Source organism: Gossypium hirsutum, chromosome A10, assembly GCF_007990345.1.
Source record: "Gossypium hirsutum isolate 1008001.06 chromosome A10, Gossypium_hirsutum_v2.1, whole genome shotgun sequence".
NCBI classification, from domain to species: Eukaryota; Viridiplantae; Streptophyta; class Magnoliopsida; order Malvales; family Malvaceae; genus Gossypium; species Gossypium hirsutum.
This window is the reverse complement of record NC_053433.1, coordinates 117,341,341-117,464,452: the sequence shown is the minus strand read 5'-3', so window position 1 is coordinate 117,464,452 and position 123,112 is coordinate 117,341,341. Positions and strand designations below refer to the sequence as shown.

General features: G+C 33.1%; 11 protein-coding genes and 1 pseudogene across 18 annotated transcripts; 4 read left to right on the top strand and 8 right to left on the bottom strand.

The window, feature by feature from the left end:
- Positions 1-22,519: 22,519 nt before the first annotated feature.
- Positions 22,520-24,660, top strand: LOC121208154 (uncharacterized mitochondrial protein AtMg00810-like). The gene is made up of 2 exons (XM_041078649.1): positions 22,520-23,488; positions 24,433-24,660. The coding sequence occupies exons 1-2, from the start codon at positions 22,520-22,522 to the stop codon at positions 24,658-24,660; spliced, it is 1,197 nt and encodes a 398-aa protein (XP_040934583.1).
- A 2,442-nt stretch (positions 24,661-27,102) lies between these two features.
- On the bottom strand, positions 27,103-29,653 carry LOC107939389 (laccase-5). Its single transcript, XM_016872719.2, has 4 exons — positions 29,495-29,653; positions 29,241-29,392; positions 28,437-28,810; positions 27,103-28,350 (listed from the first exon to the last, which is right to left on the bottom strand). The coding sequence occupies exons 1-4, from the start codon at positions 29,582-29,584 to the stop codon at positions 27,257-27,259; spliced, it is 1,710 nt and encodes a 569-aa protein (XP_016728208.1). The 5' UTR covers positions 29,585-29,653; the 3' UTR covers positions 27,103-27,256.
- Positions 29,654-36,718: 7,065 nt separating this feature from the next.
- On the bottom strand, positions 36,719-39,652 carry LOC107931834 (probable leucine-rich repeat receptor-like protein kinase IMK3). 2 transcript variants are annotated; one of them, XM_041078400.1, is made up of 3 exons: positions 37,917-39,624; positions 37,599-37,853; positions 36,719-37,518 (listed from the first exon to the last, which is right to left on the bottom strand). In XM_041078400.1, the coding sequence occupies exons 1-3, from the start codon at positions 39,364-39,366 to the stop codon at positions 36,932-36,934; spliced, it is 2,292 nt and encodes a 763-aa protein (XP_040934334.1). In that variant the 5' UTR covers positions 39,367-39,624; the 3' UTR covers positions 36,719-36,931. The 2 variants fall into 2 exon arrangements, with proteins under 2 accessions (XP_040934334.1, XP_040934333.1); XM_041078399.1 differs by having other exon boundaries at positions 37,599-39,652.
- A 5,143-nt stretch (positions 39,653-44,795) lies between these two features.
- Positions 44,796-45,794, bottom strand: LOC107939380 (PRA1 family protein B3). The gene has a single exon (XM_016872709.2). It carries the CDS (start codon positions 45,674-45,676, stop codon positions 45,029-45,031), a length of 648 nt encoding a protein of 215 aa, XP_016728198.1. The 5' UTR covers positions 45,677-45,794; the 3' UTR covers positions 44,796-45,028.
- Positions 45,795-47,034: 1,240 nt separating this feature from the next.
- On the bottom strand, positions 47,035-54,731 carry LOC107939395 (pentatricopeptide repeat-containing protein At2g22410, mitochondrial-like; annotated as a pseudogene).
- Positions 54,732-58,791: 4,060 nt separating this feature from the next.
- Positions 58,792-61,815, top strand: LOC121207887 (omega-3 fatty acid desaturase, chloroplastic). Its single transcript, XM_041078393.1, has 8 exons — positions 58,792-59,556; positions 59,672-59,761; positions 60,234-60,300; positions 60,379-60,471; positions 60,547-60,732; positions 61,071-61,151; positions 61,243-61,380; positions 61,475-61,815. The coding sequence occupies exons 1-8, from the start codon at positions 59,045-59,047 to the stop codon at positions 61,658-61,660; spliced, it is 1,353 nt and encodes a 450-aa protein (XP_040934327.1). The 5' UTR covers positions 58,792-59,044; the 3' UTR covers positions 61,661-61,815.
- On the bottom strand, positions 60,080-67,425 carry LOC121207888 (N-(5'-phosphoribosyl)anthranilate isomerase 1, chloroplastic). 5 transcript variants are annotated; one of them, XM_041078398.1, is made up of 7 exons: positions 67,407-67,425; positions 65,338-65,391; positions 63,561-63,611; positions 63,151-63,488; positions 62,910-63,073; positions 62,499-62,771; positions 60,080-61,415 (listed from the first exon to the last, which is right to left on the bottom strand). In XM_041078398.1, exons 2-6 carry the CDS (start codon positions 65,345-65,347, stop codon positions 62,546-62,548), a joined length of 789 nt encoding a protein of 262 aa, XP_040934332.1. In that variant the 5' UTR covers positions 65,348-65,391; positions 67,407-67,425; the 3' UTR covers positions 60,080-61,415; positions 62,499-62,545. The 5 variants fall into 5 exon arrangements, with proteins under 5 accessions (XP_040934332.1, XP_040934329.1, XP_040934331.1 ...); XM_041078395.1 differs by having other exon boundaries at positions 63,151-63,491; positions 67,407-67,422; XM_041078397.1 differs by lacking the exon at positions 67,407-67,425 and having other exon boundaries at positions 65,338-65,627.
- A 3,456-nt stretch (positions 67,426-70,881) lies between these two features.
- Positions 70,882-74,035, bottom strand: LOC121207886 (zinc finger CCCH domain-containing protein 29). Its single transcript, XM_041078392.1, has 2 exons — positions 73,799-74,035; positions 70,882-73,202 (listed from the first exon to the last, which is right to left on the bottom strand). The coding sequence occupies exon 2, from the start codon at positions 73,188-73,190 to the stop codon at positions 71,190-71,192; it is 2,001 nt and encodes a 666-aa protein (XP_040934326.1). The 5' UTR covers positions 73,191-73,202; positions 73,799-74,035; the 3' UTR covers positions 70,882-71,189.
- Positions 74,036-87,562: 13,527 nt separating this feature from the next.
- On the top strand, positions 87,563-91,278 carry LOC107931749 (probable 2-oxoglutarate-dependent dioxygenase At3g111800). Its single transcript, XM_016863678.2, has 3 exons — positions 87,563-88,215; positions 88,333-88,663; positions 90,785-91,278. The coding sequence occupies exons 1-3, from the start codon at positions 87,707-87,709 to the stop codon at positions 91,037-91,039; spliced, it is 1,095 nt and encodes a 364-aa protein (XP_016719167.2). The 5' UTR covers positions 87,563-87,706; the 3' UTR covers positions 91,040-91,278.
- Positions 91,279-98,271: 6,993 nt separating this feature from the next.
- Positions 98,272-101,664, bottom strand: LOC121207885 (PHD finger protein ALFIN-LIKE 2). Of its 2 annotated transcripts, XM_041078390.1 has the most exons (5): positions 101,357-101,664; positions 101,219-101,251; positions 100,448-100,670; positions 98,865-98,985; positions 98,272-98,759 (listed from the first exon to the last, which is right to left on the bottom strand). In XM_041078390.1, exons 1-4 carry the CDS (start codon positions 101,442-101,444, stop codon positions 98,877-98,879), a joined length of 453 nt encoding a protein of 150 aa, XP_040934324.1. In that variant the 5' UTR covers positions 101,445-101,664; the 3' UTR covers positions 98,272-98,759; positions 98,865-98,876. The 2 variants fall into 2 exon arrangements, with proteins under 2 accessions (XP_040934324.1, XP_040934325.1); XM_041078391.1 differs by having other exon boundaries at positions 98,272-98,985; positions 101,357-101,645.
- A 1,518-nt stretch (positions 101,665-103,182) lies between these two features.
- LOC121207884 (protein SMAX1-LIKE 6) lies at positions 103,183-108,148 on the bottom strand. 2 transcript variants are annotated; one of them, XM_041078389.1, is made up of 3 exons: positions 106,711-108,148; positions 105,145-105,361; positions 103,183-105,039 (listed from the first exon to the last, which is right to left on the bottom strand). In XM_041078389.1, the coding sequence occupies exons 1-3, from the start codon at positions 107,883-107,885 to the stop codon at positions 103,444-103,446; spliced, it is 2,988 nt and encodes a 995-aa protein (XP_040934323.1). In that variant the 5' UTR covers positions 107,886-108,148; the 3' UTR covers positions 103,183-103,443. The 2 variants fall into 2 exon arrangements, with proteins under 2 accessions (XP_040934323.1, XP_040934322.1); XM_041078388.1 differs by having other exon boundaries at positions 105,145-105,391; positions 106,711-108,145.
- Positions 108,149-118,664: 10,516 nt separating this feature from the next.
- LOC107931782 (probable F-box protein At1g44080) lies at positions 118,665-119,807 on the top strand. The gene has a single exon (XM_041078648.1). It carries the CDS (start codon positions 118,665-118,667, stop codon positions 119,805-119,807), a length of 1,143 nt encoding a protein of 380 aa, XP_040934582.1.
- Positions 119,808-123,112: the final 3,305 nt, after the last annotated feature.

Here is a 123,112-nt window from a genome sequence, read left to right as displayed (position 1 = left end):
CGTATAATTGTTCTAAATTGCAACATATAATATATATATACCATTTTTTTATTATTATTATCATTTCATGTTGATTTATTTATTATCTACATGTTCTTATTATTTGCTTAAATGTCTTTTCTTGTTTGTTTATTTTTATTTTTGTTGACTTTTTATTATTACATGCATAAAAATGTAATTTGCTTTCACTATGATTTGTGTTTTATCTTACTTGAAGTAACAATTTTTTAAATGGCATTTCGTGTTGGATTCGAGAAATCGTGCCCTAATTACTGGGTTTCGATTTTCTCGATGAATTAAATACACGAATTTTCAAATCAAGTTTAAATATCTCGAAATTTAAAAAAGGGGTCGCATCCTAACTTACTGGTTATGATCTCATTTTTAAATTCGAGATGCTAAATTCTAAATACTTTCATTCGGTATCGAATTGAATTGTATTCTAATTACGAATGTTCTTTTCTCGAATAACGGAATATCTCCTTTCTTGAAAATTTTAACTAATAAAGGATGTATTTTAAAATTTTTAATTAATTTTACATTAAAATAAGTAATCACTAGGTACCAATTTTGGCGTATCGAGGGTGCTAATCCTTCTCGTGCGTAACCGACTCCCGAACCCGTTTCTAATTTCGTGGACCAAAACGTTGTTTAATAAAATCAAACCGTTTATTAAAAACAACCATTTTTCGAGGTAATCCAATCACACCTCATAAAAAAGGATTGGTGGCGACTCCATTTTGTTTTCATTTTCCAAAACCCAAGACCCGTTTTCATCAAAAATGGTGTCAACAGCTTGGCGACTCCACTGGGGACACCGATAAGTGGGTCAAGCCACGTGGTGACTACTTTTTGTCTTTTGTCAATTGAAATTCGTAAATACGACCTTCATCGCATTTATCTGTCTTTATCATAAATCATCATTGGGTTTAATTGCTCTGTTTTTTAAATTTTTTTTCGATGCATTCATGCCGTTGTCCTTTTAAGTGGAGTGAAAGTACGCCTTGTGAGTTTCACTCCATGGATATGATCTTCGGATATCCTATGTCTTCGTGAGATTTCATCTCCGCATGGCCATAGGGAAATGTTCCCCCTGAATCGAACTCGGTCCGTATGAGCTATAATGGGTGAGGATCAAGGAATCTGCTGGTTCAGGTACCCTACTTTAGAACCAAACCACATGTAATGAGCCATAGGAACTGACCTAGGTAGAGCTACTCCAATTTTTAGTGCTTACCTAAATGAATGTTGTATTTATTGTCGCTTATTTTAAATCTTATTCTGTGTTTAATGCTAATTTACTTTGTTTGTGATTGCATGGCATCTTCATTCTAAAAGAGGTGTCGATTTACGTTCAGTTTCTTGGTAGAAAGCTTATCATGGAAAAGGGGTTTGTTGATAAAGTAGAGGATAATGCGGCTGTGCGAATATGGGCTGAAACGACACAACGAGAGAAAGGCGATAGTCTTACCGAAGGGTACGTGTCAGAATTGTGGGATTTTACCCGTATCAGTGTAATCCAGAATGACCTTCGAGAATGAAAGAAGTCTGGGATCAATGGGATGTCGAGGCCAAGCAGCTGTTCTATTGTAACTACGGTGACCTACCTTATCTGCTTAGTGTCAAAGTGGACAAGTATTTATTCCGAGCCCTTGCTCAGTTTGGAATCCTGCCTACAGTTGTTTCACTTTTGGGAAGGTAGATTTGACGCCTACTGTGGAGGAGTATACGACCTTGCTTCGGTGCCCAAAGATTCAAGTCGACAAGGCTTATTCCAGAGCTGCTTGTGTCCCTCCGTTGTTAAAGAAATTAATGAACATCACTGGGATGAGCAGCAGTGGTCGCTGCCCGGATCCAACAGAAGGGCGACAGTAAATGTGTTCATTGGAAAAGTTTGCGAGATTTGGTGCTTGTACATCCTGACTTAAAGAAAAGGGTCGATGTCTTCGCTTTAGGTATCTATGGACTAGTGGTTTTCCCCAAGCTTTAGGACACATAGACGAGGCTGTATCTGATTTGTTTGATCGGCTTAGTAAAGGGTTACACCGGTTCCGGCAATACTCGCTGAAACTTTTAGATCCTTGAATGCGTGTCGAAAGCAGGGGAGGGAAGGTTTATTGGATGCGCGCAGCTCTTATTGGCATGGTTCCATAGCACTTCTGGAAAGTCGAAAAGGTCTCTTATCGGGTATTCTCTGATAGCTACTCCCCTCTAGAGAATTGGTGGCCACGCAAAGACGGGATGATATTTCAGAAGAAAAATGGATAGAGATACTCCAGAATCTCCGGATGAAGATATTGAATGGAGGGCTCCTTGGTTAATTCCTGATGAGATATTGTACCGATGTGGAGATTTGATGGGTTCCGCTGCTCGGGATATGGGGATCTATCGGATATGCTCCTCTACTCGTATCAAGACAGTATAGATCACGACAATTCATACCAGCAACGCAGGGGTTGGCCTATTGTGATTTTTCCTATAGGGAGACAATTACAAGAAGAAGGTTCGAGAAATATCTAGTGCCTGGAACCAGACTCGTCGAGTGAAGATCTTAGCCGTGGGTCCGACAATTACCCCCGAGTATAGTCAGTGGCGTGATCAAAGATCAACGACAACATCCCGGCGTCAAATTCAGAAACTGCTCGATCTTTAGAGGAACACTTACAAGTTTTGCCTTCTGAGATAGAAATCATCAAACAAGAATTTGAAAAAAGGAGTTTAGAATTGGGGAAGAAGATAGAACAACTAGAGGAAGAAAAATGCAGTTAGGACTGGATGTGGACATTCAAATATTAGAGGCCGATAAATTGAGAAAAGGAAAGAACAAAGCAGAAGAAGATTTGGACAGCCTGAAGACAGATTACAAGAAGTTGTGTAGGTCGGTAAGAGCTGCTGGCTTGGGTAAAACGCCAGAACAATGGCGACAAGAAATTCAGGAGGAAAAGACGAAAGCTAATCAATGGGAAAAGAAATTTCAAGATACCCGGGCTCGAGAAGTCGCCTTGGGAAAGAGTCTACTAGTTTGCCAAGACGAGAAGACGGAGTTGAAGGTCCGGATAACTGAACTAGAAAGATCGCTTCACCAGTACTGTAATCGTAATGCTAGGTTGAATTAAGGGCGAGCTTAGACAAAATTGAAGAATTAAAAAGACAAATAGGAGGGCTAAAGAATGCATTGCAAAATAGTGAAATCCGGATAGAGCTTCTGGAAGAAAATAATGAGCAGTGGCAAAGACAATTCCGTCGGTCTCAAGAGCAGATTAGAGAAAGAGATTATATTATGGGAGAGGCGGTGACTCAAGTGCGCGAAGTAGCTGATCATCTGCAAACTCTAGCGGTTCAGGCTGATCTCTTAAGTTTGAAGTATGAGTCAGAGTCGGACAGGGGCCGAGAATTAGCTTGGCTTCTTAGAAAGGTTAAGGCTTTGAGTGTAAGGGCAAAGCCATATATGTAGTCTATTTTATGTAAAGAAACTCTTTATCTAGTAAAGTTTTCTAATGAAGTTGAATTAGAATCAGTGCCTCTTTTTCTTTGCATTCTTTTCATGCATTGCATCACATCATATGCATTAATGACCATTAAAAACCTAATCGAATAAAATCATTTCAGTTAACCTAGAAAACCAACAAAGTTACGGCACCCGAGCTAAGACAAAATTATGGACCAAAGGTTGGAGAAGCTAGAGCGACTTCAAAGAGAAATGCAAGACCAGTTGCAGGCGCAAATGAAAGAGCAAATAGAAAAGATTCTGCGTGACATGGTGCAAAAGATGGAGGAGTCCCAAAATGATCTGGTGGCTAAGATGACGCAATTATTGAAGGGAGTAGATAAGGGTAAAGGTCCTGTGATTGTTAGTGAAGAAGAAAACAATGGTGAACCACTTTATCCTCCAGGTTTCACGCCTCCGCATGCGCAAGTACAGACTGAGCTGCATCCGCGGAGACCCTCTGTGTCGGTTAGGCCTCAGCAGTTCCAAGGCGATGCTTCAATCCCAATGAATTTTCAACTCGGAGCGGGCTTTAATCCCGGTGATAGCCCGAATAATATTGCTGTCCCAGATCTTGACGAGATGGTTGAAAAGGACAAGGCGAAGGAGGAATTTCCAAAACAATTTGAGGAGAAATGGAAATGGATAGAAGAGAAGTTTAGGGCAATAGAAAGCATCGAAAGCTATGGAATAGATGCAAAGGATTGAGCTTGGTTCCGGACTTGGTGCTCCCTTACAAATTTAAGATGCCGGAATTCGAGAAATACAACGGGACTAGTTGCCCAGGATCCCATATTACTATGTTTTGTAGAAGAATGACGGGGCATATTAATAATGATCAATTATTAATACATTGCTTTCAGGAAAGTCTTACGGGAGCGGCGTCAAAGTGGTACAATCAGCTGAGCCGAGCTAAAATTGCTACTTGGAGGGATTTAGCACAGGCTTTCCTGAGACAATACAATCATGTCTCAGAAATGATGCCTGACAGGATAACTCTGCAAAATTTAGAGAAGAAATCGAACGAAAGCTTCAGACAATATGCGCAGAGGTGGCGAGAGGTGGCGGTTCAGGTGCAACCACCGCTTTTGGAAAAGGAGATGACGACGCTTTTTATTAATACTTTGAAAGCCCCGTTCATCACTCACATGTTGGGAAGCGCTTCAAAAAATTTCTCGGATATAATCATGAATGGTGAAATGATTGAGCATGCCATTAAAAGTGGAAAAATAGATGGAGGAGAAAATAATAGGAGGGTACCCCCGAGGAAAAGAGAAAATGAAGTGAATAATGTGAATGCTTATGGTAGGTCAATTACCGTGAATCAACCAAAGAAAGTGGTTGCTAATCAACAGGGATCATCAAGACAAGAGTCGGGAGCTAGGCAAACTACTGAAAAGCCCCAATTCACGCCAATCCCGATGTCATACAAGAGTTGTATCAGACTTTATTCGATGCACATGTTGTTGCTCCTCGTTACTTGAGTCCTCTACAACCCCCGTATCCAAAATGGTATGATACGAACGCGCAATGTGATTATCATACGGGAATTTCTGGGCACTCGATAGAAAATTGTACTGCCTTCAAGAAGGTAGTAGAAGGACTTATGAATTTAGGTGTTGTCAAACTTGACGACTCACCTAACGGAAAGAATCCGTTACCTAATCACGCAGATAATGGGGTGAATATGGTTAGCGAAGGTACGGGAGAAGAAGTCAAGACTAACATTGCTGAAGTAAAAACTCCATTGAAACGGGTCTGGAAAGAAATGGCGAAAAGAGGTTTGGTTATTTCAGATTCTGAGGAAGGGCATGAGATGGGAAATTATTGTGAATTTCACCATAAAACAGGGCACGAAATCCAAGAATGTGAAGGATTCAAGGCTTTGGTTCAAAGTATGATGGATAACAAGGAGATGAGGTTTTACGAAGATGAGAAAGAAATGAGGAGCATATGCGCGACAGAGTTGGGAACAAAGGCTCCAAAAATAAATCATCCTGTGGTCATTATCTCACTCCCTAAGGGTAATGAGGTTAGGGCTCAGGTAACACCGAAAATTGTAATCCAGAAACCATCAAATTTCTCTTATAGGGATAACAAAATGGTGCCGTGGAATTACGGGTGTAATGTGACCATTTTGGGAAAAGAAGCAGAAAGAAATCAGGAAATAGGCTCTTACACGCGCAATGGAAAAAGATATGACGCTCAAGCAGAGTCGTCCAGGGAAGAGAATTGGAAGAAAGAACAGAGGAAAGGGAAAGCAGTAGAAGTTGAACCATTGGTAAATGAACCAATAAAAGAAGAGGAGGCAAAGGAGTTTTTGAAGTTTTTGAAACACAGTGAATACAGTGTTGTGGAGCAACTGCACAAACAGCCAGCCCGCATTTCTGTATTAGCTTTACTCCTAAACTCAGAAGTACATCGGAATGCACTTTTAAAGGTGCTAAACGAAACATATGTGGCTGACGATATTTCGGTAAACAAGCTGGATCGGTTGATCAACAATATTGGTGCTGACAATTTTATCTTCTTCAATGATGATGAAATACCATCCGGAGGAAGAGGTTCTACTAAAGCCCTGCATGTTACTGTCCGATGCAAAGGGTACACACTCCCGGGGGCTTTGGTTGATAATGGATCTGCACTAAATGTATTGCCTTTGTCCACTCTTAGTCGATTACCAATAGACAGTTCGCACATGAAAGCATGCCAGAGCATAGTAAGGGCATTTGATGGAACAAAAAAGGAGGTTATGGGGAGAATTGAGGTACCATTAAGGATTGGCCCAGTCACTTATGAGGTGGATTTCTTGGTAATGGATATTAAACCCTCCTACAACTGTCTATTGGGGAGACCGTGGATACACTCAGCAGGGGCAGTACCTTCATCATTACATCAGAAGGTGAAGTTGGTATCGGAGGATCGGTTGGTAACAATAGATGCAGAGGAGGATATTATCGCAATGATGACTAGCGATGCACCTTATGTGGACATCAACGATGAGGCACTAGAATGTTCTTTTCGGTCGTTAGAATTTGTGAACGCGATGTTTATTGCGGAGGGAAATAGAATTCCAGCACCGAAAATATCCAGGACCACTGAGATGGGATTGCGATTGATGGTAGGAAGAGAAGCCTTACCCGGGAAAGGATTGGGAAAATATCTTCAGGGAAGGATTGAGGCACCAATGCCGAAGGAAAAGTTTGATAGATTTGGTTTAGGGTACAAGCCAGACATGAAGCAGAAGAAGAAAGAAGTAGACAAGAGACAAGAGAGAAGAAGGGCGCGTTTGAATGGACATGAAGCTAAGTGTGAGCCTTTAACCTTTCCCCACATATCTACATCTTTTGTGTCGGGAGGATTTATTCATTCTGAATGTGGAGTGTCCGGTAGCGGCATGGGAGGAATGTTGGAAAATGTTTATACCAACGCCATAGAAGCAACGGAAAGGAGGGCTTTGTTGGAGATCTGCCCTTATGAGCCTGGAAGCGAGCTAAACAATTGGACTGCTGAAGAAATCCCTGTAGTCTTTAGGGCTTATTCAGAGTAATGCTCAAAACATTCCTGTTGTTTGTTGGCCTAGAAACGATATGAAATCTTTTGTGAAATAGGCATTGGGCCTAAATATCATTATTTTAATGAAATACGTGTCTACGTTCATCTCGATCAATCACTTTTTTTTCTTTTATATTTTTCATTTGGTTGATTGTCTTACAATAATTCTTTCATTTGTAATTCTTTTGCACAAACATATTCATAAATTTATATTCTTGGTATATTCTTTGATATGCCCTCATAGGTCTTCAGATATCAATGACAAGAGTGACGCTGCCTCAAACACGGAGCCTATTTTTGAGCAAGAAGTGTGTTCAGAGGGATCCCACGACTTTGAAAATGACGAAGATTATGATGCATCTCCGGACTTGTTAAGAATGATGGAACAAGAGGATAAGCATATCCTACCTCATAGGGAATCGTTAGAAATAGTGAGCCTAGAGGATGGAAAGGAGGTGAAAATTGGAACTGAAATCACCGCAAAGACAATGCAAGACCTCATTAATTTGCTCCGAGAGTTCAAGGATGTTTTCGCGTGGTCGTACCAAGATATGCCTGGGCTAAGTACTAACATTGTGGTGCATCGTCTGCCCATAAAGGAGGATTGTAAACCCGTTCAACAGAAGCTCAGGAGAATGAGACCTGACCTTGTGTTGAAAATAAGAGAAGAAGTCAAAAGACAATTCGACGCTGGATTCTTACAAGATGTCAAGTATTCGGATTGGGTAGCCAACATCGTCCCTGTTCCCAAAAAGATGGAAAGGTACGAATGTGTATGGATTATAGGGATTTGAACAAGGCTAGTCCAAAGGACAACTTTCCACTGCCTCACATTGATACTTTGGTAGATAACACGGCGGGCTATTCATTGTTTTCTTTCATGGACAGTTTCTCTGGATACAATCAAATAAAGATGCATCCTGGAGACATGAGGAAAACCACATTCATTACCTTATGGGGAACATTCTGTTACAAGGTAATGCCCTTCGGATTAAAGAATGCGGGAGCAACATATCAAAGAGCTATGGTGACTTTGTTTCACGACATGATGCACAAGGAGATCGAAGTCTATGTTGACGATATGATCGCGAAGTCTAGAACGGAAGAAGAGCATGTTCAGGTCTTGAAAAGGTTATTTTTGAGATTAAAGAAATTTCAGCTCAAGCTTAACCCAGCCAAATGCACGTTTGGAGCCAGATCAGGGAAGTTATTAGGCTTCATAGTTAGCAAAAAGGGGATCGAGGTTGACCCAGACAAAGTAAAGGCAATACGAGATTTACCTCCCCCGCGCACTCAGAAGGAGGTTCGAGGTTTCCTAGGGAGGCTGAATTACATTGCTCGGTTCATCTCACAACTGACAGAGAAATGTGATCCAGTATTCCGGCTCTTAAAGAAACATAATCCGGGCGAATGGGATGAAGAGTGTCAGAGGGCTTTCGATAAGATAAAGCAGTACTTGGCTAATACTCCAGTCTTATCACCTCCAAGTCCAGATAGGCCATTGATATTGTATCTAACAGTGTTGGAGAATTCCATGGGATGCGTATTGGGCCAACATGATGAGACGGGAAAGAAAGAAAGGGCAATATACTATCTCAGTAAGAAATTTACCGATTGCGAAATGAGGTACTCATTAATTGAGAAGTTGTGTTGTGCTCTAATCTGGGCAACCCGAAGACTGAGGCAGTATATGTTGTATCACACGACTTGGCTGATTTCAAAGTTAGATCCTTTAAAATATATGATGGAATCGACTGCTTTGAACGGGAGAATGGCTAGATGGCAGATCTTGCTCTCAGAATTTGATATAGTATATGTCAGTCAGAAGGCCATAAAGGGAAGTGCAATAGCCGATTTCCTAGCTAGTAGAGCCTTGGAGGACTATGAATCTTTGAATTTCGATTTTCCAAACGAGGACTTGATGTATGTGGCGAATACTGAAGAAAATCCTCAAATGGATCACGTATGGAAGTTAAATTTTGATGGAGCTTCAAATGCTACGGGTAATGGAGTTGGGGCAGTTTTGGTATCCCCAAGTGGAGATCATTATCCTGTTGCTAGCAAGTTGGACTTCGATTGTACAAATAACATGGCAGAATATGAAGCATGTATTATGGGCATTCGTGCAGCTATTGAACGGAACATCAAAGTACTGAGAGTATACGGGGATTCAGCGTTGGTGATATACCAACTCAAAGGGGAGTGGGAGACTAGAGATCCTAAGCTAATCGGTTATAGAAAACTAGTTCTTGAATTGGCTGAGGAGTTTGACGATATCACCTTCTATTACCTCCCACGGGAGGAAAACCAAATGGCTGATGCATTAGCTACTCTAGCTTCGATGATTCAGGTGAATAGACTTGAGGCAATGAGGCCTGTTCAGATGAGTATCTCTGAGACCCCGGCTAATTGCTGCAATATTGAGGAGGAGGGAAAAGATGATTGTCCTTGGTATCAGAGTATCCTACAATATGTGAAGAATCGGGAATACCCTGATCAAGCGACAGAGAATGACAAAAGAACTCTGAGAAAGATAGCCATTGAATATGTCTTAGATGGAGAAGTGTTATATAAAAGAAGGAATGATCAAGTACTGTTAAGATGTGTGGATGCTGTGGAAGCCAAGAAAATTTTGGAAGAAGTCCATGAGGGTATTTGTGGGACGCACGCCAGTGGTTTCACGATGGCCAGACAGATCATGAGATTTGGGTACTATTGGCCCACCATGGAAGGAGATTGTATTGATCATGCCAGGAAGTGCCACAAATGCCAAATTTACGGAGACAAAATACACGCGCCTCCTTCACCTCTTCACGTCATGACCTCTCCTTGGCCGTTTTCCATGTGGGGTATGGATGTTATTGGGCCAATATCACCAAAGGCTTCTAATGGGCATCGCTTCATCTTCGTAGTAATTGATTACTTTACCAAGTGGGTGGAGGCTGATTCATATGCAAATGTCACGAAAGCAGTAGTCAGCAAATTCTTGAAGAAGGAGATCATTTGTCGATATGGAATGCCTGAGAGGATCATATCCGACAATGCGATGAACTTGAATAATAGCACAATAGCTGAAGTTTGTAGCAAATTTAAAATTAAGCATCATAACTCATCGCCGTATCGTCCCAAAATGAATGGTGCAGTGGAGGCGGCCAATAAAAACATTAAAAGGATTGTGGGGAAAATGACTGAAACCTACAAGGATTGGCATGAGAAATTATCATTTGCTCTCCTTGCCTATCGAACATCTGTTAGAACTTCTACTGGGGCAACGCCTTTTTCTCTGGTTTATGGAATGGAGGCAGTATTACCCATTGAAGTTGAAATCCCTTCTCTACGAGTGTTATCTGAGTTACAGTTGGATAAAGCCGATTGGATCCAATCTCGGTACGATCAGTTGAACCTAATAGAAGAAAAGAGGCTAAGAGCTATTCACCATGGGCAAATGTATCAGAAACGAATGATGCGAGCCTATAATAAAAAGGTTCGCCCCCGAGAATTTCGTGAAGGGGACTTGGTACTAAAAAAGATTCTTCCTATGCAAAAAGATTTTAGAGGAAAATGGATGCCAAATTGGGAAGGCCCTTATGTTGTAAAGAAGGCCTTTTCTGGTGGAGCTTTGATCCTATGCGAGATGGATGGCAAAAGTTTACCAAATCCTGTAAACGCAGACTCCGTCAAGAAATACTTCACTTGAAAGAAAGCGAAACCAAAGTGAAAACCCGTGAAGGGCGCTTTGCTTCCTAAAAAAAAAAACTTTGGAGAGGCTAAGGTGAAAACCCGTAAAGGGCACTCTGAGACCAAAGAGGGCTTGAGTCGAAAACCCGGAAAAAGTGACTCAAGTATTGGGCAGGATTGGAACATCAGGATTTGAGCGGATCAAATTTTGATCAGGGGCATAAGATGATCTTGCTTTACTTGAACCAATAAGAAAGGATATGCAACGTCTTGGAACATTGACAGAGTATTGCAGATCTCCTGAACACATGTCAAACTCAGAAGGGTCTTCGGAAAGTTTGTACAGAGAAACTCAAGCTGCGATAACTGGGGCACCTAGTTCTTATGTGTATTCTTGAAAATACATTCTTTTATTTTCTTTCTTTCTTCCTTTCTTTTTGTGAAAACGCACATTCTCAATCCACTTCTTTGTTACCTTTCTTTCACCATCTTTGATGTTTTATTTGAGTTATGATCAGAACTAGCTTTATTCTTATCCATTGTTATGATCTTTTTGCAAACATGTTGCATAGGAATAATGATTAACGAACTAATAAAACTTTCAGGAAAGAAGTTTTGCACATTACTCTGGAAAATTTCTAAATAATATAGGGACTTGAAACATGACTATTGTTTAGAAAATACCAAGTTTAAAGGGTGAAATAGCTAAGAAGGAAGAGTCTAAGTTAAAGACTATCCTTTCAGATTTTGTTGTCTAAACATTGATTGAACAAAATGACAAGCTGTCGTGTTAATTACAAAGCTTAAATGAACAAGCAAGCAATGATCATCAGGCAATAGGAAGAGGTTACCTCGGAGAAGAGAGCCTTCACTTGCGCATAAGACTTTGGTACGACACCTTGAGAATGGTGTAGGAAACCAGAACGGTTCAGATCCTATATCCCCGAATTGTGATAAAAGAGGACAGAGGAAAAGCCACATATTTCTACCCTTAGATTACTGTACAAATTTTGGCGTCCCAGTGGATATAACTTTGAGGTTTACAATGAGGACAGTCTGGCTAAATGTTTCTTCAGAAAAATCAGTCAAGCGAGAAGGCGTTGTAGCACATCAGTCACAAAACCTTGATAAACTTCGAGTAGTGATAACCTAAGCGAGATCATTCACGAAAAATAAAATTCTGCATTCATGCAAACACCATTCTCACATGTCTATTTAGGAGCATTTGTTTCTTTTTGATCATGTCATCCTAATCATTAGGCATAATTAGGTTCATTATACAGGTCTTATTTCCCTGAGACTACATTGGAACAGACCGAAGAATTTCAGATCTTATCTCCCTGAGATTACAGCGGAGCAGATTGAAGATAGTAATCCTATCTCCCTGATATTACAGTGGAGCGGATTAAAACGAAGGATCTTATCTCTCTGAAGTTACAGTAGAGTAGATCGTGTCAGATCTTATCTCCCTGAGATTACAGCAGAGCAGATTGAAGCTAGTAATCCTATCCCCCTGAGATTACAGTGGAGCGGATTAAAATGAAGGATCTTATCTCTCTGAAGTTACAGCAGAGTAGATCGTGTCAGGTCTTATTTCCCTGAGATTACAGTGGAATAGACCGAAGAATTTCAGATCTTATCTCCCTGAGATTATAGCGGAGCAGATTAAAGACATAATCCTATCTCCCTGAAGTTACAGTGGAGCGGATTAAAATAAAGGATCTTATCTCTCTGAAGTTACAGTAGAGTAGATCGCATCAGGTCTTATTTCCCTGAGGTTACAGCGGAGTAGACCGAAGAATTGCAGATCTTATCTCCCTGAGGTTACAGCGGAGCAGATTAAAGACATAATCCTATCTCCCTGAAGTTACAGTGGAGCGGATTAAAATAAAGAATCTTATCTCTCTGAATTGGCAGTAGAGTAGATTACGTCCAAGTCAGATCTCCCTGAAGTTGCAGTGGAGTAAGTTAAAATCCCAAACCTCACCCCCTGAAGGTACAACAGAGTGGATTGAAGCTACAAGTCTTGTCTTTTTGAAGTTGCAGCAGAATGGATAGAAGCAACAAGGTACAGTGGACTGGAGTGAAGCTACTTGAAGAGAAGCGTCAAGAGAAGTCAAGACTCGGCGAAACCGGGCAAAAAATTGGTCTTTCTTAGTCTTTGCTCTGTTATCGTTACACGACAATGAGCAAAGAGGGGCAGCTGTACAAACCCAATTTCTGCCCGGCCCACTAACAAAAGAACCCAATACCCACAAACCCAATAACCCACCTAAACACTAACCCATACCAGCAGACCCAATTACAAGGCCCAGTGGCCCGAAATTTTAAAATCATTTCAGAAAACCTAATCCCCCTAACCCTAGCCGCCTCTTCTGATCTTTCTGCTACTACTGCCGCCATCACCTACCCTCTGCCACCGCCACTGTTTCGCCCACTTGCACCACCTGCTCCACCTGCAAAACAAAGGAGAACACGCAAGCAAAGAAGGACAAAACAGTAGAAACAATAATAAAATAAATTGTGTAAAAATGGCTATATAAAGGCCATTCAAACGAATTGTAAGGGGTTCGGCCCCTCTTTCACTATTTCAAGAAATAAAAAGGGCAAAGAAAACGGATTCAAGAAATTTTTCTTTTGGTATAAACTCTATTTTCTTTTATTTATATTTTTCTCTTTATTTTTCTTCCATCCGAAACTGTTTGATTCTTTATTCTTATTTTTATTTTTCTTTTATTTTTAAAAACATATATATATAAATATAATATATAGATTTAGGGTTTAGGGTTTAGGGTTTAGGATTTAGGGTTTTAGAGTAAGGGAGGAAGAGAGAGAATTTTTGGGTTTTTTTCTGAAAAGAGGGGGAGAAAATGAATTTTTTTGGAAATTTTTTTGAATATATAGGCGTGTGAAACGACGCCGTTTTGGCCCAGCTCCATAACGCCCAAAACGACGTCGTTTTGCTTTGGATCGGATCGACCCGACCCATTACCAGGAGGATCCGCGTGTTTTCTTTGCGGAGGGGCTAATTGCTCGTTTAGCCCCTCCGTAGTTTTAATTATTTTTAATTTAATCCTTTTTTAATTTTTGCAAATTGGCCCATTAATTTAGTTTGTTTTTCGATTTGGTCCTTCGACCATCTGCGCCCTCCTCCCTGGAACGGCGTCGTTTTGACATTGAGGGTTTAATTACCCTTTCGGTCCCCTTTTTTACGCGCGCTTGCAATTAGGTCCCTCCGCCTTTTTATTTTTAAATTGGCCCAGAAACTTTGTTTTATTTCGATTTAAGTCCCTTTTAATCATGTTTTTTTCCTTTTTGCTCATTTATTTATTTATTATTATATTATTATTATTTATATATATGTGCTTATATACTATAATATATATGTCTAAAATTATTACGAATCTATATATTTATAAACTTTAATATATATCTAATAATTATATTATATTATATATATTCAATATTTTTATATCTATCCTGCTTTTTATTTATTTAATATCTATATATTTATATACATATACTACATAATATTTATACCTACGCATATACAATATAATACACGTGCATACGAATATTTTATTTTTATTTTATGAGCATTTCTATTTCCTTATTTATGTATATACATGTATTTTATAATTATATATACTTCTTTTTTGTATTTAACTTTATGTTTTTACCCCGTATAATTTGTTTCTAACATACATACATATATATATCACCATTTTATTCATTATTATAATTATCATTTCATGTTGATTTATTTATTTATCTACATGTTCGTTATTATTTGCTTAAATGTCTTTATTCTTGTTTGTTTATTTTTTATTTTTGTTGACTTTTTATTATTTACCATGCATAAAAATGTAATTTGCTTTCACTATGATTTTGTGTTTTATCTTATTTGAAGTAACAATTTTTTTAAATGGCATTTCGTGTTTGGATTCGAGAAAATCGTGCCCTAACTTACTGGGTTTCGATTTTCTCGATGAATCTAAATACACGAATCTTTTCAAAATCAAGTTTTAAATGATCTCGAAATTTAAAAAATGGGTCGCATCCTAACTTACTGGTTATGATCTCATTTTTAAATTCGAGATGGCTAAAATTTCTTAAATAAACTTTTTCATTCGCGTATCGAGAATTTGAGATATTGTATTCTAACTTACTGAATATGATTTTTTTCTCGAATAACGTGAAATATCCTCCTTTTCTTGAAAATTTTTAACATTTTAATAAAAGGATCGTATTTTTAAAATTCTTTTAAATTCTCAATTTTCGACATTAAGACATTAAGTAATCAACTAGGTACCAATTTTGGGCGTATCGAGGGTGCTAATCCTTCCTCGTGCGTAACCGACTCCCGAACCCGTTTTCTAAATTTCGTGGACAAAAACCGTTGTTTTAATAAAATCAAACCGTTTATTAAAAACAACCATTTTTCGAGGTAATCCAATCACACCTCATAAAAAAGGATTGGTGGCGACTCCCATTTTTGTTTTCATTTTCCAAAACCCAAGTCGACCCGTTTTTCATCAAAAATGGTGTCAACATCCCTCAAAATAATATTTTCTCCTTTCGTAAATATAACGGATTTTTAATAAATTAACGACCGAGATTATAATAAAATTTTCTTGTTGAGCAAAAAAAAACTGAGCTAAAATCTAGTTCAGGATGACACTAACTCAACCAAAACTTTAAATATTAATATATGTATAATAATCTAAAGCCTTTTAATAGAAATATTAATATTTTGTCGATTGAATCATAGTTTAGCTGGCATCATTACTATGACAAAAATTTGGAGGATACGTGTTTGGGTGTGCTTAAGTGTATTTTTCTCCTATTTAAGAGTTGGAAGTATGATTCTAAGTAAAAGTAGTAATTGTCGAGGGTATAAAAAAGGAAATATTAATATTTTATCAATTTTTAGATTATTTTTTCAATTTTAAGCTTTTTAGAATTTGATAACATACTTTAGTACGATACATCCGGATTTTATTTGGATTGACTATTTGTTTTTGTCAAATTATAGAATAAAAATTTGAAGATTAAATATCTTCTAAGCAAAGTTTTTAGAACCAAAATAGATGTTGAATTAGTCAAATCACTGGTTTGTATGATTCGATAAAATGAATCATTAAAAACATAAAAATAAAAATATTTTAAAAAATAAAAAAACGGTTCAATCGGTTTTTTCCTAATTCTACTAGCTTATATCGATTCGTAGGTTAACTAGTCTGATGCCTCTCTCCGAATTGGTACCTCAGTTAGTTCAACCAGTTCAAACAATCATGACTCTAAGCCTCTACACTTGGTATATTTGAAAAGTAGTCCTCTTAACTTTTATTTTAAAGAATTTAATCTATTTAAAAATCTGCTTTCGAATAATATATAACCATATAATATTTTAATTAAAAAACTAATGAATTAACAATTTGAACTAACTAGTAAAATTATAAAAATATAGAGCCCAATTTAAATTAAAAATAAAGGATAAGAATTAAATCTCAAATTTAAGCATGAAACTAAAAATTAACCATTTTCCAAAGAAAATAAAAAAAAAGAGCCGGTGGATGCGTAGCACATGGAGAAGGAAGTTCCTCCAAACGTACCCGCATGTCTTAAGGTAATATATATATATATATATAGATAGTTATATAGATAATCAATGTGGGAGCTAGAGGGCTGATATGTGCTTCGACTATTTAAAAATGGAAAATTTTAATCAAGGGTATAATACCTTTTTTAGTCCTTCTAAAATTTAATTATTCAATATAATCCTTTTTAGCTTTTTAATTATATGTATAAAAATTGCATTTTGAGTCACTTTAAACATTAAAAATTCAATTTCAACAATTTTAACACAAATAATTTTAACTTTAGTCCCTCCAAAAATTTTTAATTTTATTTCGATCCTCCAATACAAAGTTGTTGCTTGGCCCCTGAGTCGGTGCTCCCCACTTCATCGATGAAAAAGGTTAAAAAAAAAACAGAATATTTGTTAATACAAGGGTTGGATTATGTTATAACACAAATAATTAATGTTTTTGTTTCTTTGTTTTACATGGATGAACCTAAATAAAATCAAATCATAACAGGAACATGATTGAAACTGCTAAATCCTTAAAGTAAATCAACAAACTACCTAATAATAATTTTCTGTCTTTGTGTTTGCTCATCTTCTTCTAACATAATTCATAGGAAAACCTGGTCAAGAAATATACATATAATTTTGTCTGAAAAATTGAAAGAAAAAACCCCGAAAGGTTTTTTCGATTCATAGAAGAAATGAATCCAAACACAACGTTCCGTACCCCTGTAGTATGCATCTACTTGAATAAAAACATGCATTACAATAGCATGTTTTGGAAACAAAACCCTTTGGACAACATCGTCCTTACCTTAATGCTTCAAGTCATCTTGTCTGTCCTCATCTCTCGGATCCTCCATGCTTTTCTTAAACCATTTAGACAATCTAAACTTATCTCTAATATCTTGGTAAGTTTCTAGTTTTTGTCCTGTTATTATGTTAGATATATATCTCTTGATACATGGTGAAGGAAATGGTTCACCCGATACGTAGAGAGCTGTCAGAGAGGTTATGGAAGAGAATTGTAGTAAGGAGAGAGAGAGAGAGTATTGGTTAGCTTCAAGGCCTCAAGGCCTTATAAAGGGTGTGCCAATCCCTTTCTGAGGCTCCATGTGTCCTTTTGCTATTGGTTCTACACTATCCGGGTTTAATCGTCATATTGATGTTCGTCTTTTTTAAGTTTAGGTTGCTCTATCAGGGTAATAAGTAAGTGCATTTTAGGGGTCAAAGTATAATTTTACACTTATATTATTATGTAATTTTACAATATTTTAAGGGTCTAAATGATAATTTTTCCACTGGGGGAAGTCTACTGCTTGGCCCCTTGTTTTTGCCCCTGAATGCAGTGTATAGATGTCAAACAAGCCGCTTTTGTTAGGGGTGTGGTTCCTAGACATGTGCTTGTCTTATTTTAGACTCGTGAGATAAGTGTCCTCTGCCATTGGTTGAAAATGCCAATCAGCACTCCATATATCATCTTCAAAAATCCTGCATATAGCTTTAGTGTTAGTCGCGTAGATACCGATTGTTAGATAAACCCTCTTTGCCTCGATCATTGCTTCTCTTACTACGAATAGTATACCCTACTTAGAGACAATTCCTTGTGTCGTGCAGCAGAAATTTAATATCTTTAGACCTTGTCTGTTAAAGACAGCATAAGCCACACTGAATCCTGCATTCCCTTTCTTCCAAGCTACTATAGCAACCCCGGACAACATATGATGCGAAAAAGTATTTCTAACAATTTTGTTTTCTGAACGACAAGTATGTTTTGCCTTGTCATTTCCCCCTTGCTTATCTTGAAAGGCTTGTACCCATTGTCCTTGCAAATATTGAGCCCTGCGACTGACACTGATAGGATTTACCTTATGTCCTTTAAAGCAAACTTCATTTCTGTGAATCCATATATTCCATAAAATACATATCATAGTAAACTGAACATCCTCCTTGAGTAAAGGAACAGAGTTTGTGTTAATGCCTCCTCTTCTAATGATCATATGCAAAATGAAACTTGTAGCACTTGAATGATTCAGTTCTATCGGTTTAATTGCCCTGGCCAAGTCACAAAATAGAAAGAACCGCTCATAAGACTCATTATACTGCCCGCAAAAGTAGCATGTCATGTCCACCCCATCGAATCTGTTTCCTAGTTCCTCTTTGCAATGTAACACCTTCACACCGATTTCCATAAGAATAAGATGATCTTATAAGGAATTTTCAACTTCCACAGTGTCTTCCAGTCAGAAGTTGTCCACTCCTGTCAATATAATGTCCCTCCCTTGTAATAACATTGTAAGCTAAGCATTCATATCCTGATTTTTCCGAATATTCTCCATTATTATTAAGAGCCCAGACCCTCCTATTTGTCCCTCCAAAGAAAAGATAATGATCGTGATTTAAGAGTGTTTATAATTCCCTGATCCCCATCATTACCTACACTACCAGCACCTTCTTGTATACGTCCATTCGAAATGGTCAGGTTATTTCCACTCCTTATTTGCCAATCCATCCCTTGATCCTTACCATGAAGAATGCTTTTCCACACCCACGAGTCTGAACTTTTCCTTATGGCATTATCAAAAGTTATTGTAGCACAATACTTCTTAACAACAGTGTTTTAAACAAGCCAGTTGTCTTCATTATAAATTCTCCAAGCCTGCTTGGCTAGAAGAGCTTGTTTCATTAGTCTCGTTTTACGAATGCCTAAACCACCCCTCCATTTTTGGCTTTGTTGAAGTTAGTTCCCATGCAGCCCATACAGATTAAGCACGTGAAAATTAATGCACTTATGTTATCCGGGTAAAGTATGTGCAAGAATTCATACACACAAGTTACCCGGGTAAAATACATGCAACTGAAGGGGTTGATGCTTCTTTTCCGTCTCAGTTACATTTTGTTACCGTTTAACTATGCTTTTGTAATCTAGTTCATTTTGAACTTAGTTTAGTTTATGTTTGATGTAATTTGATGGTGATAGAGCTGATCACCAGCTTTGTTTATGTTTGCAAGCAAAATCACCTAGTCCCTATGTAACTAGTGGAGTTAGGTAGTGTTTAGGTAAAGGATTTGTTAATCTTTTGACCAGCCAAATGACTGGTATATGTAATGGCTTTAACCCAATGTTTCAAATGAATGAAATCATCAGATTTTTTTCCATATACTTCATTTTTTCTTTGCCTTCTAAAAATTCTAAGTTCTGTTCTCCATTCTTGACAGTAGCTAAAAGCTTAAACTTTAAGCATTTTTCCTTCATATTTTACCCGGGTATAATACGTTTCTGCTAGTATTCTATTTGAAATTCTTACTTTACCCGGTTAAAGTGTGTTGAAACTTCAACAATTGGTATCTAGAGCCCTTGTCTTAGTGGACCTGTTATAGTTGAATCACATACTGATGGCTTCATCAAGCTTCTCACCAGCTGTACCTCTAGTTTTCAATGAAGAAGGATATCACATTTGGGTAGTCAAGATGAGAACCTAGCTCCAGGCATTTGATCTATGGGAGGTGGTTAACTCAGATGTTGAACCAGAACCATTGAGAGCAAATCCAACAGCGGCTCAAATGAAGCAGTATTCTGAAAAAAAAAGTAAAAAGCACAAGGCCATGTCATGCATTCAGAACTGTGTTTCTGATGTAATTTTCACCAGAATCATGGCTTGTGAGACTCCCAAGCAAGCCTGGGACAAGCTCAAGGAGGAGTTCCAAGGCACTGAAAGAACTAGGCAGCAGCAGTTACTAAACTTGAGAAGAGATTTTGAAAATCTCAAGATGAAGGAAGAAGAGACAGTAAAGCAGTACTCAGATAGGATAATGGCTGTGGTCAACAGCATAAGATTGCTAGGAGAACAGTTCAATAAGGCAAGAATTATGGAGAAGGTGCTCTCAACATTGCCTGAAAGATATGAGGCAAAGATCTCATCCTTGGAGGATTTGAGAGACCTGGCAACCATCTCTCTAACAGAGCTCATTAATGCTCTTTATGCTCAGGAACAAAGGAGAGCTAGTAGAATGGAGGAGCACCAGGAGGGAGCTTTTCAAGCCAAAGCTAAAGCAACCTCAAGTACCACTACCTATAAGGGCAAGAAGAACTGGAAAAACAGGCCTAAGCCTGATGCTGCAAGAGGAGGAGATCGACTCTGCAGATTTTGCAAAAGACCTGGTCATCCAGAGGCCAGATGCTGGTTCAGACCAGATGCTGTGTGTCAACACTGCAAAAAAAAGGCCATGTTGAAAGGGTCTGCAAAGAAAAAGACAGACCTGGCCAAAACCAACAACACAAGGCTGAAGCTCGGGTAGCTGAAGAAGGCAGCGATAATGAGGAGCAGGTCTTTGCAGTCTCCGGCTCAGCTGCTCAGAAGAAAGACTCAAATGGTTGGCTCCTTGACAGTGGCTGCACCAACCATATGTCACCAGATGCAGCTATTTTCAAGTCCTTAGACAGAAGCTGTAAAACACAAGTTAAAGTTGGCAATGGCCACTTTATCAAGGCAGAAAGAAAGGGAGATGTGGTTATTCACACTCCAACAGGTAACAAAATCATTTCAAATGTTTTGTTAGTTCCTAAAATTGACAGAAACCTGTTAAGTATAGCTCAGTTAGTTGAAAAAGGCTATACAGTGGTGTTCAAAGGAAATGAATGTCAGATTAGTGATCCAAGTGGATCCATGCTCATGTCAGTAGCCATGACAAAAAAGAGCTTTGTTGTGGACTGGAATAAAGGCTTTGATAATACCTATGATGTTTCTTCTGAAGACTCCAAGCTTTGGCACCAAAGGCTTGGGCATGCCAACTTTAAGTCTGTGGCTCGGATGGTCAATAAGGAAATGGTTGAAAACTTCACCAAGACAGTTCAGAATGAAGATGTTTGTGAAGTCTGTCAGATGGGAAAGCAAGCTAGGCTTCCATTTCCTGCAAACACCACCTGGAGAGCATCAAGCAAGCTGGAACTAGTGCACACTGATGTTTGTGGCCCCATGAGAACTGAGTCACTTAGTGGCAACAGGTACTTTATTCTCTTCATTGATGATTTTACCAGATACTGCTGGGTTTATTTTTTGAAGCATAAGTCTGAGGTTGCTCAAGTGTTTATGAAGTTCAAAGCTGCAGTAGAAACAGAAGTAGGCTGCAAGATAAAGACCATTAGGTCAGATAATGGAACTGAATACACTTCAGCTCGGTTCCAAGCTTTGTGCAAAGACGCTGGCATCAAACACCAGCTAACCAATGTCTACACACCCCAACAAAATGGGGTTAGTAAAAGGAAAAACAGAAGCTTGATGGATATGGCCAGATGTTTATTGTTTGAGAAGAATTTACCTAAGACCATGTGGGCTGAAGCTGTCAACACTGCTGTCTACATTCAGAATAGGCTTCCAACCAAAGCACTTGCTCACAAGACACCTTTTGAAGCCTGGTTCGGGTTCAAGCCATCATTGGCTCATATGAAAGTCTTTGGTTGCCTATGTTACAGCCAAGTACCAGCTGTTAAGAGGGACAAGTTGTCCAAAAGGGCTGTTCCTGGTATTTTAACCGGGTATAGTATGGTAAAAAAGGGTTATAGGATCCTGGATCCTTTAACCAACAAAATCCAAGTGAGCAGAGATGTAGTGTTTGATGAGAAAACTTGTTGGAATTGGGACAAGAATGAACCTGAAGCTGTCTCTGAAGAACTTGCGGTTGATCAAACAGAGCCTGAAGAAAATAGTCCTGATATGGACATTGATGACATGCCAGTCAGAGGCACTAGACCTTTGGCTGAAATTTATGAAAGGGCTCAAGTTGCCATAGTGGAGCCATGCATTTTTAAAGAAGCTGAAGCTGATGAAGGCTGGAAACAAGCAATGGTTGATGAAATTGCCATGATTGAGAAGAACCAGACATGGGAATTGGTTCTTAGACCAGCCAAGAGGAAGGTTATTGGAGTAAAGTGGGTCTATCGAGCCAAGCAAAATTCTGATGGGAGCTTGAACAAACTGAAGGCCAGGCTTGTAGTCAAAGGATTCAGCCAGAAATATGGTCTGGACTACCTGGAAACATTTGCACCAGTGGCCAGGCTAGACACCATTAGATTGCTGATTGCCTTGGCAGCTCAGAAGTAGTAGAAAATCTACCAGCTTGATGTGAAGTCTGCATTTCTTAATGGCTTCCTTGAAGAAGAGATCTACATTGATCAGCCACAAGGATTTGTTGTGTCTGGCAAAGAACAAATGGTGTACAGGCTTAAGAAGGCATTATATGGCCTAAAACAGGCTCCTAAAGCCTGGTATGCTCGAATTGATAGCTACTTGGTCAGTTTGGGATTTAACAGAAGTGTTAATGAACCAGCACTATATGTCAAGAAAAATGAAGCTGAAATACAGCTTATTGTATCCCTCTATGTCGATGACCTTTTGGTGACTGAAGGAGATCAAGATATGTTGGCTGAATTCAAAGCCAAAATGATGGACATGTTTGAAATGTCTGACTTGGGGCTAATGTCATACTTTTTGGGAATGGAGGTGCGCCAAATAGAAGGAATAATCTTCTTGGGACAGAGAACATTTGCCTTGAAGGTTTTGTCCAAGTTCTCGATGGAGAATTGTAAGCCAACAAGCACTCCTATTGCTGTTGGAATGAAGCTGTCCAGCCAAGGAGATCATGAACCAATCAATGAGTCTACTTACAGGAGCCTAGTTGGTTGCTTGTTATATTTGACAGCAACTAGGCCAGATATCTTGTTTACTGTGAGTATGTTATCAAGGTTTATGCATTGCTGTAATGTCCAACACTTTCAAGCAGCAAAGAGAGTGCTAAGGTACATCAAAGGCACTCTTGACTATGGTGTGTTATTCAACAAAGCTGAAACCTTGAAGTTGAAAGGCTATACCGATAGTGACTGGGCTGGTTCAAGTGATGATATGAAAAGCACCTCTGGATATGCTTTTACCCTTGGCTCAACCATGTTTTGTTGGAGCTCAAAGAAACAATCGATTGTGGCTCAATCAACAACAGAAGCTGAATATTTTGCAGCTGCAAATGCTGTAAATCAAGCCATATGGCTGAGAAAAATTCTAGCTAATCTTAACCTACATCAAAGGGAAGCAACAGAGATCTTTTGTGACAACAAGTCTGCTGTTGCAATTGCAAACAATCCTGTCTTCCATGGCAGAACGAAGCACTTCAGCATCAAGTTACATGTGATAAGGGAGATGGAACAAGCTCGAGAGGTGGAGCTGATTCATTGCAATTCAGAGGAACAAGTTGCTGATATCTTCACAAAGGCCCTTGGTGTGTCAAGGTTTATAAAATTGAGAAAGCAGCTAGGTGTTACAAGCATGGAAACTAAGGAGGAGTGTTGAAGTTAGTTCCCATGCACCCATGCAGATTAAGCACGTGAAAATTAATGCACTTATGTTATCCGGGTAAAGTATGTGCAAGAATTCATACACACAAATTACCCGGGTAAAATACATGCAACTGAAGGGGTTGATGCTTCTTTTCCGTCTCAGTTACATTTTGTTACCGTTTAACTATGCTTTTGTAATCTAGTTCATTTTGAACTTAGCTTAGTTTATGTTTGATGTAATTTGATGGTGATAGAGCTGATCACCAGCTTTGTTTATGTTTGCAAGCAAAATCACCTAGTCCCTATGTAACTAGTGGAGTTAGGTAGTGTTTAGGTAAAGAATTTGTTAATCTTTTGACCAGCCAAATGACTGGTATATGTAATGGCTTTAAGCCAATGTTTCAAATGAATGAAATCATCAGATTTTTTTCCATATACTTCATTTTTTCTTTGCCTTCTAAAAATTCTAAGTTCTGTTCTCCATTCTTGACAGTAGCTAAAAGCTTGAACTTCAAGCATTTTTCCTTCATATTTTACCCGGGTATAATACGTTTCTGCTGGTATTCTGTTTGAAATTCTTACTTTACCCGGTTAAAGTGTGTTGAAACTCCAACAGGCTTGCATAGCCAGTCCCAACTTCTCATGTGAATCCTTTTTCCCACTCCATCATTCCAGTAAAAGTTTCGAATAATTTTATCGATCTGATCACATACTTTGACTAGAGCTTTGAAGCTTACTTTCTAATCTGTCAATAAGCGGTTGGAAAAACCTAGCTCTTGATTTCATTTAATCTAGCGGGAACCCCAAGTATTTGCTAGGATGATGACCAACCTTTACCCCAAGATTTTGTTGGAAGAGTTTCATAAATACCGGATGACAATTTCTGCTTACCATCATATCAGATTTATCAAAGTTAATGGCTTGACCAGAGACTCTACAGTATTGCTCAAGGATTCCTTTGATAGTACAGCATTCCTCCAGATTGACCCGGAACAAAATATAGCTATGATCAACAGAGAATAGGTGAGAGATAGAGATAACTTTTCTACTCATCTTGATACCATGAATTTGTCTCAACCAGAACTTTGGCCAAGATCTTATACAACGTAGAACAAAGGCTAATAAGTCTGAAACCATTAGCAGTTTCTGAAAGATCTTTCTTCGGGATAAGTACAATAAATGTTTTATTAAAATCCATCACCATTTTCCCTTTGTCAAAGAAATCTCTCACAACATTTTCTACATTAGGTCCAATTAACTCCCAACATTCTTGAAAGAAAAGAGCTGGGAAGCCATCCGGTCCCGGGACCAATAGCGGCTTCATCTGGAACACTGCTTGTTGAATCTCCCAACTAGAAATAGACAAATCCAGAAGCCTTCTCTGCTGCCCTGTTTTCGCAAAGCAAGAACAATAATTTGGGGTTGAATAAAATTTTAATTTTTTATTATCTATATCTTTATAATTTTTAATTTATAAATGATTAAATTAATTTTTTATAATTTTAGAAGTGTAAAGTGTAATTTTATCTTTACTAATTTAAAATTTTAAAAGATTTTAAAATGCCTAAATAATAATTTTCTATTTTAAGGGAGGTCGTGACTCATGCCAATCTTCCTAGATTCGCCTCTAGACTTTGAGAGTACTTATGTCAAGTTAATTGAGTACTAACTAAATTTCGAAAAGATGAAAATATCTTTTTTTTACAAAGTAAATTGTATTATTTTAAGATTATTTTTATCATTTTGTATCTTTCCTATAGAAAAATAAAAAATTATATATAAGATTTTAACCTATACCCATCTAATATATGCAATAATTATAAATTGAAGCAAATCATTATTTATTATTTATATATTTTTTATAAATATATTTATCATATAATTTTATTTTTCATCCACTTCACCCATATATAGTAAAAATACTTGAACTAAGTAGCTTGTTTTAAACAGAGGCATTCATTGATGGTAGATATGTTTATAGGATTTTTTTATTTATTTTAATTGTATTGTTATAAAAATTAATGGTAAAATTATGCTTTGCTCCCTTTTCTCAAATTATAAAATTATGCTTCCATCCTTCAAAATTTTTATTTATTTAGTAAAATTTGTGATTTGACATAGTAGATGCAGTAGGACATTTAATTTAAACTTGGGTAAACATACATTTCGGTACTTAACTTGACTTCAAGGTTCAGATTGGCACTTAAGTGTTTTCTTTTTCCAATTAAGTACCTAAATTTAGCTTCTTAGTTCAAATTGGCACTTGAATTTGTCTTTTTATCTGAATTAGTACCAATTTAAACCAAAAAATCAAATTCTAGTACCTAATTTGACAAAAAAATAAGTTTAAGTACCAAATCGAATAATACCTAAATTTATTCGCTTTAAATATTTATAATTAAAGTTACTTTGATAAAGAATGATTATTGTCTTACCTAAATTTCTTCAATCCAGTAGTACCCAAAATCAGATTTCTTTATTTTCTTTATTTATGTCAATGTTGTTATACCCAAATTGACTAATCCTTGCAATTTTCTTTTGTTCTTGTAGTTCTAACAACTATGGAAAAAACATAACAAGTTAAAATACACTTCAAGTCCTTAAAATTTTCGAACATTTGTAATTTAGTTTCTTTACTTTTATTTTAAAGAATTTAGTTCATTTATTTTCTAGATTTGAAAATACAAATACAATAGTTAACACCGTTAAAATTCTTATTTTAAATTCAAGATAGTATAATCGGGGACAACCAAAACTTTGTAAGGGGGTTGAGATAAAATTTTAAAATATTTAGGGGTCAAAGATAAAAATAATTATTCTAAAAATAAATAAATTATATTATTTATTTTTTAGAAGGGCCAAGATTATAATTCTTTGCATTTATTTGAATGACTAAAAGGCTTAAAATGAAATTTTAATACTTGAGGGGGATTATTAATTAAATTTTTCGATTTGACGAATGGGGGCCAAAGGCTTCATCTCTTCATCTCTAAGTACAGCTTTAAATAAAAGTAAATATATATATATATAAATATATATATAAAGTATATGAACTTGAAGCATATTTTTATTTTGTAGTAAGAAATTGGAGAAAGTCAATTACAAATTAATATAGACAATATTAGAATTAAACAGTAATGATTGATTATTTTATCGAATCTATGACAACTTTAAGAGCAACATGAAAAATTTGGGACCAATCGAAAACTCTTTTAATCTCACCAGAATATGAGATGTAAAATTCGTTTCTCTTAAAATCTGCTTAATGAACACTCGTCGTTCACATTTGCATAGTTTTTATATTCATAAAACTTGAAGCAACAAACAAGATATCATTAACAAAAAAACCCCTTAAAATTTATCATTAATATTATCTTTAAAGAAAAGAATACAACTAAGAATCAAACGAATATGGCGGCTGGTCCACTTTATATCTATCAAAAGGAAAATACAGAAAAAGAGCAATGAACTAAACCTCCCCTGAATTTTTTATGCTAAGAAAATGACAAGGAAAAAAATAATAAGGATGATTAACAAAAGGTTAATTGTGTATTCAATCCTTCTTATTTTGCTTTCTTGAAATTTGGTTTATTGTTGTGTGTTGGTGGTGATTGAATCTTTAACATATAGGCAAATCCGGTGGTGGTGCTTGCAAAGACTGTAATTCTCCGAGCCCGTTTTCGACAACAAATGCCATGGCTAAACCCCATGTGATATGAACATCCAAATGACAATGCATTATCCATACACCTGGATTATCAGCAACAAATCTAATCACTGCCCATCCATTAACAGGTACTCCAACTGTGTTTCGTTGTGGTGGATCAACGAGGTTGAATTTCGATGTATCGGTTTTAGGATCGAAGTTTCCGAAACCTTCGGCAACGATGTAGAAATCGTATCCATGAAGGTGGATTGGGTGGTTTTCGGGTGTGACAATGCTTGTATCTTGTAACACGATTTGTACTTTTGAACCGTACTTGAGTTTGTAAAGTTTGGTTCCGGGTACCGGTTGGTAAAGCGATTGGCTTACGTTGCCGGTGTAATCGAATTTCAATGGTGGGGTTGCTGGGAAATCGGTGGTGAACACTCCGGGAATCCCGTGTTGGTGAGCTTGTAATAAAGAGAAGTTTTGTGGGAATACGAAGGATACATTATTCATGCTAGCAGTGAAACGTGTACCGTTCGGTCCTTGGCATCGACTCGAAGGGAAATTCGGTGGGCAGTTGTTGAGTCCTAGACCGACTGTGAAGAAGAGACTTTCGTCGATTTCGGTTGGGACTTCAACTTTTCGGGGACTTCTAAGGCTTTGGCTGAAAGACGTGACAGTGTTAGTATCATTGTAGGCAGGTAGGGACGGCATGATTGGTTTGGGTCCATTGATGCCTTTCTTGGCAGGGCAGGGTGCGGATTTGTATTCGAGGATGGCAGTGGTGGTAGTATTGTCGAAAGGTGCATTTTGGGCGCTTTGATAGGCACGAGCCGCCATGTAGTATCGAGCCGGTAGTTGGTTGCCTTGGATTAGAACATCAGTCGTTTGGCCAGGGCCTAACATGATGACCGATGTGGTGAAGGGCTTGAGGTAGGAAGCATCCGCACCAACGACCGTGAACTTATGGTTGGCCACGGTGAAGAAAAGCGGTTGGTTGAGCGCAGCATTAATGACTCTAAGGAGGTTCGTCTCACCGACGTCGATAGGCACTATCGTAGTATCTGAAAAAGAAAAAAATGGTTTGAGGATATAAATGTCGTGCAATATAATATTAAACCCGAAGATTTGAATCGAATTAATAGCTAACCTTTGGAAGAGCATTTGTAGAGATCACCAGGTTGACCATTGATTGTATACGCATCAGAGTTATTAGGAGCTGCCCCTGTCATTGTTGCTTGCCTCACAACATCCATGGGGTTTGCATCCCACCATTCACCGAGTATGATCTCCGTTTCGCGCTTCGGCTTAGGGAAAGGGTACGATCCGCCTTCCCTCGGACGAATAATGATAGCTCCATAAACAGTAGCTCTAAGCCATGAACTATGAGCATGCCACCATAATGTTCCTTCTTGTCCTTCAATTGTAAACCTATAAGTGTAACTTCCTCCCGGTCTAATCGGACACTGCGTCACGAATTCCGGTCCATCCGCCCATCCGGTCCTCATTTGCCGAACACCATGCCTGTTTAATGATGTATAAACATGAGGAACAATATGTTAAACATCAATAAAAGTATCATAGAAACTCTTGTACTAAGAGTTAAATTGTTTATTGTCCTCTCTCTTAAAAAAATAGACAAATTAGTACATCTACGTTAGATCAAAAAGTAAATTGCTTATTCCGTTAAAAAATTCTAATCCATTTCTATTGTTAAAAACTAATTCTTGTATAAAAATGCATGAAATTTTTTAATGAAAATAATTAATTTACTCTTTAATCTAATATATGGGACTCAATTTGTCTAGATTTTTAGTACATGTAGGTTTTATATTATGCATGCATGCATAAATTAATATTTTTTCTGTTTATCATATCTATTTTACAATTCATGAAAAGGTTAAAATCTTGACCCGTGACACATGTATCAACATATACAAGTTAATTAAATTACCAGTGAATGGTGGCATTATATCTGGCCTTGTTGACAACTTCAATTTCAAGGGTATCACCATTTTTGACCTCCAAAGTAGGACCAGGAAGCATACCATTCACAGTGATAGCCATATGAGTGTTGCACAGCCTCTTCACTGGTGTTGCTTGAATCTGTTTCGATTCATATACATATAACCAAAGTGTCACATTTTTCCTCAAAAAGCAAAACAACAATCAATGAAACAAACAAAACACACAAAAAAAACAACATACAACAAATTGATGCCTGTGAACTTCACCATTAACCCAACACAACATTGTAGAACAAATAAGAAAGAAAAGAATGGTCTTAAAAGACTCCATAGCTTTTAAAAAAAGCTTGGGGTTATTGTTTTAATGGAAAATTAAAGAAAATTGTGAGTGGATGAGAGAGATATAAGATGGGGTTTTTATAGGAAGATTAAAAGACAATAGTTGTTTGAGGTTGGAGGGTGTTAGGTTTTTTATTCAACAAAAGGGTGAAAAAAAAATTACTAGGCAAAATTTAGTTCAACCTTGTATGGTAGGAGTTGTTGCACCCACTAGTCTATTAAATGTGAATAATTTTTTAAAATTTTTCTTCTGTTTTTCAATGCTTTGCTTGTTTTATAAGGATTATTTTTCATGTGGGAGAGGGTTGATTTTTCAGCAAATTTCATCATTATTATCAGATTTTGTAGGGCAACAAACCCTAAACGCATCAAATTTAAGAAAAAAAAAGCATACTATTCAAAGACAAAATGAAGAAAGTGAGCCCTCATAGTCAACATATATTTTTGTTAATATAATTGTGGTCCTTTTAACTCGATAACCACATTGAAATATTGTCTAGATTTTGTATAAAATTGGGATACCATGATAATCAGGGGTGAAGTCGAAATTTTCTTTTGAGTCGAGATTAAGTTATATATTTTTATAAGAGTTAAAATACAATTTCACTTTTGTATTAATTTATATCTTTATGATTTTCAAAAGGATTAAATCGAATTCCGATATTTGGGGGAGCAAACTATAATTTTACCATACATTTACTTAAGATTTTATGAATTTTGGGATCTAAAGCAGCAACTTCTCATTTTAAGGGTGAGCACTCCTCCCTTCACATCATAATACTCAAGGACCAAAATGAATTTATTGCTTTAAGAAATAGAATTTCTTTTTGGAGATTTAAAAGCACTTTCTTATAAATTAGACTTGTTCTAATACACAATATAATTTTTTTTTGAATTTATTGCATTTCTTTCCCCCAATTTTTCAATTTTTTTTATATTTTGGAATTAATTTGGTATTTTAATTTAGAAATCAAAAGGAAGTAATTAACGTGTGAGACCAAATATAAATTTCTAGAAAAGCATCCTAATAAAATATATCATTTTCTTTGAAAGGGACTGAGTCTATATATATATATATATATATTCATTACAAAAAGTGAAAGTTTAAGTTGATTATTAGTATTTTAATATTTGATCCGTGGTATGATGTTATATATATAGGTAAAAGTATCATGGAAGTCTTTATATTAGGAGTCGGATTATATATTATCTCCGCCACTCAAAAATGGTAAATTAATCCATGTATGTTAAATCACAGAGCAAATTGGTTCTTTCTATTAAAAATTTAGTCCGTTTGTACTGTTAAAAACTAATATAGTTAACGGAATAATCAAAAAGTGACACGTGGCATGCCACGTGTACCTCATGGTTATGTGCAATGTTCAATTTTTAACTGTAAAAATAGATGAAATTTTGAACAAACTGGTCAGTTCGCTCTTTAATCTAACATACAAGAACTAATTTTTTTAGTAAAGAGGACAAAATCGTATCCGACTTCTAAACTTTATACATTATCAATGAATTAGGTGATGAAATATAATCTATTTTGAAAAAAAAAATAGATTCATTTACTTTCATTTCAAATGATGTGTCATCATTATGATATTATAAAAAAAGTAATTTTATCATCATACTATTTTATAATTTCTTTTTTTTTTAACTTTTCAAGGGACTTAGAAGAAATTTTACCATTTTTCAAGGAACCGATTAGTTTAGTTTATATGTTGACCCTGAAAAACCACCCACATTGAAATTAATAGTAATTTGGTCTTCTTTCAAAGAAATGACGACTGTAAACACACCCACCAATTTCATTATATTACTACTAATAATAATATGCTTTCAAATAAAAATACAAATAATAATGGGTTAATTACACTATACATTTCTTAAATTCAAAAATTTTTAATCAACTCCTTAAAGATGATACGTTTGTACCTATCTTATGAGTTGTCAAGCGCGGAGCCATGAACTTTATTTAGGGGGTTCAAGATAAAATTATAAAATTTTGGAGGGCTAAAGTTAAAATTTTTTACGCTATTAATTTTTTTGGAAGGGTCAAAATGAAAGAAAAAATATTTATTCAAGAGATAAAAGACTTAATTTGAATAATTTATATTTTAAGAGGGATTAAAAGGAAAATTTCCCGTTTAAAAATAACCCTCTTAAATTTGGATGATGTTGTTTGTTTGTTTGTTTGTTTTTTAACTCATTCAATCAAAACTATCCGTTACGTAAATATATGTTTACAATTTGATACACATATTTTAAAAATATTTCACATCAGATCCTAACATCATTTGATGATTAAACCGATAATTAATCCAACGAATGAAGTTGGTTAATACAATATAAATACTTTGAGAACATTTTGGCAATTAACCCAATGTTTTATTTATTTTAAAGTAGTGATTTTGATTGAGTCTAACTTGTGTTTTCTTAACAACTTGTTTGTTGGGGATGTGGATACTTGAAGCGGTCAATTTTGAGTTTTATTAAATGTCTGAATTAGGTAAGTTGTCACTAAAAGACAGTTAAAAAGATTTTGGGAAGCAACATCTTATGTAAGGTCTTATGTAAGAAAATATTGTTTACATTATATTTCATAACATATATATATGTGTATGTAATGTTTGATTCTAGATTTTCTTCTTGCATGTTCCCATGTTTGATGACCTAAAACAGGTCCTAGTTGTCTTTCTTTTTGACTGTTCCAATTTTCAATTTCTTTATAGATATATTGTTTATTATATAGGAAAATTAAAGTCTTTTGGGATTTGGGTAAATTACACCTAAGGTCACTAATTTATTAGTAAATTTACGTTTTGATCACTCGAAAGTTTTTATTTAAACCATTGGGTTGTTAACTTAAAAAAAAAAGAAAATTCAACCAGCAAGCTCCAAGCAGCCATTTGACAATCAGTACAATGGATTAGTACCTATCGATGAGTAGAAAAACTTACCTTAGATCTAAGTAAATTTGACAATCAATGTCGAAGATCAGAATGAGTATAGTTTATTATTTATTGTTTAAATTTGTCAGAAAGGTTTGAATGAAAAAACACGTCTTTGAATACGAAAAAAAGAATGGATCTATTAGCTAAAATTAATTCCCAGCACCAGAATTGTTAGATTTTAATGATGAAAACTAATTATACCAAACACCATTTAACTTGTAATGCAAAAATTGTTCATATTTATTTAAAAAAATATTTATAAATAGAAAATTGTTTTTTTTATATATTTAAAAGGAAAAGAATAGCCTTAAATGGTGCAATTATCTTTAGGAGAAAAGAATAGAAACGTTGCAAAATAAGGACCATATGCATACTATGGCAAGAAAAAGACCAGATTGGGTGCATCTTAAGCACGTTTATCAAGTTTCACCTTTAGGAAATAAAAATCCCTTTTTTTCCCGAGTTGTAATGTTCCACAACAAAACAAAGTTTTGTCTGAAATTACTTGAGAGATGGGTAAGTGTATCTCATGTTTGACATATAGAGATCAATTTTTACTAATAGAAATTAATAGAATTTTTAATAAAAGGATAAATTTAATCTTTGATCTAACGTATAAAGATTAATTTAACCATTTTTTGAGTAGAGAGCTTCTATGGTACTTATTTGTTGGTTATTCAGAACAAGGATTGAAATAGAGCAGGGTAAGAACATATGTTGTCAAATTCGTCATCGTTCCACAATTGATACTTTTTGCCCTATTATCCACTTTGTTTTACTATGGATGTATCCGGTGGGAGAAGGTAGAGCCCTAACCCCGCTAAAATAAAAAATTTCTATGTTAGACCCCTCAAAATCTATTAAATTATAACTGTAAAATTATAGTTTGCCCCCAGAAATAATAAAATTTTGATTTAATTCTTTTAAAAACTTATAAAGATATAAGTCAATACAATGGCGAAATTACATTTTAGCTCTCATGAAAATATAAAATTTAATCTTAACCTCCTAAAAGAAATGTCTGGCTTCACCCCCTAAATACATATTATCATAATCGCGTTAAACCCATTGTTCAGATCTATCTCGTCTCGCACCACATTTTTTTTTTAAAGAAACTTCATTTAAAATGTAATGATTTGGGTTTGTTTATGAAAGTAGCTACTATCTTAATATGTTCTATAGACAACATAAAAGAAAACAAAGTTTTATTATTATTAGTTACAAATTTCTTTGCTCATGTAATGATTAGGGTTTGTTTGAAACAAGCTATTGGTCTATGCTATAAATTAGTTAAAGATGAAGGCCCCCTAAGCTATTGGCTATATAAATATTAAGAGAGAAAAAAAATTAATCTTGGAAAACAAGAAAAAATGATTTAGCCTTAAGGACTTGGTTATAAAATTTTTGTTCAATGGCAAGGACCAAAAGGAAAAGTCATTATATTTGAGTGACAACGGTTAGTCTCTTTTAATAGAAGCATGACAATAAAGGAAAGAGGGTTAGGATTAAGATTAGATAGGTGAACAACATATTTTGAAGGAACAATTAACAAAGTTGGTAAAAGTTTGTTGCTGACTTTTCATAATCCTTTTGAGGATAAAGAAATAAGAAAATGGGTAATTATGAAAGGGAATTTTTTTTATTTTGATCCTTCTACTATACACAAATTTGGGATTTAATCCTTATGTTATGATTTGGCGTAATGTCATTTGTCAATCAAAATAGTTAAAATGATTAACTCATCATTAGAGATGTTCATGAATTGAGCTGAGGCTTAATTTTCTATTCAGACTTAGCTTAGCTCGTCCAAATGGTTCGTTGTAGCTGAACATATTAGAGGGACCAAAATTAAAATTAGACCAATAGAAAAGGTTGTGATCAGTAATGATAAAGGGTCTTAAAAGGGGAAAAATTGATAGAAAAACAGAAACTGAAGTTTCCTTGTCAAAGCTTCTTGCTTTGCCTTTCATCAACTTTTTCTTTGTTTATTACCCTAAAAGAAAGAACTTCTTTCTTTATTTTCCATTGTTTTTTTTCCCCCAAATTGACTTTCAGTGGTAGTTATAGGTGGGTTTGAAATTATTGAATTTCTTGTGGCAAAAAAATTATAGAATGTTGTTGTTTTGAAGGTAAATTATAGAATGTTTAATTCCATCATTTTCAGGCATATTCTGTAATAAGAAAAGTTACCTAGAGATTTCTTATTGTCCCAAAAGTTAGATGGTTAAATTCTGCTATTAGTCCTTATTCGTTGCAAAAGTTGTGGATTTAGTCCATGTACTTTTCAAATTTTAGAATTTTAGTATTGTCCCAAACAGCAGCAGTCAAATTCACTTTGTTAAATTCAATTACTAGTTTTGTACTATGCGTATTGTTGTAAATTTAGTTTATTTTCTCTAATTGGATCATTCGAAGTCCCTATATTTTTCGAATTTTAAAATTTTAATTTTAACATAAATGATAATCGATAATCCATTAACTAGATTTTTAATGAGTAATATGTGAAAATAATAAGCTGACATGACTACACGTATGAAAATATGTTCAGTACATCAGATTTTGGAAATAACATAATTTTACTTAATGAATTTAACAATTATTGTTTGATGATGACTGAAATTTTAAATTTTTAAAAGCACAGGGATTAAATTCACAAGTTTTGTTTAGTACAAGGACTAATAGTAGATTTTAACAAAAATCAATCTAAAGACGACGACGGATAGTGAAAGGGAAAATTGCTATTTGGGAGTTAAATCATTCAAATTTTCAGCGAATATTTTTGGTCTTTTTCTTGTGGTTATAACTAAGGGTAAATTAGTTCATATATATTAAATCAAAAAGTAAATTGGTTTTTTTATGTTAAAAAGTTCATTTATTTGTACCATGATTGCCACATATATCTCATGTCGATATACAAAGACTAGTTTTCAACAGTAAAAATAGATAAAAATTTTAATAAAAAGACTAGTTTTTAACAGTAAAAACGAATACAATTCAACTCTCCGACTCTTAATATGCAATTCACATTGATACCAAAAGGGGAGACTTGTTGAATCAACAATTCCATTTATAGTAAATAAAGAAAGAGAATCAGAAATTTCAATATGCATTCTGCGTGTATTTGAGTCAAATATGAATAGTGGGAAGTTCGAGTTTGAATTCGACTCAAAATTTAAGGTTCGATATTTTACTCGAGTTCGATCAAATATTAACTTTTAAGTTTGAGCTCAAGTATGATTATTCTTGTTTATTAATTTTTATATTCAAGCTTGAACTCATACTCAATTAAACTCGTTCATACTTAAACTCTTTATATAACAAAGATAAAAATATATTAAAATATGAAATACGATTAAACTTGCAAGCCATTCGAATTGAATATTACAAAACTTAAATTCAAATTTATAATTATCGTATTTAATTTCAAATTTTTTTAATCAAACTCGACTAAATTAGTGAGCATTGATGAATCATTTACGGTCCAAATCATTAGTGTTTGGGCTCAACATCAACTTCATTCAAGTATTTACGCCAACTCTTTTGGACTTGTCTGAACGGAAACAAAAAACAGCCATGATTGCTAGAATAAGTTAAGTTCTTGCCAGTGGATGTAATGAAACAAACTATTAAACAAAAGGGTAAACTACAATAGTAGTCACCCAATTATTAATAAATTTCTTTTTTGATTACTTAACAATGAAAAGTTACAAAATTGTCACTCAATTATTCAATTTTGTCTTTTTTGGTCAGCTAGGTAACAATGATAGCTTTTAAAATTGGCATAATAGCAACTTTAACTCTCAATATTTATAAATTATGTCAATTAAGTCATGATTCTAAAAAAATTAACCTTCAACATTTACACATTGTGTAATTTGGTCCCTTTCTTTTACCCTTTTTGCTTTTCTTTGCAACAAAATATGAAATTTAGTTGATACATTTGTTTTTTAAGCTTTTTAAGTGAAAGGATCACAAAGAAAAGCAAAATTGTAACCCAAAAAATAAAAACAAATTACACAATGTATAAATTTTGAGGGACTAAATTGACATAATGTATAATGTTGAGGGTTAAAATTGCTATTATGTCAGAAAAGTCAAAATTAAATAGTTAGATGATCATTCTGTAACTTTTCGGTATAAACAATATCACAACAATTCAAGACAACATCTTGGATCAATTGAAACATAGTCATAATTACAAATTCAAATTGGTGTTACACAAAATTTATTATGAACTTTAAGATTATATTGTAAGAATGAAAGAATTGAAACATACTGAATCAATCAAATTGGTGTTACACAAAATTTATTATGAACTTTAAGATTATATTGTAAGAATGAAAGAATTTATACTCTATTGCCTATAGCATATAAACCATATATCATGACGGTGTAGAACTAGGTGGTGTATCTGCTCTAATCTCTTCTAGTTGCTGAAGAACCTGTTGAACTTCCGGCCTTGCCGACGGTGATGGATCGACACAATGTAAAGCCAGCTTCAAAGTGTTTAACAACTCATCACTAATGGAAGATGCATCCTTCATCAGCTCAAGATCGAATACTTCATTAGTCCACTCTTCTTTCACTATAGAAGCAACCCATTGCGGCAAATCCATACCGTTCATACCTTCTCCTGGAGATTTCCCTGTTAGGAGTTCCAATATGATAACTCCAATGCTATACACATCAGTTTTCGTGTTTGCTTTCTTGAGCTTCGAAAACTCGGGTGCTCTATAGCCTAATGCACCAGCTGTTGCAACAATGTTTGCATTCGCAGCCGCTGTCATTAGACGCGAGAGGCCGAAATCGGTTATTTTAGCTTGTGTATCGTCGTCTAGTAACACATTGCTCGATGTAAGGTTTCCGTGTATAATGTTCTCTCGTGTATGAAGGTGTAGAAGACCTCGAGTAATCCCTTTCACGATCCTCATCCTTGTTGGCCAAGCAATAGGCATTTCAGGCCCTCGAGCTGCAAGAACACGGTATTAGCCAGATGAAAACCGAAATCCGAACAAAACAGTTCTAGTTTGAACTTTGAAGTTTACTTACCATGCAAGAAAGTTGAAAGACTCCCTTTAGGCATGTAATCAAAAACAAGAAGCTTTTCACCTTTAGGTCCTAAGTAATAAGCTCTCAAAGCTAGTAGATTCGGATGCCGGATTTTGCCAAGTGCGGTGACCTCGTTTTCGAATTCTCTCGGAGTTTTCATGATCTTTTCTCGAAGTCTTTTCACTGCCACTTGACTCCCATCTTCTAATGTAGCTTTATAAACAGTTCCATAAGTACTTTTCCCCATAATCTCAGCTGTTGCACATAGTAAATCATCAGCACTAAACACCATGGGACCATCAAAATGGACTAATTTACCTCCATTTTCACCACTTTCAACATCAACACCAACAGGGGGTGAAGTTCCCTTAAGACCACTTCTTGTTGTTGTTTGACCTTGTTTTGATGTTGTCTTTTTTCTGACCAAACAAGTTATCAAAATGCAACAAAGAATAAACAGAACTATAAGAAGAGCACCAGCAGCTATTAGGATTATGTCTTTGGTACTAAGTTTCCTATGGTTATGTCCTGATGTATGTTTATGTCCTGATGAAGGTGGGTTTGGAGAAAGACATGGTGTTGAACCAGTATATCCACATAACTGAATGTTACCAACAAATGAGCTTGAATTGAACTTTTGGGAGAGTAAAACCGGAACAAGACCAGACAAGTTGTTATATGAAACATTTAAAGAACTAAGACCAGACAGGTTTGTGAGTGAAAATGGGATTTGTCCACTGAGTTCATTCTCAGACAAATCAAGTTGAACCAAACTAGAAATGTTCCCTACACTGTCTGGAATTGTACCACTTAACTTGTTTCTTTTCAGGTTCAACATTACAAGAGAAGACATATTGGAGAACAGACTAACAGGCAAGTTACCATTAACGGCATTGTAAGAAAAATCAAGTTTCCTAACCATGGTAACCTTACCTATATCATTTGGTATTGACCCAGTAATCAAATTATGGCTAAAAGAAACCTCTTGAAGCTCACTTAACTTACTTAAAGAAACAGGTATAGTACCAGACAGGTGATTATGGTCAAGTGTGAAGTACTGTAGTTTATTCTCACCAGTTGAACCCCAAGAATCTGGTATGGAACCAGACAGGTTATTATGTTGTAATGCAAGAAAAGTAAGAGAATTAGAATGAGTGAAACTAACAGGAATGAAACCCGAAATCGAATTGAAGCTAAGATTAAGCCTAATAAGCTTGCTAGAGTTCACAAGACTCTCCGGGATTGTCCCTGTGAGTAAATTGTTACTTAAATCAAGTGTTTGAAGCGAAGGACATGAACCTAATGAAGCAGGGACAGAACCTGTAAGCTTGTTATTGAATAATTGAACTCCTCTAAGATCAGGTAAAATGCCTAAAGTAGAAGGAATAGAGCCAGTAATAAAATTATCATGTAAACTAAGCTTACGAAGAGCTTGAAGTTGACCAATTTTATTACTGATTCTACCACTTAAGCCTTTCCATGGAAGCTGGATTACAATGACTTGACCTTTTGCACATTTGATACCGAGCCACCTGCCGGAACAAGCGCCGTAACCCGTGTCATTCCAGCTTCTTAAGAACCCTTTTGGATCAATCAATTCTTGTTTGACTGCTTGAAGTGCTTGGAAATTGGATGATGTTACAATGATACCATCCCATGCTTGACTTGAAACTGGTGAAATGAAGAAGTAAATGAATAGGTGAAGAAATAAGAAAAAATGGGTAATATGTGAAATGAAAAACCCAAAATTTTGTTGATGGATAGCCATTAAAGAAGGAAGGAAAGGAAATGGTTAACAATGGAGGAAGGAATGAGGGTTTTTTGTAGGATGAAAGTGAACATAAAGGAAAAGAAAATAATATAAAAAAATAAATAAATAGGAGACAAATTAAGTCAGGTGGATTAACGGCTAGTTTTGTATAATTTTTCACCATTTTTCAATGATTTTTTTAGCTGAGCTTTGACTAAATTGATTATCTTCATGGATCCAAGATGGGGTGGGGGGTGTTCTCTGTCATTGCTCTTTGGTTGTGGCCGCTTCCCTTTAACGGCTAGCTTTTCTATCAAAATGGGTCCTTCTCTCCTCTTCAACGGCTAGCTTTTCTTTCAAATGGGTCCTACTGTACACATGTGCTGTGGATTATTATAATATATATTATATTGGGTAAATTACATCCAAGGTTATTAAACTATTAATAAATTTACTTTTTGGTCACTTAACTTTAAAAAATTATAAAATAGTTATTAAACTATTCAAAAGTTTTTATTTAAGTTACTGGGTTGTTATGCGCTTTTTTTAAAATTCAGCTAGCGAGCTCCAATGGATGATTTAATGAACGATACGATGGATCAGTACCCATCGATGAGTAAAAGTATATACCTTAAATCCAAATCGATCTGACGATTAAAGTCGAAGATCAGAGAAGAAGCTGTTTTGATTTTGGCTCACAGATTCTTGATGTTCGTAATTGTTTCATAAATTGTAGAATAAAAGGGGAAGAAGAACTTCTAATTGATGCAGACAACGATTTTAATAGTCAAAAAATATAAATAAAAATTTTTGAATAGTTGAGTGATTTAACTAAAATTTACCCATTACAATCTTACATGCACAAAGCTACAAAATATTGGTCAGCATTTTTACAAATGAATGACCAGAATACCCAGACCTGGTTTTTTGGGGTTTGGTGCTAAAAGGTTTAAAGATTGGGTAAACTACATTCAAAGTCATCAAACTATTAGTAAATTTATGTTTTGGTCTTTCAACTTTAAAAAGTTACAAAATGGCCATTGAACTATTCGAAAGTTTTTATTTAAGTCACTGAATTATTTTTAAAAAATTTATTTAAGTCACTGAGTTGTTAAGTTTTTATTTTAAAAAAATAAATATCTGGCCATCTAACTCCAAACGATGAATTCAATCAGTACTGATTGACGAATAGAAGAGCATACCTTAAATCCAAGATCAGAGAAGAAAGCTATATGGGTTTTGGTTCATGGATTCATAATATACAAAAACAATTCCATAAAAAAAATTGAACTGTAGAACAAAAGGGGAGAAGAGCTTTCAATTGGTGCAAGCAATATAAACAGAGAAGACCATATAAAAACGATTTTAACAACCTAATGACTTCAATAAAAACTTTCAAATAGTTCAATAATAATTTTATAACTTTTTGAAGTTGAATGACCAAAACGTAAACTTATTAAACTATTTAGCCATTACTATATCACATGCAGAAAGTTACAAAATATGGGTCAGCCTTTTTATGAAAGAATGACGATAGTACCCCGACGACCTGGTATTTTGGGGTTTGGTGCTAAAAGGTAAAGATGGAGATGTGATTTTGTGAAATCTGGAAATTTAGACAAAATGGGGGGGGGGTTTATTAGGAAGAAAAGGGTTCCTTCTTTTATTAATGATAAACGGACAAAGGGATTCATTATCTCTGCTTATGGAAGCAACACATGCAAAATCTTTCAGCCACATTTTTTGGATAAGTGGTCCATACTCCATTTTACTAGTTCCACAAAAATTTATAAATCGCTTCAATTGAATCAATAATTTTTTAAAAAATTTTCATTTTTTATCGATTTTGAATATATGAATATATTTTCAATCCAATGATATGATTTGATTTCAATAATATTGATTAAATATGCAAATATCTCTACTTATTCTAATTTAAATGTTTGTTAACTTTCAATACATTCATTAATGGTAGAGATGAGTATTTGATCGAATCGAATAGAATTTAGTGAAAAAATTTCGGGTTAATTGAGTTGACTAGTCCTATTTTATCATCCTAATTTGATTTAAAATTTTTTTAAATTGAGTTGAGTGAAATGAAATTCATGTAGAGTCGGATTGAGTAAAATTATTCGAATTAAATTAAAAAATTAAACATGTTAAATTAAAATATTGTTACAACAGAATTAATTTCATCTTAGAACACATAAATTTGAAACCATATATATTTAAAAATATTTTCAAAGCAAAATAAATAAATAAATAACTATTTAGTATGATAAACTTGAATAGTTAATTAACTTATTTAAGTCCCAAAATTATTGATTTAGAAAATTTTAAAATTTTTAACTTTATTTATTCATTCTTTAATTTTTTTTAAAAAATTTATAATTTTTTTTAAAAATATAAATTTGAAATTTTTATAAATATTTTGAATTTTTAAAAATTATTTTGATTTTTTTTTGTAATTTTTGTTGAGAGAAACCAATTCGTTTATTTTCAAAATTGATAGAAACCAAAAGAGTATTTACACTAATTTATTTTTTGAATTTTTTGAATTATTCAAATTGTAAAATTCATCTCAACTCAAACTTAATACTTGAATTACTTATTCGAGTTTACTCAAAAAAATCGAGTTTTCTCAAAAAAATCGAGTTTTACTTCTAATTAATAGTGCATTAAATGAAATGAACGGGAAATAATCTTATACCTCAAGGTTTTTGGAACCAAATCGATTGAAACAATCAACCATCGGTTGCTAGTCCAAATAGTTTATCTGGTTCAATTAATAAATTATCAAAAAAATAATTATTTAAAAAATTTTAACAAATTAAAGAAAATTTATTCAACCATTAATTTTTTAACCCGATTCAACCTTCAATTCGTAAGTCAACCATTCCAACCTCTTATTACAAATCAATACCTCAATCGAATCTCAAACCGGTCCGATTCTAAAACCAAAGCGATGCCCATTTGAAAGTTGAGAAGTGTGTAGACATTCGATTTGATGTAGTCCCTGTTCAACCACGGAACTCTCTTCTTTGCCTCCACAATCATTTATCTAAGGTAAATATATGCGTACATGACAAATTAAGAAGAGAATTGCATCACTAGGATTCAAATCCAGGTTAGAGCCTTAACCATTGCTCTTTTATGTCGGTGGCATCATTTATCCAAGATATTGGCAACACTTGAACATCAAGCAACTCAGTTCACTCAATATTCCTAATTATCTGTGGTTTCCATCCTTCCATTTTCAGGGTACAAGAATCGAAAACAACGGTTCTCTGCTCTCATTTCCATTTTTGTAGCATTGAGTACAAACATAAATATCTATGTCCGAATCAGTCATTACAATGCTCAAGGTACTAGAGAGTTCGGTAATACACAGAAGAAAGTGAATCCTATTTCTTTTGAACCTCAATCGAAAACTATAAAACTCACAAGTTTATAGATAATAGGATCATTCAAGTACACAAAGCATGAACCAAGGAAATGAATTCAACTGTCCCCACTAGTAATAAGATCACATAGAGCATTTAGAAGATACCATCTCTAACTTTGCTTCACTATACATAGATCCCAAGCCTAGCCTATCATACTACAAAGAACCAACAGTTGATGCAAAAGAACATATTGGCAGAACTAAAGATGCTTATTTGGCTTAAACTTTATGACCAGCAGCAGATAATGGTCATCGGAGGTAAAGGAGGCTGCATAAATATGTAAAAATGGCATACAAAATATGCTTTAATGCACAATCACTTGAGCACCATGCATATAGATGGCAAAAGGTAAAACAAAAAGGCCTTTCGCAGTTAATGAACATATTATCTTGGCAATAAATGATGTAATTGTTAAGACTTTATAGGGCTACAGATGGTATAATTAAGATGAGGTTAAAAGTTGCATCAATCATTAATGCATGCTTTCAGTCTCATATTAGGTGATGAACATAAACAAACGGGAACATTTGATAGGCCACGCTTCTGAGAAGCTAAAAGTTCTAACAATGTGTGTGTGTGTACAACAACATATTAGAGTGTGGACATGACGTGAAAGTTATTATATTGAAAATAATTAAGCTAGTGTGTAAGCAAACTATTGCTCTTATCCCTACTGCATAATCTCCCAAGCAACCTCAATGACCAAAATGTAAAAATAAATTTTGAATCAACACTGCTATACTACATATACCACATATTTAAACAAGAGACTTACATACCTCAAAAGAATTACCTCAAGAAACTTTTAGCAAACATAGATGAATATTTTAACTCAAATTCCACGTAAATATATTCCTTGTACATGTCTACGGTAATTCTTCTCAATCAAATAGCAGAAGGTACAGCAGTGGACCAAACAGAATCACCTAATTGTTGAAGTTAAAATGATTCTAACCATGATATCAATGAAGTAAGATATTAAATGCCAACATTTTAGTAAGCTAAACATCGATAGATCTCAATCCAATCTTTAAGCAGTAAGGACGGCTACAGGTCAAGAAATGATTCTTACCATGATGTCAATGATATAAGGTATTGAATGCCCAACTAAGCTAAACATCAATATACCATGATCCACTCTTTAGGCAGTAAGGCCAGCTACAGGTCAAGCTATATAACTAGCTTGAACCTTAGCTGATGCATTTGAAATGAATCTTACTATGATGTCAATGAACTAAGCTATTGAATGCCCGACTAAGCTAAACATTGATATACCATAATCCAATCTTTAAGCAGCAAGGACAGCTATAAGTCAAGCTATATAACTAGCTTGAACCTTATCCAATGCATTTGAAATGATTCTTACAATGATGTCAATAACTAAGCTATTGAATGCCCAATGCCCCGACTACACTAAACATTGATATACCATAATCCAATCTTTAAGCAGTAACTAGCTTGAACCTTAGCCAATGCATTTGAAATGATTCTTAAAATGATATCAATGAACTAAGGTATTGAATGCCCGACTACACTAAACATCGATATACCATACTCCAATCTTTAAGCAGTAATTAGCTTGAACCTTAGCCAATGCATTTGAAACGAATGAAAAACAAAACTTGTTTTAGAACGTCAGCTTAGAGCCACATTGTTCCAACTTCCGAAAACCCTCACTTTCACTAACATGTAACAATTAATAAACAAAACCTTCATATCATTCTCCATTCCAATTACAACAGTTAGCAAGCATAAACCTTTCTCTAAACCTTTAAATATTCTTTAAATCTTCATAAATTAATAAACAAAACCTTCATATCATTCTCCATTCCAATTACAACAGTTAGCAAGCATAAACCTTTCCCTAAACCTTTAAATCTTCTTTAAATCTTCATAAATTATGGGACTGATAATTCCCTCTAAAACCTCCTAAATTCTTATCACTAACTTGAAAACCAATAGCATAAAAATTCCATCATAAACAGATAAAGAAATAAACAGTTAAAACTAAATCTAATGACATCAAAATTTCAAGAAGAAAATAATACAACATCGAAATCAATAGGCAATAAGATCTATCTCTTAATCCAAGTTCATATCCAAGTCTAAATACAAACAAGAGCAAAGCTGCAACAGAATATTTTAATCAACCATGAAAACAGTAAATCAAATTTTGATTTACCAAAAACGAAGGTGAAACGCATACGCTCGTGCAGCTTGAAAAAACCTGTTGTTCACACACGTGAGGCAACAGCAGGGGCAGCCGCAATGGCAGCGGAAGAGGCCGCGTTGCCGAGGAAGGAGAGGAATCCGGAGTTTGCAGGATCCTGATCGTCTAAAAACAAGTCCTCCGGAACCCTAAACGCACCGTGTATACAAACAATGGCAACTCCAATCAAAATGGCGGAGATCAAGAGCGAGCCAATGCTGGTTAAGAACACGATGAATACCGTCAGCACCACCAAGATGCCAAGCGTCTCACGATCGGAGAATGTACGGCCGAAGATTACGAGAGGTTGATCCGACGGTCGGAACAAGTATAAGAAGAGCCAAGCGGCGAGGAGGCCGAGGAGAACGAGGAGGGAAAATGGATGAGACAAAAGCGAGAAAGCGAGTACAAGTGCAAGTAGAGTAATGTAATTTACTTTGAAATAGGAAAAGTTTTTACGGATCCGAGAATAAGCATCCGTTAAATTGTCGGGACGGGCCATGGCAGTCCGATCGATGAGTTCGTACCATGGCCGACGCTGGGAGAATCCCTGACGGATCGAAGACGTCAGTCGTGAGAGGAATGTACGGAAAGCAGGGTTGGTTATTGGGGGTTGTGATTGGGGTCCACTGCCAGCGGTGGATTGAGAATTTGTCATCGGAATGGTCGCCATGGGCGGAGAGTGAGATCAGAGATAGTGGCGCGTGGATTCTTTAAAGTTTTCAATTGGGATTTTACTGTTGCAAAGAAAACTAGATAAGTGAACTGAGGGGGGAGAGTTTTACGAACCGGTGACGGTGTTAAATTTTAGATTAAAATCTGTTACTAGTGCCTGTACTTTGATAATATTTGAGATTTAGTCCCTACACTAAAAAAAAGTAAAAATTAAGTCTTCAATTTAAAATTTTCAGTCCAAATATAACATCGATAACATTTTGTCAACTTAACAAGTAATCCATCCCAAAAATTGAAAATTATATTTTTTATTATTTAAATTAACAATGATAAAATTACACTTTAGTCCTCTAATAATGATAAATTTTTAATTCAATCCTTTAAGAAAATATAAAGATATTGCATTTTAACTCTTATCAAAATATCAAAATATAAAAATATTTAAGAAATTACTCAGTTTTCATTGCTGAGTTGTGATGCATCTTGTATGATTTGATTCTTTTAAGTTGATCGAAGCTACGATAGCATCTTAATTCAAACTGATAATCCTAAGGCGACTAAAGCTATTCAAAAGAGGCCTCCAAATGGTTTTAAGTCTGCTTTGAGAGAATTCATCAGCTGCTGTTGCAGATTGGGGCACTGGCGCATTCGACACATCACTAGATGGGATAACTAGGATGCTGATAGCTAGCCTGATCAAATTAGATCATTATAGAACAAACGATTTACGCTTGTTTGAGGTCTCCCCGTTGGGGGGATGATTTAGATTCTGTAGTTAGTTTAAGTACTTTTTCTGTCACCAAAAAAACAATACAACTTAATTCCCTTCCCGACATTTTTTTGGCTCCGCCCCTGCTGCTCTCATATGATGCAATAAATATGTTAAGTTGACAAATTTTAGTGAAAATTGTCAACAACAATAATGCTACAGCAACTGCTTCAGCAGTAGACCGATTGCCGCTTCCCCATTACAGCATGCAGATTGCAGACTCTATTAATGTCTTTAGTCGACCGATTGCCTCTTCCCCCATTACAGCATGCAGATTGCAGACTCTATTAATGTCTTTTGCACAGTTCAAGACCAATGCTGGAAAAAAATTGCAGCACCCCAACAGATACCAAACTTCTATGGCCACCACAGGAAATATCCTGAAGGCCTATCCAGGTAAGGTTCGAAGCCTGCAAGCGTTTATACACCAAAACTTCAATTTAGAAAGATTATCTGGTCAGGTTTCATCCCCTGCAATTTAGATAGATTATGCTTCATCCCAATTTGAACAAACTAATCCACTTCAATTCAGAAAGATTATCTGATCAGGTTTCATCCAATTTGAACAAATTATTGGAAAGATTGAATAAATGGAACCATCTTGAAGACAAGAAAAGCTGCTCTGACCATCATACCCCATGGGTTTCAAGCTCAGAGAGACCGTACGTAAATTCAGCAAAACCCGATTGTCGTGTTAGCTGAATTAAGCAACCGTATATCTTTTCAGATTCAGGGTGAGACTTATCTCTAACAATGAACTCATAAACAGTGCCGTTGACCTCAATTGAGCTACAACCAGGGATCTTCTCTACTCCTCTCTCTCTCATCATCTTCCTAACTTTTCCTGCTTCCTCCCACATATTTGCATCACCATACATATTGGCAAGCAGTACATAAATCCCACTATCATGAGGGTCCAGTTCTAGAAGTTTTAAAGCAGCTCTTTCTCCCATCTCAAAATTTCCATGCATTCGACACGCAAAGAACAATGCTCCCCACACGACTGCATCAGGCTCAACTGCCATGCTCTTGACAAGCTCTTCAGCTTCATCTAAAAGCCCAGCCCTACCAAGAAGGTCCACCATACACGAATAGTGCTTAAGCTGAGGGGACAGACTGAACTTGGACGTCATCTGGGTGAAATATTTACGACCTTCCTCCACCAACCCACCATGAGAACAAGCTGACAAAACCCCAAGAAAGGTCACCTCATCTGGCCTTAACCCAACTTTAACCATCTCTGAGAAATAAGATAGGGCATCATGTGCATTTCCATGAAGAGCCAAACCTCCAATTATTGATGTCCAAGTCAAAGAATTTCTAGATGGCATTTCATGGAAAACCTGAAGAGCCTTTGTGATGTTCCCACACTTAGCATACATGTCAATTAAAGCAGTCCCCAACACAACATTTAAATGAAGTTTGTGTTTTTCAATATAATGATGAATCCAAATTCCGACATCAAGGGCTCCAAGTTGAGAGCATGCAGATAAACAAGAAACCATGGTGACCTCATCAGGATCTATACCAGCATCCTGCATTTCATGAAACAAAGTAAAAGCTTCCTTACTACATTTGGCTTGAACACAACCCCCGATTATTGCATTCCATGGTACAACATCCTTCTCAGGCATCTCATCAAAAAGCTTCCGAGCAGCATCCAAAAGCCCCAATCTAGTATATCCAACAATCATTGTAGTACAAGAAACAATTGTTTTCTTCTCCATGTCATCAAATATCCTTTGTGCGCTCTCAAGATTCCCACACTTAACGTACATGTCCATGAGTGCATTAGACAATGGAATTGTTAAATTCAATCCATGATCTTCAATATACTTATGAAAATCTCTCCCGAGTTTCAAATCTTCCAACTGTGCACAAGAAGAAACTATCCCAATCATTGTTACCGCATCCGGCTCAACTCCCTCCTCTTGCATTTTCCTATAAAGTCCTATAGCTTCCTTCGCTCTCCCACTCCTAATATAGCCATTAATCAAAGAATTCCAAGAAACCAAATCTCTCACACAACTTTCATCAAACACCTTACCTGCCAACTCTAATTCCCCGGATGAAACCAAAAAGTGAATCACCCCATTGTGAACGTACATATTGTTGCGGAAGCGACGATAATATTAATAACAATATTATCAGAAATATTTAGATAATTATTATGCCAACAATTATACTAAGAAAATTCCCAGTTAAATTGGAGGGGTCACAATGGTCCCGCTTAAAACCCAACAACTAGACAGAACTCACTTAGATATTTATAGCAATAATAACTAAATAAATATAACCAACATAAAGCTATTAAATAAAAGCAAACAAATAAGAAATAAAATACCAGAGTTTTAACGAGGTTCGGCCAATTTAGCTTACGTCCTCGGACACTACCAAATTAATATTTCCTCTAGAAATATTACAAAGGAGAAGATTTTGGGATGATACAACCAAAGGGGGAGGGGTTCTATATATAACAAACCAAACCCCCTCCATTTCTATCTTTTCCTAATGTGGGATATTGCCAATATTCAACAAATCTCCACCTTGGCGATATTCCACATCTTCGAACATCTTCTCATAACACAAACTTCAATAGTGTCTTCAAATTTTGCAACCAATCGCCTTCTTCCCTTTTGGTAGTTGTGCCAGCTTCCACATCTTGTTTTTCTCTAGAGATTGCATCTCCTCTTCCATTGCACCTAACCATCTATAATTCTCTAAACTCTGAATGGCTTCGGTGTAAGTGGATGGAATATTATCAACAACTGGAAGTGCATAAGCTACCATGTCAGTGAAACGAGCAGGTTTCTGAATTTCTCGTCTCTGCCTTCTGACTGCAATTGGCTCTGATTGCTGTTGAGGTTCTTGGGTAGAAACCTCTTCCTCATCTGACTCTGCATCTGCCAATGAAGAATCACTAGTGGTACCTTTTGCTGGAATTACCACACTCTGCTCAAACTCCACCTGCTGCGGAGTACACTCCACCTGCTGCGAAGTACTACTCACTCCTTCTGGATTTACCTTATTCAACATGGCAGATTCATGAAAGGTAACATCCCTACTGATTATCGTCTTCTTTGCCTCTAGACACCACAAACGATATCCCTTAACACCAGCATTGAAGCCCATGAATAGAGCCTTCTTTGCTCTTGGATCTAACTTTGATTCTTTCACATGATAATATGCAATAGAACCAAAAATGCGCAAGGTGTCATAATCAGTAGCAGGTTTTCCATACCATTTCTCCAAAGGAGTCTTGCCATTTATAGCAGATGATGGCAAATGATTGATGAGATGTTGAGCGTACGTCACAGCCTCAGTCCAAAACTTTCTATCTAATCCAGCATTAGATAACATACATCGAACTTTCTCCACAAGCGTTCGATTCATACGCTCTGCCACCCCATTCTGTTGCGGTGTTCCACCTACGGTGAAGTGCCTTACTATGCCACAATCTTGGCATATCTTCAGGAAAGGATCGCTTTTATATTCTCCACCGTTGTCTGATCGGAGAACCTTAATCTTCCTTCCTGTCTGATTTTCAACTTTAGTTTTCCACTTAAGGAAAACTTCAAGCACCTCATCTTTGTTCTTCATAGGAAACACCCAAACTCGTCTGGAAAAATCATCAATAAAGGTGACAAAATAACGTCTTCCTCCAAGTGATGGAGTCTTGGACGGTCCCCATACATCAGAATGCACATAATCCAGAATACCTTTAGTATTGTGAATCCCAGTGCCAAATTTCACCCTTCGTTGTTTTCCCAGAACACAATGCTCGCAAAATTCAAGTTTGCAAGTCTTTGTACCTTTCAATAATCCTTGCTTGGCTAGAGTTTGCAAGGATTTTTCACCAGCATGGCCCAAACGCATATGCCACAGCTGTGTTGCCTCAGCGTCCTTCTTGGTACTCGTAATTGCTGCTGCTGTTGTCCCGACCACTGTACTACCTTGGTAGTAATACAGATTGTTCTTTCTTATGCCTTTCAACATCACCAATGCTCCTGAAGTTGCTTTAAGAACTCCATCTCGTATTGTCACAACTAGGCCTTTAGATTCTAACGACCCCAAAGAGATGAGATTCTTCTTCAACTTTGGGACATATCGTACATCCCGCAAAATTCTAGTAGATCCATCATGACTCCTCAGTTTAATTGAACCTATCCCGGCTATTTTACATGTGTTATCATTACCCATGTAAACAACCCCTCCATCTAGTTTTTGAAATTCAAAAAACCATTCCCAAATGGGACACATATGATAGGAACAACCAGAATCCATGATCCACTCATCTGCATGTGATGTTGAAGATGTCATACTAAGAGAAAAGTCTGACTCTGCTTCACTATTGCATTCTGCAACATTTGCATCTTGCGGAGTCTTCCCTTTTTTCTTCAATTTTGGACAATCTTTCTTCCAATGTCCTTTTTCTTTGCAAAAGGAACATTCATCTTTGGCAACAGCTCGACCTTTGGACTTTCTACTCTTCCCCTTAGACTGACTTTGCTGACGACCTCTTGTTACCAATGCTTCCACTGCTGCTTCACCTGAACCTTTCAACTTATCCTTTCGGCGTAGTTCATAGCTATACAATGCAGCAGTTACTTCATTGAAAGTTACTTCCGATTTTCCATGAAGTAGAGTAGTTTCAAGGTACTCAAACTCCTCAGGAAGCGATCCCAACAACATTAACGCCAAGTCTTCGTCTTCAAAAGTCACATCCAAATTCAACAAATCAGCCACCAGCTGATTAAAATTGGTAATGTGCTCGTTCATCGTGGTACCAGGAACATAACTGAAACGAAACAGTCTTTTCTTCATATGTAACTTATTTTGACTGTTCTTCTTCAGAAATTTCTCCTCCAATGCTTTCCACAATTTACTTGCAGAAGTCTCTTTACTGAATGCATACTTCTGCTCTCTGGAAAGACATGATCGAATTGTACCACATGCCAATCGGTTGATGGTCTTCCATTCTTTATCATCAACCCCTTCTGGTTTTTCTTCCTCAATGGCAATATCTAGACCCTGTTGAAAGAGGGCATCTAGAAGCTCACTTTGCCACATGCCGAAATGACCTGTTCCATCAAAAATTTCCACTACAAATCTCGTATTTGCAGTTCCAATCCTCGGCAAAATGTACGAAGTGGAAGTTGTTGATATGGATGGTTTTTCTTCTGTCATTTTTGCCATAGCTTCTACTTAATAGCCACCAAATGCAGAATACCCACAAGCTTTAGGAAATGTTTCTGATGTGTAAGATCAGACTAAGCTGCAAACACAGAGCATACTACAAAACCTTGGCTCGGATACCAATTGTTGCGGAAGCGACGATAATATTAATAACAATATTATCAGAAATATTTAGATAATTATTATGCCAACAATTATACTAAGAAAATTCCCAGTTAAATTGGAGGGGTCACAATGGTCCCGCTTAAAACCCAACAACTAGACAGAACTCACTTAGATATTTATAGCAATAATAACTAAATAAATATAACCAACATAAAGCTATTAAATAAAAGCAAACAAATAAGAAATAAAATACCAGAGTTTTAACGAGGTTCGGCCAATTTAGCTTACGTCCTCGGACACTACCAAATTAATATTTCCTCTAGAAATATTACAAAGGAGAAGATTTTGGGATGATACAACCAAAGGGGGAGGGGTTCTATATATAACAAACCAAACCCCCTCCATTTCTATCTTTTCCTAATGTGGGATATTGCCAATATTCAACACATATCTGCATCAAAACCCAATTTCAAAACATGACCAAGGATTTCAAAACCCAAATATTTCAACATTAAAAAGGCGCATACTTTCAGCAAAGAAGGGTAAGTATAATTATCCGGCCTGATACACCCATTATTTCTAAGCATTCGCTTATAAACAAAAATGGCTTCTATGGGGTTCTCACTCTCTGCACAGCCTCTAATTGTAACATTCCATGAAAAAGCATTTGGGTTTTGCAAATTGTACAAAATTTTAAAGCAATGATCAAGATTTTTGTGTTCTGACAAGGCGCAAAAGGCTATAAGGCGGCTGTAAAAGAACCAATCTGACATTAAGCCTTTGATGGTCATTTGGGCTTGGATTTCCTTCAGCTGGGGCAAGCATTTGCATTCCTCTAGTATTGAGAGGAGTGGGTTATGGAGAAACAATGCTTGTGCCTTCTTCCAGTTGGTGGGGGACCTTTTTACTTTGAGAGGAGGAAGCGAACGACTGTGAAGTGAGTAAGAAGAGGAAGAAAGAAGATAAGGGCTTAAGAGAGATTTCGAAATTAAACGTAGAGAACTGAGATTTGATGATATAACATAGAGAAGGGTCATTAGATTTTTTTTCCTATAGCTGTTCAGAGGTTCACCGTTTGTTTATTTTTAGACAATGGAAAGGGGACGAGGACTGCTTTCGATGTGTACTGGCTTTGGCCAGAGGGGGTACCGGCGGATGAGGATCCCGACGGGCGTTCAAGGAGTTCTCCGCGAAAACAGATCAGAAGGAATGAAAGAGAAGGAGGAAAGAATTGACCGGTGCTGACGTGAAAAAGAAAAAAAGAGGGGAAATTTCAACCCTGGTCCCTTAACCTTTCTAAGATAAATTGCACTTTTAATTCTTGTAGTTTTGAGGTTTTTTTAAACTTTTATTTGTTTGCATATTAGTACAGCGGGTTGGATGGCATGCACGGACATTTCGACACAGATAGCTTGATGCATTTTGGCGACCCTAAGCAGCTCCTCTCGTCGATCAAACGTTAGAATCATCCAAAATTATTGCCTTCAAGGTTGCTGCAATTTCTACAAGTTTGCTGTTGTTTCGACCTTCAGTCTACGCCCTTCTCCTTCAATCCTACTGATTCAGATTATCATTGGTTACCTCTAACTTGCTGCTAGTTTTAGCCTTTTACTATTTGCTGCTATTTGATTTCATCTTTGCTTATTGCGCTTCTTGCAAATCTGCTTCAATTGATCTAATAAAAAGTCTGAAATGAGATAACTTGATTAGGAAACTCATTGTTACTCGTAAAATCCATCCAGAGGCATAAGAAAAATAGATGGCAAATATTTCTGTTCTCACACTCACAAGCGAGTACATCCCACGGACTATTAACACCCTGGATGGTTGTCTATACATGCTTATATATGAATGCCTATATGAATCTCAAAAAGGGAACCCATGAAGGGTTCCCACATATGGTTATACCTCTTTGCATGTTGGTATATGTATATTGTACATTGTTAGACAAAAGGAGCCCACGAAGGTTTCTTGCGGATGGTTATATCCCCTTTGCATGTTTGTATATTAGTATAATGAATATTGTGGGATAAAAAGAGCCTGTGAAGGATTCTCATGGGTGGTTATACCCCTTTGTATGTTTGTATATTTGTATAATGATTATTGTGAGACAAAGAGAGCCCACGAGGGGATCTTGCAGGTGGTTATATCCCCCGGCATGTATGTATGTTCATATAGTGTTTTTTGTTAGAAAGGGAACCCACGAAGGACTTCCGCAGGTAGTCACCTCCACTTTTTATATGTATGTCATATGTATAAATTCTACATATTATATTTGTAACTCCACTTTCATCACTTAAATCCAAGTCGAGTAGACTTGGCCAATGGTTGTGATTCGATGCGGGAGGACCTTACTCTCCATGTAATTCCGGGCTACAAGAGCCAACGGTAGTGCGATCGACCTATGATTTTCTCATAAGTCTCTCCTATGTGTCTGGGAGCAGGATCTATCATAAGCCTTCCGCTTCGAATGGATGCAGCACCACCATGTTTTTCATAAGCCTCCCCTTATGAATTTGGGAACAGGGCCATCTTTTTACTTATTGAATAAGCCTCCCCCACGTGTCTAGGAGAAATGTCACTTTATTGGTTTCCATAAGTCTCCTCCTATGCATCAGAAAGCGGGGTCACTTTATTACTTTCCATAAATCTCCTCCTATACGTTTGGGAGTAAGGTCACTTTATTACTTACCAAGTTGCATACCCGTCATTATTGTGTTTACTGGTTGGGTCACCATACTCATTAACAACCTAGTTGAGTCACCTTACTTGTCAACAACGTAACTGGGTCGCCACACCCATCATAATTGTGTTTACTGGTCAGGTCGTCACATCCGTCAACAACCTAGTTAGGTTGCTATACTCGTCAACAACCTGGTCAGGTTGCCATACTCGTCATCCTTTTGTAAACACTTATTCAATGCTACTTGTCAATAACTAAGGTCAAAATCTACATTCGCCACCATTATTTATAACAATGAATAATCCCCTACTTACATTTTAATAGACATTATGCATGTCTTATGTAATGGATAATATGCATTTCTTACATTCTATCTTACCAATGAGTATGCATTTCAAACATACAGTCCACATTTCTTACATTGATATTTCTAATGAACAATATGCATTGCTTACCTTTTACATCACCAATGAATGCTTTACACTTCTTCCATTTTATATCGTCAATAGACGGTCTATACTTCTTACATTTTATATCACCAATGAATGATTTACACTTCTTCCATTTTGTATCGTCAACGGACAGTCTACACTTCTTGCATTTTATATCATCAATGAACAGTTTTGCACTGCTTAAGTTATATATCATCAATGGATAGTACACATTTCTTACACAAACGACAAGACTTGTAATAAGAGAACAAAATTCTGCTATGCTAGGATACACTTGTAAAACGGCAAAGAATAGGATGAATAAGAAACATAAGGAACTATGAACCACTAACAAAAAGGGTGGGATAAAATAAACAGCAAACGGGCTTTTTGGGGTTGGGGATAGAAGGACTTGAACCCTCACGATTTTTAAAGTCGACGGATACCCTCTTACTATAAATTTCATTGTTGTTGGTATTGATATTGACATGTAGAACGGGACTCTATCTTTATTTTTGTCCGATTAATCAGTTTTTTAAAAGATTTATCAGACTATGGAGTGAATGATTTGATTAATGACTATTCTATTTGATTCTTTCTTCAACTTGGAATCGATTCACAATAATTCTTTTTATTTTTCATATTTTCATATAAATATAAATTGATTTTGCATATAATATAATAGAAATAAAAAAAAGTACGGGTTAAGTTCGTCTTTTTTGAGATAGTTTTTCATTAGTATACCTATAAAAAAATAGGTCCAACAGATAGTTTGAACCACTTTTATTTTACATGTCCAATTACCGCATCTACAATATACATACAACACCTCTCCATTGTATAAATTCAGATCCTCTAATTGACAATTGCACCACTTGGGTATATGTTATACATGCTTGAATTATCGAGCCAATGGGCATACCATCCGTTAAATCACAAAGCAAAATTTATATGAACCAACTACGAACAAAAATATTCGCCAATTCATTAGTAAGGGTACAAATTAATTTCAATAGTCTAACAATGCATCGTATATTTCTGGGATATCCAACCAATAAATTGTATCTTCCACCCGTTACTTGCAACAACCACCACTCGCGGGAGTAATTTGCAGATTGTCTTGAGGCACAATCACTTTATAACCTACTTTTATACTGAAGGGCCTATTGTTATATCCCTACCACAATTTGGACCCGGTTGGGTCTTCCATTGTGCCCTCATCCCTCCTATAAATACCTCAAAATATCACTAAAGCTTTGTTTCTCATTAATTTTCAAAAGTATTGTTGGAGTAATAAGCAATGCTAAACAAATTATTTTTAAACTCAAAAGCGATTTTCAAAAGCAAAAGCAGTTTTTTCTAGTTTTTTTTTCCAAAAGTAAAAAAAATGGCATCTTTAACCTTTATTTATACTCTAATATATTTTATGCATATAATTATTTTTCTATTGACATTTATTTCAAATATATAAAATTATATATTCAAATTAAATTTTACAAGTAATTTATATTAATTACTTACAAATATTTAAATTTTATATTTCATATATTAAAATATTACTAATGAGCTACAATAATTTTTTTATATTTTTACTAAAATATCATAATATTAACGAATTTGAATATTATTTAAATACATATTTTATACTTCACAACATCATGTCTAAAATGCACATTTTATTTCTCAAAAATACTTTTTGACAATAATACTAAACGCTTAAATTTTAAATCAAGTTTTTTAAAATCACTATTCATATAAATTATTAAAATTTTAATATAATGAAATAGTATAAAATATTGCCGTTTTACTTCTTACTGATATATTCCTGCACTAACAACAATACCAATATTAATCGAGTTAAGACTAAATAATAACCAAAACATAATTTAAATCATACATAATTCACTAAATTTTAGTTTAAAAATTCAGTAGTTATAATATTTTTATATTTTCTCTTAATATATATTATAATGGAGGATAATGACATTGAAATCGAAATAGATAAATGAAGATAAGCAAGATTTAAATAAATATTTATATTTATATTATTAAAATGTTAAAAAAGTAAAAGCTAAATTTAGATAATTTCTTGATTTAAAAATCTCTCTAATTAACACCCATGCATTCTTAATATTTGGTACAAACTATTTAGCCCCTCAAAGTATTGGAAAAATTATTATTTAGCCCCCTTAAAATTTTGTAATTCAATCTCAATCCTTTAATACCAAACTCCTTGCTTCTTTTACGAGTGCACCTAAAAGATAATGTTAATTAGACCTGATCACGAGTCGGTTTGGGTTTGGATCTAGTCGATATTGAATTTTAGGGTCACTTTCTAAGCTTGAAATTTTGCTCAAGCTTGATCCATATTAAAAATACTGAAGGAAGCTTGACTCGGCCCGACTGTTTTTAGATTATTTTTTTATATAAAAACAAATTTAAAAAATATAATACATCAAATACACTAAAAATATTAAAATAAATATTCTCTAAAAAATTAAAAATACAAAAAAAAATATAAGCATATGATAAAATTCTACCAGAGACTTGACCCATTTAGAAAAACGGGTCTTATTTTTTTATCTAATCTCATTTTTCAAGTTTATATTTTACTCAAACACTTCTACTTTTCAAATAAACCTTTGGGTCTAAGCGAATACCCGTCCTATAATCAAGCCCAATGCTAACAAAATTTTTTTATTAAAAATTGAAAAAAATAATTTAAACATTTTAAATTCCAAAAAATATTTTGAAGGAAAAAGAAAATGTGTGAATCATATGATTAATGAAATTTGTTGACTGTTTTCCAATTTCATTATCAACACTTTCCACTTTCAAAAACCAAAGAGAAAGCTACATTTGTCCTTCACCCACAAATTTTTTTTTTTCATTGGTCTAAAATTTAATAATAATATTATTAAATAAATAAAATGATTAAAAAAGAAGCTGAATTGACCACGTCAGCCACTTTTATTATGATCCACAAATTTTGGCTGTGAAATGTGTCAAATTCATGCACCTAATATTCAACTCCATCCTAAACACAATCCCATCAATCAAAATTAACCATTTTTATGTCCATTTATAACACATTTTTTATTTTTTATTTTTATGTCAATTTTTGGTTTTACTATCTCTAAGATATTTAAATTTAAGATTTAGTCCTTATATTTTAATTTGGATTAAATTGATAATGTTTGATTTTTCTTAAAAATATTCATTTAAACTCATTATATTGATATATTCGAGAAGGGTGTTTTTAAGAAAAAGTTCACATTGATATTTTAATCTACATAGTTAATTATTTGGATTATTGATATTATTAAAATAGAATGATCATTGTATGTCAAACTAAAGTGTTTGGACTAAATCTGGTATGGTAGAAAGGACCGAAATCATAATTTAACCTCGTTTTTTTATTTGGAAATTGTTTGTTTAATTTGGTATAAATTGATTATTTACTTTTATATTGTGATTAAATAGTTAAAATAATTAAGCAAAGTTTGCAATTAACTATTTGGTGGTATTATAAAAATAAAATAATTAAATTATATCAAATTAAAATCCATAGATAAAAACTCAAATTTGAATAAAATAAAGGGACCAAAATCATAATTTAACAAAAATTGACTGATGTTATTATCCCAAAATTTTAATTTTCATTATATTAAATATTTTTTTACATATTTTAAAACCATTTTTTTTAACAATCTCATTATAAATTTTGATCATATCTGTTTTTTTTTTACACAGTAACTAGAATTAGCCGTAGCCCCTCCCATAAATAGGAAGATAATGCACCTCAACGCACTCCAACTTATACCCTTATTTGATAAATAAATAATAATAAAAAACATAACCAAAACAATTTTTTAAAAAAAATATTATGATTAAATCAATTCACATGAGTAAATTACATACATATACATATACAAGTAGTAGTAGAAAGGTACAGAAGACAACCAACAAGCAACACAAGTTGCTGCAAACAGTAAGGCAGCAAGGCAAAGCCCTTTAGCACCCCATAATATTATCTTCTTTATTAGCTACAACTTTTTCCTTCTGTCTCTCTCCTCTTATCTAAAGCCAATGTATTTTTAAAGGCTGAAACTTTGGGAACCTTTTTTTAAAGGCTGAAACTTTGTACACCTCGTCCCAAAAACCACTTAGCATCAGCCTCCAATGGCCAGTTGGGTTGTATCAGAATGTAGTTTAAGACCCTTCACTGCCGTTAAAATCCACCACAAACCTAGACCTTCATTACCTTCAAACACCATTAATGCTTTCAAGTTCAAACCTTTACCGTGTTCTTCATTCAAGGTCCCAACTTTATGGTCTAAAGGTAGAAACTTAGGGGGGTTGGGGTTGTTGAATGTGAGTGCTCCATTGAAAGTGACAATAACTAGTGAAGAAGATAAAGGTAAAGAAGAGAGCGCCATTGATGGGGTTAATAATGGTGAGTTTGACCCTGGTGCAGCACCTCCTTTTAAGTTGTCTGATATTAAAGCTGCAATACCAAAACATTGTTGGGTTAAAGATCCATGGAGATCTATGAGTTATGTTGTGAGAGATGTTGTTGTTGTGTTTGGATTGGCTGCTGTTGCTGCTTATTTCAATAACTGGTTTGTTTGGCCACTTTATTGGATTGCTCAAGGAACCATGTTTTGGGCACTTTTTGTTCTTGGTCATGACTGGTAAATAATAATCACCCTGTTTTGCTTGTCTTCTTCTGTTTGTCACTTCTGGAGCATAAAAACATTGAATTTGGACATTGACATTGGTCTTGTTCTTCTTTTTTTTTTTTTGCAGTGGACATGGTAGTTTTTCCAATAATCCAGCTTTGAATAGTGTTGCAGGTCATCTTCTTCATTCTTCAATCCTTGTTCCATACCATGGATGGTTAGTTCTCTGAACTTTTTCTTTTGGTTAAATTCTCTATTAGTCCCTCTACTTTACAGAAATTATTAATTTGGTCATTTTTAATCCTTGTAATTTCAGTCTGCACTGCTATTTTCAAAATTCAATGCAGTTATACGTGTAATGCTTTTTCAGCATGTTATTTCAACATATTATTTACTAAAAATCCGGTTAATAGATTAACGACTATCATCTACTTCAAGCTTGAAATTTCAAAATTCAAAATCTGTAAAGACTTAGAATGATCCAATTAGAGAATATGAACTAAATCTACAACTGTACACAGTACAAGACTATTAATTGAATTTAACCAATAAGGATTAAAATTAGTCAAATTAAAGTATAAGGACTAAATCCACAACTTTTACAAAGTACAAGGAATTATAGCAGAATTTAACATTTACTTTTATATCCAATTACCAACTTCTTTCAACAATTTTGATCATATATGCAGGAGAATTAGCCATAGAACTCATCACCAGAATCACGGGCATGTCGAAAATGACGAGTCATGGCATCCGGTAACGTCCGCCGCCACAACCCTTTCTTACATGTAAATTTTCATTACAAGTGAGTAATTTCTTTACCTTTTATGGCAGTTGTCTGAGAAAATTTACAAGAGTTTGGACAATGCAACAAGATTATTGAGGTTCACCCTGCCTTTCCCTATGCTTGCTTATCCTATCTATCTGGTAAGCCATAGATGTTGGATTCGGTTTACGAATCGAATGATATTTATATTGACTCATGTTGTTTACGGTCAACAGTGGAGTCGAAGTCCCGGAAAAAAGGGTTCACATTTCCATCCAGACAGTGATTTATTTGTCCCAAATGAAAGGAAAGATATAATCACCTCAACTGCTTGTTGGACAGCAATGGTTGGCTTGCTTGCATATTTGTCGTTTACAATGGGACCAATGCCATTGCTTAAACTCTACGGCATCCCTTATGCAGTACATGCTTCAGTTCCTACATATATTTCTTCAAAACAATTTCGGTAAAAGTACTACGAAGGCCTTTAGACTAGAAACCGAATTGCATTTTACCCCCTCTATTTAAAATAAGCAAACTGGTCCTTCTACGTTAGTTTTTAACAATAAAAATGAACGAAATTTTTAACAGAAAGGCCAAGTTTGCTCTTTAATCTAACATACAGGGACCAATTTGCCCATTTTTTGAGTGAATGGAGTAAAATGCAATCTAACTCTCAGTACAGTGGTCTTAATGGTACTTTTACCAAAAAAATTCATATTTCTGGTCTGATATAATGGACTCACATATAAAATGGCAGATATTTGTGATGTGGTTGGATTTGGTGACATACCTACATCACCATGGTCATGACGAGAAGCTTCCATGGTATCGAGGAAAGGTTCGGGATAATGTTTATTCTTCTTCACCAAGAAACCATCCATGTTATGTATGGTATAACAATTGAAACTTCTCTGTGTTTTACTAACCAGGAGTGGAGTTACCTGAGAGGAGGGCTTACGACGCTTGATCGGGATTATGGATGGATTAACAACATCCACCACGATATTGGAACTCATGTTATACATCATCTCTTCCCTCAAATCCCACATTATCACTTGATTGAAGCTGTGAGTATCATCATCATCATCATCATCTTATTTTCCTGCATCAGTTATGTTTTAGGTTTTCCACATACTAAAGAAAATGGTACATGAATTACAGACCGAAGCAGCGAAGCCAGTGCTCGGGAAATACTACAGGGAGCCAAAGAAATCCGGGCCTTTACCATTTTATTTACTTGGGATACTCATAAAAAGCATGAGAAAGGATCATTATGTGAGTGACATTGGTGATGTTGTGTACTATCAAACAGATCCTCAACTATATGGAACTAACAAATCAGATTGAAGCACTGAAGTTTCTTTTTATTCTCTGGCTAAAACCTCGATTCAGATATGTAATACATCACATTGAGTGGTCGACACTCGACTTTATTCTTTCTCTCCCAATTGATGTGTATGATGAGATGATAATACCAAAAACCTGCAATTTCAGTTGCAGAATCTCCGTGTGTGTGGTGCACAATTAGCATTATAGGTTCTGTGGATAAAACAGATCATTATAGCCACAAAAAGTGAATGTGTGTTTGATAAGTGGTCATATATGGTGACAAAACATGTAGCTTTCATAGTTTTTAAACCAAACAAAGATCATGTGCATGTCAAAATTTGGAAAATGACAATACCAAACAAAGATAATGAGCATGTCCTAAGGTGGAAAATGACCATTAAGGAAAGGTATAAACATTTGCCATTCATTAATCTTTGCAGGTTATGTGTCACAAGCTGTCTGAAAACTATTACAAATCAAGGGTAAAAAATGAAAATGACTAGAGTAGAAGTATCATAAAGGTTATTATACTAGAAGTTGGATTGCATTTTATCAGCAAAGTAGCCATTGTACACTAGATCAAAAAACAAGCTGATTCTTTTGTTAAAAATTTCAACTATTTCTACCATTAAAAATTAATCATCGTATGTCAGAATGAGTGTAACTGCTTTAATAATAGAAAAGATTAGTCTGCTCTTTGATTTAACGTATAAGGATTACTTTGTCCATTTTTTAAGTAGAAGGGGCAGAATGCAATCTGATTCTTAGTACAAGGGCCTCCACAGTTCCTTTACCAAAAAGACTAGTATTTTTTATACTTGTGGTTCAAGGTACATAAATTACAAAACAAATGTACCTGATGTAACAAATCAATGGATGGATAATCTCTGATTCCTATATAGATCAATATGGTGCAGAGCGGACCCCTTTCATGAAAGAATAAATCTGTGATCGATCTTTCCGAATACCATGCAGGGCGCAAATACCGCTGCTTACATCAACTCCATGCGGTTTGAGAGTATTAATGGCCTCACAAACATTATTAGGGTTGATTCCCCCTGCCAAAAGCCAGCCATGTTTACTTGTGATTGAAGGTAACTTGAACTGAGCCCAATTAAATCCTTTGCCACTGCAAAACATATATCAGAATATAAATTTAGTGTTTAAAATTAAATTTGAATGATGAAAAAGGCACATGCATCGAAATTTTCCTTTTCTCAAACAATGGAACTCACTGATTAAGTTAAGTGAAGAAAAGGTTACTGACCTGCCACCTTTAGCACTATCCACAAGAACCCAGTCTACTAAAGAACAGTCTTCATCGGAAATCTGGTTTTGAAGGTCTCCGTCTTCATTTGCATGAAGAACATATATAATTCTGTTTTCTTGAACCAACTTCGGGAATGCTGCTCGAGAAAGATCTCCATGAAGCTATATATGATGGAAATGACATTAAGTTATTTATTGTGCTACAAGAAAGGTAATCGAGATTGAATAAGTATATATACCTGCACGAATTCAAGGTCTGATGCATCTGAAGCTCTTAAAATTGTGTCTAAATCATCATCCACAAAGACTCCAACAGGCTCAGCCCTGTATTCCCTTGCAACTTTTGAAATTTCCTTTGCAACTGAAAGCGAAATGGAGCGTTTGGACTTGGGCCAAAGGATCATCCCAATGAAATTGGCACCGGCTTCTGCTGCCAAAGCAGCATCTCTAGCTGATGTGATACCACACATTTTGACCAAAGGATGATTCTTTTCATCCCCCTTGATCAAAGAAAAGTCTTGGTCTGGTTGTGCAATATTGCATCTGACTATATTCTTCAATTTTCCTCCTTTTCGGCCTGCTAATACAAACACTCGTGAGGAAATTTGGCATTAAAGATTCAAAAAAATCATTTGAAATCAGAAGTTACCAGTGATTTGACTTGACTGAAAGTTCAAAACTTTTGACTGGAATTGACTTCCTGCAGTTAAACCTGTGTCAACAATGAATACAACACGAAAAAACAGTGCCTTCCAACAGAAATGCATAATAAAAGGGACAAAAGTATCACAAAATTCATCAAAGTAGAAAAGTTTACTCAAAATTCATCAAACCCGGAAATAATAAGACATTTGTATCATTTAAGTAGGGAGGGTCAGACAAATTCCCCAAGACTACAAAGTCCATAACAAAACATACAAAAAATAAAGAACTTCACATGCCTGTGGTATCTGACTAGTGCGCCTAAGCACATTTCCCTTGTCGAAAAAATTTTCAGTTCAATCCTTTTTTTTTTTCTTTCCACTCGGACCAGAAGGACTAAATCTCCAAATACAAATCTTACCAAGCAAATAAAAAACTCGTGCTGGAAAAAGAAAACAACTGGTTTATATATATCCAGTATTACTGTAACTGAAAGCTAAAAAAAAGCATGTTCCCACTTTCTCATGTCAGTCCCCCCCTCCCCACTTTCTCATGTCAGTCCCCCCCCCCCACTTTCTCAACTAGTACACTCCCTCCTCATTGTGAAAGAATGGGTCAAAACTGAACTAATGAGCCTCGAGTCCAAAACAAAAAACTGAAACTAAGCAGGTCCAAATCTTCATTTTCATCATACGCTTTAATTTTCCTTCGAGAATAAACCCATAATGGTGGAGACGCATCACACTCAGCTAGTGCACCTAGGCATGCTTTATTAAAGGTGATAGGTACAGAAAAAAAACTGGCCTGATTGTAGACAGATTAGACACACGTGCATAAACTCACACAAGTACATATTGCTCTTTCCTTCACTTAGGCTAGAGTTCTTTCTGTGCTTGAGGCAATATATGGGTTCTAGAACCTAGTGTGCGCCATGTGCACTTGACAACATTGCATCAAAGTAGAAAGTTCTACTCAAAATTCATCAAACCCAGAAATAATAACACATTTGAATTGGTCCCACATACAGCAAAATGTAGATTAATCATTTAGATAGGGAGGGTCAGACAAACTCCCCAAGACTATAAAGTCTATAATCAAACATACTAAAGAACTTCACATGCAGTGCTGTCAAGGCATGCGCCTATGTGCGCTTCATGAGGCACCTGCCTACTGCACCTAGGCATGTTTTTTTTGTAAGGTGATAGGAATAAATCGAGCTCAACTTATTGAAGTTCCCTTTAATTTCCTTTTTCACTTTCTTTCGTTCGACATACATGAAGAGTATCAAACTCCATACTTCTCAATATTCGAGTATTCAATTATCGACATGGACCATAAGGAAATCATGCATTAATCAATAAAAAGAAAATTGCATGCAAGGGAGGATCCTTATGGGGGCCACACACACACACATACATACACACATACTTAAACACACATTTACACATTGTTTGTTTTGTAGATAGACTAGGCACATTTACATGTTGTTTGCACCTGAGGCAATATAAGGGTTCTAGCACCTAATGAGCACCATGCACCCTTGACAACATTGCATCAAAGTAGAAACTTTTACTCAAAATTCATCAAACCCAGATACAGAGAGCCAAACAAATTCCCCAACACTATAAAGTCTTAAACAAAAACATACAAAAGAAGAACTTCACATCAAAATAAACAAAAACCCACTCAAAATTCATTAAACCCAGAAATATTAACAAACAAGTTATCTACACTAATCAAACAAGATAGTAAACACAGTGAGTAAGGAGGGAAAAAGCTGAAACCTGAAAGCATTATATCCTCTTGCTGTTGTCTCGTTGGGGGCTCTTTGTTTGAAACTGGCTTATGTGAAATTGAAACAAAGAAACAAAATTTGTAAAAAGACAAGTTAAATAAGCAAAAAAAAAAAATCAGATTGTCAATTATGTGTTTGTAAAAATGCCAAGGTGACAATATGCAATGAATTTTGTCTTCCAATATGGGAAGAAGAGAAGGTTGTTTTAAGCGGGCTTGGTGGCCATTTTTAGACCCATAAAGCCCATGTTTCTAAGCATTTAAATGGCTCATAAATCTTTCATTAAATGGGCATAAGTAACCCAATAAAGCCTGAATATTGGGGTTTGGGTCCAACACTCAGTGGTTTTAATAGAAAATGTAATTTCAAGTATAAATAATCGAGTTTGAAGTTAAATATTTAAATTGAGACGAGTTAAATTGAGTAAGTTAAAACAATTTAAATTTTACTTCAAATTAAACTTAAATTTTAAAAATAAAAAATTAGAGTTCAATTTGATTCAACTTGAAAATTATTTAAAATTTTCTAAATTGAAAAGTAATTCATTAAAATTATGTTTTAATATGCCAATGAAGTCGTGGCATTTTCGGTTAAGACAAAAGCCCTATCTAGATTTAAATTTCATCATGCATAATTGCAGTGTGAGACAATATGTTATATTAATGATAGAACAGTTATAGTAATTGTTTGCTCCGTCATGTCATGTATGCCACATAAAAGTATTATTTTATCCTTTTACATAATTATTAAACGATTAAATTTGTGTTATAGAAAAAAAAAACCTTCTAATTCTCTTTACCTTTTTCCCCTTAAATATATTTCTCGAAAATTCCAAATCAAGAATATTAGAAATATTATTCGAAGAATTGTATTTATATATTTGCTTAGCTTTTATATTGAAATATTAAAAATAACTAGTAAAAATCAAACCAAGCCCAAGCAGAGTGAAGCAAAGACGGATTCATGGTAGAGCACAGAAAAGATGGGAAGTAGCGATGGTAGATTAGGCAATATCCATCCCTACCCTACTCTATTTTTTTCTCAACAACCCAAAGATCAAGTATAAGTGCCCAAATACGACCCTCTTTATCACTCTTCATGCTCTTAACTTTCATCACTCTCTTGAGCTCATCTTATTTCATTCCATCGATGACACTTTTAGTTAACGTAAATATTTAAAGGCATCTCAAAACTTACATCTAAACCTAATTCGTTTATCGTGCAAGTCATCTCCTAACTCGATCCATAACCAACTATTCTTGACCATTAAAATAATATTTTACATCAATAAAAGAAAGATACTACCAATATTGCTTAATGGTATAAAAGAATTAGAACCACCTTTAATAATAATAAAAAAGTAACCACAAATCTAAAAAGCCTCACTCACACGCCTTCCTTGCTTTTATTTGCTTTTTTTTTTTCTTTTTAACTACCCAAGTGATTAATTACGCTTCAGTCACTTAATTTTAAAAAATTATAAAATAATCATTAAACTATTTAAAAAATATATTTAAGTTATTGATCAGCTAGCGAGATCCAAATGACGAATCAACAATCAGTACGGTGAATTAGTACTCATCAATAAGTAGAATAATATATCTTAAATCTAAGTTGATCTTTCATGAAAAAAAAACTAAATTGTAGAAAAGAAAGGGAATGAGAGCTTTCGATTTATATAAGCAATGTAAATAAATAAATAAAAAACATACAACAACAATTTTAACAACCCAATCAAGTGACCAAAACATAAAATTAATAATAATTTATTGATCTTGGATGTAGCTTACTTTTTTTTCCCTTTTGCTAAGATTTTTAAAACTGAACCGATGGTTGAATCGATTAAATCATCTATTCTCGATTTTTTAACTCAATTCTAAACGATTCACTCAGAATCTAATTTAACCCTTTATTTAAACCGATAAATCAATTAATTCTAAACTATTAACTCAAAATCTGATTCTAACCCTTTGTTTAACCATGTTTTTGATTTGATGGGTTTTTTTTTTTTTTTTTTGCATTGGCAACAAAGTGAAAATGGAGAAGTGGGAATCGCACCTTAAGACCGACCATTGTTTAGCTTTATTGATAAAGGCAATGGAAATTGCAAATTACATCAACACATACACTTCACCCTTTTTGTCTTTTCATGCTGTCCTTAAAAAAAAATCTACATTTATTTATTACATTTGAAATCTTTATTGAAAGAATAAATAAATAAATATTATAAACATTTGGTTGAGAATTAGTCTCGTGGGCGGCTCTCAACACAATGACTTATTCTATCCTTCTTGGAACAAAATATGGTTACCCCACACCCATTCTTCCTTTTTGAAAAAAAAAATGGTCAAATTTTGATTCTGGCAACTCTTTTATATTTAAATTTAGAATTTAGTCCTTTTATGAAGGACCGAATTAAATTAATTGTCTTATTATTAAATTTGATAATGTCTAAGGTAAGATCTTATTAGATTGGGATCTTTTTTAAATCAACGATTATGGTTAAAAGACATAAATGAAGAGTGTTAGAGTTGTGTGACCTAAATTCTTATTAAAATAAAATACAAGCGGCAAGATAGGGAGATCTACGAGGGTGAAGGCCAAGGGCCGAAGTGGAATCCGTATTGAAGTTTACTTCCTTTATTTGATGTTGATTGAAATAAGGTGTTTTAATATTATTGTATTACTTATATTTGACTTTGATTAGAATAAGTTTTTAAAACTATAAATAGATGTAATCGTCTCTCCTCTTGTATTATTCGAATTCGATATAGTGAACTTTCTTCTCCTCTGCCCGTTGGTTTTTTTCTTGAAAGAGTTTTCATGTAAATTTCTGTGTGTTCTATTTTATTTCTTTTCTTTATCATTGTCGACATTTTATTTTTACAAGGAGATTGTAGTTTGTTTCATCAAGTGATGTTAGAAACTCGATTTTGTGCTGGTGACCTAGATCATGTTAAACCGGTTATTGAATACATTGTTTTTCTTTGGAGATCGATTTCTCTCCTTCTTTAGTGTTGAAACCAATTGAATTTGATAAAACGTAAACTCTCATTTCTCAATGCAAATTCTACGTGGTATAATCAACGATGGGTTGATGTTTCTTTTTCTCCCTTTTTATTTCAATCGTTTATCTAAAAGGATCTCCTGAAATCTCACTATAAATTCTTTTTAATAATAAAAGGACCAAAATAATATATTTAATAATAAAATGACTAATTGGATCCCATCATTATAATAACAGAACCTACTAGATACTTTCACCTTGATTCAACATAATTCAATCTCTTCATCATTAATCGAAACAAGTAACGATTTTAACAATTTTGAGTAACTAATGACATTAAAAAAACAGAGATATACCACTACGTCAAATTACAAATTAAAGTATAAAAATAAAATATTAAATTTAAGCATAGTGTAGGGACCAAAATCAAATATTGACCTTTATTTTTCAATTTTTTAATCATACATTTGGTGGCTCCATTATTAAATCTTATCTTCAACAAATATCAGGTTTGAGCCTCCATAATAATATAAAAAATACTAGCAACTTGGTTGATGGGTATATAAGTTTTATAATACATTATACAGCCAACAATGGCATGGACATGGTCACCTTCAAATTTTCACAACTAGATCATATCTTATAATATTTCATTAATTCACTAATTAAATAAAGGTCTAATTTGGTTTTAGTCCTTTTACTATACTTAATTTGAAATTTAAACTCTTAATTTAATTTCACATAATTTGATACTTTATTTTATAGTACAATTAATAGGTCGAAATTAATATCACGGTTACTAATGTTAAAGTGATAACATTGATTTTGGCTGGCATGTAAATTTTTTTTTTTGATAGATAAGAGAAGGCATCATATTGTTTTAGTTCAATTTATTCTTATATGGGTATCGTCTAATTTATCTTCTAAAAGTAATTTTCTAATATGGAATGAGGGAACATCGATTCTAACTAAATTCACTTCACTTGGGGAACAAGTTCTTGCTAACCAATGGACAATCATGTTCCCTTCCCTGTTCACGAACTGGAATTTGACAGATGCAAACTGTCGAGGCATCATTTTTATTTTCCTGACAATAGTCGTCGAATGTGTACTTCCCAAACCCTCCTTAATCATCTCCACTGCCATCATACAATCAGTTTCGATAATAACCTTATTGTAGCCTCTATTCAGTGTTATTTCTAAACCATGTAGAATCGGCCACAACTCTGAGCTCACAACCGATTCCCTTCCAATAAACCCTTGAAATCCTTCAACCCAATTCCCAGAGAAATCCCATAGAACACCCCCAACCATCGACCAATTTCCGTTTGTAGTTGCCTCTCCATCAGTATTAATTTTGATCCATCCAAGATTAGGTGGTCGTCATTTAACCATTCCAAGTCTTGAATTTCTAGAAGCATTCCTAGTATGATTTGTTTCACAAACATTAAAAGCAAAACACTCGACAGCTCTGATTGTATCTTCCACTCTGCCAATCCCATGCTGGAAAACATATTTGATCCTATTTTTCCATAACATCCAGCACATCACCGCAAAAATAATTTGAGGCTCAGCTCCCCCAGATCCCATTCAAAGCTCTCCTCTAAGATTAGCACTCACCCACTCATCCATGTCCATCTCAAAAAATCTAGGAACACTGTCCACTGAAATTATCTTTATTCATCTTTAAATTTATTATTGATTGAATATAATTGATTAGATTTTCGTACCAACATGATTATGTGGCTGACTAATGGTAAAAATATATATATGTTATCACTTTAATGATAGCAAGTAAAAGTTCTATTAATCTGGATTTATTAATAACATTATAAAAATAGAGGATCAAATGGTAAAGGGTCTAAATTCAAAGTCAGGCCACTAAATTTACTAATATTATCCGAGAATTGTTTAATATCTAATTTTGAGTATTCACCCCTCTTTTAAAAGAAAAACACAACAAAAATCCTAAGGAAATAAGAAAATAAAATAGATATTAGGTAACAAGATTTCTTCGGTCCCTCTCTATTTTAATATTGAATAAATTAGTTCATCTTAAAAAACTGAGCAATTTAGAGTAAGAGATTAAAAATAATTAATCACAGTGTTCACTTTCTTCATCAATTTATCCTACATTTTATTGGGATAATAGCCTTCAATATTTACACTTCATGTAGCCTGTCAATTTTGTCCTAATCTTAAAAAATTTAACAAATTTAACCTTTAATATTTGCACATCATGTCAATTTGATCCTAATTCTAAATCCAGTAAAAGCTAAATTTATTATTATACCAATAAAAAATTAGCTAAATTGACAGAAATTAAAAGGATGAATTTGTAAACCTAATCTTAGTTTCTCTTGGATATGGATGGGGCTTCATCATTAGGATTTCCATGGTAAAAAATGGATTTAAATGCTTTTTGACTCATCAAATGCTTAATTATTTCCCAAAAAGAACAGTATGAACAGCTAAAACAGCAGCAATAAGAGAAAAATCAAGAATCAATACACCACAACAATGGAGTCTCATAACAATACAAGTTTTTACTTATGTAAAAATATTACAATGAGCCATTGATTAATAAAAACATAAAGAATTAAGAATATGAACTAATCAATAAATTTATTTTGTTTTTGCTTAGTTTTCATCTTTCTCCTAAAACCTCTAAAGCATGAGCAGTAACTTAAACCTTTCCTGCCCATGTAATTTTTCTTTTTACTTCGTGGACCGACCGATCGGAGTATTCTACCGTCGACTAACGCTACTATCGGAATTACTATTACAAACTTGATGGAAGTTAGATTTAAAGCAATGAGCAAAAAGGGTCTCTTTTATGCTACCATCTGCTCTTGTTCTATGTACATTTGTTCCACCCATGGTGGAAGCCTTTCTCGAACACCTTTACTGATGTTGTATTGTTGCTGCTGTTGCTGCATCGAGCCGCTGGAGGAGGGTGTAACATCTTTAACGAGGGAATTGACCCACGAGACGTCTGGCTCATCGATGTTGGATGGGGTTGGGGTTGGGGTTGGGGTTGGGGTGTTACGGAACCCGAAGGAAGCTGACTTCCTAAGCTTGTTTAACTCATCTCCTTGAATGCCCCAATCAAGTTTCCCATCAGGGGAGCTCCAATCGGATATGTTTGAGGACATCATGGTTGCGGAATTAGCAGGTGCAGTGAGTCCGGCACGACTGGTGACTGCTCCACGGTCTATGAAACTTTGGCTCCGTTTTGCAAATGCGGAAGACCTTGAGTTCATTAGTGCTGCTGCCACTGCAGCAGAGGAGTCGAAACCATATGCCGAGGGGTTCCTTACAAGGGAGGATGAATGGTTTGGTGGGTAGGTTGCGCGGAGTTGGTTTTGGCGTATTTGAAGAGCAGTTGGAGATTGCATCTGGGTTGGTGTTGCAGATTTTACGGACAGTCCATGCAATGGAGATAGCAAGGAAGGATCGAGTGATCCAAATGCATCAGCAAGATTAGTAGGCTGCATATCGCCAAGCCTACTGTATTCCTTACTCCAGCAAGATGGAGAGGACAGACTACTTATCTCATCCATCAACTTTTGTTGCTGCAACTGGTTTTCAAGCCCTAGCAATTCCATTTCCAAATCCAAATCTCGGGCGTTAAAAGCTGTCTTCAAGCGGCTACCTGGTAACTGCAAGGCAGGTGGGGTGAGGTTAACTTTGTTCTGCCACAAGCCTCCGCTTTTTGGAGAGGAAGCGGCAGTCAAAGGAGACATAGGTGGTGTTGAAGCAGTAGGCAACGGCAAGGATGGTGAACCGACTGCTAATGGGCTCAAAGTAGACATATCCACTGCATTAACTGCAGAAGACCTTGGTGAAGGCATGGCTGAACCGGTGGAAGCATATACAGGGCGCAACTCATCAGGTTTATGAGCAAAGAAACAGACTTTACGTGTGCAACCAGTCTCATCTTTGCAAAGTCTAGTCCGATATTGAGCAGGATGAAGCCATGACTCGAACACACCATGCGCATATTCACAAGCATCACCCTTAGGGCATGCTCCTTTACGAAACTCTGGACAAGGCACACAGCTGTATGGATACTTCCTCAGGTCCCTCCTCCTCGCGTTCTCACCAGGATGAACGAAAGGACACTCGGTCCAATCATGAGAGTATGCCCTCGAGCAAGGCTTCACCTTAAAGGTATACATCCTAAAGTCATCGGTTCCATATATCCCGTTGTTGATATCAGGCAATGATATATCAACAGGATATTCTTTCTTCAGAACCGTCTTTTCGGATTCTTCTTCCAGGCTAAGACCACCATCAACATCATCACCTTTCAACAACAACTCAATCACCTTCTTTTTGGAATTACTCAAAGATTTTAAACCCGGAACGATCAGATCAATCGGTTTGTTCCCATTAGCATCAACACAATTAGCATCTGCAGATGCATCGAGCAAGAGCTTAATGACCTGAACCGAAGAACTCGCACCACCGGCAACGGCACAATGAACAGCAGTAACGCCATCAGCACCACAAGCTCTATTCACATCAATTTTTCTGGTACCAACGATGTAGTTCAAAACATCGATACTACCGAACATGGCAGCGATCATCAAAGGGGTCCTCTCTTCGAACCCCATCTTTTTCGACCCTATTCTTCTACCATACCAGTAGCTTGCCTCACCAAGATCCAAACCCTTTTCTTCTACTTCAGTTTTGAAGGCTACCAAATCATCAGTGGCGGCTAATTCAAGCAAAACCGAGCATTTAGATAGAGCATCGGGTTTACATCCTTGTAATTCACCTTCCATGGTGAAATTTGAAGGAACAAGTTCACTCTTTGAACCACTGCACATCAGCAAGAAGCCCTGCATAATGATTAAAGCAAACAAAAAACACTTAAGTTCCCTCATTTCATAGCAAAAATCATACAAGAACAGACCATTAAACAGCCAAATAGCATACATACATACATACATACATACATACATACATATATATGTATAAAAGACTAGGCTTTTTTTTTTTAAGATTCGTTCATCTTAGGCTAACATTTGTAAGAAAAAAACTACCAAAAGACACAAAAATTCACAATTTTTGGCCTAAAAACAAAGAAACTCATCAATTAATCAATTTTTTTAGTTACTCCTTAGCATGTAAGCTATGTTCTAAATCAAAGACTAGGCTTTTTTTCAAGACTTATTCCTCTTAGGTTAACATTTCTAAACCAAAAAACACAAAAGAGCCAAAAATTAACAATTTTTTACCTAAATCAATTCTTTTACTTAACTCTTTAAACATGTAAGCAATGTTCTAAATCAAAGACTAGGCCTTTTTTTAAGAAGCTAACATTTCTTAGCTAAAAAACCACCAAATACCCAAAATTTCACAACTTTTGACCCCAAAAAACTCATGAATTCATCAAAAACAAGAGAACCAAAGCCAAAGTTGAAGGTTTTTTTACCTAACAAGCAATCTCTGTAGAAGAAAACAAAGAGAGACCTTTTTTTTCAGTTGAAAAAAATGAAGGAAAGGATTAAGAGAAGAGAATGGGGGATATGAACAAGCTGTTCTGAGAGGAAAAAAGAACCAAGTTGAGGGCTTTTTAAATATGGAGTATATTGCAGGTTTACAAGGAAGAAGGGAGGAAAGTGTGACTTTTCTTCCTCTTCCCCCTTTCTGTTGAGGTAGTCAAAGTCAAATCTTCAAAAGGAAGGCATTTAGCTTTTTGAAGAAAACACTTAGGGTAAATTACACTCAGGACCATTAAATTATTAGTATGTTTATGTTTTGGTCATTCAAGTTGAAAAAAGTTACAATATGATCATTGAATTATTTGAAAGTTTTATTTAAGTCATATGGCTGTTAAGTTTTTTTTTTTAATAGTTCAATTAGAGAACTTCAGGTGACGATTCGATAATCGGTATGGTGAATTAGTATCCATTGATGAGTAAAATAATATACTTTAAATTTAAGTTGATTTAATAGTTAGTTTCAGAAATCGGAGAAAAAAACTGTTCAGATTTTATTTCACAGATTCCTAATGTTCAAAGCTTTTTCATGAAAATAAAATGAATTGTAGAGAAGGGGAAAGATAGATTTTATTTAAGTCATCGAATATTAAGTTTTTAAAAGAAAAAAAAAACATTTCGCCTAGTAAGCTCTAAGTGACGATTCGACAATTGGTACAGTAGACCAATATCAATCAACGAGTAGAAGAACTTATCTTAGATTCAAGTTGATCTAATGGTTAGTTTCGGAGATAAAAAATAAATTTGTTTGGATTTTAATTCATAGATTCGTGACATTCAAAGTTGTTTCATGAGAAAAAAATGAGAGATTTTGATTATTGTAGGCGATGCGAACACAGAATGTCATACAACAATCATTTTAACAACTCAGTAACTTAAATAAAAACTATTTTGAAGTTTAGTGACTATTTTATAATTTTTTAAGTTAAGTGACCAAAATGTAAATTTACTAATAGTTAGTGACATTAAGTGCAGTTTACCCAAAATATAAAAAAATCTGCCATTGAAGATGAAATGGAAATGAAATTTGTAATGAAATGCAAATTGCATTGAAAAGATTTTGAAAATTTTTTTTGTGTGTTGAAATTCCAAAGTGGCTGGCTCTCACGTGTGAGTCAGAAAGGTGGGTTGGCTACAAGTGGGGAGGGAGAGATTCATTGATTCCAAGCTGTAAACATAGTGAGTACCGAGTGAGTGAGAGCTGAGTTGAGTTGAGCTGAGTTGAGTCTTACACGCGTTTTCCCTTTCCATTTTTGGTGGGTCACACTCACAGTCTCTCACATAAAAAAAACAGATAGACTCGGACAAGATATGCCTGTCTCCCACTATGACTCACCCTTCCACTTACTCTATGCTTTTGAAAAAAAAGGGTTAAAAACTCATATTTTTCAGATTGGTAAAATTGATTAGGTTATTTATTTTAGGGATTTGGTTCAATTGATATTTTAGTTCAACTCAATCGGTTTATATCGATATTTAATCTAGTTTTAATAACTTCAGTTAAAGTTATTGTTGTTGAAATCAGACCAATTAAATTGAGAATTGACTAATATATTAATCTAGATAGAAAAAATTTAATTGAATCGAAAATTAGTGGTCTAATCAGTTGACCATAGATTTGATTTTAGAAACTTTGATTAAGGCAGCATTTAGTCTTTGAACTTGGTAATTATTTCAACTTAGTCCTTAAATTATTTTCTGTTTAAATTAGTGCTTTAATTTAATTTTTTTTATTTGATCCTAAATTTGGATTTTATGTAGGACTTGGTCATAAGTATTGATTAAATTTTTATGAGAAATTCAAAATTTATGGATTATTTATTATGCAACCAAAATTGGATTATTTTTTTGACTAAGGGCAAACCCAACATGCTTGACTCTTTGGGCAAAGGGCTTTGACTTGGAAAGAATTTTCCTTACATGTGATTCTACAGTTTTTCAGATTTTCTTGGATCATGTTATTAACTGTTTTGAGATTCCAATGTGTAAGCTTGAATGTCTTTTTTTCAATCATATGAACATGATGATAAAATTATTATAAAATATTTTCAGGTGTATGAGATATTTTTTAATGTTTAGGAAATTTAAGACATAATTCAACTAAACTGGATTTGATTATAAAAATTATTATCGAAGTTTGTGCGAATGACATTTTAGCTTAGTGATAAGAAGGCTCGAAATTTTGATATTTAATCACATTGATACATAGTGTAAGAGAGGATGATTGAGGACAGCCAAGTGGTACCATACTTACAAGTAGGTGGTTCGAGTCTCCCTACATGTAGGTGGATATATAATTAACATCACATATTATGCTAATACCTCTCCTCTGGGTCTTCTGGGAGGGGGCCAATGCCTCTACCTCTCTCCTCATATTTGCCTCTATTAGCAAGTCTTATCTTCATATATTCACCAATTAAGGTGTTCTTCTTCCGTGAACCCTATAGAGCTTTTAGCAGAAGAAAGAGATAAAACTTCGACCATGGAGACAAACTCTATTATTGAAGATTCCACAGTCAATCCAACAAATGACACTTCAAAAAATTTTTCAAAAAATTTTCCAAAAAATCGAACCTTAACAAATCATTTCTTAGCTTTGCTCAAAATTTTTAATGTTAAAAGTTACTCACTTATATGTTAATTCCTTTGATTTGTTTATTTGTCTTATTTAATTCAGCATTATTTCTTAAATTAATGTAATAATAAAAAATATAAGAGTAAAGCATGCATGAATTAGGGGAGTTTGGTTCCCTAATCTGAATATAAAAATAAAAATTATTTGGATTATCCAAAATTATGACACTCAAATACAGATAACAAAAGCAGTTTAACCAGAAAAGAACAAATTAATTGATTATATATATATGTTATAGCCGTCGACACTGATTTTAGGTTGTCTGCCCTGCTGGTCTACCCACATCCATTTATATTTTTTATCCTTTAAAAATAATTTTTTTAATTTTTTAATTATTTATATGTCGTGTATTGTCGAAAATTAGCTAACAATTATATACATATACATACACATACATATACATATAATCAAAACAGTTGAATTTACAAAAATGAAAAATAGTGAAGTGGTTAAAGGTTTAGGTGTTTATGGGTCAGGTAATTCAACTAGTCTAGTTAGTGAGACTTGTTTATGGTTGGATTTTGGTTTGGGTTTTTTTAATTTTAATCTGATTTGGTTTCGTCTAGTTTATTTTTAGTATTTTTAAAAATAAAATTAGTCATTTGGACGAGACGGGTTAGGTCAGGTTTAAATTTTTTTAAATCAAACATCGATCCGACCTAATTTAGGTACACCTATAATTAGGGTTAAACATGATTTTCCAAAATGAAAAAACTAGAAATTTTAGTTTTTTGGATTGACTTAAAAATTCAATTTGAAAAGTATTTTTAGCTTGAAATCTGTCTCCCGAACATTGGCTATGACTTGAAAAATTGATTTGATATGAAAAAGTACTTTTGAGAAGCGATACTAAATACATCTTCAATAATAGTTTAATAAAAGTGACAGTAGTAAAGATTAGTGACTAAATCGACAAATTGGGTGGGCGAGTTAATTTTGGATAGGGTTAATTAGGATCAAATCAGTTTAAATTTTATTTCTTTTTGTACATTTCAATTTGGGTGTGTTTTTAAATTGTTTCGACTTTAGATTATTTTGAATTTAAGTCATTTTAGTTTCACGCTCAAGCTTTTATAATTGAGTCATTTCAGATTACTTATTCGAATTAATCTGAGTTCGAAGCAATTTCGATTAGGATGGATTTAGATTCGGATTAGTATTAAAAAAAATAAAAGTTGAAATTTTTATCATTCTCATATAATAGAGAGATTGGGTCTGGCCTAAACTAATAGCACTACTAGAAGGTGGTCCATTAATCTCCAAGCTTTGGGCTGATTTGGTATAATGCATGTGTAAATTATTTAGCTTTTTTGGGTCACATGTGCCACCATCCCATTTTTATTCTTACAATTACCATTAAATTTAACATTTTTAGATGGATTATTGGCAGTGATTTATCTGCTACTATCATGCAATGCAAGCACATGGAATATTATCCCGAATGTTAATACAATCAGTCTTCTCTATAATAATATTATTTATCTGTAATTATTTTAATTGTTATAGAACGAGTGATTATTCTACGTCTATGATCAATGTACGTATATACAAATACATATAGAAAGTACACCGCGTGTCACTTTAAAATAGCGTCGTTTCTATTTTGGTTACTCTAATTTTTTTTTCCTGTAATTATTTCAAAATAACTTTTTTTCTTCCTCTTCTCTCTACAACTCATAAATGGAGAAACCAAAACCCACCATTTCCTCAACGATGGATCTATGGCAACTATCAAGAAGGATATATCAACAATTTCATCAAAGCTCTACGGTATCTTGTTAAAGTAGGGTTATTCAAGGGTGAGGAATCAACAATTTCCTTTTAATCTAATAATTTATGTGGTTGATAGCAATGATCGTGATCGTGTGGTTGAAGCCAAGGATGCGTTGCACAGGATGTTGAACGAGGTATACTCGAGTAGAAATTTTCTTATTACTAGTGCAAGGATGAGTTGAGGGATGTTGTGCTGCTAGTATTTGCAAACAAGCAAGATCTTCCAGATGCTATGAATACTGTCGAGATCACTGACAAGCTAAGATGAATAGTTCTCTTCATCTCTCTTATGTCGCCCTCTCTAATATATATACATATATGCACATATATACAGAGCACATGTGCCACTTCCGCTGAAGGATTGTACTGGCTCTTAAACAATATTGCAAGCAGGGTAAGTTCATGCAAATCATATTATAGTAGTTCAACCTAAAGTTACAGATTATATCTGTTTGTTTGTGCTGATAAATGTACATAATTGCAAGCATAAATGAAACAATCCAGTCGAGGATCACACTAACAATGGCCCCATTTTTTATGTTCTTGATGTCTATCTCCTTTAATTTGTTGTATTACTTCCATAGCTGCAAAAGAAAAAAGCTTTTCCGCGATTAAATGGATAAAAAAATTAGAGGTGACTAAAATATGAACTGCACTATTTTAAGGTGACTTAATGTGTAGTTTACCTTAATTAATTTATAAGTTTTTTCATGTTCCAAATAAATAGAAAAACTATATTTTATTAATTTTAAAATAATTTCTTAATTTCTTAATTTTTATTGACCACATTAGTGAGTTTATCACATCAATGCAGTTAATAGTCAAACCGGTGGATCGACGGTTTTGTTAATGAAAACTATAGTTGATTATTATTATTTTTATCATTGAGGGCGCAATAGTATTTCTGGTAAGGTGTTTTTTTTACGCTTAAGCCTTTAAAAGAAAGGTTAAGGAAATTATATTTATTATAATTTTTATATTTTTAGTTAAAAATTTTCACGTGTCACAGAATGATTGGTTAAGAGATTTTTTTAACAGCTGAGATCATCATTGGGTAATGGATTAAAACTTAAATACCACTTTGAGTAACAAAATATAATTTAAATATCACTTGTGATAAAAAAAATAGATATTAAATACTGAATTTCGTCCGAGTCAAAATCAAATTCTTAAATTTAAATACATTTTTAAATATTTATTTAATTATATTGGTGAATTTCATTCTATCTTCATTTTTCATGTTCTTATTTGTTTTCTTTTATACATAAAATGCATCACTCACGTTATCTATATTATTATTTAAATCACTGATTAAGTTAGTATCATAAGTTAATCAGACACCAATTTAATTAAAAAAATTACTAAAATATATTTTCGTGTTTAAAATAAGTTATATTATTTAATGATACTTTAATATTTTTAATTTTAAAAAATAATAAAAAATATAAATATGATGAGATTTGAACCACACTAATTATATTGGGTTAAAGTGTAAATTTGCCATCATATTATAAGTGAATATTGAAAATTTCCACTATAGTTTATTTTTCATTGATATTTACCATTATATTAATAAAACCTTAAAATTACCATTTAGTCAAACTTTTACTTTAATATTATTATACATGTTTTATTACGTAAATAGGTAATGTCACGAATTAAGTCATACCAACTTAATCTTTAAACTTATTAAAAAATTCACATTCTAAAAAAAATTTAGAATCCCTTTGATGAGTGTTTATTTTCTTTTTACCTCACACTACAGTCTTTAATCTCATCATCACTGTTATATTTATACTAACCGTAAATAAACGCACTGCCTATCCAAAGAGTATATACAACAATAATTATATTATTTAAATTTTTATAAAATAAATATCATCCCCTCTCTCTCTCTATATATATATTACCCATATATAAAAGAAGGTCTACTTGACACGTGATTAGTCCTTCACTTTATTCTTTTGTCTTTTTATTATGCCTAAAATTGGAAGGTTTTTATCTTCACACGTGTTTAGATATTTTCCTTTAATAGGAAAATGGTTAAAAATCGCTTTTCATCCCTCTACTATGTCTAAAATTAAGATTTATTCTTTATACCTAAATTTTATAATAATTTGATCCTTATTTTTAAAAATTACTAATTTTATCGACTACTCTGATTATATTTTTAACGTAGTTTTTTTTTAAAAGAATATTTCGGCATGATGAGTTGGAATAAGTTTTTTTTAATTTTTTTAAAAAATTATATAATAATGGTCTAATTTCAATTTTGGTTCCTATATTATGCTCAAATTTAAGAGTTGATTTTGATATTTCAACTTTTTGACATAGTTTTGCACCTCAACTTTTTCAGTGTCAGTGGTTAGCCCAAAGATTTTATTTCGATTAAAATGACGATATAATTTTTAACATTGTTAAAATTATCTATTAAATTCACGTTTATTGCAATGTCTTTTTTATATATATATATATATGGTTATCGTGTGAGTTCAAGCATTTTCTTTAAAATTTCAAGACATCACTCAAGCAAATTTAACAAAAGAATTTAACTGTGTTAATAACTGGATTTAAATTTTTAAATTTGAAAAATAGAGGGACTAAATTCTTAAAAATAAAAGTATAAAAACTAACTTCTAAATGAATGAAAAATTAAGTTACAGTTACCTTAGTGTTATTTAAATATACATTCTTTTTTTAATTTATTTTCAATTTATTAGAAAATATTTATTTTAATGTTTTTAATATTTTAATTGATATAAGTGATTATATTTTTACCGAAAGTGAATCGAAAATAATAAACTAATATTTTATAAGAATAATAAAAAATTATATTTGTATAAATAACTTTTCACTCTATTGAAAAATTACCACCTTTGAAAAATAACTCTCCTTTTAAAAATTATTATTATATTAAAAAATATTATTTAAAAAAAGTTAATTATATATGTATATATATTATTTAAAATTTTTTCAGTTACGTAGTAGAAAATGATATGTCATCATTTGGACCACTGATAAAGTGGCAAAGGATTTGCAATCTTTAGTTGACAGCAATCCTGATTGCATCCCTAGACATCTCCTATCTCGTAACTTTTATTTGAAAACAGCGAGAATTGTCACAACATGAATGACTGAATTGTTGGGATAAATCAAAAAATTATACATGAACTTTAGTTTAATGTGTAATTTTATATATGAAATTTTAATTTGATCCAATTTTCACAAACCATTAACACAATTATTGATATAATATCATTTTATGTGTATATATTGTATATACAAATAATTATATCTATCCAATATAACAATAAATTGATGTATTTATTTTTTAAACATGTATAATTGAATCAAAATTAAAGTTTCATGTGTACATTTGAATCGTAATCAAAGTTTCGTGTGTATAATTAAACCAAATCAAAGTTCATATATCAAATTACACACTAAATAAAAGTTCATGTATAATTTTGAGATTTATCTCAAATATTGATTGTGTAATGCCCCTGACTTGGTCCATTCGCCGGACTCGATAATAGGGTGTTACAAACAATTTTCGCACAATTTTGAACAATTTAAACATTTAATTTCACAACGGAAACAATTATACAAATTAATTGTTAACATTTAATAATAGAATCTAATCATGGTAACGATACACTTAACGGACCTTAAATCGAGCCTACAGGACCTTGAAAACAATTTGGGAACAATCCAAGGTCTTTTTGAAACAAAACAGAAATTTCTGGAAAAAAGCTTGAAATTTTAGAAAACAGGGGTCACACGGCCATGTGACATAGTCCAAATCGTGTGGACATTCGAAGTCTGGACACACGGCCATTGCACCTCACATGGCCAGGCTACACGGCCTTGTGACTCCTATTTTTCATATTTTACAATTTTGCCTAGAATTTTATGGTTTGATCAATTTAGTCCCTAAATAGTCCCCAAACTATTTTTAGAGCTTTATTTTTCTCAATTGAACCCCTAAAACATGAATATTGGAGTTCATAGTCTAAATGACTGGATTATTATTGTATATACATGCTATGTGAATGATATATACTTGTTGCATCTTGTATTACTGATTGTATGTTCAACATGTCGTATGATACCGTTAATCCAAACACATAATAAACATGTCTTTTTGCTATTATATTGAATTGTTATAAGCGTATTAATTGCTTTTGTATTGATATGTTATAAAGCATACTATTTGCTACTGTATTAATTTGCTATAAGTGCATTAATGGCTACCGTTTTGATATGTTATAAGCATGTTATATTGCATTGCATAGGTGAAACGATATGTACGGAGGAAGATTGGCAATTTATCTGCAAATTTGCTGTGTACCCACAGCCATAGGCAGATCCCATTTGCGATGTAATTGTTATGTACCCACAGCCATTGGCAATGTTTTCCCTTTAAACTACAAATATGATGTGCATCTACAACCTATTGACAACTCTTACCTATTAACATGTTGTGCATCTACAGTTATTGGGAGATTTTATTTGCATTATTTTGCTGTGCATCCACAACCTATTGACAGCTCTTACCTGCTAACATGTTGTGCATCCACAGCCATAGGTAGATTCCATTTAGGATGTTTTTGCTGTGTGTCCATAGCCATTGGCAACTTATTTGCAAATCATTGGTGGTTAAAACCACAACTTGGTGTGTAGATAATTGGAATTTAAGGGAACTCCCATTGTGGTGTGTAGTGGTGGGGTAGGATCCTTTTTATTAAACCAAAATTGTATGGCATTCATAAAGCATGTGCATACAAATTGGAATTTCTGGATGACATATATGTACTTATGTATAAATTATTGAATGATCTGAAATATCGATTTTCTGAAATTACTATTGTGTATTGTTCTATGTGTTGTGTTTCTGTATACTTAAGCATTTGTACTGATTTCACTTATAATAGAACTCACACTGAGCTTCATAGCTCACTCCCTTTTTATTTCTATCTTTACAAATAATCCATCAGGTTAGTGTTGGAAAATCAGGTTTGGAAAACATACCGGAAAATAAATTTAGGGAAAAACGAAAGTATTTTAGGTTAGTGTTGGAGGGTCTCAGTTCGAAATGAGTTTTTATATATATTAAAGTATATAGGTTTATTATTCGTATTTTCTGTTATTCAGAGACTACTTTGTTTTATTGTTAAACTGTTGCATGGGACTTAAGTTTTGGTTTTAATTAGTATGCATGTCTTTTAAATTGTTTTTTTTAAATGATGAATTATGGATAATAATCAAATATGCTTGAAATACAAGTTTTATTAAAACTAAGTAAATATCACTTTTTCGCTGTTAGATTATAAATAAATTTTGGGAGAATAAATAAATAAATTAAGTTTTCAAAAATAGTCATCGTTATAAGAAAAATGTTAAAATTAATTGGTTTTTGTTAACTCGTGTGTTTTTTCTGAAAATAGGTTAAGTTTTCTTCTAAAATAAACAAATGTTTTTAAACTCTAGATCGCTACTAGGCCATTGCTACTAGGGTTGGGAAGGTTACAGAAGGGAAATGAGAGTTTTTTATTGATGGAAGTAGTGCAAACAAAAAAGGTCACACAGTAACAATTTAAACAACCTGATAACTTAAATGAAAACTTTTGAAAAGTTCAGTGACCATTTTATAACTTTTTAAAATTGAGTGAACAAAACGTAAATTTATTAATAGGTTAATGATCTTAATTGTAATTTTCCCTTAACATTATTGTTGTTACAGTAATTTATCGCTGACACTTCAAATAATTTTGTTTTTGCATGTGTTTCACATATGTAAAAAACCATAAAATTGATTGTGCCAAAATTTTCTGAACGTGAATTCGATGTGTGTTCCATCATGGGCCAATAAGATAAACAGTGACAAAAGAAATCCTGTAATCCCATGAGATTTCACTTTTTTGAGGTCCCTAAAACCCAACTAGCAAACAGCTTGAGCTAGTGGGACAATTGATCTTGAGTTTTCGTGATGTACGAGTTGTCTCTTAAGACAATATAAAATGGGATAATATAATACTTAGCCCCTCAACTTATTTTGGTCCTTGAATTTTTTTATCCACATTATTTTTGAATTTGACAGTTTTTCCATTTTGATCATTGAACTTGAGTTCTATTAAGATATGATGACATGATACTTTATGCTTATGTCACGTTATCACTTAAATTTTTTTTAAAAAAATATTTTTATTTTATATAAAAAATTAAATTTTTAAGTGATAATGTGGCATAACTTTAGAGTGTCACATCATCATACTTTAACGGAACTTAAGTTCAGAAATTAAATAGGGAAAAGTTACCAAATTTCAAGATTAATATGGATAAAAAAGTTTAAAGACCAAATTGACAAAAGTTAATAAGTTCAAGGATTTAATAAAATTTAAAAAAATATTCTGTAGGCACATTAAAGGGGTAAATACTAGCCACGAGTTTTAAAGCTGCTCCATACTCAAGGCGAAGATCAAACCCTCAACCACTGGTTAAGGTAGAAGAGACCCTTACCATCTCACCTAACTCCCGTAGTTATGAGTTCTATTTTCTCATATGTCTACCTAAGTGCAATTTGGATAAATTATTACTTGCCTACCATGTTAAACTAAACGGCTAATTGCACTATACACCTCTAAATTATTATTTAATTTTTAAATTAGCACCTAAACTTCAAAGCATTTTAAATGAGTTTTCAAAGTATCAATATTATATCAATTGTTTTTCTTTTGTTAGCACAGACATCGGTTCAGGGGGTTAAAATGCTAGCTGGGGTTTAATGTAAATCATATTTAAAACATATGAATCAATTTTTAAAGAACATTCATGCCTATTGCATGAATAGCTTAGACTTGACAATATTCTAAGCTGTCCCTACAATATGTACAAATATGTGTTTAAAATATACTCCACGTAAGATCTAAGTTAGTATTTAATACTCAAGTTGATAACTAATGTTGATTGAAAAACTTAATTGAAAGAATACCAATATATTTTAAGGACTCAATTAAAATATTTTAAAGTATGGGACCAATTTAAAATCTTAAAATAAATACCCAATTGAAAATAATCCAATGATTATATTTAAATTCCAACGTTAAGATATATATCATCGTACACTCTTTTCTTCTTATGTGTCAATTATTGAAGCAAATTTAGAAGCTACTGCTCTAACTTTAGTGGATCAATAGAAACAAATAGAAAAGGCTAACTATAGTATTAATGGGGAACAATTAATCAATATCAATGACCCTATAAAATTGATTAACCCAAAGATTTTAATTTTTATTTTAGTCCCTCTAATATGTTAAAATTCAAGATTTAATCCCTTTACTTTAATTTGATATAATTTTAGTCCCTCTAGTTTTATAATGTTATTAGTAGGTCAAAATCAATAATACTATTACTTGTTACTGGCCATTTTGTGTGGAATCCTTTATACTAATTACATAGGAATCCGTTCATCCAATAATAAATTTACATATAAACAGAATGCTTAAAACTGTTTTTAAACAAAATTCACATCATCCCTTGAACAATTGTAAGTAATGAATCGAATTCATTATTTTTCGTGACGAGAAAGCTATGAAGGACACTATTGAAAGAAATCTTAACTGAAGGAATATTATCGTCAACTAGGCCCATTCACACAGAAGTGGAGGAGGAGGCAACGAATATGGTGGTCACCAAGGAAGCTTTGGTGACAAAACGTCATGAAGGAGGATACATGGTGATGTTGGTTCTCGCCATTCAAGAGGCAATGTTGAAATTAAAGTAAAAGGATTAAATCTGAAATTTCAGTATAATAAAAGGATTAAAACCACAATTAGACCCAAGTAAACATATTCGAAATTTGCGTGGGGCAGATATTCAAGTTGATCACGGCGCCGAAATGGAAACATGGTCGCATTCATGGGGCCCCAAATCGCAATGGTGTTCATACATATATATAGTGTATATGTATATGTATATGCATCTACTGTATATGTATATCATTTTGATTAATGGTTGATTGTTTTGGAAGATGGAAATGTGTGTTCTTTCCTATATTTGCCTGTCAATTTCCAACACATATCAATAGGGCCTAACAAGCACATCACAATCACATGGTCTCCATTTATTTTCACAAACTATTATACTTAAATTAACGCGTTTTCAACACGTTAAAGATCAATATTATTAAAATAAAATAAGATTAACTTATTAAACTGATTGAATTAAAAATTAATAGACTAATCAGTTCAATCTTGTAATATATATAAATCGATAAAAATAAAAAAAATAAGACAAAAAACGATAATTTCAACGGATTATCGAAATGGACCGATTTGATTCGAATTATTATACAATTATTACTAAATAACCTAAAATACAAACATTTATAATGGTGAACTGTACTGTATTATTTCCTCTGAATGAGATAATATTCCTACGACAGAAATCGTAGGGTTTGAAGTAGGAAAAGGACATATTATCTTTCACCACTTACCAAAATTTAAAAAGAAAAAATCATCAGTTTTCAGCCACAAATAGTTTATTTCATTATAGAAAAAGTACAATTTTGGGTTAATTAACCAAACATCTTTAAATTATTATTCGGGTTTTAAATTGATACTCAAACTTTAAAACATTTTAATTGAATTCTAAAAATATTATTATTGTATTGATCGTATCCTTTTATCAGCGTAGATGCTACTTTCTGATTTTGAATGTTAGCTTGGATTGATGTGATGTGTATTTAAAATACATAGCTTAAATTTTAAACATGTGTTGGATTTGACGTGTTAAATATTTTGGGATAAAATACGCTCTAAGTCTTTATACTATTCTTACATTTAGAATTTAGTCCTATTTTCTGAATTTAAAAATCTAGGCTCAAGTGTTAACACCATTAATTTTTTTTTTTTTGCTAAATTCATTAATATGTAACAAAAAGAAAAAATCTTGCAATGGTCCTTCGCTAATGATTAGATTTGTTTTTTTAAATCTGAAAAATAAATAGACTAAATTTCAAATGTACAAAGAGTGCATGGACTTGGAGCATAATTTATTCTAAAAATTTAAACACGTCCAATCTGAACTGTCTATACGCATGTATGAATACGTGTTTAAATATGCTCCATGTCATATTTAGAGCTAATATTTAAAGTGAAAAGCTAATGTTTTGAAGTTTGAGGACTAATTTAGAATCTAGATAATAATTTTTGGATGAATAGTGTAAATTTTAAAGAAATAATTAAAAAAATCCCATTTATTTCACGTTCTCTTTTCAGTCTATTTCAGTACTCACCTCACACGCACAGATACTTCCATTGTTATCTTCCATTGATAAAATCTCTTCAACTTTCAAGTCCCTAAAAAACCCCTTTTTTTCTCTTAAATTTTTCGTTGTTCTTTTTCCTGTTACTGTTTGTGTTTTTTTCCTCACATGATGAGCAATTTACAAGATTGGCCTGAACCAATAATCCGTGTTCAATCCTTGTCCGAAAGTGGTTTACCAATGATTCCTGATAGATACGTTAAACCACTTTCAGATAGACCATCGTCAAACCGGCCCGAAAACGGCGAAAACGGCGACGCTAACATACCGATCATCGACCTTACCGGTTTAACCGACGACAAAACCGAGCTATCTCGATCAACAATGGACCGGATTTCTTCGGCGTGTCGGGATTGGGGTTTTTTCCAGGTCGTAAACCACGGCGTTAGCCCTGGTTTAATGGACCAAGCTCGGGAAACTTGGCGGAGCTTCTTCCATTTGCCTATGGAGATTAAACAAGCTTATGCTAACTCACCAAAGACGTATGAAGGTTATGGTAGTAGATTAGGGATTGAGAAAGGTGCCATTCTTGATTGGAGTGATTACTATTATCTTCACTATCTTCCTTTAACTCTTAAAGATTACAACAAATGGCCTGGTTCTCCCGATTACTGCAGGTAAACCCTATTTTCTTCTCGGATTACCATGAACGACATTTTCATTGATTCCACATGCACGTCTACTTTCGCTTTAATTTGGATTCCAACTTGGATTTTCTTTTTCAATAAATGTAGGGAAGTGACTGATGAATATGGGAAGGAATTGGTGAAACTAGGTGGGAGAATAATGAAGGTTTTGTCTATAAACCTTGGATTAAACGAAAGCCATCTTCAAAATGCATTTGGTGGGGAAAATATCGGGGCCTGTTTAAGGGTTAATTTTTATCCCAAGTGTCCGCAACCCGACCTCACTCTTGGTTTATCGTCGCACTCAGATCCCGGTGGCTTGACCATTCTATTACCGGACCATGAAGCCCCTGGACTTCAAGTCCGAAAAAATGGTCGATGGATAACTGTTAAACCCGCTCGTCATGCGTTTATTGTCAACATCGGCGATCAAATTCAGGTGATTTTTCTTTTTATTTTTCTCTCTCCAAATCATACGAAATTATTTTATGAACCATTCCCATCACATCATTTACAATCCTTTTTAAATTTTTAATAATATTTCAATAATTTTTTTCATATAATTAACACATAATTTTAATAATTCTTTTAGCTTGAATCTCAAACTCAACCTAAAACTTCAAATCTCGAACCTGAACTCAAATTCTTCGAGTTCAAGATTTAAAATTTAATATTTGAGTTTAATATTCAAGGTAAAAAAATTATTAAAATTATGTGTAAATGACATGAAAAAAAATTATTAAAATATTATTAAATAATTAGAAAAAGTTCGCAAATAATGTAATAGGAATGGTTCATAAAATAATTTTTTAAAATTATTTGAATAAAATTTATTTTAGGATAATGAAGAGAAATATTCTATTTTAGTCAAAATATATACACGAATCAATCAATCTACTGTTTTTGGATATTTTCTAAAAAATTAAGCTTTTCGAAACATTAAAAGAAACACAATTTTTTTAGGATTTTAACATATTTATTTAATTTTCATTAAAAAACAGACAAAGTGGATAAACTATGAGAAACAAAGATTTGTGGAAAGACAAAACTTTGAAACTTCTACCATGTTCTAATTATATTGCATGTTCCACGTGTTTTAAAACGTATTACTTTTCAAATTTTGTTTTTGTTCTTTATTTATTTTTTAATTCCTTTTTCACCACTCTAATATTTAAATTATTATTTTCGTCAATGGTGTAGGTAGGGACCTTGGCCCTCTATTAATTAAATAAAAAAAATTACGAGGTGACGAAATTAAGTTATAATTTTTACGATAGTAAAAATATAATTTTACCATTTTAATAATCTGTATCTTTATAATATTTAAAAGATTAAATCAAATTTTTATATTTTTAAAGGGGCGAAAGTGTTAAAATTTTAAAAAGCCTAAATAAAAATTTTCCATTTTAAAGAGGCTGGGTAATTTCGCCCATGCTTTCAAATATTAAATTCTTCTATTAAACCTACAGAAAATTTTCATTTTTTACCCCTCCAAAATAATTAGTAAGGCAATTTAATCCTTTTAGCTTTGACCCCCTTAATTAAAGTTTTTGACTTCATCCATAGTCCTATTTTACTCAAAAATTACTAGTGCTATGTGTTATTAAAAAAATTTCTAAATAAAAAAATATAATTCGAAGGTCAAATTAACAATTAAACCAAATATTAATGTTTATAATGTCATCTATACAATAATTCAACAAAGGAAAGCTAAGCCAATTTAAAATTTGACAATGACATGCCTTTGAGGTGCACCCACCATGAAGTTTTCCACTTAAAATAGCCTCCTCCTTTTGTTTGATACACCTCTTTTTCAATTTTTTTTAATTTTATATTTAATAAATTTTTAGTTCATGTATCTATATTTTATAATAAGTCATATGATATAAATCCCTCAATGTTTTTTTTCTTTATTTAATTTTAAACGTTTAATTATTCTTTTAGCATTTAAAATTTAATCATTCATACCCACTACCTTTTTATTTAATAATTGAAGGCTCGAACAAAACTTTCGCTAAATTGAATTATGTGAACCATCTAAATTTTAAAAAAATTACCCATGTAATTTACAGAGGCGAATCTAAGGCGCTGGCAGGGCTCCCACCCCCTTAAAATGAAAAATTACTATTTAGGCTATTTAGAAATTTTTAAAATCTTAAATTAGTAAAGGCTAAAATTATAAAATTCGATTTAATCATTTAAAAATTATAAAGATATAAATTATAAAAGATTAAAATTTCATTTGGACCCCTTAAAAAATTGTTTTGGCTTCGCCCCTAGTAATTAATATTGTCTTGTATGGAAGGTTAAATAAGAAAATAAAAATGCTGATGCTAGATTTTCTATTCTAAATCCGAAATTATAAGTTTTTTTCACTATAGAATAAAAATGCCACATAATAAAAAGAATAAAGAGATTAAATTCTTGAAACTAAAAAGTAGAGGAATTGGATTTCAAATATGAAATTATTCTACTCGATAAAATAATATCATATAATCATGTGACTTTTAAATAAAATTATTAGATTATTAAAATAATTTTTTTTATAATTGATTTTCAGGTCCTAAGTAATGCAAATTACAAAAGTGTAGAGCACAGAGTGATTGTAAATTCAGGCATGCAAAGGGTATCATTGGCATTTTTTTACAACCCAAAAAGTGATATACCAATTAAACCGGTCCAAGAATTGGTTTCTGCAGATAAACCAGCTTTATATCCACCAATGACATTTGATGAATATAGGCTCTTCATTAGATTAAATGGTCCTAAAGGTAAATCCCAAGTGGAGTCTTTGAAGTCTCCAAGATGTCATTGATACTATTATTATTATTTGGATTTGAATTGTTTTATCCATTTTAGGGTTATTCGAGCTTTTTGGATCGAGTCAACCTCTGATTCAAATAATTATAAATTACTTATTTAGATCATTTTGAGTTCGATCCATCTTTAGTTATTGTCATTCTGAGTTTAGATTATTGACTTTATATGACTAAATTTGATTGGAGCAAGTTGGGATTCAAATTAATCAAATACGAAAACTTTGGGTTCGGTTAATTTGTAGCTTAATTCATTCTAAGTTCGGGTTGTTGACTGTTGGCTCCCATGTCATTTCGGGTTTTAGCTATTTTGGGTTTGAACCATTGTGGATTGTTATTAACTTTCTGCGATCAAATTAAGGATATATCAAGTTTGAATTTGAATTGATCACGTCGAACTTTTTAATTCATTCTTAAGTTAGTATTTAAATGTAATTTTTGTAATTTATTTTTAATTTACAAATTAAAAAGAAAATTGTCCATTGATATTTAGGACCATATAAAGTGCATTATATGATTGCTTCCACCTTGGGTCAGTCTTTAGAAACCTTGAACTCCAAAGACAATTTGCCTTTTGTCTTTTGAATAAAAAACTGAATGAAGTTTTAAAGCCACTTTCTTAGTTCACTTTTACATCTCCATTCATGTCATTTAGCCCTTTAATTCCATAATTAATAAAATAAATTATTTTTAATTATATAAAAATTTAAATGTATAAACAAAAATATTTAGTGATTGTTGAATCAAGTTGTCCTAATTACATCCCATAAAGTCTTCTAGAACTCTATAAAAATAGGGCTACATTCTCTTCAATCACATTTTGATAGAGCACTTCAAAGCTTTATCAGTAACACTTTATAGCCCTACATTATAGGCTTGGAGGGGTTTTTTTTACCTAAATATGTGTTTTAAAAAAGTTAAATACTCAAATAAGTTAACAATTAGATTATTTACAAAAATGGTATGTTTTTTAGTCGCACCTATCTGACAGATGCAACTCTTTTTTTATATTAAAATATTTTTTAATAAAATATTATTATTTTATTTTTATTAAAAATATATAAATTTATATATAGGTAAAAATATGGTCAATGGGTCAAAATACGGGTAAAAAACACCCGAAACAGGTCGTGCCTGACGGGTAGGCGCGACTGGTTGCGCTTGACAAGACTGTCCAGTCAGCTCCCCCCTGCGTTATTAATTTATTAGTAATTTAGGATTATGTTATAAATTTTTGTGTTTAGTTTAGTATTTGGTGAGTTTTTAGTAATGTAAAATTATTTTGTTAAATATTTTGTCAGCAATTTATTATAAATTATTATGTTTTGTGAGTTTTTAGTAATGTAAATTTTTAAAAAAAATAATTGTATAGTTATTTTGTTAGTAGTTTCTGATTAGGTTATAAATTGTTAGTGTTTTGTTATAGTTATTTATTTTGTTAATAATTTATGGGATTAGGTTACAAATTGTTAGTGTTTAGTGATTTAGGGTTTTGTGATTTTGTGTTTTTTTTTTGCTCAATCAATTGATTACAAGGAAAGACGTTGGGATCACCCAACTCATACTAGTTTAAACAAGAAAATAACAGTAGCCAAACTATCCCAAAATAGGGCACAACAACAAAACCCAAACAAAGTTACCAATATGCTCAAAACAAGGGATTCCTCACCAAACCTGCTTTAGCGAAGTCTACTGCCATTCCAATCTTACCTTGATATGTGACATCAATTCGACTCTCAGCCTCTTGCCAAAACCATCCTTCAAAAATCACAAACAACTTCCTAAACGACCACAACCGAATACGGCAATAATTCAACCAATCCTAAATAAAATTTGAATTGCATTCCAAAATAAAAAGAACCTACCCCTTCCGAATCAATTCTATAACTATCACTGCAACCATCTTAATTGCCATTAGAACCGTCCTTTCCAAGACCTCCATTGTACAACCAACCAGAAAATAAATCGAAACCACCCCCTTATCTTCCACAACCCTCATCCACAATCCACAAACACACTCCAACCAGCCCTCGCTACATTGAATTGAATCCAACCCAAGAAAAAGTATCCTAAACAATACCCTAGTCCACATTGATCATCCACCCACACAACAAATCACTAGCCAACTCCACCAATCAATCCACCTCAATTCTCGTTCGTAAACCCACACATATTGAACATAAAACATCCATGAATAGAAGGCCAACCAAAATGAATCATCAATTTTGAAATAATTAAAACAATCCACCTTCTGTTCGGACAAAATCACCAAAAAACCTCTAGATAATAAAATTGCATCATATCAAGCATTATACATGTAAAAATGTCCCATTTTACTACACTAAAACCCCCTTTTCTTTTAATTTTTCACACACCTCCTCTTTCAATTTTTACCTAATAATAAATCCTTGTGAATCCAACAACAAGATAACGATTACCTTTCCATGAAACCTCCCAAAACAGTGTTGACAAATCGATCCCTAACACCCTTCTCGACAGGTCTGAATCTTTCCATATTTCTGTACAATCATCCATCACATTTACCAAAAATTCTCTCCATTCTATCGACATTTCTTAAATTTTGCAGTCTTGGATCTCCTTTGATGCACCAAAATCCCAAACATCCCCTGAGTCACCTTTCTTCACATACACCAAATACTGATCTAGTTTTTCTTCTCCCGGTATTTACCTCTGAAACCAGATCACCTCTCTTGCAGTGACTTCGAAAACTATGTTACTGAATCTCCGCTCTCATAATTTCTTCGATTACATCTTTTTCATCACTATGAACACTGAACCCCAATTTCTTTCTGATTTCCTAAGTATTATTTGCTTTCCTAAGGAGCACCCTCATTCTGCTACTTAAATCTAAATTTGAAAGGGATAAATTTACAACCCTCTCATTATCCTTACGATACTCCCTTCCTTTTTTCCTTATGCAGGGCTCTGTCTCTCTTCTTTCTCTCCTTTGATGTTAAGAAACTGTTTTGAATTTCATACATTGACAGTATCTTCTTGTTCAAGCCTTTCTTTTTTTTCTTACGAAGAAGAACTTAATTCAGTTCTTCTTCTAATTCCAGGTTTGACTCCCAAAACTCACCTCTAACTGTTTCATTTTCCTGACTGTTAATGTTGCCTTCCACTGGACTTATATTTTCTACTGATTTAGATTTTCCAGCTCTCCTACAGCCCACGTCCAAGTTCGAACCAATATCAATTCCCCCAGCTTTTGGATCTTCTAAAGGATCCTCTACAATAACCAAGCCCATATCCCTTACATCCTTCAAAGCCTTTTCCAATCATTTATCTGCTTCATCCGCTATTCCCTTTTTCATTTCATTGGAAACATACTCTGACTCAGTCTCTTCGATTACCAATTCCAACATTTTCTGACAATCATTAATATTGTTCCCATTTTCAAGATTGGTATCCAATAATTCTCTAGACTTGATGCTCTCTCTTCCCTCCAAAGGGATCTCCGGCCTTGTTCTCGCCACCGATCCAGACTCCGAAATGATGTCTTCTTCATTTTTCTTCCACCTAGCCTTACAGATTAAATTGTCATCTTTCATCCCCGTCAGTCCCATTTCCCTTACTCTGGTCAGGAAGAAATTATCACCAACTTCCATGTTAACTAATTTATCTACCATGTTCGATTGAGTTAAAGATATCATTAGCTTCATTTTTTCGAAATTATGGACTTTTGTTAAATTTTCACCTACAGACACCAGCTTCCCCCATAACCCAGCAACTCAATTAAATGTTTCATAGTTCTAACAATGCAATGGAACTCCTGATACTTCGATTCAAGTAACCCTCTCCTTAATCTTCAATTTCTCCAACCATGTCTCAATTTTAATGAAAAAATCTTTCAAATAAGACCATTCAGTTTGCCTTAACAAATCCATCAATTCTTCATCTGGTATTTCAACCAAAAAATGTTTTCCTTGAATCCTTTTTACAATTATTTTCCAAAGACCAAATTTTGCTATTTGATCATTGAGACTGTTTGAGTCACATACCGAACTCGATTCGCACACCAGGCATTTCTGTAAATTCCATAACAGTTCCTCCTCAACATGACATTGCACTATTCTTTTCTCAGTATTCATAACTTGTGTATTATTTTTTAGTCTTTCTTCACTCTTTACTTCTTGAACTATTTCTACACTCTGTTCCTGAACCTTTTGACCCGAATTATTCCTCCAAATCTTTCTTTTTCCATTATATCTAGCCATTTTCACCCCGATTCTCTTTCCCAATAAAAAGAAACCATTTAACCTTAATATCGCCCTTCGCGCATCCCTTTCATTGTTAAATCTCACAAAACCAAACCTATTACTATTCTACACCTTTTTTAAGGGATGAAAGCATCAACAACATCTCTATGGTATCCAAATAATGCCCACAAGCCTTTCCAATGCATGGAAGATGGAATATTGTAAACGAAAACTGTTGTCACGACTCCATTCTCCACCGCCATTGTCTTCTTAGCACGCTTCCCAATTATTTGACTAAAGTATGCTTACTACAATTGAAACCTATTCGAAATTCGTTAACTTTGCAGCTACTTGAACTTGTGATTTTTTAATAATGAATTTTAAAAAAAATAATTTTATAGTTATTTTGTTAGTAATTTATGATTAGGTTATATAAATTGTTAGTGTTTAGTTATGTGTTTTGTGATTTTTTAGTAATTTATTTTTAAAAAAAATAATTTTATAGTTACTTTGTTAGTAATTTATGATTAGGTTATATAAATTATTAGTGTTTAGTTTAGTGTTTTGTGATTTTTTTTAATGTAATTTTTATATAATGTTTAGTTTAGTTTAGTGTTTTGTGGGCTCCACCAGTCGCGCCTGTCAGATAGGCACAACCAGTCGCGCCTACCAAATAGGCGCATCCTAGCCCTATACTACTTTCATATTTATACAGGGTCTCTGGAAAATAAAATAATAATATTTTATTTAAAAATTTTAAAAAATATTTTAATCTAAAAATAGGCACAACTAAAAAAAATACAATTTTTGTAAATAATTCAACTGATAACCTATTTTAGTATATAATTTTTTAAATTTATTTGTGAAAAAAACCCCTTAGAGGGGCTCTGCTCAAGCTTTTTCATCTCCATAAAGGTGGGGAGGATGAATATTTTTGAATACTCAACTTAAATTTAACTGCACATTCCAAACTTTCGAAGGTCTGCCGTAGTTGTCAAAGTAATATTATATCCAATCAAGTCTTTCAATCAATTTAAATGTTGGTTTGGTTATATTTAAACACGTGTACATCTATGATATAGACAAATTACATAAAGAAATTGCAACTCTAATTTTACATACAAAATTGTCACATCTTACATCTTTAAATAGCTCAATCAAGGAATTTCATTGCGTGTGAATTTGGTTCAACAGCCCTCAAAATGGTAAAATTTCTTCTAAGATCCCTTGAAAAATTATAAATCTATAAATTAGTATATTAATAAAATTATATTTTAATCCTTCCAAGAGTTTATAATTCAATTCTAGCCTCTCCTAATTTCTTTTACCTTCTCCCATGATAATACATCATTAGAAATTAAAATTTTAATAGCTTGTCATGATCTGATTCACTAACAATACGTAAAATTATATATTTTCGTAGGAATATAATATCACAACATAATGCCTAAAATTACTCATAATTTATCCTTAACTCTTAAACAAGAGGATAATACGTTTTAACATACTCGAAATATGTTCGTGTATACTGACAATAATACCGATACTAACGGAACAAATAACCAATTGGCAATGGATGAGGGTAATGGAGTAGAAAGGGAGAGCTTTATATATATATATATATAATGGCCCCAAATGCCCACTGTTTGGAAACAGGCTTGCGTCAGCCCGAATGCACTGTTCCTAGTCAATTCCCACGTGCATAAATTAAAATTTTTTAATGAAATAATAAATTAATAAAAAGTTGATCTAAGCCATGATAAGGACATAACAATATAATTAAAAATAATGATTATTATTTATTAATTAAGGAAATAGTAAACATAGTATTTTTAAGGGATAATTTAACATTTAATCCCTGAGTAAATTTTTTTTTCATTTTGGTTTTTGCACATTAGTCTTAGAATTTGATAGCTTTTCCCTCATTTGGTCCATGAATAACACTCTGTGTTTGTGCTACACTATCACTTGATTTTTTTTAAATTAAAAAATATTTTTTATTGTACTATTTTAGATTTTATTATTATTTTTTAAAATTTTAAGTGATAACATGACATAATCTCAAAGTGCTACACCATTACACCTTGATGAAATCAAAATTCAATGACCAAATTAAAAAAAATTACCAAGTTTGGAGATTAATGTGGACAAAAAATTAGGGACCGACTTAAGTTAGTGGTCAAGTTCAATGACCAAATGTTATTTTATCCCTAGTTTTAAATTTGTTAACCAGAGGAATTGATTGTTTTTGAATGGATAAATCTGGTCGAGTTAATCAGAATTTAAAAATTTTTAGATTTTTGAGTTTGAACTACTTTAGGGTTTAGATCATTTAAATTTGTAAATCGAACTTTTTAAGTCAAATGATCTCAAGTTTTGATTGTTTTGAGTCGTTTCAATTTATTTGTTCGGATAATTTTGAATTTATATAATTTTAGATTCAAATTATTAAAAATCTGAATTATATTTAAGTTCGAGCTTAACGGATTAAATACAATTGAATTAATTTAATTTAATTTAATTTTTGAATTCGATAAAAATTAATTGATATAAATACTTCAATTTAAAGTATAAAAGGAGAAAGAAGATGAAAATAATCACGTGGACGAATTCATGCACCAACAATAAAATGATTACGCCATTGTTGACGTCACGTTATTCAAAATAATGTTTCTTTAAAGAAAGAGGATGGATGACCCGGAAATCAACAAAGATATCTTACAGAAAACTAAAAAATATTCGGGTTAATTTGAAGTTGGGTTCGAATTGTTTCGGGTTCAGATCATTTCAAGGTTATGTCAGTTTTAAATTTGGATAAGTTTAAATTAAAGTTGGTTCGGGTTAAGGTTGTGCGAATTCGGATTGATGACTTTTTATGACCAAATTGAGTTAGATTGGTATGAGTACAAGTAGCTCGGGTCAGATGTTTCAGGTTCAGATCATTACCGTCTCCGTGACGCGTTTGAAAATCGTGTTAAAAAATGACATTGAAACTTGAAGATTCAGCTCGGTTGAGGTCGAAGAACATGTGTATTAGAAACCATTTATGCTTTTATGCATCATCCTAAGTGTCCCCTTGATTCCGAAACATGAAAAATGGAAGACAAAGCCTAATGCATCATCCATTTCGTATACCACACTACATGTCATTCATGTAAAGTATTGAAATTTAAGGGAGGATGTCAAGAACCTGTAAGATTTTACGACAAACATCGGTGAATACGGATCTGTCCCGTCCCTCCATTAGCTGCTACTGCCTAGCCTTCTTTTGGCAAGATGGGCATTTGTAAACCTTAATCATTTCCGCCTTGGCTGGTGTTATCTTAACGCACTTTCCATGGTACCATCGTTCACAGTTATCGCAACCAATACAAAACTCGTCTGAATTGTAACCTCCACCACAGCTACCACAAAAGGTATCACCTTGCTCCTCTTTGTCATCCTCATAACTTTCATTGGCTAACTTGGGATTACTTCTTGGTTGACCATCGATTGACCTCTGAAAGACCAAAATTCAAGCAAGTGAAAAGACGATGATGACTGTATTAGCAGTTTGCATTGCTTCCATCAACATTCTTGTGGATCGAGGGCTACGTATATTCACCTTTGTGCTGTTTCATGATTTGCTTCCACTCTCCACTGTGGGCTTCTCTTTCACAGGCTTCTGTCCGGTTACAACTTCAAAGACGGTAGGAAGATCATTCATCATGCTAAAAAAGCACTTCCTGTTGAGTGAAGGGCACAAAACTCATGATTAATAGTTCCATAAGAAAACGATTCAAAAGAGAGAGTGTGTGCAAAAAGGTCAACATGATAGGCTATGTGGCTTGGACTATTTATTTTTCTTGAAGTACTTGTGTCTAACAGACAGGTATAGTGATATGACCAGTAAATACATGGAAAAACTTCAAAAAATCTAACCATAAGCGAATCGGGTGCATATCTGTATCTGACAAAGACACACAAATCCAAGTAACATAGATTGTAGTTATTTAGGAACTAGAGTAATGCTACAATTACAAAACAAAGACATGTGAAAACCAAGAAAGGCAGGCGCCAAAACTACCAATATAGGAATCCTAAACAACTAAAAGCTTTGAAGGACCGTGATTCTCCCACAAACTCCGATAATTACAAAGTGAATATTAAGTAAAAAGCCAACCATTTAAATGCTAAACGTCTTAAATTGATTATATCATTAGTGATAATAGTACATAGCATTTATTGGAATAGAGTAGCATTCACAGATTAGTTTGGGGACACCTTCAAACTAGCAACCCCGGTCTACATCAGATAAAAACATAAAGTACTACAATCCTCTCACAAACTCCGATAATGGCAAAGTGAATGTTAATTAATAAACCAATCATTTAAATGCTTAGCATCTTAATTCGATTAAATTACTAGTCATAGTAGTATGTGGCATTTAGTGAAATAGGGTAGTATTCACAGATTAGTTTGAGAACAACATTTGAACTAGCATCTCAGGATAGAAGATGAAAACATCAGATAAAAAGGAGAAAGTGGTCTATACTTAAAAGGATCCATGAGATTAAGATAGAAGGTATTCATCTCCAGATTCACACCTTATGATCCAAGGAATGACTCCACCAAGGTATTCTCTCTGCTGTAAAAAAGGGATGTCTAATTCGGAATAAATATGTCATCAACTAGCTAAATTTTAATGAATGTGAACCACCTCAAATATAATACTAATGGCTTCATGCAATTATAACAGTACCAGGTTTCAAAAACTCAAAAATATCAAGTGAACAACATCTACAAGGGCATACGAAAACTCATAGAAAACCATAAATTCATGGATTTATATCCAATAAAGAAGAATCGGAAATTTTATAAAATCCCAGTTTGCAATATACCACATTCATGATAGATTTCATAGAATAAATTCCACCAAATAAGGGAACATTTCTTCTGAGAGAGGCCGATATATATATATCAAGTATTCCAAATTAACACCAATATCACTATGCCGATGGTTTAATTTTTCAAATTCCATCCTCACACTATTCTCCATTCTCATTTTTCTTGTATGTGAAGTCAAATAATTCATATACTAATTGTTTAGTACAAGAGGCTAAAACAGAGGTAATAAGCACAATGTTGGACTAAAAAAAGAACAATTGTAATTCAAGTTGAGAGAAGACATATGCGAGAACAACGTACCTTTCATTGCGATTAAGGCGAGCACCAAAATAGAATGCCACAGAAAGCAACCAACAATCACTATGCACAGCAACTAGCGATAGCCAGTCTTTCTTATTCATCCCATCTCTTGCAAAATTAATACCCAAACCTGGCTCGGGGAGCTCCGATGGAACTTCCTCTGCCGGTAAAGCTACCTCCCATGCCTCATTTGGTTGTCCATACAAACACAAATTCTCCTTATCTGAGAAACGGCAAAATAAAACACTTCGATAAAGAAAACCAAAAGCTGCAACCAAAAAATCATGGATTTCTAAAGCCTATAAAAAGAACAACTCGGAACTTGATGCTCAACTTAATTTGACATCCATGACCAAAATCCTTGAAATCTCAATGGCAAGAAAACAAATTCGCATCTAAATCGATCGGCCGAGGTTAAAACGATGAACCAAAGCCTATAACAAAACTTTTCTCTTTCAAATTCAGTCAACTTCCTGTACTAAAAAGCAACTCCATTGCAATTTTACCTCAAATCAAAGTAAAACACTGAAAATCGAAGTAAAAACTTTGAAGCAGTTGAGAAAAATTGCATTCAGGGGGAGAAAATCTAAGCAAAAACAGAAACTCAGCTTCAAAATCGAACCCGCTCGATCCAATCACCTAGAGACTACTTAGCTCTCACTTCAAATTTCAAATTAAACGCATTGCAAGTAAACATAAAGTTCATCTCAACTTTCCCGTCAATTTTCTCAGCAAACAAACAAAGGAAAAAATAGAAGAAGCGAAACTGACCTGGATCGCATTGCGAGTAGAAATCATCTACATCTGATCCAAAACAACACGACAACATCAAAAAAATCGAAAAAAGAAGAAGAAGAAATTCAATGAATTCAAAATTAGGCTTTACGGAAGGAGGGGGAAATCCAATACCGTAAGTGAGAGCACGAACAAGAGCAGAGCGTCGAGCATTATAGTCTTTGAAGATCTCTTCAACGGTACGAAGACTAGAAGAAGCCATTAATTATTATTTTTCTAAATTTCTAAAAGTAATTTTCTTTAATTCCCAACCAAAAAAAAAATCGATTAATTATGAAAAATCCAAACTTTAATTCAAAGACTAAAAGAAAGAAGTTTAATAAAAAAAAAAAAAAAGAGTTTTTGAAGCTCAGTTGTACGGAAACAGACAAGAGGAGAGAAAGAAGGGAAAGGAGGATTTGTCTGTATATTGAACTGTCAGCAAAACAAAACAAAAACAGGTAGATTAGTTTTGGTTAAAGTATACTTCAAGTCCTTCGACTTTTTGTAAATTTGTAATTTAGTCACTTTATTTTTATTTCCAGACTTTCGTCCTTATACTTTTCAATTTCCAAAATTTAGATGGAATTATTAATAACATTAAAATACTTATGTTAAATTTAAATAAAAAAGCTTAATATATTATTTAGTATTCTAGCTTTACACTCTTTTTTAATATAGTAATTCAATTTATATTTGACAAAAGTATATATTTTGAAGATAACGGTATTAATTTTTTTAGTGTTTAATTTGGGTTTTAAGATTGATTTTACAAAAGTTTATTAGCAATTATTAGATTTTATTTTTTTATGATTTTGTTAATATAATAAATTTAGTGTTAATTGTGAATTTATTTAATATTGCATTTAATTTGTCAAATACAGTCCAAAGAATGTGATTCAATTTATATTTTAGTGTTGATTTGCCGAAATTTAATTTCTAATATTATTATTTAATTATGAATTTTCATCAAATTAACTTTAAAACCCGAATTAAACACTAAAAAGTTAACATTGTTATCTTCATGTACAAAAATATATAACTTTTGCCAAATATAGATACCACATTAAAAAAGTGTCAAAACCTAGGTATCAAATTATGCATTAAGCCATTAAGCTATATAACCAAAAAAAAAATGAACTAAGGCTTCGTTTAGTTTTATGAAACAATAGTCATTTTCGTATTTGTTTTCTTGAAAAATGAAAAACATTGAAAAATCGTATTTGGTTGAAAATTTTAAAAATAATTTTTGGAAAATAAAAATATGTGAAAGTTAAAAAATAATAAAATATTATAATCGTTGTTTTCGCTTAAAACGTTTTGTAAATCTGAAAATGATGAAAAAAATAATTTTTAACTTTAAATGAATTAACTTTGGTTTAAACTTGTATAAACATAAAAATATTTATTTTTTCAATAGTTTTTTTAATTAAATTTAGTACCCTAATTTAAATTCATATAAATTTAGAATCCTTTTATTTTAATTTTCATGTTTTTATTGTAGAAAAATAAGTATCAAACAGGTTTTTTTTTAATTTTCAAAAGATATAACATAAAAATTAATTTTTTCAAAATGAAAATGCTGAAAGTAAACGAAGATTAGATTCTTAAATATAAAAGTAAAAGGACTAAATTCAAAATTTACAAACAGTATAGGATCTATAGCATATTTTCACCTTTGATTTTTGGTTCATGGAACATAATAAGGCCGTGTTTGGTTTAGGCCCAAACAAAAATAATATAAGGCCTTGTTTGTTCATGGCTGAAACCAAAAATTAAATTTAAGTCATGATTTAGTCCTTGAACTATATCTGTTTTCACACTTCAATTCTTAAATTTTTTTGTCCACTTTAAAGCGTGAACTATTATTTTCGTTTTAGTTTATCCAAAAATAATTGTCAAGTGACACATTCTTATTAGATATCGGTAATTGAAATTAATACAAATAAACAACATCAATATACAATCTAATTGCAAACTATTACCATTACATACTATCCATTGAAATTACAAGTCTACAAGTGTGTATTTTTTTCATAGTGATGATATCGAGGAAGTTAATTTCGTATCGATACTGATTGTATCGGCCAAAACATCGTGTTCCGATAATAAACCGGGACAACCTTGGATGATACACCCCAGACTAGCACTAATACTATAAGATTATACATGGTACAATGCACAGCCTAAGCATATTAGGCACCTAATTACACTGGATTAGCCTAGTTCACGGTAATTTTGGGGGGAAGGGAAACTCCAATCGGGTTCTCAGACAGAAGGGCGGTGCGGTCGGGAATGATTTTCACGATAGTGTGAGAGCCGAGGTTGTATTTTTTCTCGACTTCCGTGAATCCCTTGGTGAGAACTTTTGATATCCAATCTGTCACTACGATCATGTTGTCGTCCGATAAATATGCGGCTGCTAGTAGTTGTTCTGTGACATTCGGATCAATCTCTAGAGAACAGTATGCAGAGTTTATAGACTCGTGGAAACTCCGGTTTATGTGGTGTGATACTTTCTGCGCAAGTGTGTCGAAATCGAATGGCTTGAAGATTACGTTTTTGACGGGTTGGTTGAAGAAATGTTGCAACCAAGGTGAGGTGTTTTCGACGGTTCCGTCATCGGTTTCTTCAGCTGGAATGTTCAAATCTAGATTCCGAAATGGTGTCGGGTTAGTCCGTTTAGCCGCTATTTCCTTGATCTCGTGCTTTCGTTTATTCGAAAAAGACTTCCTAGAGATGCCAATTGGGTTGTTGTCATGCTTGACTAATATCTGTAATGGCCAGCCTTTGGCTCTCAATATGTTCTCCTCGGAGTACATTGGTGTTTTACGATGAATGATGACTCGATTTTCCGTATTTAAGGTTGAAGTCGTGACAAGAATCGCATTGTTGGTGCTCACTTCTCTTCTGTGCGAGTCCGAAAGTTTGCCAGTCCGGATAGCCCGTAACAAGCTGCTTAAAACATGAATATCAGCTTTATCTACATTCTCAAGGAATACAACAGATAAGGGCTTTTTGCTCAATTCCTCAGCAACGTAATTGATCGTAGTCTTCCCTCGAAACTTTAAATCGAAATGCATAACCCCGTCTTCAGAACTTAGATCGATGGAGATGAAATTCTCTCGGCTTCCATAGATTACATCCGCGAGTGCAGCAGCAATTTTCTTCTTGCCACACCTATCAGGTCCACTGAAATTCAGCCATATATCACCTCTTCGGCCGGCTCCATGACATTTTCTGTTTAGTGCTCGACCGTTGGCTACCGTTTGGCAAATAACACTTGCAGCTTCATCTTGCCAGCCGACTTTCTCAGTGACAGCCTTAAAAAGCTTCTTGAAATAGCTAGGATCAAGCGGTCCACCGAAGTCAGGAGATGAAGAGGATGAGAACTGAGCTTGATGGCACAAGACACCATCATTAACAAGTGTAGCATGGTTCTGATCTGTCAGTTTCGTCAATTTGTTGCTTGAAGAAACCGAATATAAACCCAATCCTAAATCCGTTGTCACAGAAGTTACAGACGTAGGCGATGTGCGACTAACATTGTCCACACTCGAATTTGATAAACTGCAAGGAGATATGGGCTCGAGCGCCTCAAAGTTGCCTCCATTCGAACGCATAGTAGGCATCTTCGGAAACTTAATGGTTGAGCATGAACTTACATTCGTGTTGTTGCTACAATGACCCCAAGGATTTGGTTTATACGCATTCGACTCAGGGACTCGATGAGTGTGATGAAGGCGCCAGCATATATCATCCCACTTCTTTCGCAACCCCGCTATCTTAGCATTCAATAACAGTCCATCATCTTTGGTCTGCACTGAAAATAAACCGATCGATATATAAAACAACTCCGGACCGACATTGCCGATATTAAGAGCTAAAGAAACAGAAACGGAAACATAAACTAAGGGACATACCTTCATATATGATCCATTATTTGCACCAAGCTCAGCCATTTGCAACCAAGAAGGCAAAGCGGATCGGTATTGATCCGCTACTGAAACATCAAATCCTCCCTTTGAAAGTGCAATAACTTCTTGTTCGTATCTCTCGCTGCATAGGTGACAGTGCGGTGGTACAGATTGATACGAGTCGGTTAAAGAGCCCTTCGACTCGGACGGCGTTGGAAATAGCCCGCCAAATGGAACAAATGACTCCATCAAACTGTAGTTTTTGGCAATGTAACTATGAGAAATGATCGGAGCTAGGAAACAAACACATTACACATTATGTTAATGTTTCAAAATATATACTAGAACCATCAATTAAGTGGATAGGGTTAATTTTGAGTCAGATCAATCTAAATCAAGTAAATTCGACTTTTAAAATTTTCAAATAATTTCGGCTCGGCTTTCGTTTCATTTTAAACTCAATTTTTTTTAATTTGATCATTATAAATTTGTATCATTTTGAGTTTAAAAAATTTAACCAACGAATCTAACCCATTTTTAAAGAATCTAACCAACTAAAAGCTTAAAATGACCGGTTTGGAATTGGTTAGATTTGTTGTATTTTGATCACTCTAATATGCTTAAATTTTAGATTTAATCCTTACACTTTAATTTTTAACATAACTTATTTTCTATATTTTTATAATGTTATTAATTACTTCAAATAATTAATATGTTAACTTTTCAATTAAATGTTACATGGTTTTACATAATTTGAAAGTGTATTTTTAAATCGAAAAAGTAAAGGGATTAAATTCTTTAAAATAAAGGAGGACTAAATCTCAAATGTATGAAATGTATAGAGACTTAGAGTTATAGTTGTTTGAACCGGATTGGACTGGTCGGGGTACCAATCCGAAGAGAGGAATGAGACAATCAACCCACGAACCAATACGGACCGATTGAATCGTGTTAAAAGTTGATTGAATTGATTTTTTTTATAATTTTTTAGTAATTTATTTTATCAAACCGTACAACTAATAGTCTGATCGATTTGACAACCAATCTGATTATTAAAATCTTGTTTAGAATATATTTTAAGCTTCAAATTTTTACTCTATAATTGAACACAAGCAAAAGTTCAATCACGAAGCGTGTGAGAGTATGTACTAGTTTTTGTTAATGTCTTGTTATTTAGTTGACTAGTGATGATACATAAAAACATCTCACAAAACAAAGAATAACCTAAACCATCATTATAAAAATAAGAGTAAATTACATTAGTAGTCATCCGATTATGATTTTTTTCTTTTGATGATTAAATTATGAAAAATTATAAAATGGTCACTCAATTATTATTATTATTCTTTTGGTCCTTCAATTATATTAAATTTTTTGGTGTTTTTATTTTTACGTTACACAGAAAAAAGACAGAATTAAGCGATCATTTTATAACTTTTCATATTTGGGTGATCAAAAAGATAAAAAAAAAACATAACTGGATGACTACAAAATGCAATTTACCCAAAAATAAAAAATATTGCCATGCAAGTATACATACATACATACATACATGTAAATATATTCGTATACCTGGATTTGGGATAAGACCGAGGCAATGAACTCCTAATGACAGTAATGGGCAAAATCTGCAAATCCCAATGTTTTTCAACTGAAGGAAACCTACATATGAACTTCAAATATGTCTGGTAACTTGTCGCTGCTCCCAACACATAAAAATTCCCTTCATGAACCTGTAATAACCTCGTTAACTGTCCCACTATATAACTAACTCCACCTTCTTCTTCTTCGTTTTCGTTTTCGCCATTGACGAAAGCTTCAAGCCCACCATAATCCACCACCAACAATCCGGATCCACCCGTTTTCCGCTCTACGACCCGACCCATTTCTTCAAACTTCGAATCCGCTTCCGTTTTGTTAAACCCATCGTTGATGCACTTGGTGATATAATCTCCGATGCTAATTATGTGGAAAATGTCTTTTGATTGGGCAGTGAAATTCGTGAGTGCATCGTAAGCGCATGCACCGACGAGGAGGGGATTCCTCCTTCGCGCTAAAAGTTCAACTATTCTGTTACGGTTTTCAAAATAAGAAGAGAAACCCGGGAAAGGGAAAGGGAAAGTGAAGCCCCGAGGACCCGGATCCGGATTTGGATTTTCGAGGTTGCAGAGGAAGACCGGTGGGCCACGTCGTCGGGGGAATGGAGGATGGTTAGGGAGGGGACAGGTGATTGCGAGCTTGATTTCAGAGCTCCGAAAACCCGCTTCGGCGAAAACCCGACTGACAACCGGGTCATCGAGGATCGATAAAATCAAGTGACGGAGATCAACTTGGATTGACGAGATATTGGAACCGTTTTGCTGCGATATATCGCGGTAAATGTTGAAATTCTCAGGCTGTTGCCTCCGTTGATTCGCTTGAGATCGCTTTATCGCCGCCATGAGCGAGTTGGAAACGGGCGGATCGTCGGTGAGTTGACCCGAGGGGACTCGGTCAAGCGACACGCTTATACAAAGCTCCAACGCTTTGAACTGGTGACGGGGTGGGTAAGCGACGTTCCGAGCGCGGGAGCAGGCCGCGCGTAAGGACAACGACGACGAGGAAGAGACGGAAAGGAGTGCAGAGACGGCGTGTAACGAAGTCGTTTGAGCATGTTCCCTCCGTCGAGCGACTGTTACCGCCTCGTCCAGCGCGTCAGCTGCCTCCGGCGTTAAGCATTGCCGCGCTACACTAATCGGCGTAGGCATCCCCGGCTGCTATCATAAAAAGCCCAAAAAAGAAAACAGAACACAAATACAAAATCTTTATTAAAAAATAATATTATTTGTTTGTTTATAACAGAATTGAAGATGGGATTTTTATTTTACAAAAAAAAAATCTATTTTGAGGAAAATAATATGAAGGTGGGGATTGAATTTTATATAAATATATATAGGGGAAGAATAAGTGTTGTCCACTTCCATGAGCATCATTGATTAAGACAGCACCGGTTGAATTCTCACTCCATTGGTATAGTTACTTCAAACTCGACTTCGAGCGTATTTAAGTAAGAATATAAAATTTTTTACGAATAATTTTTAATAAATTTGATAGCATCTTTATCTTGATAAATCATATATATATATATATATACACATTAGAACACTACTAAAAATTAAAAATTAAACCCACCATTACTTTCAATGAAAGCAGAGTGGACAAAAACAAAAACCATAATAGCGTGGGAAGCACTATAGTTTTATAGAAAACAAAGTGAGCTAGAACTTAAAAACAAAAGAAAAATAGAATAATATTATTGAAGAAGTCGCAACCAACAACTAATCCGAAAACCAGTATTGCGGTCGACAAAGCTAGAATTTAGTTCCAGAAAATTAAACAATTAAGATTTTCTAGAAGAGGAAAGAAGAAACATTTTTTTTATAAAAATTAATCTAGATTTAATTATTTAATTATTTTATTTTAAATTTCAAATTTCATTAAAAAGTTAATGATCGACTCTTTTTAAAATGTTAAAAGTTAAATTTAACTTAAAAATAATAATAATTAGATTGACAAAAAAAATATAAACTTTAAAGATAATTTTGACATTATACTTATAATTTTTAACTTATTCCTTTTTTGCTAAATAATTTAGGAAATAATGATGAGAATCACTAATTTGTTGGTATTTTCCAATTTTATGATGATGGAGATATAAAATGGAGATGCTGTGTCCACTGAGTTGGGAGTGGGCCAAAAAATCAACTCAGTGTCACCCTCACTCTTTCCTTGCTTACGTGTATATATTTCTTTTCAATCTTTTTACCTTGTCCTGCTTTCGTTTCTTTGTGCTGCCGTGTCGGAATCGGTCCACACAACTGAGTTGACTAAATTGTAATAGAATCCAACCCAACTCAAACCTAAAAAAGAAAAAAAGAAAAAAAAACTATAGCAATTTATATATATTCCAATTTAAGGTTAATATTCAATTTGGTATTCAAGTTTTTTTTTCTGAATTTGACAATTTAATTCTCAAACCAAATAATTCAATAAATATTTGACACATGTACTTTAATAAAATATATATATACGTAATTGGAACAAAAATAAAGCTCAAGTACCAAATTGAACATTAAAACTAAGCTTGCGTACTTAAATGGGACAAAGAAAACATAAGTATCAAGTTTAAAAAACTCCGATACTAAAGTGAACATTGAAGCCAAATTCAAATGCTAAATTAAGATAAAAATTAATTAATTAAGTCGATGTTTTATTTTTTTTTGAACCGAATTGATTGAATCGAACTTACTGTTGTTCCGAAAATATAAATGAACGAAGAAATAAAAGAGGAGATTTGAAGGGTTGGAAGTTGATTAAATTGTAAAAAGGTTGAAAGTGAAAGGAGGAAATGAAAATAACCCTACACCCACCACCACAAAACAAATGCACTCATCTTATTCATCGCTTTGGAATACGAGAGAGGCCCATGTAATATTTAGGAATAAAGTATTTTGCTTTAAGTCAATATATATTTTTATTTAATTATATATGAAATTGGCTTTTTTAAAATAAATATTGTTTAGAAATTATTAATAAATTATCGAAATAAAATATTTATCATTTTTATCCAAAATAACTTTAAAAATATATAATGTTGATTGAGCATTGGCTTAATTGACAAGGGCATTATTATTAGCATAAGAGAATGTGAGTTCGAGTACACTGAAATACATTATCCTCTGTACTATTTAAAAATTTGAAAATTAGTTCATTTCTTTTATTTTTAGGAATCTAGTCCCTCTACTTTTTAAATTTCAAAATTCAAATCAAACTATTAACATTGTTAAACTTATTCTGTTAAATTCAAGTTTATTATAACGTTATTTTTTAGTTACATTGCTACAATGTGAATATTCATAGTGACGAATCCAGGAGATTGACAGATGCCCCAATCCCTCCTAAAATAGAAAAATTCCTTTTAAGGCTTCTTTATAGTTTATAAACTTTTAAATTAGTAATTGTAAAATTATACTATGACCCTCCAAAAAATGATAAAAATTGATTTAGTCATTTAAAAATTATAAAGATATAGGCTATTAAAATGATAAAATTGTAATTTAACCACTGTAAAAACATACAATTTGGTTCTGGGTCCCCAAAAAAAATTTCTGGTTTCACTCCTAGTCACACCAATAAATTTAACAAAAAAATTAACAGGGTTAACAATTAGACTTGAATTTTAAAATTTAAAAAAAATAATAAAAAAACCTAAATTATTAAAAATAAGAATATACAAATTAAATTTCAATCAAAATAATTATGATTTACATTCCAATTTTTTTAGAGAGAGAAAGGTGAAAAGGTGTTTGATTTGATGTGTTGATTTTTGTTGTGACCTTTTCAAATTCTTGTCTATAACCTTCCCCACCCCAGATATGACCTGGTCTTTCTTTTATATATATATAATATATATATTACTTTACTCTTTTTTAAGTCAAATTTTACATTATTTTATTTTTTGTGCCATATTATTAGCACTTTTTCTCTTGATAATATTGCTACTAGACTTGTGAATTGTATGGGAAGGTTTAATTTTGGATTGAGTTAAATATGGGTGGAATTAGTTATGGGAGAAGTCAAGAAAATTTTATTGGAGCCAAAATAAATAATAAATTTTTGGGTTAAAATGTGTTTTTTTATTATATTAATTTATAATATTATAAAATTTAAAGGGATAATATAATAATTTTTTCATTTTGGAGGGTCAAGGCCATTGTTCCTCGTCTCCTAGTATTGCTTTTGGAATAAATTTAAAATTTAGAGTCATTTTAAACTCGAGTTTTAATTATTTGGTTTCAATCCAATATTAAGTTATAGATTTAAATCATTCAAATTTTCCAATCGAATTTCGTTAGGTTTTATCATCTTAAAACTAGGTCATTGCAACTAATCTTTCAGATCATTGAGCCCATCTCTTTTTAGGGAGAAATTATTTTATAGACTCTTCTCGCCACATCATTTATGGTTCATTTTTAATTATTTAATGATATTTCAACAATTTTTTTCATACTATTAATACATAATTTTAGTATTTTTTTTACTTTGAACTCTGAATTCCAAGCCCCAAACCTAAAATCTTAAATCCTAAACATTGAATCCCAAACCTATAACCTTAAATTTTACTCGAGGTTAAGGTTTGAGTTTGAGTTTGAGTTCAAGGTTTCAAATTTGGGTTTTAGGATTCGAGATTTAATATTAGGGACTGAGATTTGAGGTTTAGGATTCAAGATTTAGGATTCATGATAAAAAAATCATCAAAATTATGTATCAATAACATAGAAAAAATTACTAAAATGTCATTAAATAATTGAAAAGAGATCATAAATAATGTGATGGGAAGGGTTCATAAAATAATTTATCCATTTTAAAGTTGAATCAAATGAATTTAGATTATTATTATTTTTACAATAAAATCAATTTGAAATTATTTCTAATTCAATGTAATCTAAATTTTATAATTATTTTACATAGCAAAGGAAAAATAATTTTAGGGGAATGAAAAGAAAGGGAAAAAGGGAAAAGCTTTTGTTTTATTAAATGGAGCTATTGGCATTGGGTCAGTCATTTTCACATATATTTTTGATACTATACACACATACTCTCAAGTTGGCCTAGAAAGTGGCACATTGTTTGTCCCTTGGCCACCATTGTTTAATAATGAAAACACTGAAAAAAGTCATAGAAAAGAGATCTTGATAGTGAAAGATGGAAAATAAAAGCTAAACAAAGGAATGGGAGAAGAATCTCACAAACCCAATTGAGATCTTTCTTGGGTTTTTAGAATCTTCACTTTTTTCTTCTCTTTAATTAATTAACAATAATATTAAAAATATATTAAGCCGAGTGTTCAAGTTCGAGTCTCATTCAACTGTATAGTTAGGTGTTTTGGCCCATCTTGATTAAATAGACTAATAGTAATTTTAGTCCTTTTCAATTATAAAATATTCAATTTAATCCTTATTTTAATAAAATATTTACTTCTAACTCTTCGAAATTGAATTTTTAACTTCGCCCTTGAACCCATCATGTGTAATTTCCATGTATGGGTCTAGTAGGTAGGTTTTGTTTGAATTATTATGGCCTAAAAGCAACTTTATTCTTTCCATTTATAAAAATATTCTTTACTTTTAGCTCTTAAAAATTTTAAATTTTATTTTGACTCCTTAAAATTGAATTTCTAGCTTCGCCTTGGTCTCATCATGCATTTTTGCCTTGTGTGAGTCTAGCCTAATAGGTGGATTTCGTCTAAATTTTATTATGGTTCTTAATTTGTTTGTGCGCTGTTATTATTTGATTCTATTTTGTAGTTTCTTAGATATGCATTTACATTAATAGATTGATTTGATTTTTCTATATATATAAGAATCATATCAACTGATATAGTGATTTGGAACAAGGCATAACATTAATAATAGTAGTAGGATCAAATTATGTAAAATTAATATATAAGAATTAAATCTTTAAATCGAGAATAACATAGGGACGAAAACTATAATTTAAAATAATTTTTTTTATTTGAAAATCAAGTCATGGGTAAATTATGTGAAAAACAACATCAGTTTATAAAGTATATCAATGAAAAAAACCATAATTAAGACAATGTTTTAAAAAACTTTAACAAAACAATATGCATTAAACACATCTTTGATTTGCAATGGCAGACAGTGCCCCCCCCCAAAAAAAAAGCCATTAAAGGGGGAGGAGAGTTGAAATCATTCCAAAATCCTAGAGGCTGCTTTTTTAGGGAACCAAGAACTACACCAAAATAATAATAAAAATTATATTATCATTAAAATATTTTAATTTTATATAAAATTTAATATGTAAGAAAGCAATATTTTATGTATTTTTTTAAAATATATTCATATCGTGTTTTTATATTGAGATAATATAATTTTTAGTCCTTGAACTTGACAATTAGGTCCGTTTTGGTACTTGTACTTTTTTTTGTTCACTTTGATAACTAAACTTGACAATTAGATCCATTTTGATTCCTAAACTTGGATTCCGTCAAGATTTGATGATGTGACCAATGTTCTTAAAATATGGCTGGACTGGTCAATCAAACCGATTGGATCTAAAACTGACCGATATATTAGTCCAAACAAAAGGGATGAACTAATTGAATTGAAAATTGTTCGAAACTAGTAAAATTCGAAAATTAGGACAAAAATAGTAGTTGAACATGTTTAATATATTTTTTTTATAGTTTTTATGAATTTTAATAATTTATTTAATTATTGTTGGTCTAGTAGTTGAACTAATCAAATTGATTGAATTGAAAATTAGTGGTCTAATCGGTTGAACCACTGGTCTTGTCAAAAACCAATCAAAATCATACATATTGTCTCTTATACGAGCCCTCGAAGCTTAAATTACACATCAGAAATAAATCAGGACTATATATGTGAAATATATATAGTTTTTATGAATGATGTATGATGTGAAATGTTTGCATTTTCTGTCTGTTTGATTTGTAAACTTCGGTAATGCTTCATAACCCTATTCTGGCGACAGATTCAGGAATAGAACATTGATGTGACACTCTAAGATTTTACTCCATTATCACTTGAAAATTAAAAAACAATAATTTTAAGTTTCTCAATAAGAACCTTTATTGTTGATCTTTGTTTTTCTTTGCTAGTCTTGGCTTTACAGGGAATCAGGGGGTCACCCCTGTTTATTTTTTTCTTTACTTTACAGGGAATCATCCCTGTTCATCTTTGTCTTTACTCTGCAGCAAAACAATTCTTTTTTTTTTCTTTTTAGTTTTGGTAATTGTGCCAGTTTTAGTGTCATCTGCCAAATCCACTATTTTGATTGAAGATGTTAAGGACTTCTCATCTTCTGAGTCGGAATTCATTGAGCTGAGCATCTCAACCGTGAGCTTTTTGTATTCCTTTTTTGTTTTGGCTTGAGTCAACAATGCACTAGCATCTGATTTGGGTTGAAAGAATTTTGCAATAGTGTGATTCGAGGTAGCAGACTTGCATAATCTTGGGTTTTTGTTGAAAAAATCATCCAAATACTTGAAATCATAATTTTCATCATTAAATTTGTCCCACCATTTCATTTTGAAATTTCGAACAATCAATGGGATTCCCATATATGGTTCTTGTTCATAAGAATAATTCTAGAAAACAATCCAAGTAATACACAATTTTGAGAAGAAATGGGTTGTTCAATAGATATGTTTGTTGTCCAGTTCTAGCTAGAATTTGTATACATTTTGATTTTTTAGTGGTAAGATATCAAAAGATGATGGCCTATATCAGTTCCAACATTCTTGAAACCAAATTAGGAATTTGAATTGAGTGACATACTTGAAATATATGAGCCAAAAACGTCTCATATGTTGATTGCTAATAAGGAAGGCATTGTATCAAGCTGCTTGATAATCCCAGCATGTAAAATATAGGTGATGGTCTATTTTGGTGGTAAATTTGGTTGGAAATTTCTTTAGTGAGTTTGGGTTTTCACCCCAATCTCTTCGTTTAAGAATTTTAATTTTACTTGAGCTGTTGAATGAGTAATAAAATTAGGATCCTTTAGATCTAGGTAATATTTGAGCTTTCATAATATTGTTATGAGTTTTTTTGGGAGTTTAATAGCTTAAAATGTCATCCTTTGAAAAGTTCTTTGATAACAATATGTGGAAGTTTTTCAAAAAGTTCTTCCTCCATAATAATTTTTTTTAAAAACATTTGTTTGAAAAGTATTGTGAGAATTTTTGTGTAACAATCTGTGCAGATGCTACATTTATCGAAAAAAGCTCTTGAAAATATGTTTCTTTTGAATTTTTTTTAGAGATTTTAGTTTGTATAAATCAATCTCTCTATTTTTTGAAATCTTGGTTACGTTATCATTTAAAAATTTATATAATTTCTTTTAATTTTTAAGTGATAATATGTTACAGTCTCAAAGTACTACGTCATCAAACTTAAATAATATTATCTCTTTTATATATGATTTTAAGGGAAAAAAGAAAAAAAATATTAAAAAGTATAATATTAAAAGAAATAAACAAATATGAAAACATTCCTCAATCAATCAATCAATAAGTTATTACCCTGGAAAAGTGATAAGATTTGAGTTGACTTTCAAATTTTTAATTCCTCGATGGCTACATCATTGTCAACTCATAATGTCTAAGTTCACTTCATTATTAGCCTTCAAATTATATTTATTTTTTCTTTTTTCTTTTCATTTTAATACTTAAGTTATTTCTCGATGATACTTTAAATTAACGGTATTAAAAAAAAAAATATATGCAATTAATAAATACTCGTCATTTTCAAAATTTTATTATGTCATTAATGATATGATCATTGACCCATGATATGATCATTGGCCATTTATTAACAAATATTGATCAATCTATAGTTGACATTTATTGGTCGTTGATCGGCGTTGATCACTCATTGATAAATCAATTTAATTTTTTTAAAATAAAATTTTTATTTTATATAATTGATATACCATAAAAAATGAAATTTCTTTAATTTAATAATTTTAATATATTTTATGCTTTGAATTTATATATTTTATATAATTGATATCATAAAATATTGAATTATTTTAATTTAAAAATATTTATTTTATTTTTTATATAATTAAATATTATAAAATAAAAATATATTTTTTTAAATTTTAGTTTTATGTAATTTTTTTATTTTTCAATATTTTATATAATTTTAATTTTGAATACTTTTTAATTGATGTCATGTCATCAATTGCCACGCGTAAAAGAATACTACATGATGTGTTCTCATTGGCTAGGCATGCCATCTTTTTTTAGTCTCTCCACTGTCTTAAAAACTTTTATAAGGCTTTTCTATCACACATAAAGAGTTACGTGAAAATCCAGTTAATTATGTTATTACTTTGGACATACTAATAAATCCATATTTCGACATTGTAAGGACACTAAAACCATACTTAAAACAATCAAATAAGATTTTCATCGATTCAGTTCTTGGAGTCACAAAAGAAAATCGATACCAAGGCTTATGAATTATCCAAAAACCGAATACGAGAGTAGTATCATCTGAAGATTTGAATATAAATATTTTATCATTTCACGCATTGAATTGGTATTAGAGTTTATAAATTATAAAATTTGAAGTGCAATTTATGAAAATAACATATGATGAGATAATTTCATGGCCAAGAACCGTCGAGCATATAAATTTTATCTTAAAAGGCAAAGCAATAGTGTTATTCCTTTTACATATAAATTCACTTTAATTTCAATACCTTTTTTAATTCACCAAATTACATTTCGTGGCTAAATATTCACCAAAACTTTAATTTCTTTTAGCATATTTAGGACTTAAAAGTTATTGTTGCCAGTATGATAAAGGAATAAATTGATGCCAATTTTTATGATTTAGTCCTCCTACTTTAATTTAATATAATTGGTCTATTTGTGCCCAAAATTCATGTACTCCTTCAACTTTTGAAATTTAGTCCCTTGCTTGTTTGATTTAAAAATTAAAGTCTCATCGATAACACTATTAACGGACTCTTAATGAGTTGGAAAAAACGCAAAATCATGTCAATATAATGAGTTGGAAGGGTATTGATAACGGTATCACATCAAAGTATAAGGATTAAATATCAAAATTGAACATAATACAAGGACCAAAATCAGAATTTCTTTTTTTTTATTTATTTCCAATTGATTCTTCTCTATTGAAGTGCGTATTTCATTAAATTATTGATATGAAAGTGGCATCGAATATGTTCAACGTTTATGTCAACACCATGGTTGAAATATTGCTTTAGTACCCCATTAATTGTCTCATAAAGGGCTATAAGATAAGACTTCACTCTTTCATTTCTGTTTTTTCATTTTCATATACCTAATTGTCCTTTTTTTTCATCTTTATTTTTGTAAAATATATTATGCACATACTATGCATAACATTAAGTGGTCCACACATTAAATTTATTTCCCCATTAAATGCATCAAATTGTACATTAAATTTATTTCCCCATTAAATGCATCAAATTGTGATATTTATTTTTAAAAGTTATTCTAATTCTAATTCAATTTTAATTATTATTTTTTTATAAATTACAATAACAGAGTAAAGCCTAAACAATCAACGCGACCAACGCGATTCGAACTCAAGCTACGTCTGGGGCGATGAATACCCTTAACCATCAGGTCATCACACGGTTGAATTTAAGAATTCTTAAGTTAAGAATTTGCAAGTGTTGTGGAGGTTTATATATCGTATTTTTATTTGGTGCATTCTCAATGGAAAGAAAATTACATAAGTTGGGACTAGATGATGACTAGATTTGCTCATGGGTCGAGTTATCTGTTTAGATTCGAAGGTTTGCCTAAAATTTGAGAGAGTTTGGGCAAAAATATTAGGCTAAAAAAATGGGTTTGGGAAAAATTAGGCCCATTTAAAATATGGGTTGAGCTCGGAGTTGAATATTTAAGGTCTAATACGACCTATTTTTAAGTTTATAATACTTTATATTATTATGTAATTTATAATACATTAAAAAAATAAACTTGTACTAAATATATAAGACTTCTCTTACGTAAACATTAAAATAATGTTAAGATAATTGTATAAAAAATTTTAATAAATAAAAAAATAAAAGTATTAAATATTAAAATTAAATAATATAAAAAAATTTTAAAACAATATTGGCGGGCCTAAAATGGGTTTGAGTTAATCTTTTGCAAATATGTGAGCTTGACAAAATTTTAGGTCCATATTCCGACTTAAGTTGGGCTTAGACAAGCATAAAATATGTTAATATCATATTTAGACTCGACTTAATCCATGAGTACATCTAATAATTACAAATGTTATATATGTAGAGGTGGACACTCAAATTGAATATACACAACTCAAAACCATTTCCTATCTATGAGGAAATATCCAGACAAGATATTATTATATTATTTAAATTTAACCCTATTTAATCTCACCATTGATTTGTTTGGTTTAGTAATATTATTATATTATTATTTTCATATTTGTTTTTATATTTATTTTTGGTAATATTAAATTTTTATTTTTAATATTTTGATTAATAAAATCAAATTTTTAAAATTTGATTTGATTTGTTTTCTTTTTAAAATTTCATTTAATTTTATTTTAAATTCATTAAATTCAACTTAAAAACTTAAAAAAAATAATTTAAATATGAAAAACTTAAATGGGTCTGTGAATATTTCCTCAGTAGACATAATCTGCTTACATATGGAAATTTATCTTATTGATTTGATTCTAATAAATTTTTAAATCAATTTGATATAATGATACATTTTGTGGATATTTTTTTTCAAAATTCCAATACTCTCTATGCCTGCTATAGAAGAGCATAATTTCTGAAGGGTTTTCATATTTCGTAAATATTTTATTTATTTATATTTAATTATTTTTAATCCTCCCTCTCTTCTTAAACTCACAAATTCCTATGAAAAACCGTAACTTGTTTCTTTGTGCTTCATCATCATGGCTTCGATGGAAAATAAAACAAGATTTGTAGATTGGGCTAATATTGAAGGTGATGTCTTGAGATGCATTGCAGACATGACTAATGCCGCTTGGGATCTCATTCGTATGACCGCAGTTTGTCGATCTTGGCAAGCTTCTCTCGCGAATAAAAGAATCAAATTCCCTATTTGCTTAATGCTAACAGAAGGTTACTACAGTAAGGAACATTGTTTCTACAGTACATCGGAAGCAATATTTGATGTGTTGTATTTGCCGGAGATACAAGGAAGGAGATGTTGGGGCAGTCCTTTCGGTTGGTTGGTAACATATGCTCTCGATTTCGAAACTAGACTGTTTAATCCATTTTCCAGAACCAAAATTCCCCTTCCTTCACTAAATACTATAGCCGAAGAAGAAGATTGCTCACTTGGAGAATTATTTATGTACTCTTTACGCAAACTTATATTATGTACAAGTCCTGAAGAATCTGATTGTATCGTTTTAGCAAATACTTCGGATGGTTGGTTCTTTGCAAAGCCAAGTGATGAAGCATGGACTCTTATTGGTCTTAGTGATCATAACGATTTAGATGATGCCATTTATTTCAAGGGTAATTTTTATGGCTGTCTACACACTGGTGAGATTGTTTTATGTGAAGCAACTCATCCAAAAGTTGTAGAATTTGCCCCACCACCTCCTGATTTGCGATATTTTTATCCAGGTATCATCATCAAGTATCTATTTGGTTTGGGTGGAAATCTTTGTATCGCATGTCGCCATGTCGATACTTATTATGGAGCAGTTGGATTTGTGATTTTCAAACTAGACATGGACACAAAGAGTTGGGAGAAGATTTATTCATTAGGTGATAGGACTTTGTTCTTGGGAAATTGCTCCACTTTCGCCATTGCCGCTGCTGATTATCCCGGTTGCAAGCCTAATTGCATTTACTTCTCAGATGACAGTCCTTTGTTGGGTCCAACCACACGCTTAGATGTGGGCATCTATGATTGTCAAAACTTGAAATTAGAAAAACAGTCAGAAAGAAATAGTGATTTTCGTGTCCGAATGAAGCCTTTTCCCAAGTCGAAAGACGGTCGAAATCTCCTCCTTTCTTCATTGTCTCATCTTTGGATCATTCCATTTCCATACCATCACTAAGATGGGCATAATTTAGTGATTCTACTTTTAGATTTGTATTGTCTGTCTTATTTTAAGTTGTCTTGGATCAAAGACAATGTTGGCAAATTTTGGGGATTGTTGTTTTATTGAGATTTTTTAACCATTCTACAAAACTTGAGAATAAAACCATGTATGATGGTGAATGTTTCTATAATCGAGTGATTCATGCTGTAACTTTTTATTGTTAGGAGACAACTACAATCTTGTTTTGCTGAAGATATGAGGCATTTCAGTTGATTGGTAACATGCGACAAAATTCGACTATTTAATCCATTATCAAAAGCTAATCTTTCCCTTCCTTCACTGTGAACCCTTTTACTTCACTTAAAAATTACCGTGTCAAACATTGTTTCTATGGTATATCGGAATAAATCATCGATGAGCTTGATTTACCGGAGATACAATGAAGGAGATGTTGAGGCAGTCCTTTTGGTTGGTTTGTAATATGTGGCCTCTATCTCTAAACTCGACTTTTTTTTATCTATTTTCGAAAGTTAATCTTCCCCTTCTCTAATTATTATGTACATATCCTGAAGAGTCTGATTGTATAGTTATAGCAAGTATTTCGGATCATTAGCTCTTTGAAAAGCCAGGTGATAAAGCATGGACTGCCATTGATGTTCATGATCCAAGGCATCCATTAAATGATGCTATTAATTTCAAGGGAAATTTTTATGGCTGTTTAGGCAATGGTAAGATTTTTTATGTGAACCAACTCATCCAAAAGCTGTAGAATTCTCCCCATCGCCTTCGGATTTTGATCAAGGTGTACTCATCATCAATCATCTATTTGATTTGGGTGGAAACCTTTGTATCGCGTGTTGCGGTATCGTGCTTCTTTTAAAATTTATAAAATTTTAATTTAATAATAGTCAAATTGTATTTTACCTCACAAATAATAAAAAAATAATTTAATCATTTAAAAATTATAAAAATATAGATTATTAAAATCGTGATATTACATTTTTACTATCGTAAAAATATAAAATTTAATTCCGACCCCAAAAAAATTTCTCACTTCACCCCTCCACACATATATATATTCATTCAAGGTCAGCTTAGATTTATATTGTTGTTTTATTTTTGAGTTGTTATCTAGTTAACTTAAATTCAGATTGAGACAATCTTGGTTCGGGTTTTATTTTTACGGTGTGCTTCCTTATTAGTAAATTCAGATTGAGCGTATTTTATTGATCAATAAAAATAATTTACAATGCTTCTCCAAAGTCTATCTTTATAGATCTAAGAAGTATAAATGAAATAGAATACTACTTTTTATTACTATTAGAATTTAAAGTATATCAAAATTTATTTAATCTTAAAAGACATCCACCTAATAAAATATTCATAATATTTATGTATAAAGTTAATCTTTCTAGACTTCTTAATCTTATTAACATAAACTATTAAATTAACCCAAAAATGCAGATCATCTTTGACTATATTTTCATGGCATAATGCAACCATGTCGTCTAAATCTCTTAAAGAATCCAACACATTATTTTGACTTATGAGCAAAAAAATTTCATCTAAGTTAGGTTAATTTCTTTACAGGGGTGAAGACAGAAATTTTTTTTAGGGGCTGAAATTAATTTTTAATTTTTACGATAGTAAAAATGTAATTTCATCATTTGAATAATTTATATATTTATAATTTTTAAAGGATTAAATCAAATTTTTATCATTTTTAGAGGGGATTAAAGTTCAATTTTACTATTACTAATTTACTTTTTTTTTAAATATAAAAGACCTAAATAGAAATTTTTCTATCTTAAAAGGGCCGGGCCCCTTGTAATTTTAGGGGAGTAGCTAGAAAAATTTTTAGGGGGCCAAAATTAATTTGTAATTTTTAATAGTCTATATCTTTATAATTTTTAAAAAATTAAATCAAAATTTTTCATTTTTAGGGAGGGTAAAGTGTAATTTTACATTTACTAATTTAAAATTTAAAATTTCCAAAGGGCCTAAATTGAAATAATTAATGCTATATTTAGATTTAAACACAACTATAGTGATAAAAATAATTGAAATTATAATTAAAGATACTGAATTAAAATTGATAGACAAAAGAAATATAAATAAAATAAAATCCTAATTTTAATTACTATTAGAATTTAAAGTATATCAAAACTTAGATATCAGCTTAATAATAAAATTTTCATAACAAAGCATTACTTAGTATATAATAATCTTAGTATATAATAATTACTCAAACATTCATTATTACTTGTTATCGGTAAATTAAACCTCGTGTAGCTGTCTCTAGTCAAACTCACGAACTCCTTTGAAAAATCCAAAAATTTTAAGTAGATTTACTTGTTTCTTTGTGCTTCATCATCATGGTTTCGTTGGAAATTAAAACAAGATTCGCAGATTGGGCTAATATTGAAGATGATATTTTGAGATGCATTGCAGAACATGACTGATTCGGCTTGGGATCTTGTTCGTATGACCGCAGTCTGTCGATGTTTGGCAAGCTTCTCTTTCGGATAAAAGAATCAAATTCCCTATTTGTTTTATGTTACCATGACGAACATTGTTTCTACAGTATATCGGAAGCAACCTTCGATGTGTTGAATTTGCCGGAGATACAAGGAAAGAGATGTTGGGGCAGTCCTTTTGGTTGGTTGGTAACATGTGCTTACTATTTCAAAAGAACTCGTGTTGTCTTAAGTTTTATTTTTTTTGTTTGTTTTTCTATTGTTTAATGAGTCTTCAGTTTTAGAAGTTTTTATCTCTGCTCTTGTAGCACGTTTTTTAGTCTTACTTATGCATGTAATCTTAATTTTACAAGTGATTTTAGGGATGAATTTGTTGTCGTCCTCTCTAGTTTGGTGAATACTCGATTCTTTTGTCAATTTGTGCTCGCTGCTTTGGACCATTTGGGGTTGATTTTCTTATCGTATTAAGTGCTTGTAATCACTCCAGATATGTCGTGCATGAGTTGCAACAAAGTCAATTATCAACGTGTCATAATGTTTTATTGATGTTGAGGCTAAAGCCTCTGTTGTGTTGATGGAGCTTGTTCTTCACCATCTACGGTAAGTGTTTGTTATTTTTTTTCTCTCCGAATTGTATGGTTCCATTCATTTAATAATTTAATGAATTTACATTTCAAAAAAAAAATTAATTAGAGAGCTTTATTTTCTATTTCTCTTTTACACAATCTTATTACTAGAAATTCTATTACACATGTATATATATGGAGATGATGTATTTAGAATACAGATTTGTGCTTAAAAATAACACAAATAAATAACGAAATGTATAAAAATAATAAAATT

Excerpts from the sequence above, each read along its gene's own strand:
- LOC121208154 (XM_041078649.1), top strand. The coding sequence starts at position 22,520 with ATGGTGTACAGGCTTAAGAAGGCATTATATGGCCTAAAACAGGCTCCT. Across the intron at positions 23,489-24,432 it reads ACTTCAGCATCAAGTTACAT|CGGGAACCCCAAGTATTTGC; the intron begins GTGATAAGGGAG and ends CATTTAATCTAG.
- LOC107939389 (XM_016872719.2), bottom strand. The coding sequence starts at position 29,584 with ATGGAGTCTTTTAAGACCATTCTTTTCTTTCTTATTTGTTCTACAATG. Across the intron at positions 28,811-29,240 it reads TATAATGCCACCATTCACTG|GCATGGTGTTCGGCAAATGA; the intron begins GTAATTTAATTA and ends ATCATTAAACAG. Across the intron at positions 28,351-28,436 it reads CTACAAATGCTCTTCCAAAG|ATACTACGATAGTGCCTATC; the intron begins GTTAGCTATTAA and ends TTTCTTTTTCAG.
- LOC107931834 (XM_041078399.1), bottom strand. The coding sequence starts at position 39,366 with ATGGCTATCCATCAACAAAATTTTGGGTTTTTCATTTCACATATTACC. Across the intron at positions 37,519-37,598 it reads TCTTTCAACTTTCTTGCATG|CTCGAGGGCCTGAAATGCCT; the intron begins GTAAGTAAACTT and ends GTGTTCTTGCAG.
- LOC107939380 (XM_016872709.2), bottom strand. The coding sequence starts at position 45,676 with ATGGCGACCATTCCGATGACAAATTCTCAATCCACCGCTGGCAGTGGA.
- LOC121207887 (XM_041078393.1), top strand. The coding sequence starts at position 59,045 with ATGGCCAGTTGGGTTGTATCAGAATGTAGTTTAAGACCCTTCACTGCC. Across the intron at positions 60,472-60,546 it reads TTGCTTATCCTATCTATCTG|TGGAGTCGAAGTCCCGGAAA; the intron begins GTAAGCCATAGA and ends TACGGTCAACAG. Across the intron at positions 61,152-61,242 it reads TTCCATGGTATCGAGGAAAG|GAGTGGAGTTACCTGAGAGG; the intron begins GTTCGGGATAAT and ends TTTACTAACCAG.
- LOC121207888 (XM_041078395.1), bottom strand. Across the intron at positions 63,492-63,560 it reads TCAGTCAAGTCAAATCACTG|CAGGCCGAAAAGGAGGAAAA; the intron begins GTAACTTCTGAT and ends TGTTTGTATTAG. Across the intron at positions 63,074-63,150 it reads CAGACCTTGAATTCGTGCAG|CTTCATGGAGATCTTTCTCG; the intron begins GTATATATACTT and ends CATCATATATAG.
- LOC121207886 (XM_041078392.1), bottom strand. The coding sequence starts at position 73,190 with ATGTGCAGTGGTTCAAAGAGTGAACTTGTTCCTTCAAATTTCACCATG.
- LOC107931749 (XM_016863678.2), top strand. The coding sequence starts at position 87,707 with ATGATGAGCAATTTACAAGATTGGCCTGAACCAATAATCCGTGTTCAA. Across the intron at positions 88,216-88,332 it reads GGTTCTCCCGATTACTGCAG|GGAAGTGACTGATGAATATG; the intron begins GTAAACCCTATT and ends CAATAAATGTAG. Across the intron at positions 88,664-90,784 it reads ACATCGGCGATCAAATTCAG|GTCCTAAGTAATGCAAATTA; the intron begins GTGATTTTTCTT and ends ATTGATTTTCAG.
- LOC121207885 (XM_041078390.1), bottom strand. The coding sequence starts at position 101,444 with ATGGCTTCTTCTAGTCTTCGTACCGTTGAAGAGATCTTCAAAGACTAT. Across the intron at positions 100,671-101,218 it reads CTACTCGCAATGCGATCCAG|ATAAGGAGAATTTGTGTTTG; the intron begins GTCAGTTTCGCT and ends GCCGTTTCTCAG. Across the intron at positions 98,986-100,447 it reads CGCCTTAATCGCAATGAAAG|GAAGTGCTTTTTTAGCATGA; the intron begins GTACGTTGTTCT and ends TTCACTCAACAG.
- LOC121207884 (XM_041078388.1), bottom strand. The coding sequence starts at position 107,885 with ATGCCTACGCCGATTAGTGTAGCGCGGCAATGCTTAACGCCGGAGGCA. Across the intron at positions 105,392-106,710 it reads CGGTCTTATCCCAAATCCAG|TTTGATGGAGTCATTTGTTC; the intron begins GTATACGAATAT and ends CAAAAACTACAG. Across the intron at positions 105,040-105,144 it reads ATAATGGATCATATATGAAG|ACCAAAGATGATGGACTGTT; the intron begins GTATGTCCCTTA and ends TTTTCAGTGCAG.
- LOC107931782 (XM_041078648.1), top strand. The coding sequence starts at position 118,665 with ATGGCTTCGATGGAAAATAAAACAAGATTTGTAGATTGGGCTAATATT.